Source organism: Magnolia sinica, chromosome 12, assembly GCF_029962835.1.
Source record: "Magnolia sinica isolate HGM2019 chromosome 12, MsV1, whole genome shotgun sequence".
Taxonomy (NCBI): Eukaryota; Viridiplantae; Streptophyta; class Magnoliopsida; order Magnoliales; family Magnoliaceae; genus Magnolia; species Magnolia sinica.
Window position 1 is genome coordinate 33,843,181 of NC_080584.1, and position 144,179 is coordinate 33,987,359.

Consider the following 144,179-nt stretch of genomic DNA (forward strand, 5'->3'; position numbering starts at 1 on the left):
AAGAGGGGCTTAAACGGCCTACACACTACAAGTATGGGCCTATCAATGGGCCCTAAGGAGAGTTACAATGTGGACATTTAACCATCATTACTCTTACAATGTGGATGTCAAACCATCATTGTTCCAAAGGCATGGCCGCCAAAACATCATTACATACATTATGGTGGAATCTCACATCGCGATGGGCCTCATATATATATTGCATGGGCCGCATCATGTGGGCCGCTCCAATGGGCTAACGTGCATCAAATCGACCACAACATATGGGTCACACCAATGGCCGAATCAAATAGGCCGATCAAATGGGCCAATTCAAATGGGCCGAATCAAATGGGTCGAATCGAATAAGCCGAGTCAAATGGTCGAGTCGAATAGGCTGAGTCAAATGGTTGAGTCGAATATGCCAAGTCGAATGGGCTGAGTCGAATAGGCTGAGTCGAATGGGCCGAGTCGAATAGGCCAAGTCAAATGGCCGAGTTGAATAGGCCGAGTCAAATGCACCATTCATCCACTGTTAGAGATCATTATAGAGCATTAAAAAAATGAATCATACCCAAAGGATCATCTGGACCACACCACAAATGACAGTGGTGATAATGATTTCCACAGTTAAATTTCTAGTGTGCCCACCATAGTATTTATTTTCCATCCATACTATTCATATGGTTACAAGGACCTGAACAAGGAAGGAAAAAAATATTATATTGAATCAAAACTTCTGTAACCCAAAGGGGTTTCAAGGATAGGCTTTCAACACCACTGTTTTCTATAGGGTGGTCTACTTGATATTAGATCTGCCTTTTTTTTGTCTCAAGCCGTTAGGTGGCCCTAATAGGTGGACGGTCTAGATGGATCACATCCATCAAAGTGGGGCCATGAACACGTCAGATGAATGGACGGCATGGCTATAACAATTACATCAAGGTGGGGCGCATGAAACTGGTCAAATAGATGGACGATTTGGATGGAAAACACCCATCAGCGTGGGGCCACTGGGATGCCAGATGGATGGACGGCGTGATATATACATGCATCATGGTGGGTCTCATAACAGAATGGCCCCGCTACGGTTGGCGCTAATACAATAGCCTGTAGCTGCGTGAGATGCAGCGTCACTGCTGCTAACAGTACAGGTGGGTCTCACGTAGGGCCCACCACCTGATACCCTATCATGTGTGTGTGTGTGTATAAAATATAATATCATATAATATAATATATTATATTATAAGATAACATGACATACAAGAGTTTAAAAACAAAAAAGCCACGTCTAGAGGCCCCTGGATGCTCTGGATGGTGCTGATCTAACACACGAAATCAAGGTGGGTCCACACATGTGGCCCACCTCAACGTACTAGCCTTATATGTGTATATATTATATATATTAATTAATTATTAACTTCTTTTTTTATATGGCTACTTGTGTGATTTCCCTTACACAGTCCAGCAGCAGAGACTGTTGGACATCCAAGGTATGGATGCAATACCTTCATTAAGGTGGGGTCCATGTACTCGTGGCCCACTAACCACATATATGTATAGAGGTGGCCCCACTTATAGATGGTCCTCAAATGGACGGGTGGATCTAATCCATTCATCATGGTGGGGTCCATACGTCCCAAAACGGACGGTATGGATATAATATATATGTTATAAGCAAGCCACACACTCATTGTCATCATCACCAAAAGAAAAGGAGAAAGAGAGAGAGAGGGAGAGAGATCGGTGTAGTGAAGGGACCCCACCACTATGGGCCCCTCATATGATTACATCACATAAATCAAATTGGGTCCCATCACAAGTGGGCCATTAAATTAAAAAATCAATGATGAATCACCCACTTATCGGCCATCTTCTTTAGCTCCTTAGACTCTTATGCTCCTTGCCTTCTATTTTAATGGAGGTTGATGGAGAATGAATGGTTGAGATGGGAGATGAGAGGGTGGGAAGGTGGGCCGGACTTATTGTTTTGGGAGAGCTTGGGGAGGCTTGGACTTGGGATTTTTTTTTTGCTTGGGATTGAAGAGAGAGAATGAGAGAGAGAGAGGGAAGTGATGGGATGAAAAGAGTTGGAGTGATGGGTGATGGGTGATGGGTGGAGTGATGGAGTTGTAAGAAAGGGATGGGTGGAGAGAGAGAGAGTTGACTTTGGGAATGGGAAGGGATGGGTTGCTTGTACTTGTAGTATAGTGTGTACTTGACTTGATTGATTGATTAATTGACGAGATAGATTGTAGAGATTCTCTCGAAATTCGCACGCAAGGCATTTTTCTAGAAATGAACGCGGGCCCATATCTTCTAGCCTAGATATCGGATCGATGCCCGAGTCGTGGCAACGGCGCGATCACTAGGCTACAAGTTTTGGGTCGAGCTAACTCCGGTATGCAGGACTCAGTTTAGGATCGTGCGCAAATGTCGGATATAGGTCAAGGGTTGCCGAAATTCAACTAAGAGGACCACAAAAGCCTATGGAAGGGTACGGTGTAGGGTACGGGTCTTACACCATTTGTTAAGTATTCACAAGATGTATAGAGCCTTAGTGTGATATTGAAGACACTTAAATATATTGACCTTCACATCACATTGGCTATTCTTGTGTTTAGGCTGATTATTGTTTATATCTGATAGTCATGCTAGTGTATTTATATTAGTAGGACACACTGAGAATAGCTTAGTATAGCATCATGATACATGCCCATACGCATCATTTGCATGCTTGTTATGAGGAGTGATCGATCATAACATGTGCCATTGGGCAGATTGTTATGAGGCTCCCTGAGAGATGGAGTTGCCCCACATGAGCGCGCGGTACACGCCGGATTGCTGCATGACTGGATAGTATGACGCATGCATCTCGCATTTGTGTGACATGACTACTATATGTCGTAGCGACATCAGGGCTGTGGCCTCCACAGGCATATCGTGGATGGCAGGAGGATACCGAAAATACTTGTTCTAGCACAGGGGCGTCATAGATGTCTGGGGGTGAAAGTCCACAAACCCTTATGGTACCGGATGATGCTCCAACGTCGAGACCGAGTGGATACATGAGCGCCCGAGTGTCGAATACCAGTAGGCCGCGTCTCCCACTGTGTCATGGTCGGTTGGAAGGGGTGTGGCCTTATCTACCCAAGGGTAAGGGGCAAAGCAAAGCTGAGTTTGACCAGCTCATAAATGGGTCCGCTGCCGATGAGCCGGGTAGATATTGGCAGACTACTGTCTAGGCGGGTAGTGAGGCCTTTTTCACTCGCATGGTTGCACATCCAGTTGGGGCGGTAATCTGGTGTAGAGTTTACTAGACCCTGGTGATATTCAGAGAAGAACTGTACTGATATGTGAATCTTGATGAGGACTGACATGCTTGCATTGCATCTTACATATGACATCAGCCACGTAGGCCTTGCACGGCATAGCCTTAGTATGGCTGACAGCATTGTACTAGACCCTGATAATGATCCCAGAGATGTACGGTACTGATATGTGGACTTACTGAGTAGGAGTTGCATACTCAGCATTTGACTCATTCATTCATTCATTCACTATCCACTTGAGCTGGCGATGTGCAAGTAAATCATTACGTGTACCTTCGCAATGGCCAGGATTTTGGTTGGGTGCGCGACTAACCTGAGATCAGAAGTTTACCACATTGAGTCTAGCTATCCAAATTTAGGTATGAGACTGGTTTGGATAGAAGTCCCTTGTGATGAACCCTGTAACTTGCGATACCATGTACTATCATCCCAACTACACACTCTAGCTTTGTCATTTCACTTCCATTGCATACTGCATTACATCCTTTGCATATGACATATTATGACACCCCGTCACTGTGGTCACATATGGGCAGGCACACATGGATGGACGCTGATGTGGGCGGGGCCTAGCGAGCCTGGCCGAGCTACCAAAGGTTGGTAGGTTACTGTGCACACAGTGAAGGCGGAACCTTGTCCCACATATTCATGAATTCATCAGGATTTACATATTGCATTGCATCCTCAACATATGACATTTGATTTATTATGTCCTTGTACTCGAACGATTACACGTCAGCCTTGTCATAGCCTTTCCATCGTATGTCATATAGTAGAAAATGGAATTTGATTATCTGTTCATGATGATTAGCTATTCTAATGGTTTATGGTCGCTTGTTGAGTGACATGCCTATTATTGATGTCACGTTCATGATAACCTGTATAATTCTACAACATGCTTGGTTGATAACCTACTTACCTATGATAACATGATTGGTTGATAACATGCATATGGTCGTTTTGGATGTCTTTATGGGAGTGCCATAATAAGACGTGTTTTACTCCCAACATGCAGTAGACTCACGAGTTGTGGTTTGCTCATACGTATGACTTACACTTTTTCAGGATGCATACAAGAGTTGTTGGAATTTGCTAATGTTTTCTTCATTACTGTTGAGTTGGTGCACCATATTATGTGTGACATGTCGAACAGGTTCGTCTCTTCGATATGCGTTGATACCATGTATAAAATGTGTAACCGCCTAAACATATTAATTGTTCCAAAAAAATTCACATTGAAAATCCTCCTTGTAGGACCCCATGATCGGAATTTGACATATAGGTGTCGAGAACCGAGAATGGGATACTACAGAGGCTGTCAACGCCGGATTCAGCGATCGGAAATTTTGTGAGCCCGATTTCCGAGTTTGGGGCGTGACAATACGTTCGTACCAATCGCAGACTATACAGATGTAAACTGAGTAGGAAATGTTTGTCACGCCTCAACTCGAAAAATGGGCTCACAAAATTCTTAAACCCCGAATCCAGCACCGACAACCTCTGTAGTGCCCCATTCTTGGATCCCGGCACTCATATGTCAAATTTCGATCCTAGGATCCTATAAGGAGGATTTTCAACATGATTTTTTTTTTTGTAATAGAGCATAACCACAAGCTAACTAAGTCACAAAATAACATCACCACATATCCACTATATCAAAAACTTTAAGTACAATGCGGAAAGAAAAATGCAAGGTGATCAAAAGACTCCAAAATGATCTGATGCACGCTCATGCCTTAGCCCTACTGCGATCCAACAACACCTTCATGCAACGGTCGTGCATGAGCTTACAATAGCTTAGAGGGTGGTGTAAGTGTGTGCACAAGGCAAGTGCCAAGTAATCAATATCAGAGTAATGCGGAAATATGTTAGTAAGTCCATGAATACTATCAGCCGTACCAAGGCTATGTGATGCGAGACATGAATGTTATTGGCCATACCAAGGCCATGCGAGTGAGGCCTATATAGCTAAATGTCATATGCGAGATGCAAAGCAAGCATGCCAGTCCTCATCAAGTACATATATTAGTACAGTTTCTCTATGGGATATCACTGGGGTCTAGTACACTCCACACTGATTGCCGGCTCCCTAGCCGCACAGCCCAGCAAGTGGAAGAGATCACACTATCTACCTGACAAGTAGTTTGCCAATACCTACCCGGCTCGTCGATAGCGGACTCATTTGCGAGCTGGTCAAACTCAGCCTAGCTTATAACCCCCTCACTTGAGCGAATAAGGCACACCCCCTTCCAACCGACCACGACACAGTTGGAGACATGGCCTACTGGTATTCGGCACTTGGGCGCTCGTGTAGCCACTTAGTCTAGACGTTGGAGCATCTCCTAGTACCAAATAGGTTCTGGGACTTTCACCCAATGACATCCTAAGTGCCCACAATGCTAGAACCAATATTTTCGGTATCCAATCCGGCCATCCACGATGTGCCTATAGAGGCCACAACCCTGATATCGCTAGGGCATAAGTAATCATGTCACACATATGCGAGATGCATGAGTCACACCGACCAGTCATGCAGCAATCCTGCGCGTATCACGCGATCATGTGGGTAACTCCTATCAGTGAGTCCCATAGATAATCTGTCCAATGGCATATGCTATGATCAGTCACTCCTCATACCAAGCATACATATGATGTGAATGGGTATGAATCATGTAATTATAGTAAACATGTTATATGGTGATGAACTATCCTCACAACAAAGATGGGCCTAGACGGCCTACACACGACAAGTATGGGTCTATCAATGAGCCCTAAGGAGAGTTACAATGCGGACATTTAACCAATATTATACTTACAATGTGGGCGTCAAACCATCATTGCTCCCAAGGCATAACCAGCCATAAACATCATTACATAAACCATGGTGGAATCACATTACAATGGACTTGTGTACATCCCATTGGGCCTCCACCCATGGGCCTTAGATACATCAATGTGGGCCTCAACGGATGGCCACAAATACATCAAGATGGGCCTAATCACATGGGCCTTATGTATATATCAAGGTGGGCCTCATACATCTCCAAAAGAATCATATGGAAGGATCATTTGGAAGGATCATTTGAACCATACCACAAATAGCAATGGAGATAATAATTTTCACAGTTAAATAATTCATAGGGCCCACTATAAAGTTTATTTTCCAACCAATCTAATCATAAGGTCATAAAGACCTGGATTAAGAGGGGAAAACAAATATCATATTGGTCCAAACCCTGTAGTCCAAGGGTTTTTAATGGTGGACATTCAAACTCACTGTTTTCTGTAATGTGGTCCACCTGATCCTAGATCCGTCTTATTTTTAGTCTCAAGCCTTAAAATGAACTTTCAAAATGGTTGGACGGCTTGGATGCAACACATGCATCATGATGGGTCCCATAGATGGACGACGTGGATGAAATAGGTGGGACCCATGGAACTTGGTGACGCCACTACAGCAGCTATGTAGCTGGAGTGAGGTACACCAGCCATCCCACACCCAAATGTGGGGACGGTGTGGGTAAAACACTTACATCAGTGGGTCCCACGTGGGGCCCACCATAACGTTTATCTGCCATCCAATCTGTTAATAAGGTCACGCAGACCCAGATGAATAGGAAAAACAAATTTCATAATGATCCAAAACTTCTGTGACAACCCAAAAAGGGTTTCAATGGCATACGCTCAATCCCACTATTTCCTGCCGTGTGGGCCACCTAAGTTCCACATACGGCTGATTTTTGGGGTGGTCCACTGCCCTAAGGGGGCCTACCAAATGCACGGTGTTGATGTCCAACACACCTCACGGTGGGGCCCATGGCTGGGACCCACGTCCCTGGCCCCTTTCACGCCCAGTGTAGGACGCTGCTGCATCCTCTGATGGTCAGCAGCAACAGCGCCTGCTGCTGCTCTTTTTTCTTTTCTTGTTTCATTTGGTTTTTCATAGGTGGGGCCTGCATCAGGAGAATCCACCCCGTCCACTAGCTCCTAGGGCACAAGACAAGCCAAACAAGCTCAATATTTGGCATGTTTCGGTGTGTAGAAAGGTCAAAGTGAATTTTCATGGTAAAAACTACTGTTTTCTATGCTATGGCCCGCTAGATAATCGGATTAGCTTCATTTTTTGGCTCAACGTTTAAAATGAGCTAGGAAATAGGATGGACGACGTGGATTTGATCCTTACATCAAGGTGGGGCTTGTAAGATTGGCCCACCCAAAAAGCTTTAAAAATCAAACTGTCATATTTCTTCTTTTTTTTTTTGGCTGTGAGTACACCTCACTGTTTGCTTACACTTTAAAAGAAACCGCATCCAGCGTCCAAGGACACTGGATAGACGGCTTGAAAGAATATTTCATCAAGGTGGGTCCCACATGGATGTGGCCCACCTGATTTGGATAAATCTGATATTTGTGTTTTTTTCCGAATATCCAGAGGGTAGGGCCCACATGGCTTGGATGGCAATGGGGTCCATTTGATGGACGGTCTAGATATCACTTACACTCATCATGTGGGCCACAAAATAAAGGGAGGAGAGAGAGAGAGAAAGATACATGTGATGATGGAGGGACCTCGACACTATGGGCCCTCCCTTCCATTCATTACAACATACATCAAGTGGGTCCCATTACATATGGGCTCACTGATCAAAATCAACGGTGGAGATCTTTTTTTCGTCGAAATGCAAGGTTTAGATGACCCTATCCATGCATGAAAAATAAACATCATGATGGGGTCCATGGAGAATGGCCCCATCATGGAATGATCATGAGAATCAAGATGGGCCATCGGCCACATTTAGGGTCCAAAGTGAGATCCATACCATCAATCGGTAGGCCTCACTTGGCCCATCATCAAAATTGAAATCTAGGCCTATAGAAACACCCACCGTTTGATCTTCTTGGTCTGATGAAACGCCGATCTCCTTGTGTCTCACTTTGACGGAGGGTGATGAGAAATGAAGGGCTAGGATGATAGATCTTGGGGTGGAAAGTGGGTCACACAATACTCACTTTTTCTCTCTTGGGAGATCTTGGACGTCCACCACTTTTACTTACTTAGAAAATGTGTTGAGAAAGAGAGAGAGAGAGAGGGGGGGGGGTTGTAAAAGAGAGGTAATGGATGTGAGTGATAGATGTGAGGTGATAGTGTACTTGACTTGAGAGTTGACTTGGTAGGTTGCTTGACTTGGGGAGAAAGAAAGCATGGGTTGTGTACTTTGATTGATTGATGGGATGAGTTGTAGAGATTCTCTTAGGTTCGCAAATGTGAGGCATTTTTTTGAAATAAACGCCGGCCCACATCTCCTGGCAAGGGTATCGGATCGGTGTGCAAGACACGGCGTTGGAACCGCGGCAACGGTGCGATCGCAATGGTACAAGTCTCGGATTAAGCCGACTTAAATCTCCAGGATTCGACTTAGGGTCGCGCGCAAACGTCGATTATAGGTTGCAGGTTGCCGGAATTCGACAGGAAGGATCGCGGGAGTCAACGGAACAGTACGGACTAGGATACGGGCCTTATAATGTTGATGATAGAAAATTTACTAGCGGTGGATATTTCTATGTTGGAAACTGCTTAGTATCTTGGCTCAGAAAGAAACAAAATTTTCTATCTCTTTCTGCTACCGAAGTTGAATATATTGCAGCAGGAAATGCTTGCACTCAACTAATATGGATGAAAAGAATGCTAGCTAACTATGTGATTACGCAGGATATGATAATATTATATTGCGATAATTTTAGTGCAATAAATATTTCTAAAAATTCAATTCAACATTCTCGTACAAAACATATTGACATACACTATCATTATATTCGAGAATTAGTTAAAAACAAAATTATTATGCTGGAATACATTCAAATTGAGAAGCAACTTACAAATATACTGACTAAGTCGCTTGACAAAGTTAAGTTTTCGACTTTTTTGTCTGGCTTAAAAGATTTTCAAAGAATGTTCTTGTCATGAGACATTTTCATCATGTCCTTATATATCCTAAAATTCTCATATACATCATTCCATATTTCTTCAAGTTCATTCAATTGTAATTTGTGTAGCGAGCCAACATTGTCAAGATAAAAGTTGAAATTCTTTATAACCCAATACGCTTTATGCTCCAAATCCACAGGCAAATGGCAAGTCTTTCCATAAACAAGTTTAAAGGGAGACATCTCGATATGGGTCTTATATGCAGTACGGTAAGCCCACAATGCATCAATAAGTCTAAGTGACCAATCTTTGTGATTTGGGTTAATCGTTTTCTCAAGAATTTGTTTGATTTTTCTATTCAAAATTTCAGCTTGACTACTTGTATGATATGATAGGGGGTGCTCACTTTATGAGAAATACTATATTTCTTCATCAAAACTTCGAATGGTCGATTATAAAAGTGAGATCCTCTATCACTTATAATGACTCGAGGTGTTCCGAACCTGAATAAGATGTTTTCTTTTTAAAGCTTAATGACCATGCATTATTCTAGCACGGAATTGCCTCGACCCACTTGGACACATAATTAACAGCGAGTAAAATATATATATTTCCAAAGGATTGGGGGAATGGTCCCATGAAACCTATGCCCCAACAATCAAATGCTTCGATGATAAGAATGTGATTCAGAAGCATCATATTTCTATGGAGTAATCCTCCTAATTTCTGATGACGCTCACAGGCTTTGCAAAATTTGTGTGTATCCTTGAATATAGTGGGCTAGTAAAAGCTGTACTACAGAATTTTCATTGTGGTCTTCTTAGCCGAGAAGTGGTTACCACAAGCGTGAGAATGGCAAAAGGAGATGACATTGTGATGTTCATTATCAAGAACACATCTCCTAATGATTTGATTTAGGCAATATTTGAATAAATATGTATTATCCTAGATAAACTTGCATGCCTCGGTGATTTTTTTTTAAAAAATCTTATGCAGTCCAATGAATAGGCGTGATATCTGTGGCAAGATAATTAGCAATGTCAGGATACTAAGGTAATTTGAGAGATTCTAAATAGTTATTCATTAGGGAACATGTCATTAATATGAGTCGTCTCCATGGAATCTAATAAAACAAACCTAGAGAGATAGTCGACCACTACGTTTTCTACTCATTTTTTATATCATATTTCTATATCAAAATCTTAGAGAAGAATGATCCATTTTAACAAACGGGGCTTAGCATCCTTTTTAGAAAGAAGGTACTTCAGTGCTATATGGGTAGTGAACACAATGATCTTGAATCCTATCAAGTAGAACCTAAACTTGTCTAAAGCAAACATTATGGCTAGGAGTTTCTTTTCCATAGTGGAATAGTTCACTTGGGCTGAGTTTAAAGTTCTACTTCCGTAATAGGTAACATAGGGCTTCTTTTATTTTCTCTGGCTTAACACCGCCCCAATAACATAGTCACTCGCATCACACATAATCTTAGAAGGTAAACTCTAGTCGGGTGGTTGCATAATAGGTGCGCTTGTCAACTTACCTTTAAGTATAGTGAAAGTTTCCAGGCATTTCTCATTCCACTCATAGGGATTATTTGTACAAAGAACGAGAGATAAGACTAAAGTCTTCTATGAACCCTATAAAATTCAGTGTGTCCTAAGGAGGATTGCACCTCACAGATGCTCATGGGCGGAGGTAGGTTATAGATTAAATTGATTTTGGCTTTATCTACCTCAATTCCATTATATAATATAGTATATTTAAGGACTATTCCATTTTGAACCATGAAAAATGACATTTTCCCCCATTCAACATAAGGTTTTTTTTCTTCACATATTTTCAACACAAGTTTAAGATTGTTAAGGCATTTGTGAAAGATATACCAAAAATAGTGAAATCGTTTGTGAAAACTTTTAAGAATTACCCCACTATATTAAAGAAAATGCTCAACATGCGTTGCTAAAAGGTGGTAAGAATATTACAAAATCCAAATATCATTCTTCATGTGCAAAAGTGACTAATCTTAAAGCAAACCGTCCAATGATGTTGTCATTGTTGTCCTAACAAATGATTGTCGTTGTTGTCCTGTCATTGAGATTTTTATTCAATAACTCGACTCCATGATGATCCACCAAATCCACGGTTGGGATCACGAGAAAAAAAAAACTACTTTTTCAGTAAGGAATTGCACGTAACATCCATGCACCTGCATAGCAGCATTCTTGTCAAAACAATTTTGAAACTCAAATTTCCCGGGCAGCGCTTTGGTGGATCCCTGACTGTGGGGTCATCATGATGTACGTGGCTTAAATCCACGCCGTCCATCCGTTCTGGAAGCTCGTTTAGGGAATGAGATCCAAATCTCAGGTAGACCACACCACCGAAAACAGTGGTGATTGACCATTAAAAACTTTTGGTGGGCCACGAAAGTTTTGTATCAGGATAATTTTTGTGTGGTCCATTCATCCAGGTCCTTTTGACCTATCAACAGGTTGGATGGAAAATAAACATTTTTGTGCCCCCTAAGAAGTTTTCAATGGTTGGTATTCAAATGCCATTGTTTCCTGTAGTGTAGACGACCTAAAGATTTGGATCTTCTTAGTTTTTTGTATAATGCTCAAGAATGATCTGTTAAAGTGGATGGACGGCGTGGATTTAAGGAAAATACATCATGGTGGTCCCCACAGCCAGGGATCCATCCACCTCGGTTGATCCAGGGATCCACCAAAGCCGCGCCCAAATTTCTGTCTCTTTCCGTATGTATGACTTCGGTATCTTTGGCTCCTTCCTCATCAGTAGGGGAAAAGAAGAAGAAGAAGATGAGGGGAGATGCCGTCTTCCTCTCCAACAGCCCCTCACAAAATCCCTTCCGGTAAATTTTAAAAGACAAAAAAAAACTCTCCAATTCCGCCATTCTTCATCATTTCCATCCTTACTCCTCAAAAACTCTTTCCTCCTCCTTTATCAGGTCATTAGAGAACGAGATCTCGCTTCCTTCTGACCCCATCTACCCATGGATCTGGTACCTCTTTCTGTCTCTTTCTGTCATTCTCTATTTCTTTATTCTCTTTCTGGGGTTTCAATGTTAGGGATTTTCTGTCTAGCTCCATCACGACCGCCGCTGATGATTACTGCCAAAATCCTCAATCTGGCGTGCATCTCCACGAGCTTTTGGAGGAATGCATAAACTGCTTTGAGAATGAAGATCGGTACAGAGACGATGCTAGATTCCTCAACGTTTGGCTCCTCTATGTATGCAGTCTCTCCTCTCTACGCAACATTTGGCTACTTCCCAGCAATTTTTAGATTTCAGGCTGGCATTCCTTACTGGTGGGCCCATTTCTTCAGTGATCAAGATCGTCCATCTTGCTAGCCCTATTGCGAGTATATGGTAGACTGGTGATCTCCTCTGCCCTTGCCATCCCGTCCGTGGGGTTCTTGACCTGAATATGGATGTTGGCCATTCTTTGTTTTTCAAATTGTATTTACTGGTGCTTCTGCAGCATCAAACACTCATGGGGTAGCCCACCTGAATTGTCCGGATTACTGAAACATGGGCTTCACCTGTTGGGAAGACACTGTTGATCTGGGGGAAGAAGTCTGTATATTGCTTTACTCGTTATTTTCAAAGGTGTTTTCTGCCGCTTGCTTTTTTCAGGCCGACGCGATTCAAGATTTTGGAAAGGTTTTTAGAAAATTGGAGGAAAAGAAGATCTGCCAGACTTATTCCCGACTTTATGGGATCTATGCTCTGTTTCTTGAAGTTAAGGGACAGTTGGCAGAAGCCAATGCCATGTATAAGTTGGGCATTTCAAGGTTTGTTCTTGCCCTCGCCAATTTTAATGTTGGAAGTGTCATATGGCATTGACGTCATTATTTATTTATTTTTTCATACACACACGCACACCCCAAATGGGCACTCGAACCCATGACCTCATAGTTGAAACACACTTTGTCTACCTCTAAGCCATGGACTTGAACCCTTGATCTTTGCTGTTTATCTGGTGGCACACACCATGGATTGGACATGGACCAAAACATCATCCATCAGACAATCCTAACCGTCAATGGTGGACTTCCTTCTGTTTCATATGAGCTGGTGGATATAGGAGTTTTAGCCATCAATTTGCAAGCCAACAATCAGATTGCAGCATCACCCATCTAGGACAGGGCCCACCAGATCGCCATCTGGATCACCGAGTAATGGCTTCTTGCATGTTATGCTTATCCACTAAAACCCAACCCGTTCAGGTTGATCATTGCATGATTCCACTTTTGTTTTAAGGTGAGTACCATCTTTGGTCCTTTGTTAACTTTCCTGAAAATTTTTGTGTAATAGGAATGCGGAGCCGCTAGAAAACCTGCAAAGAATGCATGCCTCATTCCTGAACAGAATGCGTGGAATTGTGAATGCATGCTCGCTTCAGAAGGTAGTGTGAGTGAATCCCATACCTGGAACGCAATAGAGTTTCTGCTCTCAATCATGTTAGCCCTCTGACCGGGGATAAGAATTACTAGCTGTTGATTGCCCTAGCTCTTCCCTCAATTGATTGCAATTATTAATATTGGTGAACCTAGTAATGCTGGAGCTATTGGCTTTATATCAGCTGGAACTAATATCTGATGCAATGAGATGTTAATTTGAGTTGCTAGGGCACGTTTGGTTGCTCAAATGGAACAAAGGCTTTCCAGACATTTCCGAGTGGAAAAACACCTTTTGTTTTCTAAGTAAAACTTAGACAATGCACACCACACTAATTGCCATTATTTCAACAAGTCAAAGGTGATACAAATAGTAGACGCCAAACTTGGGTTTTGCCAGACATCCACATGTCAATGTCTTATTATTTCTGAATAATAGTAGTTTGATTTAGAGTTGGTTTTGTACTTCTACTATTCTCCATTGATTAGATATTTCTGGAAGTGGATCTCTAGTTGTTCGTTTCTATTTCCAATTTCATCACTCATGGTTTTCTCTACAAGGGCATCAAGGCCAAAGACTCACTTTGGAAGGAATTCTAAAATAACATTTAGCTCCATTTCATGGGCCAGAGAATTGAGCTTAAAAAAAGGTGCTGTTTGTGATTAAATATTGTCATGCCCCTAAATTTAGAACTCGAGTACAATGATCTTGATTTCGAGTTATAGGGTGTGAACTAATATTTCATGTGTTCATTCATCACATTTACATTCAATTTATCATACATCCAAACCAAACCATAATTAAATCATCCAATCCATAATAATTAAACTTAAAATTTAAATTCAAATTCCACTCTGCTACTACTATTATCATCTTTCACTTAATAGTCTCTCAACCTAACGTATTACAATTTGTCCAGAGAACAATAAATAAATCAAAACTCAATTAGAGACAGTGTTTTAAAAAAAGTAATCATCTAAGTACTCGGCTTCCGCCGCTCCTTTATCTTCCCATAAACTTGTAAGAGTTATTAAATTTGGGTGAGCTAGAAGATCATATCCACCGCAGTTGAATTCTAGTAGATACATGATACGAATTAATTCAATAACTGACAGAATTGGACATGATATTAATAGAATAACGTAATTGATGAAAGTCATACAAGATGTCATGAATGAACCATGATGTCATGATGTCATGAATGCAGTGGTGTTGTAATAGTATATTCAATTAAAACGGATATCCATGAACTCACATGGATTTGACACTAGGAACCTGCCGCAAATCAATTATGCTCACCTAACTGGTCCAACAAGTCGTGTGCATTAACTAGGATCTCGTACGGCTTTAACATTAAAAACTTGTCGCAAATCAACCATGCTCATCTAACCTGTTCGACAAGGCGGCAAATCACCCATGCACGTTGATGAGCAAATCAACCATGCTCACTGATCCAACTGAGCAAATCAATGACAAGATCTTGCATGGCTCTGACATTAGGAACCAGTTGCAAATCAACTATGCTCACCTAACTAGTCCAGCAAGGCGACAAATCAACCATGCATGCTAATGAGAAAATCAACCATACTCATCGAGCTGTCGTCCATCCAGAAAGTAATTCCAAACAAAGTAATAGTATGAATTCCATGATGATGAAAGCAATTCTCAAGCACTTATAATGCAATTAATAGTTCAATTTCAAGCACACCATGATCATGATGTATGCAATGTCCATGAATAGACAATTCAACAATTGATCCATAAATTATTAGTGATTCCAAGGAGTAATTAATAACGCCACATAATTGATACAAAGAAAGGCAAGCGTTCAACATTAGAGTTATCCTACAAGAGGATTATTCCAAGGGAAACAGGCAATGTGAGGGCATACTCAAATCTTCGGAAATAAGTCTTGGCAGCCAAGGGAAGCCCCTGAGTAAAAAAGAATGGAAAATGGTTATTCTAGAAGTGAAAGGGCTAAGTTCGAAGCCAAAGGGTTAGATCCGAGGCAAAAGGTGAATTCAATGTATATCAAAATCCAACTCAGGAGAGAAACAAAAAAAAAAGATCCCTTATTCAGGATCTTAGATCACATAGAAGGGAAAAAAAATTCTGCAAACTGGGATTGGAGGAGCCTTACAATGTTAACATAATTTAAGAATTTCAACAAACTAAAAGAAATTCAAAGAGGATCGCTCACCTATTATCTCGAACTCTTCCTGAATTGACCATGACTCAGTTTTGACTCGTCTGTGACTCAGTGAGTCAAAAACTCGATTGAGTCGGTTCTCTCCTTCTCTCTCCCGTCCTCTCTTTCCTTTATTTCTCTTTATCTCCTTCTCTCTCCCTTTGTTTCCTCTCTCTCTCTCTCTCTCTCTCTCTCTCTCTCGCTCTCTCTCTCTACTGAAATAGACTCAACTCTCAGCTTGACTCGATGAGTCAACGATTCAAAATCGGCCTTCTCTCTCCGTCAAGGTGTCCCGTATCGGTATCGGTTGGCGTAACGGTGACCTCCAAAACCGATACGGATACGGGGGCGTAACGGTGATACGGGGGCGTAACGGCGCAAAATTTTTTTTTTGCCAAAAAAATATGAAAAAATATGGATTAAATCTGGAATATTCTAAGCATTCCAAATATGCATTCATTTATAAATTGGAACATGTTTATGGTGGTGTAACGGTCCACTCTTTAGTGAGAAGTTGTATCGGACTGTCTGATGAATTTATGAACCAGATAACCTGAATTTGACTACAAAATTCATATATTTAATTTTCTAACTATCTACTATCAATGATAGATATATTAGAATGAATGTAATATGAAAATATCTTACATTTAGGTGTTTGCAATTATTTTTGAGGGCCAAAATTCATGCGTAAATAGAAAAAAAAAAATAAAATGGCACCCCAAATATGTAAAATGCACATTAACATGTTCTACTATGATTAACACATCATATGGCATCATTAAAACAGCAAAAGAATCATTAAAAAATGATTTTTCGAATTTTCAAAAAAAGGGCCGAAATAAATGCGTAAATAGAAAAAAATAAAAAATATATATAAAATGGCACCCCAAATATGTAAAATGCACATTAACATGTTCTACTATGATTAACACATCATATGGCATCATTAAAACAGCAAAATAATTGTTAAAAAATGATTTTTCGAATTTTCAAAAAAAGGGCTGAAATAAATGCGTAAATAGAAAAAAATATAAAAAAAATATAAAATGGCACCCCAAATCTGTAAAATACATATTAACATGTTCTACTATGATTAACACATCATATGGCATCATTAAAACAGCAAAAGAATCATTAAAAAATGATTTTTCGAATTTTCAAAAAAAGGGCCAAAATAAATGCGTAAATAGAAAAAAATATAAAAAATATATAAAATGGAACCCCAAATCTGTAAAATGCACATTAACATGTTCTACTATGATTAACACATCATATGACATCATTAAAACAGCAAAAGAATCATTTAAAAATGGTTTTTCGAATTTTCAAAAAAAGGGCCAAAATAAATGCGTAAATAGAAAAAAATATTAAAAAAATATAAAATGGCACCCCAAATCTGTAAAATGCACATTAACATGTTCTACTATGATTAATACATCAAATGGCTTGATTAAAACTGAAAAACATCCTTTAAAAATTTATTTTTCAAATTTTAAAAAATGGGCCTAAATTAATGCGTAAATAGAAAAAAATATTAAAAAAATATTAAATGGCACCCCAAATTTGTAAAATGCACATTAACATGTTCTACTATGATTAACACATCATATGACATGATTAAAACAGCAAAATATATTAAAAAAAGTATAAATACCTATGTTTGACGAATTTCTGAAAAATGGCCCGCCGAGCTTTGATTCAAAAAAATCTATAATATAATGTGTTTTTCTATCAAATACCTAGCTAAGGTTGGTCGAAATTAGTAGTAGAAGGACTTAGAAACAGTTTGAAAGCAAGAGATTTCAAAAAAACAGCAAAAACAGAGCTAAAAAAAAAGTTACCGTTTCGGGCCCGTTACGGGCCCGTAACGGCCCGTTACGCCCGTATCGCCGATACACTCCCGTATCGGCCGATACGGGTACAAAAAATCGAATCGGCCGTTTCGGCCCCGAAACGGGTAACGGTTCGCACCGTTACCGTTACGTATCGGCCGATACGGCCGATACGTAACCGATTTGGCATACCATGCTCTCCGTCAATTTCTCTCTCATTTTTATTTTATTTTATTTCTGATGTGTTCTCTTTCTCATGTTCGAATGGTTTTTATAACCTATTTTCACGTCTCTCGATGGTTTTGCAAGACGTTTTGGAAAAGGATTCGTGACGAGTTTCTTACACATGGAAATATCTAGCGAGTCACCTGATGCTGGTTTTATGGTTTCACTATGCTCCACACAATGCTTTGATCTTGGATGTGATTTGATAATGTTACGTTGATCATATGAGCCTTATAATGATCAGATCAGATCTTGTATCAGTATTCTTTCAAGAAATCATCTTTAATTGTAAATCTTCACTTGTTATGAATTTTGATGTTCCACTACACATGGACAGTCTAGATTGATCAAAAGAAGCTCGGGGATGTCGATTTTTGAAGCTCCAATGAAGTTTGCCTGGTGGGTTTCGAGTTTGAACGGTTTCAACTATGAATGCTCGTTGCCAACAAATCCAGAAAGAAATTGTGTGCGAATCTAGTTTCTCTGGTAGCGTTTGGTGTTGAAGCATAGCAATGGGTCCCACAACAATGAACAGATAGGATTTCGTGAAGATCAGTAACCCTTCTCCAAACGGTCTCTTGCCAATTGTGGAATGTTGAAGATTTGTGGAGAGGTAACTTCTGCTTTGTTAGCGTGCACCGAAGATGGTTGAATGGACGACTACGATCCGTCTTGGATGGTTCTTGTGGCTTGTATTTGGATTAGGTTTCCAATTTGAAGATGGAGAGAGATTATTTGCTATAAACGTTGATCACGCTTGCAGGAACAAGTTTTCAATTTTCGATTATTTCATGCACGCACACGTGCTGACACATGTGGCTTGATTTGCACGTGTGATCAACCAGGGTTTGGTCGACCGTTAATACAAGGCTACAATGTGTAGTGGCCACCAATATATGGTTTGAATTCGTCGAGTATCGATCTCCGATTTGTTATTCTTGATGGTGTGACTAGAAGCGATTTAATTTGAATTTAGCGGTCGAATCATCTTTAAAATCATCAATCGAGTGGTTCACGAAGTCCTTTAAGGTGTTAAGGTGTAGATGTGGGGTTAGTTTCATCGATACATGGTCAGATTGTGGTTTATCGGGTGGAGGGTGCATGATGTAGGATGCACATGCAACTTACTGAATCCCTTGATTTTAGAAAAGGTAGAATCCGTAGGATTTTTCCTTGATGATTTGGGGACTCTGTATATAGGTCCAGTGTTCAGGCATGGCCCGATGCGTAAACTAAATCGGTAGATTCGCTGGGTGTCACCTATAAATGACAGTAAACGAAAGGAGTGCACAACGACCTTGTTGAAGAGGACTCAATCTAATTTTCTTGCCCTCAAACATGAATGTACAAATATTCGAGCGACCAAATATTGTAACGTCCAAGTCAAATAACCAGGGCCTACCCAATATGATGTGGTCGACATCCATGCAAACCACATCACTCCACAATGAATCCTTATACGACCCAAACTAGATGGGGATACAACATCGTTGTGAGACCGGAATGGAGGACTCGTTAACTCATGATACTCTGTAGGGCGGAGGGTGAGACTCGACTTTTAAGCTTAGTCGACTCACGGTGCTGGTAGAGACCACGTTGGTACAACTGCCACTGTCCATGATCACCTTACAATTCTTTTCTCAACACTTGGTATAAGTGTAAAAGATCGTGTTCCTGCGCCAATCATCATTTTCTTTAGCTTGGGCAAAGGCGCATTTGACTACCGCGAGAGTGTGGGTCTCCTGATCATCAAACTCTTCATCACTAGCACCAATATCAGGCTCATTCTACATCGCAATTGTCCTCGTCATCCTCACCTGCCTCACTATCATAAGAGCTTTACCTCTTTCTTTGTTTGGTCATTCCTTCGCGAGATGACCATAACCATTGCAACGGAAACACTGCACGTGCTCACTTCCCTTCAAAATAGTGTTGACTAGACCCTTACCTTTAACATCTCTGTTATAGGTGGGAGCACTGGTCGAGGCTTTGGTTTGGCTCCCCAAGTTAGGTTTGACTCCTTAAGGAGCAACTCTGCCACTGGAATCATGAGACCCAAACTGCTTCATGGTTGGTTGCACTAGGTATCGCTCAAGCTCTTCTACCCTAAGGTAGGCCTCCTCTAGTGTACCAACATCATGGGGGATGAGCTCATGCCTAATCTCAGGGCGCATGCCCGTCTTAAAATGAGATAGGGTCACAACAGGAGACTCATCGACATCACATCACATCATGTACTTGAATCTCTCGATGTAATCCGATACAAACATCGACCTTTGCCTTAAGGACTGCCACTGGTCCAAAAGGCGATCACAGTAGGAGAGCGGGACGTATTTTTCTTTAAGTTCTTTCATCTCAACCCATGATGTAATGGGTTCATCTCCATGCCGCTCCGCCTTCTGTTTTGTATTGGTCCAGAACAATTTGGCTTGACCCGTCAACTTCATCTTAACAAACCTCGTTCAACGGTGATTTGACATACCATGCTACTCAAAGAAGTGGTCCATGTCAGTTAGCCAATCAAACGAATGCTTCGGGTTCAAGCGACCATTAAAACTGGGAGCATTGACTTTGAAAATTTTCATAACCCTTTCCTTAGGGTCGTAATGATCACACAACTCTCTATGTGGCGCGTGGGTTCGCACTTCTAAATGACCTGCTCCCTGAACAAAGTTCCTATTACGACCCCTAATGGGAATGGACCCAGCTTAACTAGGTCTTCATCCGCTGACTCTCTTGCCTGGGATTGGTGGTCTTCCCTGGTGATGGGGGTACTGTGAGATGTAGCCTCTAGCCGCGTGATATGCTGGTTGTTGGTAGGCAATTGTGCGACAGTGGTCGTATTGTGCGTCTCAATGGCCATTAAACGACAGTTAATCTTTTCGAGAGCCTCGACAATCTGATCCGGGTTCATGGTGGGGAATAGACCAAAATCACGACTTGTTCGCATTTGTATACATTAAACAACCCTAATGAGAGACAACCTAGATGAATGTCTACTATATGATGAATGTAGTGCAAAAATCGGATTTGACGACGCTCAATGTGATGTTATATGATGCACATGTATTTGATATATGACGACACTTAGTACCTTAAACCTTATGGACAACCTTAGAATTATTCAAATAAGGCTAAAACTGAAAATTCAACAACTATGTGTGTTAAAGTCAGTAAATCTGAAAGTTTCAGCAAGATAGGACTTTGAAAGTACCCAATCAGAAAATTCAGCAAGCCAAATCAGAAAATTCAGCAAGCTACTTGCGACCTATATGCTCTACTATGGGTATAGGAATTTTATCTAACACCTACCCTACGCTAGACTTAAGCTTTGATACCAAATTTGATGTAGGATGATGGACACTATCACAGGATGTAAGATGGGAGATCAATTACACATTAATTTCAGCAATCAACATGTAAAATCAAGCATATCCACTTAATGAATTCAGAAATTTAGATTTATAACACGAAGATCCTAGGTTATCACATACGCGGTGCTCGAAAATATAAAATAATTCAAGAGTGGCCAGTGTGGGTAGTGCAACAACCATGTGGATAGATAATGGTGCAAGCAAAATTCTGGTTTGTTTTGGATTCATGGATAGAGATTTAGGATTGAGGTTTTTAGGGATTCAAAGGATCTAGGGATTAGGGAGGTTTGAAGGGAAATCAAAGAGGGAAAACCCAAAACGGGGGCCACACGTGGCTGCACGTATGAATGCACGTGTGTGTGCGCGTGCACGTACAGGTCCACACATGGCTAGGTAAAAGGAATGAAAGAGAGGGAGGGTTGGGTAGGGTTTTGATGGGTTGAGAAGGTTGTAACGGATGGGTGAGGAGGAAGACAAGAGAAGAAGAAGAAGAATAGCTTTTTGAGAAGAGAAAAAGGAAGGATGCACCTTAGGGAATCCACCACCAAACAATCCTCTATCCTTCCACAATTTAATTGGAAGTGAGGGTTTCTCATAAACTTTAAAATACAAGGAGGAAAATTCCTTCACACAAGAGAGCTTCTCTTTGTTTTTTTTTTTTGTTTTTTTCCTTCTCATTAACTTCACTAGGGTTGGACGTCCATCCCTCGTGCTTTTATAATGAAACTTCAAACTAATTACAATTATGTCACTCACTTAAGTGAAATGATCCATCATTCAAAATAAGGAAACTAAAGCACCTATTATCAATCTCAACTGTAAAATAAATCCTAAAAATAACAAAAAACATAAAGCGAACAAGATCAGAGTCCAAGAGGCTTAGATCTGGAAAAACTAGTGGCCTGATAGCCTGATTGACAAGATCCAATGGTCGGATCGACACAAAATAAAATCCCTACGACTAAAATGGTCTCTTGAGTAGCCCACATGCATCATCCTAAAGTGGGGTCTTCTTGATGCACCTCCAATGCATGTGGGTCTTCAAAATGGCCCGGTGGGCCCCATCTGGATCTCCTCTTCCATCCACAGAGAAAGTTGCACTAATGTGGGTGGTCGCCTCCGTCTTTGGTACACCCGGGTAGGTCCTCTGATGTCCCCAGTACAGTATCTACAATATCGTTCAATACATATCAATACGAGCTAATTCAACCCAAAAGCTTTGGGATGTGCCGATTCGGCCGTGTATCATGTATCATGTCTGCACAATATGGATTCGGTATGGTCCTATTGGCCGTTACGATGCTAATAGTCAACTTTGTGATTAAGTTGGGAGGAAAAAGCAAAACAACCAAGAAATCGTATCCACTAAGTTATGGGTCTTAGTGGAATATGGCTGGCTTCTAATGAGTTGGAAGGATTGATTCATGTTTGTAATTGTAAAGAGGAAGATCCCTCATTCAGTTTAGGAGGAAATCATTGGCTTGTGAAAGCTTATAAGGATTTATTCTCATTGCTCATCATTCTATTGCCCAAAAGAAACAACTCTAGTTTCATACAACCCTCTGTGAATCATATTCTGGGCTGAGGTCAACCATAGGCCTGGCCAATTGATAGTGCTAGTTGTGATGGTGGGGTGGAGGTAGGTGAAGGTTCATGGTGGCACAAAGGTAGTTGTGGAGGTGGAACGTCCCTTCTTCTTCCGTCCTCTTCTTCTTTCTTTCATTTTTTCTTCAATAAAAAAATGACTGAAAAAGTATGCTAATTTCTTGGGAAATGATTTATGAGTACTGACATCCAAACATAAAAACAAGAGATTAAAGTCATTTATGGTCTCTATGAAAAAAGTCTTCATGAGTTTTTTGGCTGGTATTCAAACATGCCCAAAACATTTCCGATTCTTCAGATATTTACTGTTGGGATTGATATTTACTGTTGGGATTGATATGAAATTGTTCTTCTAAATTTTCTTGTGTAGATTGATACCGATGAAACCGTTAATCATGGACATGGAATCAATTTTGTAAGCCCATGGTCCATGTCAACCACTAACGATCTATTGAAGAAGATAGATACTCAAATCATGAAGTATAAAGTAAGATACTTTCGTAGAGTTCACTCATTTGCTTTTACCTTGAACCTACAAACCAATGGAAGTCTTTTGGGATATCAATTTCAGGGATACTATAAGAGTGCTAAAGTCTATTCTGGAAAGGTCTCCATATCTTCTTTGCGGAATTCTTCTAGGAATAAGGTCATTGAGTTAGGTGATGTTCTTTCTTGCTCATGAATCTGATAGGTCTCATTTTTTTTGGGGGTTTCTTAATGTTCTTTTATAATTTTTTTCTTGCTTTTGACATTCTTATTTCTTCGTATGTATACCATGATTATCATTCTTATTTCTTAGTATGTGTACCATGGTGGTAAACTCACAAAGAAACAGGGACAGTCTAGCATATTACATAAATAACTTTTATAGAAAATTAAGAAATTAGATGTCTGTCTTGTCCCCTTCAAGGAAATGTGTGTATATTCAGCTTGCTAAAAATTCAGAAGCAATCTTCATTCAATGGCATCGTCATGAGAGAAATTTAAAACTTCTTTAGAGGGGTAAAAATAACTGGTTTTGATCTCTTTGTACTGATCTTATTTGTTAAATAATGTTCTTTCACCTCAATGTGCTTCAATTGTTTGTGAAAAATTGGAATTGTTATGTTGATAACATTTTGATTGTTGTGCAATGCATAATTAGAGGTTTTAATGCAACTATGCAAGAAAAAAATATTCTCAAAATGCAAGGTCATCCTCCCAAGTACTTGGGTATTTCTCTCTTAGATTTGAGATGTAAATAGGTTGGCCCCACTACTTGGGCTTTCAGGCCTTGCCTGCCAAGATACGAGTTTGGGCTTGGCTAATGGGCCTACGTGATACTCTTGGGATTGAAAGTTATAACCCAATTCCTAATTGGGCTGTGCCTGGGCCCACTGATAACAACCATTGGGGCCATTTAGATATGGTTAATTGGGCTGGGATCTGTCCTAGTCTCCGACCCTACCTAGAATACCAAACTAAATGATAAAATTATAGTGTCTCCCACTCTTTAGATGAGCTGGACAGTGTAACGTGTGTGAATGATCCAGGGTTCAATCCTTGGGATTGTTACCTTAAAAAAAGATAAAATCATAAGCCTTTATTTTTAATATAAAAATCCTTCTGCTTCGCTTGTGCTTTTTAGGTTCAATACAGTTTGGGCCTAGGCCCAAAATGGCTTGGGTCTTTGTCATGTATATTGGGCCAGATCCTGACTGGGCAAGGAGCCCATTGATTGCCCTATCTTGGATGGACTTGTGAGATCTCATTTTCTTTTGTTGGTAAATAACTTCCAAGAACTTGAGTGATGGAAATGAAACCATCTACCTATTAGAGAGAGGCTTTTATGAAATAGTCTTGTTCGGCATTGATAGATTTTGCCACCACAAATTTTTTAATCCTGAGAATTATTGGAGGGGATCTAGAATTAATGTAGTTTAAAGATCTAACAAATGTTAAAACTACAAACCATGTAAGATTGTCTGGAGATCACAAGACAGAAATATGGAGGCTTGGTTATTTGGAAAAAAAAAAAAAAAAAGAACTTGAAGACATGAATGATGCATGACTTACGAACTTACCTGAAAAGCCATGAAGTTCTACTTGCATGATTGAGTAAAATTTAAATATTTGGATGACTTCCCCATCTAGCCGATTAGTCGTGGAATTGACAACTATGATAGCTCTAGTATAGACCAAGATAATTCATTAATTGTGAAAACTGACTTAGGACAATCCCCCAAGCCCAACTAAACCCATATCCAAATTAGTGTCAAGTTTATAAAGTGAAATAATTTACCCTTATTCAGGATTAACTGACGAGACATTGTCTTACCATATGCACGAGCCACCAAGTGCTTCCTATTATATTTTTGTAAATGCATGCTTGTAGGTGTGGTGGCTGTGCCTACTGTAGGGTGATTTTCAATGTGTATATAAAAATATTTATGTGGGACGTCTCTATCAAGAAGTAATTGTGCAGTGTCTTCGACTGCTGTTGTATTGAAAAAAGTCAATGCAAATTAAAAAGTTGGTGATTAGATGCGTGTAGTAGAAGAATTCAATGGCTACAACTGGATTTTTTTTTTTTTTTGTTTGTGCGTGCGTGTGTGTGTGAGCCCCATTAAAGATGGGTTTATGGAAAGTTCATAATTCCGAGGAAGTTTGCTATTGAAGTGATTTAGTGGCTTTTTTTTTTTTTTCTCTTCATATTCTTAACTCTGATCTGTCGAAAGAAAGAATTGGTGGAAGTTGGAGTTGTAGAACCAACTGTGTGTGTGTGTGTGTGTGTGTGTGTGTGTGTGTGTGAAGGTGAGCCCCATTAAAGATGGGTTTATGGAAAGTTCATAATTCCGAGGAAGTTTGCTATTGAAGTGATTTAGTGGCTTTTTTTTTTTTCTCTTCATATTCTTAACTCTGATCTGTTGAAAGAAAGAATTGGTGGAAGTTGGAGTTGTAGAACCAATGATAAAGCATTGTATTTTCCCTCTTGTTGTGTTCTTTTCGTTTGTGTTTGCGCTTGCGTGCATGTGTGAAGGGTTGTTGAGAAACTTACCAAGAATCATGAGTTGCTGAGATGTGGTTCTTTGATTGGAACATTATAAACAATAAAAAAGAGAAATATAAAAATATCGATACTAAAGGGCAGGGATGGTATTCTCCTGCCTGACTAGTGCTTCCAAGTGCCCCAATGGCTATATTGGTTACACATTCTTGTCACGAGATTAGACTCTTGATGACCTGTGCCCCTTCATATGAGTTACAAACTTACAATTCACTTTCCTGCATCTATTGGTTGAGACAAAACAAGAAAGACAATACCATATGACAAAATATTCTAACAGTTCAATTGCATTCACTCCACCTCAAACTCAACATTTTGTTATCTCAGATCTTCAATTGCAGCTTGTCTTTATATTGAGCTTCAATAGTCCATTGACCTTTCAAATAGTAGGCAGTTACTGAACTAGACAACCATTGACTTAACAAGCTGTCATTCACATGCAAAAAATCCTCTCCGAGCAACATTGCAACATTACAATGGTGTTGAGAGGTGACAGTGGAATGTGAGGGCACATGAGCAACACCACGCACCTATGTGAGTGAACTACATAACAATAAATAATACAAACCTAATAAATGAAGTGAAATTAGTGGAAAATCAATGCTCTAGTGCCAATTGAATCCTTCATGCCTGGTTGGGTCGAGCAATGCATCAAACATTTTCCATGCGTTGGTCCATATCATTGAAACTCCATTAGATATGAATCAAGGAACTCTGTAGAAACCATTCGGAATCAAAGATAGTAGTAATTTTAACCACTTATTAACCTAAGTAGTTCAAACCGCTGCATCTTGTTTTGTAGGCATTTCATCGAACAATTGTTGCACACGACCCACACTTTTGCTTTGGCATTTGATTGAGTGGAAGAGGGATCACCCCCAACTCCATGGTGGAAGCTCCACTACATCAACCACACTGCCGAGGAATGGGGACATTGAAGAAACGAAGCATGGTGGAAAACATTGAAAATTGGGTAAAAGATAGTGGTGGACATATCCACCATGAAGACGGTCTTCTCTAACAACTACAGTGACCATGTTTGCGACGATGACATGCTTCTTGCCAACGGTCGTGGCTTGAATTCTGATTAGGATGAGAATGTTGGGTGCGTCAATTGTTGAATCAAGGATATAGAAGAAGTAATTGATCATAGATTATTTCTGATGGCCACGTGGATCGGTTGGATGGATCTTGAAGGAAAGGGCACTCCTACTCGATTAGAGGTCCCAGGTGCCCAATTGGCTAGGTCAGAGTTACAAATTGCATTTCCACAACTACTTGATGCGGTACAAAACAATAAAGACTACAATAAGATGACACCTATTGACTGTTGAATCTGTATCTTAGGATTTAGTTGCATTTACTATTATGATTTTATGATGCATGCAAATCCACCTAAAAAGATTCTATCTCAAATAGAGAGTCACTTTGATTAAAGGCCTGTTTGTTTTCCAGGCGTTATATTTTATTTTTCCTGCCATAACAACAATCCCCTTATATCTCTTTTGTTTTTGTAAAAAAATAGTTTTAGGAGCTCCAATTATACGACCTCTCATAGGTGCCAAGACATAGCACCTACGACTAATCTGAAACGACCAGTGGAAAGATCTCATTAGGACACAATCCCATATAGAGATCTAAATCATACACACTATCATTGGTCCAAAAAGTGTGGTGCATTTCTCATTGTTGAAGTGCCATCTGAAGCTCACCTTACAGCCTGTTGACACCTTTATGAGTTGTTGGTGCTCGGTAAGGCACAATTAAGGAAATAACAAAAAATAAATATGCACTCCCAGCAACCAAATGGGCACTACAATATAAAAGCTAACTTCTTTTCAACATTGCCATGTTGGATTTCATTTCCTGTGCATAATGTAAATAAATGGATGCTCTCAACATTAAGAGATTCAAGATTAATCTTCTCCCTTCTTTTGCATCAATTTTTATTGCTAGAAATTTCCATTTAGAAGTTTGAAATTTTCTCATGCTATCAATTCTATTTCAATATTTGCTTGCTAGAAATTTCAATTTAGAAGTTTGAAATTTTCTCATGCTAGCAAATTCTATTTTAATATTTGCAAGTGGACATCGACTTCATACAACTATGACTTTCCTTAATATTGTGATTTTTTTCAGGTGGCATAAAGTACCAAATCAAAGGTTGCTCTGGACAAGGTGCATTTGCCCAAGTATTCAAAGCACATGTGGACAATAACCCCGATGATGTTGTTGCACTGAAGGTACCTTTCCCTGATAGCCCCGTTGCTAACTCCAAGTTCAGTCTAGGGAGATGGGTGAAATGAAACGTACCCTAGTGTAGGATTATCAGACCAAACTCCCTATTTTAATTTTGACTCTAATAAACGTGATATGTTGGGAAATCCCTCCTTTAACAAAACTTTTATTATTATTATTATTTTTACACACTCACACCCACGCACTCACACCACAGTGGGATTTCACCACAATTGGTATTCGGACCCATGACCTCGTGTTGAAACTCTAGTGAGTCTACCATTGATCCATGTTGGGAAATCCCTCCTTTAACAAACTTAACATTAAGGAAAATGGCTAGGGTCTATTAGTCTTTTGTCATCTCCCCTACAAGCAAACACTAGTAAAGAAAAAAAAAACCCATTTTTGGATATCCCTTCAGCACTTTTTATCTTTCCCCTACACAAAGTCAACCCTCTTTCTCACTCTGCATGAGATTAAATGTATTATACAATGCTTATGCTAAATGGTTTTATAGTTCTGCATTGTTTTTTGGTTTGTTCTACCCATGTTTTAGTGAAAAAATGTCATCCCTGTGGATGGCTGATGAGCAAAGAGTTCCTCAATATTAGAAAATCCTATTTGTATAATATTTGGCCTTGGTTGAATGTGAAATATTCATGTATTTTGTAAGTTCCTCAATATTGGAAGATCCTATTTGTATAATATTTGGCCTTGGTTGAATGTGAAATATTTGTGTATTTTGTTTTTAACCAGCTTATTATTGGCCACCTATTGAAGGGTTAGTATTCTTCGGATTTGAGTTTTTTTTTCCCCGAATATTCATAGTGGGTCCTGTAATATCATTCAGATCTTTGAACTAAGGGTGCTAATTGCCCCTTGTACAAATCAAAATATGAATGGTACTGCACCACCTTTTGCCCCAGGCAATACATAATATCTCTTGAGATTGTTAGTCTTTTTTTGGCAAATCACGCATGAGAACATTGCACTCGTGTTGTGATCGAAACCATTTGTTGAGATATGTGTTAGAAAGGGCTTTTATGTAATATAGGATAAAATAGATTCCTATTGGTAATTTTCTGAAGTTCTCTTTTATATACAAGAAAAGGTGCTAGAATGCATCTGAATTTTTCTCTCTTGAAACATTAGAGCTGTACACGAGTTGAGCTAGGCCAAGCTCAGCTTAGCTCGACCCCACCATGACCTAAGCTCGAGCTCAACTCGACTCGGTCTTCGAGCTCACCCCTCTAGCTCAACTCGGCTCGTTGGTTCAAGTCAAGTCGAGTTGGGATCGAGTCGGGTCGAGTGAGCTATTCGATTCGAGTTAATATTATTTTACAAATTATTATAAAATAATTAAAATGATAAAAAAATCAAGATTGTTAGAATTGAGACAGGTGCAATGGCAGTGCATAACAAGTTAATACAAGCTAGCAAATAACAATATGAGAATGTTATAAGAAAACCATAAACTCACTCAAAATTCATCGGCATCTTGTTAATATGGTCCATATGAGGAACGCCTTCCCGACTGACGGATAAGAGAGTAATCACCTTCATCTGAATCCAATCCATCAGCATCGCTTTCGTCATTCCATTCACTTGAAGCATTTTTAGTTTCATCAATGACAAGAAATATGTTTGCAGATCCAGATGTGTTCTCTTCTCCTAGGTAATTGTTTACTTCTTCTGAATTAGAAGGTGGTGAAACCAACGTTGTCATGTGCGATCGCACATTTACATATGCGCACACATGTGCACAGATCACATATGCGACAGTGGCATATGCAATCACTGCACATATGCGATCGCATATGCCACATGTGCAATGATATGAGATCGCATATGTGATGTATGCGATTGCATAGTTGCCAATGGTCAGAAACCTGATCGTTTTTTGACAGTTGGATTTTTTTTTTTAAATTATTTAAATCTTGATTTTTTCTCTATAAAAAAGGATTCTAAGAACTCCTACATGCACTCAAAGCTCAAACTCTCTCTATCTCTATTTTTCTCTCTTACACTCTCTCTTACACAATTCCAAACCCCAAGCTCCACTCTTCTATCCATATTTCTTTCAAGATTGAAGTTTCAATTAAGGGACAAGTACATACATCTACAAGGATTCAAGAATCAAGAATCAAGAATCACGATTTAAGAGACAAGACAACCAAGCTCTCCATCCATTGAATTGAACTCTCTTTATAGTTTCTAATTTTTCCAAGTTATAATCATATTTACACAACACACCCACTACTCTCTCTTTCTATCTCATTCTCTCTTAAAGTTTCATAATCATATCCAAGTTCTAAGTTTTCTAACAGCTTTTAACATTTTTTTTTTAGTTTGTTATTTTGTTACAAGTTGCAAGTTAGTGTTGTGTTAGTGACTTAGTATTACAACTTTACAAGTCTACATTCTACATAATTCTAGAATCAAGATCAAGACTTAAGGGTCAAGGACTCAAGGTAAAAGCGAAGACAACTTAGACAAGAAGTGAAGATCGAAAAATTTGGAACCTCTTTTTAAATTTGTAATTGTAATTTTGTTTGTGTTGTGTGTAAATCTCTCTCTCTCCCCTCTCTTTTACTACAAGTGTAACTCAACTCTCTCTCTCTCTTTCTCCTTTTCTTTTCCCTCTTCTTTCCCTTTCGACAAGTGTAACTCACGTCTCTCTCTCTCTCTATCTCCTTTTCTTTTTCCTCTCCCTTTCTAGTTTCTACTACTAGTGTAAGTGTGTGTGTGTAACTCTCTCTCTCTCTCTCTCTATCTCTCCCCCAAGTCCCATCTCTTTAGTCTCTTTACTCTTTGTCTCTTATTTTACTTTACTTTTTTACTTTTTAGTTTACTTTCTAGTTACTTTTTAGTACTAGGCTACTAGCAATCAATACACACACACCACCAACATAATGTCTTCTTCACAATCTTCCTCTTTGAAACCCAAGTCGAATGACCCAGGTTGGAAGTATGGGCACTACCGTAGTATTTTAGATAAGACTCACATAATATGTGAGTTATGTGGGTATGTGGGTGCTGGTGGCATTGCAAGGTACAAGTAATACCTTGCACATTTACTGGGGTCAAATGCAAAAGCATGTGACGAAATTACTCCAGAAATCTGAAGGGAGATTATAGAGTATATGGAAAAACAGTCAAGAAAGAGATGCGATAGTGCCCTACGTCAGGAGGAATATTTGGAACAAGATGCACATGAAGATATAAACGTAGTTAATGTAGATGAAGCTAGTCTCACTCTTCCTACTTTGACAGGCCGATCTAGACCACAAGTACAACCAACGGTCTCGAAAAGAGCCCGAGGGCATGGGCCCATGGATAGATGGTGTAGACCATACCTCGAGGATGTGATCGATCAAAGGGGTCGAGGCAAAGGGTCGACTCAAACAACTTTAGAGAACCGGTATAAAAAAAAAGATAGGAAAACCACTATTCAATATATTGCTAAGTGGTTTTAACAAACCGGCATTGCTTTCAATGCCGTTAAATCAAGAAGCTTCAAAGTAATGGTTGAGGCTATAGGTTAATTTAGACCTGGGCTTAAACCTACTTCATATCATGAAATGAGGGAGACATGCCTGAAAACTGAAGTTGAATATACACGATCTTTCATAAGTGAATATAAAGAATCGTGGAAAACATATGGGTGTTCACTAACAGCCGATGGATTGACTGATAGATCTGGTCGGTCTCTCATTAACTTTTTGGTAAATTATCCAGCTGGGACAATGTTCTTGAAGTCCGTGGATGCATCGGGCCATTCACACACAAGAGAATACTCGTTTAGCTTATTAGATAATGTAGTTGAGGAAATATGTGAGGAATATGTTATATAAGTAATTATAGACAACGTAGCCTCGTATGTAATGGCCGGACGTCTTCTTATGGAGAAGAGGCGTCGTTTATTTTGGACCCCTTGTACGGCCCATTGTGTTGATCTTATGTTAGAAGATATAGGTAGGTTATTTATAAGCATGATCGGAAGGGCTAGAAGAATCACGGTCTTTATGTACAAACACGCCCTTCTTCTTAGTCAAATGAGAAAACACATTGGGGGTAACTTGCTATGTCCAGTAGTCACCCATTTCGCTACAGCCTTTTTAACACTACAAAGATTACATGCAAAAAAATCAGAACTTAGAAGCTTTGTAGTGTTGGCCGATTTTACAAGTGGGCCTTGGTCAAAGAAGGTTGAAGGAAAGCAGGTTCAACAAACAATCCTTTCGCAAAGTTTTTGGACACAAGTGATAAAGGCGCTAAAAGCATCCGAGCCCATAGTCATTGTGTTGCGATTGGTGGACGGGGATGTAAAGCCTGCAATGGGCTACATATATGATGTGATGGAGATGGCAAAAAATAAGATCATGGATCATTTTAACTATAGAGACGGTGATTACAAGCTAATTATAGATATCATAGATAGAAGATGGGGCAACCAAATGTCATCTCCATTGTATTTGGCTGCTTACATCCTTAACCCAGCCTGTTTATTCACTTTTGTTGATCCAGCAGAATCACTCACTATGCATATGGTTGAATTTATTGATGTCTTGGAAGGAATGATTCCAGATAGAGAAGAACAAGACAAGACTCAACTTTGCTGGACTTTTATAGAAAGAGTGAGGGGATATTCTCAAGGGATATCGTAATAAGGCATCGGACAATGAAATTATCTAGTAAGTACTAGTGTACTACTATGAATGTCAGTCTTAGTATCTTACAAATAGTTTTTCTACAAAGTGTCTCTTACTTAAACTGTTTTTCTCAGCTGACTGCTGGGCTGCTTATAGAGTAGACCCGAATAGGAAAGATCCAGCTCTAAAGAAGCTGGCTATGAGGAGTTTTGGACTCCCGTGTTCTGCCAGTGGTTGCGAGCGCAATTGAAGCACGTTCGAGGTGGTAAGTTTAGTAATTGTAAACTTCAATTTTTTAGTGTAAGGCCTAAGCTAAATTAATTACCTAAATAGCTAATGCCAAATGCGCTTTCTTTCATGTAGATTCATACCAAGAAAAGGAATTAGTTTGAGCAAAAAAAGCTCGATGACTTGGTTTTCGTTCAATACAATAAAAAATTGCTAGAACGATTCCAAACTCAGAAAGAAAAGCCTAATTTTTTTGACTCTATCTGCTTAGATGAGTTGGATGCAGATAACGAGTGGCTCGTAGAGACGAAGGACTCGGTATTTGCTGGAGAGGATCTGACATGGGCGCAAATTGAAGATGCCGCATACGAATAGACACCTGGTGAAGGTACCACTTGAAGGCAAAGGATGAGAGGGAGCCGGGGGGGTGAGTAGTAGCCGTCAACCCGTTGAAGAGATTGAGGAGATGGAAGAAGGAGATGGTGATAATGATCAAGCTGAAGATCCATCATTTGATGTTGATGAAGTATTAGTACATACAGATGATGAAGAAACGGAAGAAGAAGAAATGCATATGGAAGAAGGAGATGACTCGGATGATGATGGTGGTGGTGATATGCCACAATGACAAATAGATCAATGCATATAGTATATTATTAGATGAATAATAAATAAATAACTTCTTTATTTTGTTTACTAAGTGTGTTGATATTGATTGTTGATGTAGTGCTGAATGTTGATATTTCATATTTGTTAAATGTTAACTATATTGTAGAATGTAGAATTGTTGATGAATGATGACTTAATATTTAATTCATTATGTAATTGGTTTTATTTTATTTAAATTAAATATATTGCAAGGGCCAATGTCATATAATAATTTATTCATTTTTTTCTTAATTTATCCCTATTTTTCTGATTTTTTTTCAATTTTTTTTTGAAAATTTTATATATAAAAAAAGTGTGGTTGCATATGCAATTGTGCGATCGCATATGAGCACAGGCATATGCAATCGCACATGATCGCATATGCGATTTAACAACACTGGGTGAAACTTCACCATCATGTTCTTGTATAGATTTGGCTAACTTTTTCAATCATTCTTTATGAGCTGATTTATAAGGAGTTCCCAACATCTTATAGAATGATGAGAGCCTGGAGAGAAACTTTGATGTTTTGTGGCTCTTCTTTGTTTCCATGCTCGGCCTTGCCTCAACGTGTTGTCTTGGAGGACATCGATATCTACATGCCTCCGCCTCTTCCCTACTTATCTTCAAGGCAAGTTTCCGTTATTCTTCTTTTAGAGCTTTTAAATTGGCATTTTCCTCTTCTTCTTTCGTACTAATTTGTTACTCTCTCTATTTCTGAATCTTCATCTATTATAATAGGCTTGTTATGATATTTTTTGTGCCTAGTTGAATTTGGTGGAGGGGGTGGGAGTTTTCTTATTCGAGTCTAAGAGAGCTTGGAATAGAATTCGTACTTCCTGTAAGGCATTAGGACATGGTTTTGCGTCTCCTCCCCGGCTAGATAAGTGTATTGTTAGCCGATTTGTTTTGTTGACGAATTTGTCTCTACACAAACGGCATTTAATCTTCATTCTTCCAGATGTTGGGGAGTAGACTTGGGTACCGTAATCTCAAATGTCGGCGGATGGGTCATTAGACGACATTTTTGTACAAGGACTTTTGTTAATAAAGAATAACATTCTTAGGAGAAGTCATGAAGCCAATATAATTTTCAAGAAATAAATTAGATTACGTTCAAAATTTCAATGTCAATGTCAAGTACTCTACTCCAAAAATAACATAAATTAAAGTCTTACAGAACAAGTAATAAGATCAAGATGTCCAAAATATTTAAAACAATGTTTAAACTTTAAACACATGAAGGTGCAGTGCCAATCTCATCTAGATTCTCAGTCTCGTCCTCTTCATCATTCTCTTCATAAAATGAACTGCCACCCCAAACTGGACGTAACCAATCTTGCGTACAAACGAGTGCTTTAATTGTTATAGGTGCAAGAGAGCTTCTATACTTGTTCACCACTCTACTACCGGTGCTAAATGCAGACTCCGATGCCACTGTTGTTATCAGAATTGATAAAATATCTCGAGCCATCAACGATAGTGTAGGGTATTTTCCTTCACGAACTCTAGTCTTTCAACCAATCTAAAACGTCAAAGTCTTGGCTGGAGACCTTCATGGCTGGCTCCTTGAGATACACATCTAATTTTGAATAATTTGTTTGCTGACTCGCTTCATTTTGTTCTAAGGCTGAAAAGTACTCATCCAGAAAATTATCATTACCTATAGACGAACTTGAGCCATGTTCATGCATAAGTTGTGTGTCCTGACTTTTGGTAGAATTACCCACATAAGAAGAGTACAATTCGTTAACGAGGATCCAGTACAACAGCTAAAGCTATCAATAGGTGACATTTGCTCCAATGCTTTTCAAATTCCACTTGCATGCTTAACGCCATATTCTGAATATAATCTGGACCTGTTGTTACACTTCTTTGAAGAGCATCCTTAATGTTCCAAAGCTTTGGAAGAACAAATTTGCCGTTGGATATTTATTTCCGGAAAATAATTTCGTGCAATCATAGTAAACTCAAAGAAAACTACGGACATCTTTAGCTCTTCTTCAATCATCTTCACTAGGTAACAAAGCATATGCTTTATCACGAACTGCAAATTCTAGGAATGCAATTTTCAACTCAACTGCCGCATCCAACATTTCATATGTTGAATTCCAACGGGCGCACACATCTAACTTCAATGTTTTTTGAGTTCCAACATTTAAACGTTGGAGTATGTCATTCTAGATACTAAGTCTTGATGGTGACACGCATATATACTTCACGCTCTCTCTCATGTTCTCAATCGTGCCGTCAATTATTTTTAGCTCTTGCACAATTAGATTTAAAATGTGAGCACAACATCTCACTTGGAAAAATTTCCCCCCAAAATAAAGATTCCCTGCTGTCTTGAATTGGCTCCGAAAAAAGAAATCACGGCGTCATTTGTAGATGCATTATTTAGCGTGATTGAAGATGTCTTACTTTCGATGCCCCACTTCTGAAGACAATTGTATACGCGGTCTGAAATAACCAAACCGGTATGAGGGGGAGGAAGGTGATAAACGTTTAAAATTGTCTTACGTAGATTCCAATCTGCATCCACATATTGTGCCGTTAGCGACATGTACCCCTTCCTTTGGTTCAATGCCGTCCACAAGTCTGAAGTAAGACTAATACGTGAGACTGATGACAGAATGACTTTCATATTTGTCTTCTCATTCATATACATTTTCATGCATTCTCTTTTCACCGTGACCTGCGAACACTTAATCGGTTTTGGATTCAAGTATCTGCTGTATTCGCTAAAAAATCTGCTCTCTATAAATCTAAATGGTTTCTCCTCAACAATAACTATTATTGCAAACCACTCTTTTAGTTTGTATTTTTCAAATTTATGAGTGATGAGAGTAGCTTGCATGTCGGAGTCGCTTCCTCCAGATGAGGCAAATGAGAGCAATTGTTGGCCTAAACGTGTGATTTTTGGACTCTTAGCACAATTAATAGTATGTCTGCGATAATGTGAAGTTGATCCCTCAGAATGCTTTGCGAACGTTGACTTGCAATGCTTACATCTAACCTTCATAACACGGTTCGAACCTTCTTTCACCTCAACCTCTTTAAAATCGTCCCAAACTGCTGATTTTTTTTTTTCCTTTATTCGATGTATTTGAATTTAAGTTTCTCTCATCTCGTTCAACATCAACAACTGGAGGGGATGTGGCAGATGCACCAAAGCCAGAGGTAGTAGGCACATCCTCACTAGCCATCTTTAAATATGAAAATAAGAAAACAAGCATAAGATATGTGAAGTTTGAAGCTATGATTGTAATATGTGATTTGTAAGTAGGCATTTTCTAACGTCTCCTAGCTTTTAATTTCACTTTTTATCCCATTCAGTAATATATCATGTACTCTAATCACACAATTTACATGCAAGTCGAAAATTCGACAGCATCTCCCCATAATTCTCCAAATATATGTAAAAATTCTCTACCGTTTGAGTGTCATCACCATTATCTGTTATTCACAGATGGGAGGCAGTCAACCAGTTGAGAACCATATATTCAGAGAATAAATTGGGTTGATGCACCGAATCTCAAACTCTGTGTAAATTATGTAAGCAACAATAAGGTACATGATATATTACCAAACTGTCCAACTTGGGCAATTTAAGAATTCATATATATATATATATATATATATATATATATCAAACCAATAATTGATTTGAATACAATTTATTATATATGAATTCTTAAATGGGTAGGTAGTTTGTTAAATTCATCTCTCAAGTGTCAAGTGAAGTCACTCTAAAACTAATTGATTTGTGTTTAATTGAAGTATACAATTATAAATCATATATTTAATATATGATTTATAGTTGAATACTTGAATTTAGCATAAATCAAATTAAAATAATCAAATACAGGTATACACAAGTTTAGAATTTCTCAAGTAATCTCAAATTCAACCATTCAAGCAATCAAGAATCATATCCAAGTAAATTACTTTAATAAAACACAAATAAAAAACTTGAAGTCAAGAGTCAAATACAAGTCCACACAAGTATAGTATCCAGCTATTGAAATTCAACTGTTGAAGTAATGAAAAATCAAAGCAACCCAACTCTGACCCAACCCCGACGCAACCCAACTGATGGGGACATCACGCGCACTCACGCCACCCCCCCTACGCACGTACGTACGTAGGAGGACCCCACCATCGATCTGGCTCGATGACGACATCAAGGGAGAGCCTCCTAGCTAGAAGTCAAGTTTTGGTTCAGAAAAGTGGCCCGATAGTCAAGAAAAGCCCACCATGGGATCTCATGATCGTGGCCCACTCGTCGGATTGGTTTTATATTTTAGATTTTGCTTATTGTTATTATTTAGAACATCGTGAACGCTTTAGATTTCCCTGTTTGGTTTTTATTTTAGTTTACTTCATCGCCAAGTAATAGGTGTCGCCATGGTGCGAGTTTTTGGGTATAGGGTTCTCCCTATAAATAGGCACCCCTTGTAGTTCTTTTCATTCATTGAAGTTAATAAAAAATTCCTGCTTTATTTTTTCTGCTCTCTTCGTGAGTTGTGGAAGAATTCAAAAGTGGGTGCGAAGCCCTCCCTTTTCGAAGGGCTAACTACCGTGGTGCGAAGCCACATCGATCCCAATTCACCCCCATCTTCCATCATCTTTTTTTCCATCTTCCCCCACCATCCGTACTTCGAATTTGTCCTTTTGTTACATTAGATTTCTTCATTACAGCAGGTTTCCAGATTTCGGCCCGCAGGCGAGCTGAAACTTCGGCGGAGCATCACGCACAAACCGTACATCGGATCGAGCTGAGATTTGGGGGTTTTGGAGTCCATCCCTGGCCGACCAGGGCCAAGGTGGCCTTTTTCTGAATAGTGGGCCCACACGCACGTCCGTCTGGGCCATTGTTGCTGTCCACATGCGGGATCATCTTTTGGCTCAGGTTTTTATCATCTTTTATCCTTTCATAGCCGTTTTTCATGAATCCTAACCCTATATTACATGATCTCTAATTGATTTGCCCCTTTTTATCACCTTAGGGTTCCTTGAATTGAAATTAGGGAATCCCTTGGATTAGGGACTGATTTTTATGCATGAGTAGTTGATTTTATTTCCCTTTGACATCGTTTGGTTTATAATTTTTATTGGTCCAGTCCTAGCCTGTGTCAGCTTGGACCCGCATAGATTCCCCTTTTTAATTGAATGTTTGAATTTTCATGTGGGACGTGGAATTTGTGTGATTGTTTCTGAATTGGTAGGATCTAAGCCTGAAATCTTGCATATCATATTTAATTTTCCATGTCCTGCATCACCAACCCTAACTTGGAGTTGAACCGAGCTTGGCCTAGCTCGACTCGTGTACAACTCTACCCTGACCCAACCCACTGCCCACACCCTGACCCAACCCGACCTTGACCCAACTCGAACTCAACTCGTGTACAACTCTACCCTGACCCAACCCGACGCAACCCAACCCATTCCCCACGCCCTGACCCAACCCGACGTTGACCCAACTCGAACTCGACTCATGTACAACTCTACCTTGACCCAACCCGACGCAACCCAACCCTGACCCAACCTGACATTGACCCAACCTTGACCCAACCCGACGCAACCCAACCCACACCCTAAACCATTTCGACGCTGACCTAACCCGACGTAACCCTGACCCAACTCGATTGCATCATTAAAAGAAAAAAAGAAAAGTGTTTACCTGGCTTGAAGGATTAAAGGAGAGGAGAGACTTGAGAGTAGGGTGTCCCATATCGGTTACGATACGGGCGTATTGTCCGTTACGTATCGGTAACAGCCGTGTCCGTTATGCGATATGAGGCCGTAACGGTCACCCCACCGATTTCGTAGCCGTAACGGCCGTTACGAGGCGTAACGGCCGTTACTACCCAGTAACGGTCAGGGCGTAACGGTCAGAAAACGGTCACTTTTTTTTTTGGCTTTTTAAGGTACGTTTTTTCACTTTTTTCTTCTAAACTCTCCTAAATCATTCTATTGCTATTTTCGACCAATCTTAGCTTGTTATTTCAGATAAAAACAACTTATATTAACGATTTTCTTGTTTTGAAGCTCCGTGGGCCATTTTCTAGAAATTCCTCAAAAATAGGTATTTATATTTTTTATTGAATGTTTTACTGTTTTAATGGTAGAATATGATGTGTTAATCATAAAAGAAGATATTAATGTCCATTTTACAGATTGTTGATGTCATTTTATATTTTTATATAATTTTTTTCTATTTACGCACTATTTTTGGCCTTCTTTTTTTTAAATTCGAAAAATCAATTTTTATTGAATGGTTTGCTGTTTTAATGGTAGAATATGATGGGTTAATTATAGTAGAACATGTTAATATGCATTGATGTCATTTATATTTTTTATAATTTTTTTCTATTTACGCACTATTTTTGGCCTTTTTTTTTAAAAATTCGAAAAATCAATTTTTTTTTTAATGTTTTGCTGTTTTAATGGTAGAATATGATGTGTTAATCATAGTAGAACATGTTAATGTGCATTTTACAGATTGTTGATGTCATTTTATATTTTTTTTATAATTTTTTTCTATTTACGCAGTATTTTCGGCCTTCTTTTTAAAAAAAAAAATCGAAAAATCAATTTTTATTGAATATTTTGTTGTTTTAATGATAGAATATGGTGTGTTAATCATAGTAGAACATGTTAATGTGCATTTTACAGATTGTTGATGTCATTTTATATTTTTTTATAATTTTTTTCTATTTACGCACTATTTTCGACCCTTTTTTTTAAAAAAAATTGAAAAATCAATTTTTATTGAATGTTTTACTGTTTTAATGATGGAATATGATGTGTTAATCATAGTAGAACATGTTAATATGCATTTTACAGATTGTTAATGTCATTTTATATTTTTTTTATTTATAATTTTTTCTATTTACGCACTATTTTCGGCCATTGTTTTTAAAATTCGAAAAATCAATTTTTATTGAATGTTTTGTTGTTTTAATGGTAGAATATGATGTGTTAATCATAGTAGAACATGTTAATGTGCATTTTACAGATTGTTGATGTCATTTTATATTTTTTTATAATTTTTTTCTATTTACGCACTATTTTCGGCCTTTTTTTTTTTTCAATTCAAAAAATCAATTTTTATTGAATGTTTTGCTGTTTTAATGATAGAATTTGATGTATTAATCATAGTAGAACATGTTAATGTGCATTTTACAGATTGTTGTCATTTTATATTTTTTTATAATTTTTTTTCTATTTTCGAATTAGTGACTTATGTTTTTATTTTCTTATATTGGACAGGTTTTGGAGCTTCTTAGGGTTTAGAACATAAAATCATCTGTATTGATTAGATTCTGAAACTGTATATAAATTTAGAATAACGAGTGCCGAGTAGACTGGACTCACAATCTCACATACACATAGGTCATACTCTTATCTAATCTATATCTAATTATCTAGTATCTACCTAAATGTAAAGAAATGTCTGGGTCTAGCCAACAAGTAAGGATATTGGATGGCAACATTGTCAGAGGGTTGGTAGTACTAGGCACTAAATGAAGTGTAACTATTGTAATAGACTAGTGACTGGTGGAATTACCCGTCTCAAACAACATTTGACACATCGAAAGGGTTAAGTTGCGGGATGTACTAGATTACCGAAAGAGATAATGATTTTAATGCAAGCTAGTCTGGATGAGTCGAAGGGTAAACGTGCTACTATACAAAAGAAGAAAGATGAGATTTTGAATGCAGCTCGACAGGAGGTGTTTGGTCCTGAATATATGGGCGTTTGTGATGAAGTTATTATTGATTCTGACGAAGATTCAGATCGGGAATTAACTATAGCTAGGAGAGAGAGCTTGCGTCTAGCTAGTGAAGAGGAAGAACGTCACCGCATGTTTGGCGCGCATGGGTCAATACGTTATACCGGGGGGGGAGGGTTTGGTGGGTTACGACGTGTGTTTGGGAGCCGATGACAAACATCTTCACGTGATACCCTTATACGTTTGGATGAAGAAGTAAATGAGCCTAGGAGATCCTTTATTGATCCAATCCTGTTTAGGAAAGAATCAACTAAACAAAAGAAGATAAAACAAATGTGGAGTAGAATTTCGAACTTCCGTTGAGAAGCTAGATAGAGCAGCAACAAAGTTATTTATACATGCTAACATACCTCCTAACGTGGCTAATTCTCCATATTGGCAGGTGGTAATTGATGCAGCAGCAGAAGCAGGTGAAGAAGTAAAAGCTCCCACGGCTAAGGAGATTAGGGGGAAATGGACAGATGCAGAGTATGCAGATGTGAAAGCATACGTGGCTGCCTTTAAACCTGTATGACAAGCCAGAGGATGCACGATCATGTGTGATGGTTGGACTAGCCTAACTAGATGCAACATGATCAACTTCATGGTGTACTGCCACTTAGGAACTATATACCACAAGTCAATTGATGCCTCAGAGGTAACAAAAGATTCTAATTATATTACCGGACTAATGGATAAAGTTGTGGAAGAGATTAGAGAGGAGAATGTAGTGCAGATTATGACAGATAATGAAGCATCATATAAGCTTGCAGGACATAAGTTGATGAATAAGAGACGACATCATTTTTGGTCACCATGTGCTGCCCATTGTATTGATCTTATATTTGAAGATATTGGAAAGAGAGAATGTTAAGGAAATGGTCGAAAGGGCAAGAGAAGTGATGACGTTTATTTATAACCATAATTAAGTAGTCGCAACAATAAGAAAATTCACGAAATGATGAGAGTTGTTGAGGCCTGCGGCGACTAGATTCACAACAAACTTTATCGCATTAGAGAGTTTATTCCAGCATAGGGGAGAGTTGAGTGAGATGTTCGCTTCCCGAGAATGGCTCAACACAAAACATGGGCAGAAGACATCAGAGACACCGGTTGAAGTTGCGAACACCATACGGGACAACAAATATTGGAAGAGGGTCAAGTCGATCTTAAAGGTGATGGGCCACTAATGAGGGTATTTCGTCTTGTTGAAACCGACGAAGCACCTACCATGGGCTTCCTATACGATGCCATGGATAAGGCAAAGTTGGCAATTCAACGTGATTGTAGAAGCTGAGAGTCTTCTTGGAAGATGATCGACAGGAGATGGACAAAACAACTCCATTATGATCTTCATGCAGTGGGTTACTACCTAAATCCTAGGTACAAATATGCCCAATCATTTGTTGCGGATGATGAAGTTCATGTCGGGCTAAAGAATGTGATAAAGAGATTAGAGCCTGACTTAGATATGCAAATAAAGGCGTTGAATGAATTAAATACATTTGGAAATCGCCTAGGTAGCTTTGGATATGCTCCTGCACAGCATGCGGTATCTAAGTTGCAACCGGCCGAATGGTGGATTAATTTTGGAGAGAGTACGAAGGCTCTCCAAAAAATTGCAGTAAAAGTTTTGAGCCAGACAACATCTTCCTCTAGCTGCGAAAGGAATTGGAGTTGTTTTGCACTTATTTATTCAAAGAATAGGAATAGATTGCATACTAAGACATTAGATAGACTTGTCTTCATGCACTACAATATAAAACTAAGAATGCGATGACATCATAGGAGCATTACAGCCGCCGATGATGTAGACTACTGTCCAATAAACGCGGATGATATTTATGATGAGGATGACCCGCTTCTACCGTGGTTGGAAACAAGGGAAAAACAAATTGAAGAGGATAGTGAAGAATTAGAAATTGATGACCCAGAAATATGCACAGCGCAACAAGAGAGTTGTGCACATGTGTTGGACCCAGCAAGAGGGGTAGTGTTTATGCCAAGTACTGTTCAAGATTAATAAAAGAGTACGAGCAGTGGTAGCATGACCGTGTCGGATGATGGTGATGATGACCCCCCTGCCCTTGGTGCTGGCACTTCTGGTGTTGCTCAGCACCCTATACAGCCGTCTACAGATTGCGATGCCGATGAACATCGACGAGGTAGTACACGAGGTCGGACTTATGAGTGTACCGAGTCACGATACAGTCAGCAGGAGGAGGGTACGTCTAGTGGTGCACCGGGTTCGGGAGGTCCGGAACATCAGCATGCTCATGGTCCTAGTTATTATGATGGATATTCTTATAGTCAATTGGATTATAATTATGGTGGTTATACTGAGCCTGTTCTATCACATTCATGTTGGAGTAGTCCTCCCGATCAATATCCACATGATTAGAGATATCCAGATCCAAATCCAAGTTAGTCATCACAATAGACGCACTCTCAATCTCAAGATTCTCAACAGGTTGAGTACGGGCACAAGTATGGCTATTCGACGGGCATTGGTGGATATCTTTACTCGGGGTCGAAGTCGTTGCCTAGTCAGGATCAGTTATCCTCTGGTTTTGTTGATCTAGTATTTCCTTCTGGCACTAGATATTATGGATATGTAGCACCTCCACCTATTAGACAGCATCAGCTTGATGATGACGATGACGATGATGTGGAGGTCGAGCAACCACAAAAAAGAGAATTTTCATTTTGGTGGTGATTTGTGATTGCAAGTATATATTTGTATTAAGGTAAGTATTTGCAGCAGACAGCTCACAGCAATATTATTGCAAGAAGCCAAGCACACACTTGAGTCCTTGACACTGCTGAACTTGTATTTAAAATAGCTCCCCTGACAATCAATCAAGTAATCCTTAATCAAGTTGCAGGGGAGTATATCAGACACTACTAATTTTTTTATATAATATTCTTGACTTGAGGATGACAAGTCACAGACAGGAATCACAGTCACAACCATATGTATGTTCCAGAAAATCCTCAAAAATAATTGCAAACACCTACACATGTAAGATATTTTCATATTACATTCATTCTAATATATCTATCATTGATAATAAATAGTTAGAAAATTAAATATATGAATTTTGTAGTCAAATTCAGGTTATCTGGTTCATAAATTCATCAGACAATCCAATACAACTTCTCACCAAAGAGTGGACCGTTACACCACCATAAACATGTTCTAATTTATAAATGAATGCATTTTTGGAATGCTTAGAATATTCTGGATTTAATCCATATTTTTTCATATTTTTTTGGCAAAAAAAAAATTCATTGTTACGCTGCCGTATCACCGTTACGCCCCCGTATCCGTATCGGTATCGAAGGGCACCGTTACGCCAACCGATACCGATACGGGATACCTTGCTTGAGAGTAGAGAGTAGAGAGACCGTCGTCTGCCACTCGGTCGCACCGTCGGACTCGGTGGTGGGCGGGCTCTGCCGGACTACCATCTGGCAGCTGCTCACTCATAGTCAGTCGCACTCGTCTCGGGTAGGGTAAAATGAAAAGAGGGAAAGGGAGGGGAAGGGTTTAGGGTTTTTACTTTTTTACTTTTACTTAAAAAAAAACTTATATATATATATACATATATATATATATTATAAATAATATATATAATTTATTTTGAGCGAGCCGAGTTCGAGTCGAGTCGAGTCGAGTCGATTCGAGCCTGACCAAGCTCGAACTCGGCTCGATTTTATTTGAGCTAAGGTTATTGGCGCTCGGCCTGACCCGAACCATATTGCGAGTCGAGTCGGAACGAGCTTAACCGAGTCTATTCGGAACGAGCTTAACCGAGTCGATTCGAGCAAGTTTCTCGAGCTAGCTCGACTCGTGTTCGGCTCTATGAAGCATTCTTTTCCCCTCCTTTTCTTTGTACCTTTCTATCTAAGATCCATCCTTATTTTCTACTTGGTACTAGAGATAAGATTCCCGCATTGATTGAAGGTTTCTTAGGAGGGGATCTGATGAGGACATCCACTCGTTTAAAGTTTATCGTCGACGGAAGCGAGCCTCACAAGTCTCACTATGGATAGGATGAGATTGAAGATCAAGAGAAGCTTGTTGCATAAATTTTTTTAGTTAGTCTTATGTTAATTTCCTATTGCAGAAATTTTTATTTTTAGAATTTCCTATTTTTAGAAATTTCTATTTTTAGAAATTGCTATTTTTAGATATTTCTATTTTTAGAAAATTGTATTTTAGTTAGTTTCTTGATTGTCAGAAAATTCTATTATTAAGAAATTTATATTTTTGTTAGTTTCATACTTAGGTTGTTTCTAAACTAGGACTTTTGTTAGTTTCCTGTTTAGGTTGTTTCTAATCTAAGTAATTAGGGGTATTTTGGTATTTTTCTTTTATTTGCAAGTTTTATTTAAAGGGAGTTAAGCCCTAAACATTGATGTTGATTTTTTTGGAGAAAAGAATAAAGCTACAGAGCTCCACAGTCAGGTGTGAGACATTCCTCTTCCTCATTCTATTCCTCCTTCAACTTTCTTTCTCTGGTTAATCATTCTAATCTTTTTCTTATTTATTCTTTCTTCCATTTAGTTTATTTGCAAAAATCTGGAATTCTATTTGTGAATTTCCTACTTCTTGGATCTATTCAAACGTCCTCAACTGATAATTCTATTTGATCTAACAATTTGTTAAATGATTAGATCATCACGTTGAATTGACCCTTGTGAGACATGAAAGTCCCATCTTATGTAGGATCCACTTTTCATATTTAAATCTTTAGTACTACATGATTGTAATGGATGGCCATGATCATTGATGAGTTTTCTTTTAGATAAATTTTATTTATGATGAATAACCACACTGAAAATTGATTGTTTATTTTGTGTTATCTTAAATTCTAATTCCGCACATCTAAGGTAGATCATGTTGACCTACATCATATTTTTGGTATCAGAGCTTTGGATCTTCCATAGGGTCATTTAGTTTGATTTTCCATCATTCCATCATCTCATAGATCTAGCATACATGATTTGTGTCCATTTTTAGGGTTTTTCTAGATTTAGAAGGTTTCCTAATTTAGAGACTTTTCTTTTTCAGAAAGTTTCCATATTTGGAAAATTTCAAATTTAGGATTTTAATTCCAGATTTAGTAGTCTCCTGGTTTGGCAAATTCCAATTTCGAAATTTACTATTGTTTAGAAAGTTTCCAAATTTAGAAAATTTTTGAATTTAGAAATTCCTAATTTTGGAAAGTCTAGATTTAGTAAGTGTCAAGTTTAGAAAAGTCCATTCTTATTGTAGTGGCTAAGTCTAGCATTGTAGCAGAGTACAGGGTTGTGGCTCATGGTGTTGTAGAGTTAGTGGCTGAAAATTATATTATGTGATTTTTGAATCAAGGTGAATGCTCCTATGAAGCTATTTTGGGGTAACAAGGTAGCCATTAACATGACACAAAATCCAATTCAACATGACTGTACCCAACATATTGAAGTTGATAGATACTTCATTTGTGAGCAGGTTCTCTGTCAAGATCTTTGTTTACTATTTGTAATAATTGAGATTCAGCTTGTCGATGTTTTTCACTAAGGGAGATTAAGTCAAATTTGGAACCTGTTCTTAGCAAGCTGGGCATGTACCTAGCTTGAGGGGGAGTCTTGAGATATGTGTTAGAAATGGCTTTTATGTAATATGGGATAGGATAAGGGCCTATTGGTAATTTTCTAAAGTTCTTTTTTATATATATTGAGAAATATGCAAGAATGCACCTACATTTTTCTCTCTTGAAATAGTGTCTTTTCCTCTCATTTCTTCTTCTTTTTCTCTTATTCTACTTTTCTTTCTGCCTTTCCATCTGAGATCCATCCCTATTTTCTACTTCATTCATTTACGTGCCCATAAGGTCCATACCCTTTTTATTTTTATTTATTTTTTTATTTTTTTTACACACGCACACACCCCACACACTCACGCTAGTGGAATTTCACCACCTATGGGTACTCAAACCCTTGACCAGGAGTTGGAACTCCTGAGAGTCTACCACCCGAGCAAGAGTAAGGACCCATGCCCTCATTAGGTGTGGGACACATGCATGTTGAATGCGATTGTTAGTTATATTATTGTTTATCTTATTCTTCTCATGTTTGTGAACCCACCAAATGAGTGGAACAATTTGATATTTGGGTTAGGGCATGCTCATGGTGGGCCCTACATAATGAATGGACCTATAGTGCATCAAGAATGCAAATGATGGTTCTCACATATGCCAATCATACTCATGGTATGCTAGGGATTCTAATAAGGGAGTATTTTGCTGGTGCACTAAGTGAGTGCACATGTGCCAACATGCGATGTCCAAGCCTCTCACTAGGTGGCCCCTAGTTGGTAGGTTTCCCGGGCCAAAAAATGGTTGGTCCGCACATCTACGGAGCAAGATATGCAAAAAAGAAACTGACAATTAAAAGAAATCAGCTAACAATCTACATTCAATGTTCTGTGGCCTAGAAGATTAGCATACAGGAATAATTTTAACTTTCAAAATTGTAAATGGGCCCACGTGATTGCTCATGGATCTCCATTTTGGCACGTGTTGCCCTTCACTAACAAGGTACTTCATGGTGCACTTGCATTTCTTAAAGAGGAAAGGGGCAATGGTTCTTAGGTCTGTTGCCATTTGAAATGGGCAAAATTGAAGAAAGAAAACATAAAAATTAAGGTTGTGTTTAAATTTCATTACAATTTTGTATAATTGGAAAATAACAAAATTTTGATTTAACAAAAAATTGTCCAGTTTTTTACGTTTTATTGAATGTTTGGCCATCTTAGCTTAAATCACAAATTTATTAAATTATTAGCATTATGAATCTTTGGGATGCTTTATAACAACTAAAAGTTAGCAATTCTTTAGAGGCAAAGAGAATCAAATGTGGGGCCGTCATGATGACAAATTAAATAAATTCTATGTATCTACTATCTTCCATCATGTGGCCTATGGGGCCAACCTTTGATTGCTTGTTCCTCTTAAAAGTCAGTTAGATTGGATGATCCTACGACATCGTTCAATACCTAGGATGAGGGATGGTCCATATTGGTTATGGAGAGGGTTCGATCATTAATTTGGACCATCCGTTGTGCATGGCGCACCTTAGATTGAATGTCCCTCCCAAAAGATTGCTTGGATTGGACCATCATCATCATCATCTAGGCCTTATCCCAACAAATTGGGTTGGGTGCGTGAATCCTTTTCCTTAGGATACATGTTGGAGGTTATCGCATAAGGTTGAGGCCAATTGCCAACTTGACGCAATCCTCCTCCTTTATTTGGGCTGGGGACTAGACCAACAACGAGATCGTAAAACTCCCACAAGCACAATTTAATAGACTAGTACATGGGTTGATTACAATCAAGCAGTATCTAATAGTCTATTACATTGGTTGCTTACAATCATCAAGTCGATTAACTGATAATGAGTTATTGCTTGGATTGCATGGCCCTAACTATTCAATTAATGGGTTAATGGATGGCTCATATTGATTATAATAGAGGTCCAATCATTGATCTGGACCATCCATCGCGTGAGGCCCCACCCACCATTGATTGCTTGACCCTCTTAAAAGTCACTTTGATCAAATGATCGTAGCCATTTAACCAATGGCTATGAAAATGGATAGCCATATTGATTGTAAGAGAGTGTTCATTCATTGATTTGGGCCATCCCTTATGTGGGGCCCACCTTTGATTGCTTTTCCTCTTAAAATTTGGTTTGTTCAGATGATCCCAGCCATCTGTTCAATGGGTAGGACAAAGGAAGTTTCATATTGATTATAATGTAGAAGGTCCAATCACTGATTTGGACCATCCTTCTTGTGGGGCTGACTTTTAATTGACCATCCCTCCTAAAAGATCACTTTGATTGGGTGAGCCTATGGCTAGTAAAATGGAAAGATAATATTGATTACCATAGAGGTCCAATCATTCACATGGACCATCCATTTTGTGTGGCCACCCTTGATTGCCCATCTCTCTTTAAAGACACTTTGATAAGATAATCGTAACCGCTTGATCGATATCTAGGAAGATGGACAGTCCATGTTGACTATAATAGGGAAGGTGCGATCATTGATTTGGACAGTCCATCGTATGAGCTACCTTAGATTACCAGTCCTCGTCACTTTTCTCTAACAAAGGGGGCTTAAACGAATTTCCAAAGAAGAGGGTATGATGGAATAAAAATGGAAGGGATGTTTGTTTGTGAAAGTCTTACTGCCGGGGTCTTAATTCATTTTTGATTTACTTAATCTTGGCAAAAGCACATTTGGATGTGATTCACATGAGATTTTTGTTTGTTGAAATTTTTGGCAGATACAAATGCCTGCTTTCCCTTGGGAGTTCTACATGTATCGACAACTTGATAAGCGCATTCCAGATGAGGAAGTATGCATTCATGAGAAATTGTTATTATGTAATGGGTTCAAAATTGATATTTAAATGTTGCCTATTTGACTTCTCATTTTGCTAGAGATCAAGCTTTGGGCTTGCTTATAAAGCACATATCTATTCAGATTGCAGCATCCTAGTTTGTGAGTATTTAGATCATGGAACACTTCAGGCAGGTGCATCATATCTTCGTGTATTGATTGCATAATTTACTTCTAGTTGTCAAATTTAATCTTCACACAAGTACCTTATACAGGATGCTATAAATTCCTACTTGGTGATTGGCCAAACCATGGAAGAAGTGCTATGCATATATTATTCTATAGAGATGTTGCGCATTCTAGAAACATTGCATAATGTTGGAATCATTCATGGTGATTTCAAGCCCGACAATTTGCTTGTTCGCAATTCTAGGTAATCTCTATTTTGTTAATGTTGCTAGTCATCTTTTAGATTTATTTTTTTTAAAATTTATTGATTTTTTTAATTTTTTAAAGAGGATTCATTCAGAACAACTTATGAAAATCATGCTTTATACTGCTTGCCTACCTACCTGTACTAAAATTACTGGAATACTTCTAAGAATTCCATTTTTTCTCTCTTGTTGCTGCTTCTAGTTCTAGTACGAAGGTATTCACAGACCCTTTTGGTGGTCTTTTATTTGCGACACATCTATTTGGAACCCTTGTACTGACATCTTCCCCCTCCACTACCTCTTCTCCATCTTTGAAATTTGATATTATCATCTATTTTCTTTTTTCTATATTCACTATACAAGGTCATTTTGTATGCAACAAAGCAGTTTTGAATTAAACTTGATTATCTTGATCAGTTTTGTTTCAAGATGGAAAAAGCCATGAAATCTATTCGGGAAAGGGCAGCGCCCCTCGGGTATAAACACGAACTTTTATATGTTTTATGTTTATTGTCTTGTGAGTAGTGTAGTTAAAGGCACAGGTGCATCCTAAGCAAATCTGCTCTTGTAGCGCGCCCGAAATGCCTAGGTATGCCTAGGTGCACGCCTAGAGATTCTAGGCACAATTTTTAATTTTATATGAATAAATACTATTTAACTATTTATAGATAGAAGTTGATTTTATTTTATTTTATTTATTTATTTTTTTAAATGATCAAAGTCCTAATTTTATATGAATAAATACTATTTAACTATTTATAGAATTTGTGGGAAATATCATTTCCTACTTCCTATCTTTGTTGGAAAAGAAACTAATTTATTTTTCCATTGTCACACCTAAGAAAGTTTCTCAAGGGTTACGCCCAAATGTGTTGCCATCCATCTTCAATCGCTTCACTTGTGCCACATCTGCCAATGCGCCGATTGAGGCATCATCCATCTTCAAATACACCCAACGCGTGCCACTGTGCCAAATGTGCCAATGTGCCATATTTGGCACCATCCATCTTCTCATGTGCCCAATATGTGTAAAGCATCCCACATGTGCTAAATTGTCATGTGATACTGGCCATCTTCTCTTATCGCCACATGTGCTAATGTGCCACATGTACCCTATTCATCTTCTCTTGCACCATCCATCTTCAATCGCTTCACTTGTGCCACATCTGCCAATGTGCTGACTGAGGCATCATCCATCTTCAAATACACCCCAACCGTGCCACCTTGGCACTGTGCCACATTTGGCACCATCCATCTTCTCATTTGCCCTACATGTGTAAAGCATCCCACATGTGCTAAATTGCCATGTGATACCATCCATCTTCTCTTGTCGCCACATGTGCTAATGTGCCACATGTACCACTATTCATCTTCTCTTGCATACCACATATGCAAAGCACTCCACATGTGCCAATGTGCCACATGTGCCATTGACCATTGCCCATCTTCAATTGCTCTAGGTGTGCCACCTGCTAATGGTGCCAATTTGCAGACGTGTTGTGGTGTAGCTAGCGAATGAGACTCATCAACCGCACGCAGTTGTATCAAACCCTTGGACTAAGTCATGCCCAAATACACCCAATTCAAGAATAGAGATTCTTCCACTTGAAAAGAAAGGGAAAAATGATGCAATTACCAGCATATCATATGCCCCCACATGTGAAAACATGCAATTGCACAAACTTTAGCCCAAGGCTTGTAGAGAAGATAAAAACGTCCCAAAAGCTGCTGCAAATTTTGTGCTTATTGAGTTTTTATATGAAGAGAAACAAAAGAAAAGCCTTAACACTAATTTGGGCCTTTCATCAAGAATAAACTATGGGCTGGATGTTATAATCTCAGTCGTACAATCTTATTATTATTATAAAGAAAAGACTAAAATAACTCTACTTAAGTGAGATATAATCACATTAAAAAAAAAAAAAACACTAAAATCATCCAAAAATAAACCAAAATTCGTAACTTAAGGGAAATGCCACCCAAAGACTCTTTTGCGGACAAAAAAATGTACCATGAGTGCTATAATGCGTGGTCCATTGATGGGTTTATGGATTTGGCCCATTATGGAAGATATTCGGGCCCCTTTTGACGCTTTACTCCATCCCAAAACTCCTTGGCAAGTACATTAACCCGATCCATAACATTGGATAATCCATGTCCTCATCATCCTTCTTGGGTTAGGAAGGACTTGACCTCAAGTTTGATCTATTGACTGTTGCCTTGTATGGATTGAACACATTAGAAGTGTTCATTCCAGGTGGTAGCTCAATGCGATAATTGTTGTCATTAATCCGCTTCAAGATCTTGCATTGGCCAACCTTTTTCTGCTTCAACTTGTTGTAAGTGCCTGCTCCAAACCTTTCATTCCACATGTAGACCCACACTAGATCTCCCTTGTCGAAAATCACCTATCGTCGTCTATCTGCCGTAAACCTTGCATGGGATAGAAGAGTAACGTCCCTCATGGTTGCGGGTTTTGTTTGGATTCTCTTTCATGGGTTTCAATACTATTTTCTAATTATCTTTAAAGGTGTATGTATTTTTTCCAACCATTGTGAATGGTTCACCCATCGAACTACCATGGTCGACCCAATAATATGTGGCACATGTCCATCCCTTGAACTATGTCGCACCACATATTGTCATGAATCTCATGATAGGTTTTACCAACCGTGAATGAAACTAAGCGACGACAAGAAACCTTTACCTTGCTACCTCGCTTAAACCAAACAAGTTTATAAGGAACTGGATTCTTCTCGGTCTTCAATCGGAGTTTCTCTAATACCTCTTTCGAGATGTCATTTTCACGGTTGTCCTCATATGCCTCTAGAATTTTGTATTTGTCCTCTAAAATCTCCCCTTTAGTTTGATTGTTATACAACATCATCACAATGGTGATGATAATGCTGCATATCAATCACACTGCAGGGAGATTTGTATAGGACAATCATCAGACCAACCATGTTTTATGGATAGAATGTTGGGTAGTCAAGGAACAACACATTTTTTTTTCCTTTATAAAGAAAAGGAATAATACATTTATAGGATGAGTGCGATTGAATTGAGAATGTTGAGATGGATGAGTGGAAAAACTGGGAAGGATACAATTAGAAATTAATGCATTTGAGGGAACTTATATGTAGTACTAATAGTTACTAAGATGAGGGAAAGTAGACTGGTTTGGCCATTGTACCAGAGACAAGGTATTTAAAAACGGTTATGTAACGACCATTATGTAATGGTAATGGTGGGAGCTATTACACATTACAGGGCCGTAATGGTTGTTACAGAAAAAAATGGCCCGTAATGGCCGTTATGGGATTGATACCCCCCTTTTTTTAATAAATAAAATAAAAACCGGTCGTAATGTCCATTATGCGGGTCGTAATACCGGCGGTAGCTGTTATGGCCACCATTACCATTATTGGATACCTTGATCGGATACTTAGATTTGGACTAGTTAGCAGTGAGTTAATTCAAGTCGAAGGCTTATAAATGGGAGAGGAGGTCCAAAAAGACGATGGTGGATGTAGTAAGAAAAGATTTGATGGCTTATGATTTCACTAAGGATATGGTCCTTAATAGTGTGGAATGGTGGACCATAGATTTGTGTAGCTGACACCAATTAGTTGGGATACGGCTTAGATGATGATGATGATGTGAGGTGCAATATAAATCAATTTTTTAGTGAGTGTTGGTTTTTTTTTTTTTTCAAAATATATGATATCGTATTGATAGGCGCAAATTTTTTTCATGAGAGTTTCGGGCAGACCAATCAACCCAAAAAGGAGGCGAGGTCCACCTATCGTAAGGAAGACAAAAGGAGAATAAACAAAAGCTAGAGTTCCCTCAGATTTCCCAATCCCATCCTGTCTAGGAATAAGAGACCTTTGGTGATCTGGGGCAGGTCCATCGCAGATAGAAAGAGTGTCCTGGACTGGGCAACACTTCCTGCATTTACTTCTTTAGGGATGTGGGAGATTGAGATTTCCAAGTCAGTCGAGATTCTCTTGACTCTGGCCCACTAGTAGCTCATGACCCATGAGGGAGACGAGTTCCTCATAAGGATATCCACAATTGCTTTAGAATCACTTTCCACCTCAACTTTGGGGTAGCCCAAATTCACACAGTAGGAGAGGCCCTCCCAGATTGCCTTGATTTCTAATCTTGAGTTAGAGCCAAAGCTGAAACCAATGTTCATAATATCGATACTATCAGCCGATATTATCGTTGTCACTTGCTAGCGATATGAAACTCAACAAAACTCAGCTCAAAAATGAAAAAAAAAAAAGGAAATTCTCGATATCGCACTATATAATCCCAAGATATCGCAAAATATTGTGCAATATCACCAATATTGACGATATATCACAAGATATTGTGAAATATCATGCGATGTCGACGATAAAGCCGATAAAGTAGCCATCATTTTCAGCAACATGAGGCAAAATCCTCGCTGCTACCCCACAAATTCGAAAAAAAAAAAAATTCTCTTTCCTCAAAGATCTATTAGGTAATCGTCTTCGACTGAATTTGGTAGGCCAAACGTCGAGTGCGTTGGATCGGGCAAAAAAAAACTTAAAACCCTTCTTTTTTTTCTTTCGAAGAGAAATTCTTTGGAAAAAATTAGATTTCTATCGAGGTTATGGGGATTTTGGGAGGGATTTGGAAAAGGGATGGAATTTGGGCGAGATTTTTGGGCTTTCGAAAGGATTCGAAATCGCGATACCTTACGAAGCCTACAGAGAAGAAAACTGGGCGATGGTATTGTTGATTCTCTCCTTTAACTAAGGAGTAGATTCGGTGTGACTCCGATGTATTTGATACGGTACAACCCTTACAGTGGGGCCCACCTTGATGTATATATTTTATATCCATTTCGTCCATACGTTTTTAGGTATCAATTTAGGTCATGAGACAAATAATGAGGTAGATCTAAAGGTCAAGTGGACCCATCACAGAAAACAGTGTGGATTGAACACTTACCATTAAAAACTTCTTGAGGGCCACAGAAGTTTTCGATCATGTTGATATTTGTTTTTTCCCTTAGTCCATCTCTTCCTAGACTTATGAATAGATTAGATCACAAATAAACATTATGATGGGCCCTAGGAAGGTTTCAAGTTTCAATGGTGGGCGGACTGTCCTGGTTGTTTTCTATGGTGGGGTCCACTTTGAGCTTTGGATTGGCCTCATTCTTTGGTTGATGCACAAAAATGATCTATCCAAATGGATGGATGGTGTGGATACAACACATGGTGGGCTCACGGTGAAGGTCACACTCACATCGCTCGTCCATGTGCAGCGGACTGAGAACGGATTAGTTGTTACCCCAAGAATAGCTAAGTGGGTGTTACTCTAACCGTGTGGGGCCCATCTTGATGTTTATATATATATATATATATCCATGCCATCCATATGTTTTTTCATCCCATTTTAAGACATGATACCAAACCCCAAGAAGATCTAAATCTCAAATGGACCATACCACTTGAAGCAGTGATGAATGAGATGAATGACCATTATTAAGGAGTGGGGGCCACAGTTTTGGATCAAGCTGATCTTTATATTTTTCCTTCATCCAGATCTTCTTGGCAGTAACAACAGGTTCAATTGCAAATAAACCTTATGATGGGCTCTTTGGAATTTTTAATGGTGGGGCACTCAACTATCATGGTTTTTAGTGGTATGGTCCACCCAAGATTTGGATCTGCATAATTTTTGAAACCCCATCCTCAAATGATTTGTAGAAACGGACGGACAGTGTGGATGTACAAAAATATCACCCATGTGGGCTACACGTTAGGGGTAACACCCACTAAGCTATTCCTCCCGAGCAGATTGTGGGACTACCCTAACTCGGGCGGATGCGGACTCGGAGTTCCCGTGCTGGGAAGCTATGTGGGGCCCATTGTGAATTTTGTGATGAATCCATGCCATCCTTCCATTTTGCATGATCATTTTAGGACATGTGACCAAAAATGAGATAGATATAAGAGTCAAGTGGGCCATAAGAGAGGTAAAATTGGGGAAAGAAATTCCTATCGTTGAAACCTTTCTGGGCTCCAGCTTGATGTGTATATGACATCCAAACCGTTTATAAGGTCATTCCGGCTAGGATGAATTGAAAACACTAAAATCTTAGCCTGATACAAAACTTTTGTGGCCATACGAATGTCTACGGTAGTTGCTCAATCCCCGTTGTTTCATCTCATGTGGCCCACCTGGCTCTTAAATCAAGCTCAATTTTGGTTGCATGTCCTAAAATGATCAAGCCAAACGTATGGACGGGGTGGATTCATCAAAAACATCATGGTGGGCCCCATCTAGGTTCTTAGCACATAAACTTTCTGGGAAAGGTTTTCAGCAGCAAATCTGCGTCCACTTTGTGGGCGCTGTTTTGGTGGATACCTAATTGTGGACTCATTGTAATGTATGTGCCTTAAATCCACACCGTCTATCCATTTTGAAAGCTCATTTTTAGGCATGATCCCAAAAATGAAGTAGGTCTAAGTCTTAGGTGGACCATAACACAGTTAACAGTAGTAATTGAATCCCAACCATTAAAACTTCTTGGGGTCCACTGGAATTTTTATTTGCCATCCAACTTGTTGGTAAGGTCATAAAGACCTTAATGAAGAGACCACACAAATATCAGCTTGATCTAAAGCTTTTGTGGCCCATGAAAAGTTTATAATGATTGATTACTGCTATTTCTTGTATTATGGTCCACCTGAACAAATTATTAAAATATTATTTTTTAAATTTCTTCAATATCCTTTGCTTTTGAATGCATTGGTTGTGTTTTCATAAATGTCCCGATACATTTATAAATGTTATGCTTCATATTTGAATATAATTGCCTTTTTTTTTTTTTCAATCAGACAACGCATGGTTTAGGACCTTATACAAAGGAAACCTATTATGTGCACTTCTTTTTTGAGATTTTATGATTTAAAAGTGTTTATTAAGGTCTTTTTTTAATAATCCCTGAAGTTTCATTGAAAAATTCAACCATTTTTTCCCAATGTTTCCCCATGTTTCCCAAAAAGTGTGATAAATTACGCGATACAAACGATATATCCCATGCGATGACCGATACGTATCTCTATCCCAAGGTTGTGATACATCGCGCGATACCGAGATTTCAAACACTGGTTGAAACCGGACGAGAAAGCAAAGAGAAACTTTCCATCACTATTTTTGCCAATGCCACCCCCCCAGAAAGGCCCGGGTTCCCCAATGAGGAGCCATCAACGTTTATCTTAACCCATCCAGATTTAGGCCTAACCCACTTGATCAGTTGGAATTGTTTTTCAATGCCTGGAATGTCCCTGATTCGTAACTCAGATAGGGCTAGAGCTGAAGATCGTTTAACTGTTTTTGGGAGAGGGAGGGTTGGGGCGATGCGGCCGATCCAGAGTTGGATTCTAGCCATGGCTTTCGTTGGGCAGGTTGGGATATTATCGAATTTCGCCGCATTTCTGGACATCCAGATCTCCCAAAAAATCAGGGAGGGGATGAGGCCTTTGAGGGTGTGAAGTTGGTTAGTTGATGCAGCCGCTGCCCACCATTTTGATGCTCTGGTGACTGTTGAATCTTGATTAGAAGAGTAGACCTTGAAGATCGGCTGAAAAAAGTTCCATAATGGGCCCCTTTTGATTGTGACTTGTCATCAACCGGAATGGCTTTGTGAATGAGCCTCCATGAAAGAAGAGAGATTTTTGGGGGCAGCTTCGAGTGCCACACCCAAATGGCCCACAATTTTCTCACTCCTGGGGGTCTAGCAGATTTCCAAGCTTGACTAACCTGAAGTTCTCCTGAGGGAGAAGCGACCCACACCTGCTTGTCTTCCACATTCGAGGTACCGAATCCCTCATCCACCATGTGATCGAGAACCAGGGACGGGAGAAGGAGCTTGGCTGCTTCCACATCCCTCCATCCATCAGGGCCAATGAAGGTGTTGACTTCGGAGTGCAGCGATTGAGGGGGGGCGGACTGAAGCTTCCAGTCCTCCAGGGGCCCAAAACCGGTCCAATCGTCTAGCCAGAATTTGCACCGTCCAATCCCCAACAACCAGCGGGAGCCGGACAAAATAAATGCAAAGGTTTTCCGAATGTTTTTCCAAAGAGGCGAGGCCCTAGGGACAAGCCTCTCACTATCTTCCATGTGGAGATCGGCTGAGTATTTCTCTTTCATAAATGTAGCCCAGCAACTGTCTTTTCCCCTGCATAAAATAACCCAGGCCATTTTCATCCTGAATGCCTGCATGATGGAGGACAAGTTTTTCACTCCTAGCCCTCCTTCCTCCAATGGGGATGAGATGAGTTTCCAATAAACCCAATGACAGTGCTTTCGGTCTTCTTCCCAACCCCAAAAGAAATCAGCACACGCCCTCTCTAATTCACCTAGGAGAGTGCAGGGGATGTCTGTTGCTGCCATGTAATGGACAGGTATGCTGCTTAGGGCATGTTTGATCAGCGTGGTGCGACCCGCTTGAGATAGAATTTTCCCTTTCCAACCCGCCAAATGATTCTGAAACTTCTCTAGTAACGCGTGGAAGTGCGTTCTCCTCGCCCTTCCCTTAAAGATAGGGACACCTAAATATGTGAAGGGGGCTTCGCTGCGATTGTATCCGAGAATTCTCTGAGTGATCCTGGCTTGAGTTTCAGATTGGGAGACGGATAGAATAAAGAAGCTTTTGGAGGGATTAATCTTCTGACCAAAGGCCTCTTGGTATTGATTGAGAAAAGCTTTAATCCGATTCAACGACTGGCTGCCACCGTTAGCGAGAAGAAGAGTATCGTAAGCGAAGAGTAGGTGGGAGATAGATGGACAATTTGAGCGGGTCTTAAAGGGCTGAACTGAGCTGCTATCAATCAAATGTTTGAAGCCTCTACCAAGGACCTTGGCTGCCAGAATCAAGAGGCTCGGCGAGATAGGATCCCCTTGACGAAGTCCTCCAGAGGAGGGAAAGAAGCCGCATTATTCCCCATTAATGAGAATGGAAAACTAGGAGTTGTTCCAGCATTTTTCCACCATATTGATCCAGGGATCCAGAAAACCAAAGCGACTGAGAACAACCTTTAGAAATCCCCAATCCAATCTGTCATAGGCCTTTTCCATGTCTAATTTGATTAAGATGTTTCAACTCTAACCTTTCTGTCAATGTCCTTGAATATTTCCTGGGCTAGTGAGCAACTTTCCGCTATACTTCTCCCCTGGACGAAGGTCCCCTGTTCAGTTCCTATGATTCTTGGCAGGATTAAGCTCAGCCTGTTTGCTATAACCTTGGAGAATATCTTGTATATACAGTTACACAAGCTTATCGGTCGGAAGTCAGCAAACTTAACTGGCATCGGGATTTCAGGATAAGACATAATAGAGTAGCCATGAACGCTCTGGGGAGGGATCCCCCTTTGAAGAGGAAGCGGACTGCGCAAAGGATGTCTTGGCCGATGATATCCCAACACCCTTGGAAAAAAGCCGCTGTGAATCCATCAGGGCCGGGAGCGCCATCAGGGGGGGTGCCCCTAACTGCCTGGAGAACCTCTTCCATCGATGGTTCACACATCAAGGCAGTGTTGTCCTCATGAGAAACCACAGATGGGATTATGTGCAACAGTTCATCAGGGGCAGCTGAAGTAGTTCCTTCTAAAAGGGCAGAGAAATAGGCGATAGCTGCTGCTTTAATGGCGTCGTGCTTGGTTACCAAAGTGCCGTCGTCTAGTTTAATCTCCCTTATACTTGATCTCCTGGCCCGATCAGTTGCAGTGTTGTGGAAGAATTTAGAGTTTCTGTCACCCTCATTTAGCCAATGATTTCTAGCCTTCTGTTTTCAAAATATCTTCTCGTACAATTCACATTTGGCAAGTTCAAATTGGCCTGATTAAGCTCCTGTCGGCTATTCAGGTTGTTTGCTTCCTGCACCGCTGACTCAGCTTTGGCTAGATCTTCCTCTGCTTTACGAAGGTTGTGGAAGACATTGCCAAAAACATCTCTGTTCCAGGAAGTAAGAGCTCTTTTGACATGCTTGAGTTTCTTTGGATAATCTGCATCGGGTCGCCTTCCGTATCGAGATTCCAAGCGTCCCTTACCTGATGTTGGAATGTATCATGGAGCATCCACATCCTTTGGAATCAAAATGGTTTGGGAAAAGACCTCAGTGGGGGAGGAAAAGACAGGAGAAGGGGCGAGTGATCGGAGTTGATCCTGGGCAAATGTGGGACCTAGAGCGAAGGAAAATCTCTAAGGCAATGGCTGTTACAACATACTCTGTCTAACCTGGCCCAAACCCGGGCTTGCCCACTCCGGTTATTGGAGCAAGTGAATTTATTTCCCGTGAAACCAGCGTCAAAGATCCCTGCCCTGTTGAGACCTTCAGAGAATTCAGCCGAGCTACGAGGATTGAAAGATCCAGCTCCTCCTCTCTGAGGCTAAAAGAACTGCATTGAAATCACCTGCCACTATCCATGGCGAGGAAAGACCTGTTGCCAATACATGAAGTTGGTCCCAAAGAGCCCTGTATAGCGACTTAGAACACTTTGCATAGATAATAGAAATAGTGGCTGAGATAGAGTTGCCCTGAACTCCCACAGCTACTGATAACATTTGATCTGAGACAGCAGTCACATTAAAGGTTAGAAAGGATGCGATGAAGGTCCAGATTTTACCTCCATGAGCCGCATTTGAGACCGAAGAATGGAAGCCAAGTTTGAGCCCAATCTTAATTATTTTTTCATCTCTGAGCATTGGTTCGAGGATAGCAATGATAGATGGTTTGTGACGCTTGGACAGTCTTTTCAGGGACCTGATGGTAGGTGAGTTACCCACCCCTCGGGCATTCCAGATTAGCACATTATCCATAGCTACTTTGCTTGGCCAACAGACCTCGTCATTTGAGTTTTCTTAGTCTCTCGTTCCAGCTAAGATTAGATTTTCTGCTGTTGGAGGTCACAGGAAGCAGCACACGGACTTGAGTTGATCTAGCCGAAGTATTCTTGATCCTTCTGCTGTATGTTCTGGGTTTGGGGCTATCCACCTTGGGTGTTTGCTCTACCATACTGGTGCCATTCCCGATATGGGAGGTGGTAGTGGAACGCACAGTGTGGGCTGCGCTGTGAAGGGATACTGGGACCATATTCCTGCGTTCTGTCTCAGCCTCGATGTTAGCATGCAGTGGAGGATTTACAGCTGCTCTTGTTGGTTCTACATCTTGATCCTGCTGAAAATGGGTTAGGGAATCGGTTAAATGGGCAGAAAGATCAGGCTGATCCTCACAGTCACATGGCAGAGGAGGCTGAGCACGGTCTGGAGGGCCTTTATGAAAAAAAGGCGATAGATCGACTGATAAGATGATTTCAGGATTAGTCTGTCCCCTTGTTTCTGCTCCTTGAGGGAAAGAATTCCAGTCTGCAATCAAGGGGTCTTCCTCAACTTCTTCAAATATAGTTCCTGACTTGAGAGGGCTGTGGCCCTCTGAGAGAGCTCTGCACACAAATCTGGAACGTTTTGGAGGTTTAGGTGGAGTGAGGTAGATGGGATCAAATCTCTGATTTGCCTCTGAAACTTCCTTTTGCCCATTAGCCGAATCTGAAAATTCCAGGTGTTTGGGGGTCAAGGAGGACTGAGATGCAGCCGAGGTAGCAGGTTGAGGTTTAGAACGCATTGTTTTAATTTGGTCGAGGCATTGAGGAAATAGGGATGGATGGGTGTTTTGAGAGGGATGGACAAAATCAGGTACTTCCTGGCTGGGGCAGATGGTGGATGGCTTGACAATGGTATCCAGGGGCAAGTATGGATTAGCATTGGTAAGAAGCATGAAGAGCTCATGATCAGGGGGAGGCCTAGGGATATGGCACACGCGTTCAATCGTAACTGCGTACTGGTCTAGAGGAATCGATGTGGTTTGGGCATTTTGACAAATGGTTGGAGGGGCAGGGGCGTAGGTATCTCAGAAGGCATAATACAAACATCATGGCTATGAGAATTTGGATGCAGATTGGATTCTATGGGTGTGGATGGGTTAAGTGGAGGTAGATTCTTGGGAGAGGGGAGGTTTGGGGGATTCTGAGGGTGGTAAAATGCACGCTCAACCCATTCCCTAGTGGATAGCTCAGGGGTCTGGAAGTCGGTTCAAGGGGGTCTCATCTGCAAACTCTGGATACAGGGTCTGCTCGAGAATACCCCAAATTGGATATTCTTTACCTGCTACCACTAAGCTTCTGATCTTTTGGGAGTCTCTTCCAGGCTGAAGAATGACCTTTACTCTTGCCTTTGTTTGGACTAGACCCAAAATGGAGCATCTGTCCACCTCCACCACTTGCCCATAAGTGTTTCCCAGGCCGACGAAAACTGACTCTAGCCATGCTTGGGCTGGGATGCCGTATAACGAGATCTAAATACCTTCCCCTGAAGGAGATGTTTTGTCATTCCAAGCATCTACTTTGGATATCCCCATCTTGGATTGAAGGGTGGAATCGGAGTAGAACAACAGGAGCTCCATTCTTGATTTGAACACAATCAGAAATTTGTCAGCTGATAAGTGGGCGACGTCGATAGCCGATGCTGAATACCTAGAGCCGGAGAGTGACTGCGTGAGGCGGATCAGGGGCACTTGGTTGTTCTCTGCGTGGGCTATGAGGGCTAATGCAAGGCTTTTCTGTTTCATTTGAACTTCCCTGGGGTTGGCCATGAAGGAAAGGGTGGTCGGGGATGAATGAGGGGCGGTCATACCTCTTCTACATCCGTTTGGGTTCATAGGGAAAGCTGGAGGAGTTTCTTTAGCAATGTCGAGAAAGGATGTTCCCGTAGGACGATGGACGGGGGGTTTTTGGAGAGGGAGAGATTGGGCGTTTTAAGCCACATTCTGGGAAGGGTGTGGGGGAGCTTTTGATGTAGTTGAAAAGGAGGGTTGTATCGGGTGTTGGGTCTTTCTAGGGTTTGCGATGGCGACCTCCAATACCCTGCCATCCACTCTTTTCCCGTTGAGAACACCCATGGCCACGTAAGCTTCCTCCGAGTACATGAACCACACGAATGTGTAGCCCCTATGGCAGAGGGAATCCTTTCCCCTGGGTGTGTAAATGTCGCTGGTCTTTCCATACTTGCCGAAAATCCGGTTGAGATCTTCCTGATTTGTGTCGTAGGAGATATTTCCGATGAAGAGGCTGAATCCTTTCGGCATCCTATTTGGAATCCCAAATGGAAACCCTAGGATTTTGGCATCACTTCCCGTCTGTGTGACGAAAATATACATCACAGTTGGCCCCATAAAGTTTTTAATGGTGGCCATTCAATCACCACAGTTTTACTGTAGTGTGGTCCACCTGAGATTTGGATCTGCCTCATTTTGGGGCTCATGCCCTAAATGAGTTGGAAAAAATGGATGGAAGGCATGGAGTGCTGGTTGATGTGGGCTCTAGAACATAATTGTTCACTTGGCAGAAGATGCACTGGATGCAACTGAGTCATGTATCAAGTCATGGTTGACGAAAACTCAACCAAACCAAAACATGACATCAGGGAGATAAGATGTCCAGTTTTTGATGTGCAAAAGTCCCATGGCATAGCAATGCACATCTACATCAGAAAAACCATAAAAAAAATCCAATAGAACACAAGGTTTCTGATTTTAGAAATTGAAGATTTGTCCTGAGTCGACATCAGGTTAAACAATAAAAAATCCACCATAATAAAATCCTAGATCCATTACTATGATACAAAAACGAAGATCAAGAAAAAGAAAGCTCAAAAACTTTTATCCACCTGATTGTAGCTCCAGGTACATAAGATGCTGTCTATACTAACTGAGATGTAGAATTGGAGATCCTGATCTTCTTTATAAAGATAAGAGCCATAGGCCACTTTCTATAAATACGCAACGTGGGATTAACCTGCAACATCATAACATAATAATAAGTGATAAAATTCATAAAAATAAAACCTAGGAAAATGGTTTGTATGCTCGATGTTCACTAATAAGCCACATATCCACCCTTGGCATAAATACATAGTCATTCCTCTTGTAACATTATTACCATTCTTCTTTTTTTATTAGTAGAAGTTGAAAAGCCAAATTGTGGAAACCACAGTTTCTCTACAAGTCCCCATTTGTTGAATGATTATTGTTGGATGATTTAAAATTGAAGCTTACCTAGGCAGTGAAACCTTGGCTCTATCCATCCACTTTTGTTGTCTTGCAAATTTGCTTTATTTGGCTTTGAATGATCATGGAAATCTTTCCAATCTTCTTCTTCTTCCTTTTTGTTTGTTTGTTTGTTTGAACAGGGATAGCCTTAGTGAGGATGGTTTTCATGGTCGAACTGGAGCTTGGCGTGACCAGGTTATTCTTTTACTCCAATATCAAAATCTGGTTGAAGCTATGTATGCATTTCTGACGACAATAGTAACTTCATCATGCAGGGACTTTGCCTTGTAGACTGGGGAAGGGGGATAGACCTAAACCTTTTCCCTGATGGGACAGAGTTTAAGGGGGACAGTAGGACTTCTGGCTTTCGTTGTGTTGAGATGCAAGAAAACAGGCCATGGACGTTTCAGGTCAGTCTTGACATACTTTATTAATCTCCTTTTTAGTGAAACAAACTGCTCATTTCAGAGGCTCGTTGCTTTCATGGTAACCAGGTTGACACTTATGGCCTCTGTGTTATTGTTCATATGATGCTTTATGGAACGTACATGTCTGTTGAAAAGAAGGCTTTACAAGACGGGAGTTATCTTTATCAGCCTAAATCATCTTTAAAACGGTACCAATCACTCATCTATGCCAATCCATTCAGTTTTTATGCATAAGATTGTTGTGGAGAAACCAATTGAAGTTGTTCATTGGTAGTCACCTAGAAAATGGACATGCTTCTTCATTTGCTCGTGCCAAATTTCAATACTTTCTTACCATCTAAAACAAGACGGTTGTCAGAAACGCTTGCGAGCCTCTTCATCTGCAGGGGCACCGGGCTTGTTCATACGCAACATATTTTATATGCACATGGAAAATTTCTAAGAGAAATGGAACCATTGATCTGGCAGGCTGCCACATGGAACTAGGATTCTATAATCATTATAATCAGGACTCCACTATCCATCGTATTAGCCGCCTGCAAATGGCTGTTTGAGTGAAAAAAGATTGACGGCTACATGCATTGTGTGAAATTGAACCGGTTGGACAGCTAGTATTGTAAATCCCCCTCATGTTTAGGCTACAACCAAGTTGCCTTCATGATTTCTATCAAATAAATGGTTTCAACCATTCTGGACATTCACCATTTGCAAAATGGAGATGCTGGAGATGAGGAAGCCTCATATCTCAGGTTTTGATTATCGTTAATGGAGGGTCTCTTTGGCAGGCCCAAAAACAATATTATATGGGGCATATTGGAAAGGTATCGACAATTTTCATTTTAGCCAAAAACCGCAGAAAATATCAGAAAAAGAAAAAGAAAAAAAAAAGCATGTTGTATTTTGGTCTAACCTACTAGAAGCTGAGTTTTTGAGTCTTTGACCTCAATCTTTGGCTTAAAGCATTGGGATTTTTACCATAAAATTCCTTCGGAATTTAAATTTTACGAAATAATTTGGGATTTTTACCATAAAATTCCTTCGGAATTTGAGTTTTACGAAATAATGTTTTAAAGAATAAACAAACAAGGTGGAGTGCCTTTCGAGGGTTGAAATTACAAAATTGTTCTCATTTGTTCTCTTTTAAAATGTGATAAAGTTAAGAATTGTGGGGCCCAAGTTGCATGTGTATGGCGTCCATCCCGTCCAATGGATAAATCCTATAACAAAGATCAAGCAAATGAAATTTTGACAGATCCATGATGTGGACATCAGTGGGACACCCAATGTTTTAAATATCGACGATATCGGTCGATATATCCCACGATGTATCTTGTATCCCACATGTGCGATACGAAACACAGGTAGTGCAGATATATCCTACATGTTTGATTCGGTGACCAATTTCAAATTGCGATCCCTTTTCTTGGCTGAAATTATGTTAAATTAGTGTCAATTGGTTACAAATCTATTGGTTCTTTGTGTTTTGCATGAAAAATTATGGAGTTGGAGCTTTGGTTTCAATATCCCATTGGTTCTTCATGTTTTCTTTTTTTTTTTTTCAAAAATTTCCTTTCACCAGCTGTCAATTGAGACTAATTTCGATGTATTCAGGAGTATTTGATGAAATGATCATCACATACACTTAAATTTCGAAATTTGCGTGTAGGTGGTTTGATTTTGGGGAAAATTGGAGAAAATTTGATATTTAGGAGCTTGCAATGTTGCACTCCAAACATGAAATCATGCATGTATGAGGCTAATCTATTGATTTGTCAAGTCCTTGTCCATTTTCAAAAAATAAAAATCATTTTTAATTAAAAATTAATAAAAAATTAAAATATTAATTTTTTTTCTTCGAAACTTTCCTTCAACCAGCTATCAATTGAGACTAATTTCAAAGTATTTAGGAGTGTTCGATGAAATGATCATCACGTATGCGGCTATGCACTCAATTTAAAAGTGTGTATTAAGGTCTTTTTTTAACAATCCCTAAAGTTTCATTAAAAAATTCAACCATTGTCTCAATGTTTCCCCATTTTTCCCAAAAAGTGTGATAAATTTCCCGATACAAACGATGTATCCCGCGTGATAACCGATACGTATCTGTATCCCAAGGATGCAATATGTAATGCAATATCGATATTTTGAACACTAGGTACACCCTCTAGAGTGTATCAGAGGTGGTGTCGCTGACAGAGTTCCGGAGCAGAGGGGTTGATGTGGATGGATGCCTGGTCCATCAAACCCATTTTCTGATGCGCTACAAGTGCAGGAGCGGCATGATCGCACCGTGACTACAGTGCCATGGGGCAGATTTCACGCGAGTTTTATGCGTTTTTTTGTTTTTTTCCTTGTATTCAGGGGCTTTAGTGCACTTTAAATTTTATTTTATTTTTTTCATCTTTTTGTTATTTTCCTTGTTTTTAGGGGCTTAATTGCACTTTTACTTTTTGCATGACTTATATATACACCGTGAGAAATCCTATTTTAATATTTAGAATGAATAAGAATTCGTATGTTTTTTTTTTTCCCCCCTTATTTTATCAAAGGGATTAAGGTTTCAGGATTGACCCTTGGGTGTTGAGGATTCCACCTTGGTATCAGGTTTCATTCTTTGTAGATCTTCGAGGTGTAGGAAAAGGTAAAAATCAGCCGTTTTGTTTTCTTTGATGCCCTAGAATCCGTGCTTTCTTTTGTCTCAAACCTATCTCTTCTTCATCCCTTTCGTTCCTCTCTGGATATTCCCTTTGGTTTGAACGGAAAAGAGGGATGACTAGTGAGGAGAATCAGATCCAAACTTGCCTGTGGACTGACTTATGCTAGATCCGAGATATCCTCATATCCCTAGGTCCATTTTTTTTTACTGTTTATGTGATTTTATGCTAAGGGGCATGATCCGGAATGATTTCATCTGTGTTGAGATTTGCTTAACCCCCTTGATTGAACACAGTTAGTTGATTAATTTATTTATTTGAATATCCTCATCTTGATTATACATGCATCTAGGGTTAGGCCATCACATGTCCATGCAGCAGTTTTGGTATTAGAGCCAGGTGTTTAACGTAGGTCAATCTATCGACAATCCGTCTTTATGATGAAAATTTACTACAAAACTCCTTTACCCAAATCGTAAAAATCACAGGGGACGTATTTTGTTGAGTTAGCCATTTTCTTAGGTTTATTGAGTCCCCATATAGATCTAGGTCATATAAGGTAGTTGTATTGCATTGCTATAATTGTTTTTACCCCTTTTCGTACATGGATTTAGGACCATTCAATTGTCATTCCTAGTGTATGCCCATGCACACTGGTCGTGGATTTGGTCTCCATTACACCATGGACTTTGATAAATTTGTCAATGCTATGGAGGGCCTAACTAAGAGAATGGATTAACAATTTCGAACCTTGAGGGATGATATCACACAACAGTTTGCGTATCAGGATGGTAATTGGTAGGTTCACGTGTCTAGAGGAGAGAGTCACATGCTTAGAGGCTGGTAATCTAACTGCCACTGTAGGTGGTGCCTGGGTGACCCCTGGCATTGGGGTTGTCAAAGGATCAAGAAATCCTGCGTAGTGAAGGAAACAATTCCAATCTCTCCTGGATACAATGGAGGCGGTGCCAATGCAGGATTCCATCTTGCTGCATTACGCATAATAGGCCCACTAATTGTCTGTAGAGGGATCAGGCTTCTGGCCAAAGGGGATCGGGATTTCGCTCTTCTGGATGACGCAATTGTCCATTCCTCTTCATTGTTCTATGCGATCAGTGATGCAGAAACTACACCGGTCATCGTCTGTGGCTTGTCGCCCTTGATCAAAGTTGACTGAACCTTCTTACTTGAAGTCTTATGCGATGTTCGCATGTCATGGATATAATCGATAACGAACTCATTAGGCGTAAAGTAGAAAACCGTGTTGATTGGGAAGGAAGTCATCGTAGCTGGGAAAGGTCGAAGTTCCTGGAGGAATTGACAATGTATTAGTAATACAGACTGAGTGAAATATACTGTCTTGGAGATAAAGGGGAGGATGTTCCCGTTGAGAGTCTCCATTTTGGCGTCGTTTGATGATAAAAGTTTTTTCGATAATTTTGAAGTTACTATTAAACATAGATATCCCTAGTAGAGTTGCCATTTTGTTTCGACAAGAAATGAAAGTATTTCGATTGGGATATCTATATTTAATAATAACAAAAATAAAATAAAATGGAAGAACATTCATCATCACATATTTTATTGATTCTTGATTTCATTTACATCCTCACAGTTCCCTCGATTCCAATACAAAGTATATTCAACGAATACAATGACATAAAAGAAAACAGTTCAAATGACAATTCCGACAACATTCTGGTTTGCGGCACATTTGTCTTAATGACAGAGGAGTTGTGCAGATTTGAAGATCCTTTATTCCTTCCCGATATGCTTGGGATGCGGCTGTAGATGATTATCCTAAAAGAAATGATCAAATCCCATAGGAGATTGCTGTTCTTGTAAAGAACCCCCGAAATACATATGAAGCCTATGTGTTCCATGACCGTGCAACAGACCCCTTCCACAGTCTTCTTCCTCTTCTTCTTCTTCTTCTTCTACATTTTTGCATTGAGCCGCAAAATATCTGGAGGAATTCTGGAAGAGATCTCTGATTTCCTCTGGTTTCTCCAGAGCTCCGCACTTGTGAATGTCCCAAATGAAGGAGGGAGGGGTATTTATAGGCCCAATGTTATCAAATCGCATATGTGATCGTGTGCGATTGCATATGCATGCGCGCATATGCGATCGAACAATCGCATATGCGGTCGCATATATATATATATATATATTGAAAATTTAAAAAAAAATCAGAAAAATAGGGAGAAATTAAGAAGAAAAGAATAAAATATAAGAAAGTAGGGGGAACTTTCCTAAGTTAATAGATAAATAATTTTATATGCCCTTGGCCCTTGCAATACATTTAATTCATGTAAAATAAAATCAATTACATAATGAATTAAATATTAAGTCATCATTCATCAACAATTCAACATTCTATAATATAGTTAACAAATATCAGCATTCAACATTCAATAGTACAATTAAGAGTCAACAATCAACATCAGCACACTTAGTAAGTAAACAAAATGAAGAAGTTATTTATTTATTATTCATCTAATCATATACTATATACATTGATCTATTTGCCGTTGTGGCATTTGATCACCACCATCATCGTCATCATTACCATCATCATCCGAGTCATCTCCTTCTTCCACATACACTGCTTCTTCTTCTGTTTCTTTATCATCTGCATGTACTAATACTTCATTAACATCCAATGGTAGATCTTCAACTTGATCATTATCATTTCCTTCTTCCATCTCCTCAATCTCTTCAATGGTTTGATGGCTACTACTCGCCCCTCGGTTCCCCCCCATCCTTCGCCTTCTAGTGGTACCTTCTCCAGGTGTTGATCCGTATGCAACATCTTTAACTTGCGCCCATGTCAGGTCATTTTCAATAAATACCGGGTCCTCCGTCTCTACGAGCCACTCGTTATCTATATCCAACTCATCGAAGCATATATGGTCAAAGAAACCAGGCTTTTCTTTCCTAGTTTGGAATCGTTCTCACAATTTTTTATTGTATTGGATGAAAACCAAGTCGACGAGCTTTTTTTGCTTAAGGCGATTCCTTTTCTTGGTATGAATCTGCATGAAAGAAAGCGCATTTGACATTAGCTATTTAGGTAAATTAATTTAGTTTACGCCTTAGTCCTTACAATAAAAAATTGAAGTTTACCATTACTAAACTTACCGCCTCGAACGTGCTCCAATTCCCCATCTTTATCTATAATATCTATAATTGGCTTGTAGTCACGGTCTATATAGTTAAAATGGTCCATGATTTTATTTTTCACCCTATCCATCGCATCATATATGTAACTCATTGCAAGCTTTTCATCCTCATCCACCAATTACAACACAGTGACTAAGGGCTCGGATGCTTTTAACGCCTTTACCACTTGTGTCCAAAAACTTTGCGAAAAGATTGTTTGTTGAACCTGTTTCCCTTCAGCCTTCTTTGACCAAGGCCCACTTGTAAAATCGGCTGACACTACAAAGTTTCTAAGGTTTTTTTTTTTTTTTTCATGTTATCTTTGTAGTGTTAAAAAGATTGTAGCGAAACGGGTGACTGCTAGAGGTAGCAAGTTACTTCGAATGTGTTTTCTCATTTGACTGAGAAGAAAGGCGTATTTGTATATAAAGACTATGATTCTTCTAGCCTTTGCAATCACATTTATAAATAACCTACCTACATCTTCTAACGTAAGATCAACACAATGGGCCGCACAGGGGGTCCAAAATAAACGACGCCTCTTCTCCATAAGAAGACGTTTGGCCATTACATACGAGGCTTAAGGTGTCCTGTATCGGTATCGGTTTGCGTAACGGTGACCTCCAAAACTGATACGGATACGAGGGCGTAACGGCCCGTAACGGTGCAAATTATTTTTTTTTTTTGCCAAAAAATAATGAAAAAATATGGATTGAATCTGGAACATTCTAAGCATTTCAAATATGCATTCATTTATAAATTGGAACATGTTTATGGTGGTGTAACGGTCCACTCTTTGGTGAGAAGTTGTATCGGACTGTCTGATGAATTTATGAACCAGATAACCTGAATTTGACTACAAAATTCATATATTTAATTTTCTAAATATCTAATTTATATACTTAGCAATTTGATATCATTTCTCCCAATAGTTCTTTTAAAAAATGAAATTAAATTCATGTAGATCGCGTTGCCAATTTGGGGCTGACTTGGAGGACCAATCCATGCCCCCAAATCAGCCTCAAATTCATGCAATTTATTTGCATTATCCCACTTGTGCATTGGTGGACATTTATTGGATAGCGAATCATGAAAAAAAATAAAATCAAAAGGCCCCATTTTAAAAAATAAGCGTCCACAAATTAACAATTAAAACTATTCAAACAATTTGATTTTGGCATTTTGAGTTAGCAATTACAGTCCATAATTTAATTGGTAAATTTTAAGTTAATACATGTCTCATGTACAATTTTTTAAGGGTCCGAATTAGGTAGACTCGGATTGTGAAGTGTAGCACGCGAGTGTCAAAGTTTTTTGGACCCCACTCGTGATGAATGTGTTATATCCACACCATCCATCCATTTTGCCAAATAATTTTAGGGCATGAGCCCAAAAATGAGGCAAATCCAAAGCTCAGGTGGACCGCACAATAAGAAACAACAATAATTAAACGACCACCATTAAAAATTTATTGGGGTTACAAAAGTTTTAGATCAAGCTGACATGTGTGTTTTCCCTTCATCCACGTCAGTGTGACCCTATTAATAGGTTAGATGGAAAATAAACATTTATGAGGACACTAAGAAATTTTTAATGGTGAGCATTCTATAACCACTGTTTCCTATGCTGTGGTCCACCTGAGATTTGGATCTTACTAATTTTTTGAATCATAACCTAAAATGATGTGGCAAAATGGATGGACGGCATGGATAAAATACATACATCATGGTGGGGCCCACGTGGAAATTTTATTAACTTTTGGGACGTGCTGCGTAACTCGTACGCAGTCCATTTATTGGACGTCAGCAAGTCCTGTGGGTCTGATCATGAGGTATGTGTTATATCTAAACCGTTCATTCATTTGACGAGCTCGTCTTAAGGCTTGACATGAAAAATAATACAGATCTAATTATCAAGTGGACCACACTGCAAAAAGTAGTGGGGGATTGAACGTCTACCATTGAAACCTTTTTTAGGATCACAGAAGTTTTGGATCAACATGAAATTTGTTTTTCCTCTTCATTCAGGTCTTTTTGACCTTATTAACAGATCGAATGGAAAATAAATGTTATGGTGGGGCTACGAATTGTTTAACGGTGAAAATCACTATCTCCGCTGCTATTTTTGGTGTGGTCCAAACGATCTTAGGATATGATTCATTTTTAGGATAATGCTCTAAAATGATATCTAAAAATAGATTAACGGTGTAGATATAATAAATACATCACTGTGGAGCCCATGTAACTTTGATCTCCTTTGAGCCGTTCGTACAACTCGGAACTCGAGGAGTGTTAGCGCTCGTCTTAGTGTGACACGTATCTACAACAGCTATATAGCTGGTGTGTGGTACACTAGCCAAATCCCCTTACGATTTTCTTTTTCCGATGCGAAATGAAAAAGAAGGGAAAGAGAGGGAAACCGAAAAGAGAAAGAGGGAGAGAGAGAGAGAGAGAGAGAGAGAGAGAGAGAGAGAGGAGGAGGAGGAGGCCCATAGCCGCAGCCGTAACAGGGTCGCAGCAGGCCGAGAAGAAGAAGAAGAAGAAGAAGAAGAAAAGAAAGGAAAAAAAGTATGATTTTTTTCCCATTTTTTTCCCTCATTTTCTTTAGCCCGTAACAGCCGTTACGGGGACGTAACGGCCGTTATGGCCCGTAACGGGCGTAACGGCCGTTACGGTCACAAAATCGAGGGGGGGGGGGGTACCCGTTTCAACCCCGTATCGCCATTAACGTTACGTATCGGCCGATACGGCCGTATCGTAATGGATACAGGATACCTTGACGAGGCTACATTGTCTGTAATTACTTGTATAACATATTCCTCACCTATTTCCTCAACTATATTATCTAGTAAACTAAACAAGTATTCTCTTGTGTTTGAATAACCCAATGCATCCACAGACTTTAAGAACATTGTCCCAGCTGGACAATTTACCAAAAAGTTAATGAGAGACCGACCGGATCTATCGGTCCATCCATCGGCCGTTAGTAAATATCCATATATTTTCCACGATTCCTTATATTCAGTTATGAAGGATTGTGTATATTCAACTTCAGTTTTCAGGCATGTCTCCCTCATTTCATGATATGAAGGAGGTTTAAGCCCAGGTTCAAATTGACCTATAGCTTCAACCATTACTTTGAAGCTTCTCGATTTAACGGCGTTGAAAGCAATGCCGGTTTGGTAAAACCACTTAGCAATATATTGAATAGTGGTTTTCCTATCTTTTTGTTTATACCGGTTCTCTAAAGTTGTTTGAGCCGGCTCTTTGCCTCGACCCCTTTGGTCGATCACATCCTCGGGATGTGGTCTATACCATTTATCCATGGGCTCATGCCCTTGGGCTCTTTTCGAGACCGTTGGTTGTACTTGTGGTCTAGACCGGCCTGTCGAAGTAGGGGGAGTGGGACTAGCTTCATCTGCATTAATTACGTTTATATCTTCATATGCATCTTGTTCCAAATATTCCTCCTGATGTAGGGCACTATTGCATCTATTTCTTAACTGTTTTTCCATATACTCCATGATCTTCCTTCAGATTTCTAGAGTAATTTTGTCGTATGCTTTTGCATTTGACCCCGGTAAATGTGCAAGGTGTTGCTTATGCCTTGCAATGCCACCGGAACTCACATAATATGTGAGTCTTATCCGAAACACTACGATAATGCCCATACTTCTAACCCGGGTCATTCGACTTGGGTTTCAAAGACGAAGATTGGGAAGAAGACATTATGTTGGTGGTGTGTATTGATTGTAAGTTGCTACTTGCTAGTATTAAAAAGTAAAAACTAAAGTAAAGTAAGATACTAAAGAGTAAAGAGATGAGAGAGAGAGAGAGAGAGAGAGGGAGAGAGAGTTACACTTAGTAACTTACACTTGTAGTAAAAGAGAGGGCGGAGAGAGAGATTTACACACAAACACAATTACAATTACAAATTTACAAAAACATAAATTCTTCACTTCTTGTCTTTACTTTTGCCTTGACCCTTAAGTCTTGACTCTTGATTCTAGAATATTGTAGACTTGTAAGTTGTGTTCTAACTTGTAACTTGTAAGTAACAAAGTAACAAACTAAAAAAAGAAAGTTAGAACTTAGAACTTGGAAGAAACTCAAACTATAATAAATTAAACTTGCAACTTGTAATGTACTAATGTAAAGTTAAGTCTCTTGACTCTTTGACTCTTGTCTTGAGTCTCTTGAATGTAAAGAAACTTTAAAACAGAGAGATAAAAATAAAGATAGAAAGAGAGAGTGGTGGGTGTGTGAATATGATTATGAATTGATGATCTTTAGAACTTGAAAAAATTAGAAAGAGAGTTCAATGGATGGAGCTTAGTTGTCTTGTCTCTTGAATCCTTGTAGTTATATCCCTTAATTGAAACTTCAAACTTGAAAGAAATATGAATGGAGTGGAGCTTGGGGCTTGGAATTATGTAAGAGAGAGTGTAAGAGAGTAGAAAATAAAAATAGAGAGAGAGAGTTTGAACTTTGATTGCATGTAGGAGTTTAAAATCCCATTTTATAGACAAAAAATCAAGATTTTTTAAAAAAAATCAAGATTTTTTTTTAAAAAAATCCCAACGGTCAGAAAATGGTCAGATTTCTGATCGTTGGCGAATATGCGATCACATACATCGCATATGCAATCGCATATTCTCGCACATGTGGCATATGCGATCGCATATGTGCAGAAATCACATATGCCACTGTCGCATATGTGATTGCTGCTTCAATATGCGCATATGCGAGCGCACATGACAACACTGTATAGGCCACCACACGTGTGAGCCCTAAATCCGCACAATGTCCTACTATTGCATGACCATGCACTATGTTTCTTTGAGTGGCGCACGATGGGCATTCTGTTCAACTTTGGACATTCAAAGCCAAGCCCCTTTCTAGACATATTGCTTCATTGTGTGACCGTGCAATTCTCCTCTTTAGCGTGGCGGGCAACTCGCCGCATTTTGTTGCCAATTCATTCGCGCAATCGTTATTCTTTGAGGGATTTCAAATTCTTCTACCTCTTTTTTTTTTTTATTATTATTTTTTATTTTTTAATGCTCTAACACATCCTGTGGCCTTTTTCAATGAGAAGTTGAACGAGGCTAAATAACACAACTCCACTTATGACAATGAGTTCTATGTAGTTGTGCAATCATTGTGCCATTGGCGGCATTATTCATTACTGCAAAAATTTGTCTTGTTCTCTGATCATGAGGCCTTGCAATATTTGAGCTGTCAAAAGAAGTTGAGCCCTAGGCATGCCAAGTGGGCATAATTTCTTCAAGAGTACACATTTGTGCTTAAGCACAAGGTCGGAAAAGAGAATAAGGTTGTTGATGCGCTTAGCCGTTTGTCTTGACGCTATGGTTCATGAGCATTGAAGTTACAAGATTTGAGTAACTCGAGGGTGAGTATTCAAACTATCCTGATATTGGGATCATTTATGCGTCATTGTCTAGTGACCCGCCCTTGAGGAGTGCAGAGTTCGTCCTTATAGATGGATATCTTTTTAGAGGTGACAAGCTCTATATCCCACGCACATCCCTCCGTGGTTTTCTAGTTTGGGAGCTACATGCTGGAGGGATGACATGTCACTTTGGTCGAGATAAAACAGTTCCCCTTGTGTCTGATCATTTTTATTGGCCTAATTTCCAGTGAGATGTGGGTAAAATAGTATGGCAGTGTCGGACATGTCAACTGGCAATGCAGAGGAAACAAAATACATGTTTATATACTCATTTGCTAGTTCCACATGCCTTCTGGCATGATGTCAGTATAGACTTCATGCTTAGGCTTCTCAAGACTATTTGTAAGCACAATTTCATACTCGTGGTTGTTGATTGATTCTCTAAAATGGCCCATTTCCTACCCTGTTATAAGACCTCAGATGCTTCCCACGTTGCTAAGTTATTCTTTCAGGAGGTTGTGCGACTTCATGGAGTACCCAGATCCATCGTGTCTAACAGAGATACTAGGTTCACTAGTTATTTTTGGAAGACTGTATAGCATCTTTTGGGTACAAGGCTCCGATTTTCTTCAGCATATCATCCCCGGTTGGATGGTCAAATAGAGGTAGTGCACCGTAGCCTAGGGAATTTGTTGAGATGTCTGGTTGGAGACCACCATAGGACCTGTGACATTGTTCTTCCTACAGCAGAGTTCGCGTATAATTCTTTAGTGAATAGGTCTACAAGAATGATCTCGTTTGAAATTGTTTTAGGTCTTAGACCCCGAGCCACCATAGATTTGATCCCCATGGTTACCCCACAACGTCCTTCAGTGTTAGGAGAGTTCTTCGCCCAGCATATACATGCATTACATGGTGAGATCAGGAGGAAGATTAATTCAAGTAACGAACATTATAAACATTCTGCTGACACTCACATGAGATTTAGGGAATTTCAACCTGGAGCTGACGTCATGGTTTGTATTAGGTCTGATCGGTTTCCACCTGGATCCGTGAAGAAGCTTCATGCCCGTAGCACAAGCCCACATAAAATTGTGAAAAGGTTGGAGTCTAATACTTATGTTGTTGATATTCCTACTACTATGGGCATCAGTTCCACATTTAATGTGGAAAATCTAGTTCCCTATCACGAGCCACACCTTTATCTACCAGTTCACCTTTTTCTTCCTAGACTCTCCTATATATGGACCTTGGCCACAACCTGACTTTCCTGTATCCGTCTTATATTCTCTTCCATCCGCACCGAGAATAAACAAGATAGATGAAATTTTGGACTCCGAGGCGGTTTCCACTTGATCCGGGGGTATCCAGAAATTCCTAGTCAAATGGAGGAACAGTCGCGTTACAAATAACTCTTGGATCATAGAGACAGAGCTACAGTGCATCGCCCCCGATTTGCTTGAGAGATACGGAAGTTCACTTTCACCAGTGGCGAACTCTTCCTACCCGGGGAGAATTGATGTGGACATCAGTGATGCACCCTTTAGAGTGTACTAGAGCAGGAGGCATCGCCGACAAAGCACTAGAGCAAAGGAGTTGATGCGGATGGACGCCGGGTCCATCAGACCCATTTTCTGACGTGCTACGAGTGTAGGAGTGGCATGACCACACCCTTACCACAGGCCCATGGGGCGGATTTCACACCCTGTCGTGTGGGTGTTTTAGTTTTAGGTATATTATTTTTTGTTCTTTTCTTTGTTTTCAGGGGCTTTAATCCACTTAAAAAAATTAAAAAAAAATCGTCTTTTTGTTATTTTTCTTGTTTTCAAGGGCTTTAATGCACTTTTACTTTTCGCATGGCTTTATATATACACCGTGAGAAACCCTATTTTAATATATAGAATGAATAAGAATTCGTATGTTCTTTTTTATCAAAGAGACTAGGGTTTCAGGATTGGCCCTTGGGTGTTAAGGATTCCACTCCAGTTTTAGGTTTCCTTATTTTTAAATCTTCGAGGTGCAGGAAAAGATAAGAATCAACCGTTTTCTTTTCTTTGATGCCCTAGAATTCGTGCTTTCTTTCATCTCGAACCTATCTCTTATTCATCCCTTTCGTTCCTCCCTAGATATTCTCTTTGGTTTGAACGGAAAAGAGGGATGACTAGTAGAATAATCAGATCCAAACTTGACTATGGACCGACTTATGATAGATCTGGAATATCCTCATATCCCTAGGTCCATTTTTTTTTACTGTTTATGTGATTTTATGCTAAGGGGCATGATCCGGACGAAATGATTTCATCTTTGTGTTGAGGTTTGCTTAATCACCTTGATTAAAAATAGTTAGTTGATTAATTTATTTATTTGAATCTCTTCATCCTGATTATACATGCATTTAAGATTAGGCCATCATATGTCCCTACACCAATCCAACTAGAAAGTGCCCATACCATAAAAAATAACATACACTGCCCAAAAACATCCAAATTCATGTACAATCCATCTGATGATTCTATTGACTAGATCTTTTGTTCATGTTACCATGTTGGGGTGCATTTGTTGGACGGGTTGAATGTAATACACATACCATATGGGCCCCACAATTTTCAACTTATCACTTCAAAAAATTTATGGGGTAATTTAGTAATTTTATTCCCTGAGCATCATTACCTAGTAAATTCGGTTTGTGGAGGCATTATTTGGTAAAATCTGAATTTTGGAAGAATTTTGCGGTAAAAATCCCTAAAGCATTTCACAACCAAACATTCTTAGGCTGATCGTCAATTCTTACTGCAATGGGTTTTGTTACATACTCTTATTTATTAACCCAACATCATTGGAGTATGGGCCCATCAGAGCCAACAACCCCGCGGAATTCAAACAAATTACGTTTTTTCCCAAAGCAAGTTCACCACCAACTGTAGCCGCACCGTCCGCTAAAATTTGTCCCTTTTTAATGCATTTACCCCGCCGAACCTGATGTTAAATGCATTTCTCTATTCCACTCCTTCCAATCCTCGTACCACTCGGGGAATTGAAATAATAACATACGGCCGAGATTTTTAGTTATTATCAATGAAGGCAATACGATGTATCTTCGAAGAAGATATGTCAATGACACCAAAGGGATATTAAATGAATGGAATTGGGATATGCATGGAATATAATGAAATAGAGCTACTTTGAGGTTCCCTATGAAATGAGGCATGGAACGGAGCCACTACGAAGAAGTTTTGAGAGTTACGAAGGAAGCTTCGGGCTCATATTGGTCATGGGTTGAGAACGGGAGTTGAACTCTATGAGATCTAATCTCCTGTTGTTCCTCAGTAGCTCAGTGGTAGAGCGGTTGGCTGTTAACTGACTGGTCGTAGGTTCGAATCCTACTTGGGGAGATTTGATGAATTCTTAGTGTTTAAATCACTATTTATTTGTTTAGTGATGACAATTCTAATTGGTTGAAAATTGGCAAAAAAATGGTTAGAAACGTGAAAATTAGGAAGATCAACATCCTAATCAAACACAAATCAAGCATGAATTCGTGGATTAGGGCCCACTGTTTTTTATTTTATTTTAATTTTTATAAGCTTGTTAGTACACCCCGCTGTCAGTTCACACTTCACTGTGTTTAAATACAAGGAAAGGAAAGAAGAAGAACAAAACAAAAGAAGGTGATGGTTTATTAATTTTCTTGTTTTCCCGAAAATGGTCCACTGCTTCATGCTTGAGTTATGAGTTTCATCTCCAAAATAGGCTTGAATATAGTTTAAAGTGAGTTTCTACTCTGCCTCTATCTTTGGAATGAAAATAGGTGGAAAGGGGAAAATATGATAAAATCGAATAAATGGCCCTTCTAAAGGCCTAGGCCTTTTAAGTATGGAGTATAATGCCTATACGTAGAGCTGTACATGAACCGAGTTAGCTCGGTTAACTCACTCGACTCGAAAAAGCTCAATTCAACTCAGTTCGAAACTGAATTTGAGCCGAGTCGAGCTGATTTTTGAAGCTTGAAAAAATTTCGAGCCGAGTTTGAGCCTGGCCGAGCTCGAGTTGACTCGGATCGAACTAGTTTGGTGACTCGGTTATTTTGATATTGATGTTGCTCGCCAAGTGTTTTATTAAATGACTCAACAAAGTGTTGTTTCGGGTGGATACATTCTCCGTGGTATCGGCCGGTGGCGAGGAACGTATGGATATGAAACAAATCACTACAAAAAAAACAAATATTACGTGATAAAACTACCCTTGGATCTTGATTTTGATGCTGCCTACTGAGTGTTTGATGAAATACCTGTAAATGGCTGCTGCTGTTTTGCAAACTGTGAGAAATTGAAGGTGCACTTCATGTGTTTGAGAAAATACTGCACAGGCTCGAACTGGCCCGAGTTGCTGACCGAACCAAGTCGAGCTGGCCAGTCAGGCTAGAGGACCGAGCTGAGCTGAGTTCAAGCTAGGGTCAGCTAGTGGCTGAGCCGAGTCGAGTTGTGCCAAGCTCGACTCAGTTCGACTCGTGTACAGCTCTACCTATACGGCCCAATACAGCCACCAAAATACCCAATACAATATTCTCGTACAAAATGTTTATTGGGTCAGGCCAATACGGATTCCATACACCTCTACAGGTCGATGCATGTTGGATTTCTTAAACCTTGCTCCTAGCCCATCCACCCTACTCTAAACCATACATTATGATTCTTTTGTTTTCCTTCAACCTTTGCAAGTATGATTATAAGTTCTGATGTAAACATGAATTCCAGGTATTGGAATGTTGATCTGTGGAGAAGTCTATTTACACAATTGCTTAACATCAGTTCCTCCAGTGATAATTACATGGTGTTGCTGCGGAGTTTGAGAAAATCTTTTGAAGATTACATGTATGGGAGTCCCCAGCAGATAAAGAAACTGAAGATGTTATTGGTGAAGCAACAAGCTTCCCTGTGTCCTGCTACTTAGTCCATGTATATGATCGATTGTCTTCCTACAGTGCGTTGCTAAGAGAGTTGTGCTTCTTCCATTATGGCATGGCATGTTTCTTTTAATTCCATGCTCAAGTGAATTGTTTGTTGTAAAGGTCCTAGATAATTCTATACTTTTTTTCACCAATGAATTGGGTTTAGACCATTGTTCAAATTATCTCCGATATTATTGAAATATCTTTGATATTGTTATCTTCAGCTTGGTGATACCGATAACACCGGTAATATAAAAAATTCGAAGTATAAGCAATGTATTGTTAAGTATCACCAACGTGTTGATATCGCCAATATTTTCAATTGTGAATCATTTGTCGCGTATATCACCAATGTATCGATATTGCCAATATTTATCACTTATAACCAAGGGGTTTCCTCAAGAATTGTAATTGAGTGCTTGTGTCAAATCACATCCTGAAATGCATTTTTGTTCCCAAATTAATAAAAGCCTTTCAACAGGGAAGCATTCGTTGGGTTCATATCTTTAACCATTTCTTCTCTCTTTCTAAAATATCAATCAAACAAAAGCAATTAAACAATACTTAAGCTAAGTTCTTACCCTAATGAGTGTGTGAGCCTGGCTTGAAGGCTATGTTGGCCAGAAAACTAGTTAACAATCGTAGATGCGGGGTAACCAGCCGTTAAACATGTCAATGACATCTCTACATTGGCACCCCCAAGAACCCCAATCTCATACATGTTAGTCTGAAATCTCTCATGAGAAACATGAAATCTCTAAGCTCGCGACACACGTACAGAGGAGGAAGTCATTAAAAAAAGAATGGAAAAACATGGGTCTACTTGGCAAAATTTGTGATTGAAAGCATGGGTAAGGGGTTTTTTTTTTTTTTTTTTAAAGAATAGATGGTTCAAATTTAACAAATTCCTTAGTATTTAAAGCAGTAGATTTTTGTAGTTTTATCATGAAATAATTAAAAAAATTGCATCTCTTTATTATAACCATTCATGCTAAATTGATTAAACCTACAATATGTACCCATCCTTTAGAGGCTTAGACCAATTTGAGGAATGCAATGCCATTTTTCTTGAATCTGGGTTTGTTAAAAGAAATCATGATTCCTTGTTCACCAACTAAAATGTCTACTTAGGCACCTGATATGGCTGTAAAACCATGATACAAGAGTATTCTAGTTCTAACTTTGTTTGTACAACTTAAAATCCAGGGTGACTCTCCAGGGCCAGATGCAACAACACATTCTACTGAGAAGTGAAATGTCTCTCACTCTAAGAAAACATCAACACATGCGTAGACCTTGGGAAGGTTTTAAACTTATCCCGTGGAATTTTGCATGGATGAAAAGGATTCTACAACCTTCCCAAGATTATTCCGAGTAATAGATTCATCCTTGTACCAAAGTTAAAAAAATAATAAATAAAAGAGAGAGAGAGAGAGAGAGAGAGAGAGAGAGAGAGAGAGAGAGAGAGAGAGAGAGAGAGAGAGAGAGAGATTCTTCACTGATTTTATTATCAATATATAGGTGGAGTAATGCCAGTATGCACGTCGCTGCATGAAAGTTTGATAAACGTTTCTAGTGATAAGGACCGTTGATCTACTGGGCCACCATGGGAAGGGCTACAGGCCAAAGATTATTACTCCAATCATCTATTTCTCATGGGTTTTGAAGGATAAATTGGGGCGTTGCTCTAGCCGTTCTTTTGCTGGCAACTGACTGACTGTATAGCTACTATAGTCTTAGTACGATTTTATTATTTGGAATATAGCATATACACAGCATTCCACCTATGCATCACTACAAGCAAAAGAAAAAAAAAAAACTTACATCTATTAAAATTTAAGTCCCTTCTTGAAGCGATGTATGCTCTTTTTTTCTTTGCTTTGTGTAGACGTCTTACCTACTGTGAACTACTACTGAAATTCTCCCTTTTCCATCGTTACTTCAACGCACGACTTAGCTTCTATTCCTTTGAAATGAAAAAATGACTTCAATCAAACGTAACCCCATTTCATTGTAGTGAATAGTAACTAATACACTTTTGTAACAAGAGAACAACGTGTGAACCGTATCGATAATGCCTGTTCATCACCGGATGTTGACTAAAGTGATGGGGTCCACTTCCCATCACCATTCAAAATTGGAGGGCGATATCATGATTCACCAATAGTAAAATTTCTTCATGGATTTTTCCTCCTGTGCGCTGCCGAATTAAGGGCAAATTGTTCCACCTCTTTAGCAATGACGTTCAAACCTTCGTATGACAGTCATATATCCGGGCCCACTTGTCTTTGGCATTGATAAACAATGGAAAAGTAATTTTTCCCTGACCTTTTGTCACCGACGCAACTTGTTCAAGTTAGGGCTGAAAGTCGGGCGGGTTGGGTTGGGTTGGTGCTCAACCCTAACCCAACCGAAGGTTCCTATACCTCAACCCTAACCCAACCCAACCCAATCTCGGGTTGGGAATTCTCAACCCAAGCCCAACCCAAGCGAGCTCGGTTGGGTTGATCGGGTTGGTCGGGTGTATACGTGCTAATATTTTCGTTATTACATTAGTTTATTATATTTAAATATAGGACTTAGTTTTTGTATCTATGATTTTATTAATTATATATGTGATTATTCATTATAAAGAACTTCATTTTTTTCTTTTAAAAAAAAGAAAGCTAAAATATAGGACAACTACTCATTTAAAAGTCATGTAGCATAGCACGCAATGTATTTGGGAGAGAGAAATCCGGCATATCTTGTTAGCTTGAGTCCTTGGAAATGACGTGGACAAATGAGACCCGACATCACTAGTGTGCCTTCGACACAAACGATCCACACTCAATTATAATTTATAAGTAACTTATATATTGATCGGGTTCGGGTTGGGTCGGGCAACCCGAGACCTCAACCCGAGCCCAACCCAAGTTTTATCGGGTTGGTGTTTGTATGGCCCAAGCTTGAGATTGTACCCGATATATCCTGCTCGAGCCCAACACAATGTTGGGTCGGTCATGGGTCGGTCGGGTTGAACCCGCCCAACTTTCAACCCTAGTTTGAGTCCCATTAGCCCATGATAGGGTTTTCGAGGAATTTTCAAGACAATAGTAAATTTATTTTTTATTTTTTTGGTTTTTTAAGAAATATTTACTATTTTTGTATTTTGAGATTATTATTATTATTATTATTATTATTATTATTATTATTATTTAAGTTTTAAGGGTTTGATTTTGGGGTCTCAAAGAAGGATGGCACTACAAATTAGGAACAATCCGAATCAGCTCGTGGAGCTAGAAGCTATTTACATTAGCCCTTTGTTTAGGTCGCATCCCAATATGATTCTTTAGCCGCTTATACCATTAGGGAAATTCTTGTCTAGTTAGTGCCCTGTGCTCTATCGCCTCGAGAGACGGGGATAGAGAAATCAAGACGACTTTCATCGTCCTGCCCAACAACTATCATGTTCACCGGATTGGGGTTAGAGTTTGAGTCATAGTCATTCTCACCACAGTCATCTTCAATGCACTGGAGCTCTTTGGGCTCATCAGGTTTGTCCTCCTCTAACGGTACTCAGACCTTGGTTCAATCGATTTAGCGTAATTTTTACCCCCACACTCCAAATCCTCATTAAATGAGCTAACAACCTTAGCTCATGTACCAATCCTCATTAAATGAGCTAACAACCTTGGCTCATGTAATAGGCTCACCAAGGTGGGTTCTGGCATTTCATATTAGGGTAGAAGACCCAACAATAATGAATTTGATGGATGCGCATTTGAAGTCACCTTCCTCATCTTAACATGCATAATTTTTTATGGCCTCATCGCTTCGGTTTTTCCATTCGAGCACCAACTATCCCAACCTTATTGTTCCTAGACTCTCCCGACCCTTGACTCTTGGTATTGGGCCAGAAATGGACAATTTGGCAGTCAACAGGAAGGAATAGTAGTATTGTCCGAGGGGACATGAAGAGAGGATGTAATTACATTTTTAAAAAATAAAATAAAATTTGAAACCATGATTGGTCCTTGGAGTGTCATATATCAGGACTAGGATGTTTGACTCCTAGGAACTCATGGAATTAGATGGAAGGACCATTTTAGGCTCAACTAAGATGGAGATGACTTTGTCTAGGGAGATGTATTGACCCTTTGGTGAAGGAGCAATGGAATGGTACTGACTTTGTGCAGCCAGAGTCTTCCAAGGAGAAGATTGAAAACGACGAAATATCGAAGACTTAGAAAAGTGATGGTTTGATAGGTTCGGATGAGATGTTAATTTCTTTTTTGACTTAGTCTCCTAGAGTGGTCAAAGGATCTCATGTTCGTATTGTTAAGGCCTGAAGGTGGATATTCGATCAATAATGAAACAGCAATCCTTAATGAGTAGATGTTGAGACTTGTATCATTATCATTGTGCATAGGTGTGATCTTGAAATCCTAAGTATGTGGCTAATTTCCTTGAATAGTACAAGTGAAGTGTTAGTGTTAGGAAAGTATTGCCTAGCTATCTTACAAATCAATCGACCGAATGGTAGACTGGCTTATCAAGGATGAAGTAACTACTTTTAAAATTTGATCAAGTATAATAGTTGGAAGACATATAAACTTGCCCTTGCCTGTCTTATAAAACACATCTACCATATAAGGTGTAAGCTCTGTTTGATTACCCACCCTTGGGTACACATGAAACGTGACAATATGGTGCAGTACCCGATTTACTTGTAACATCTTCAAAGCTCTTAGGCAATTAGTCGTTTCCCCATGTTGATATCCATCACAAATAAAAGCAGTTTGTTCATATTGATGCTTTTTCCTTATGGTGTCTTTTTTATAGAACAATTAAATTTCCACGTTCAATGCCGACCACTCAAGAAATGGCATCAACATCAAAACGATAAAAATGTCCACCAACAGCAACATCAAAACTCATCGAATTGTTACAAGGGTTTTGAATAGCAACATAAAATTGACAAAATAGCTCCTCATCGCCTCGCTCAATAGGAGACAATGTAGAGTCCTAAACCAAAGTCTAGTCGAAAGCCATTCGAGCGCATCGTTATCGAAAAATAGGTTGTTGTTCACCTTCTTCTCTCAGAGATGTCCAATCCTCTCCCGTCGAGGTAGATCTTCCATCCAAGGGTAAGCAAATAGTTTCCAAGGAGAGCTCATCTAGTTATTATGAAGGAACCGAAACTAGTGAGACATCTTTTAGTGAAAGTCTGATTGACGAAGGTGATGTGTTGGAAGACGATAATCAGGGGGGAGATGAAGAGGTGGACATCAGTGAAGAAGGCAAAATTAGAGTTCTAGCTATGGAAATTCAGCAGGAGATTCAAGTTGCCTCTTCACCAATTGTTCGAGTAAGCACTCTCATCGAAAAAGAACAACTCGACTATGGGGATCTTATCTGTTCTCCAGGTGCGAATATTTTTATATCTTATGATGCTCTGTATTCTCCTTCGCCTGTAGTGGTCATTGATACGCTTCAACAAGAACCTATGACCCTTCTTGGTATCGCCGAAGTTTCATCATCAAGAGAGGATGGAATTTTCGTACCGGAAGCGCGAGTAATGATGGAAGCATTGGTCTCTCCACGTAGCATAAATGTGAACTAAGATGCTTCAGATATTCCATTAGTTGCTGAAGAAAATAGAGGTGACAATTGCATGCCCTGCTGCCCTTCGACCAGTTGCTCGCAGTCTCGAATTTCCTTTTGATCCCATTGACGCGGAAACGCTAACAACTTTGGATTCGAGTACCGGGGCTAGGGAGTTATCTTTTAATATTAAGACTATTGTCGTAGATATTCCCGAATCTTCGGGAATAGGGGCTTCTACATCGCCAATTATTTCGCAACCTGCCCCCAGAGATGGTATATATTTTCTTCTCATTTGTCTTCATTCTTTATATGTTATTGTTGCTACATTTTTCTCTCTCTTTTAGCTACAGTTATTCCTTCTTCTGGCGGATTGGCGAGCTCCAATTCAGTAGCCATAATATCGGATAAACTCTCTTTAGATAAGGTTTCTCCTATTATACTTGTACTGTTTAAAATTGCTATCTCTACCGTTGCATGCATGCTCAATGATCCTTAACAGTGGCCCTATTTGAACATTGCATTGGCCATTCTTGACCATGTAGCGAGGGTATCGCACATAAATATTCTTCCTCTGCACGACTCTTTAACTCATTTTTGTTATTCACTAAATAATCTGGAATCAGCACGCAACGTAGTTATTGCTCCAGAGATTTTAAAACATCAGAGAGAATTGGTATCCCTCAAGGAGAAGGTTTCTAGGACCGCATTTGTCATTTCAAGCTATAACGATGAATATAAATCCCTTCAAGAACGGATGAAAGCTTCTGATCAAAATAGAAAGATTATTAAAGATCAAATAGCCTCTTTGAAGGAATAGATTGCCTAGCTTGAAGTCTGAGAACAAGCAGAGGAGTTGAATGTAAGCAAATTTAAAGCGAACATGGAAGTTAATTTTCGTATCAACGATCTTGAAAAATCCGAGATGACCAAGAATGAAGAGACCGTTGCTTCTTTGGAGAGAGAGCTAGCCGATGCACCCGATCAAGCTTAAATCATTCTTGAAGCTAAATTGACAAGTGTTGCTACTCAAGTTCGGTTAAAGCAAGATTTGCAAAAGGTACATGGCAGCTATGGGCATCTCAGAAGATTTGTAACAATTTAGATTTTGATCATGTATTTTGACTTGATATAAATGAAATTTCAATGTTTCTTCTCTAAAGTGTTCTTGAAATTATAATCATAGTATGATAAGCATTTTCTTTCAGGAATTTTGCGAAACGAACAAATACATATGTTAGATTTTGATTCATCATTTTGAGACTTATAATCGCATCCTTTGATAATATATGCAATTCGCAATATAATGAGGCATCAATTCATCATACTATTAGTGTTACCTATGTGGTATTCATTTTGATGAGCGAAACTAATTTGTAGTTTAGTTAACTCTAAAGGCGCGACACACAATTTAGGCTCTCGAGTAGTTGGAGCAATCACAGTTTTTTAGGCTCTTAAGTAGTTGGACTCCAGGGTCTTACGCAAATGGTCTCTTTAACTCTTGTGAGTTCGATGAACCTCCGCAACCGAGGAGTTCACAGATCGTGATCCATTAGAGGAGCCCAATGAAGCTACTAGGGTAGTGAACTCGATTGGTTTTACACGTAGGGTTGGCTATAATAATTCTCTAGAGTTCACAGGGCTCACAAGGCTACCTGTTTGGGTATCCAAGGCCGCCAGTTCATCGATAAGAGGGCGGTTCATTTAGAGATTGACCAATCCCCATGAGTTTCTACTGAAATCAAGTCAGGAATCTGGGGGGCTTTATGCATAGTTGGCCTATCTATGGACAAGCTAAAGAGCGCATACTGCAGCTCACTTTTTCTTCGCCTACAAGGTCTAACCCACTCATGAGAGGGCGTTTTCTTGTACCTTCCCTCATGGCGTTGTCAGAAGCTAAACAGACGACAATGGTCTCACGCGTGGTTGCCTCATGTGTGCTCTCCGCTGCCTGCATGGGTTTAAGCATGTGATTGCCTTCACGAGCTTTTTAGGGTATTGGATTTTCACCGCTGCTCATATGATGAATCACCATCGTTGATAATATAGGACTTATACGTGGTTGACCTCACGGGTGCTCTCAATTGCCGTAAATGATAAATCGCCAACGCTGATAATATAGGGCTTACACGTTGTTGGCCTTATGGGTGCTCTCCACTGCCATAAATGATAAATGATGATAATATTTGTAATTGGAGTAGTGTATCAGCTTGACGATAGTATCAATTTGGTGATGATTGGCGAGGATAAGCAGCGATAATGGACAATAATATTTTGTTGATCTAGAGAGCTTTCTTTCGAAGAATGGTGATGTGCTTGCAAATTTATCTTTTCATTCATATATGAAGAAGAACACATGGCTTGCCATTTGTTAAGGCTTTTTCATCATTCTGCATATCTTGCCCCCTTTTGATTGGGAAAGATTTTCCTGATAATTTTCGCAATCAAAACTTCCTCGATCTTCAAGGATGATACTTTTTAATGAAGTGAGCATTGACAGGTATTTCGATACCTTGTCCATTCTGATCTACGACTCGATAGGCTCCGTTCAAGTATACTTCAGTTATTATATATGGACCGTCCCATTTAGGATCGAGTTTGCCCCTATTCTGTAGGTGATCACGATGGGTCTTTTTAACATCAATACCATATCGCCTTTCTTGAAAGAGCGATACTTAACTTTCTTATCGAAAGCGGTTGATATTCATGCCTGATATAGTTCTAGTTTCTCTTACGTCGCTAACCATTTTTCATCGAGCATATCCAGTTCTATTAGCCTTATCTTGGCATTTTCATCATCTGTGATTGATTCATGTACCGCTACCCTTAGTGACGCGAATTGTGTTTCGATAGGGATGACAACTTCGACATCGTAGACTAGCGAATACGGCATATCTTTAGTTGCGGTCTGATGAGTAGTTCGATAAACCCACAAGGCTTCTTGTAAAATTTCATCCCAGTGACATTTATTCCCTGTGGCAATTTTCTTCAATATCTTGACTATCATCTTATTGAAGGCTTCTGCCAATCTGTTATCTGGAGGATAATAAGGTGTCAAGAATGAATGTTGAATGCCGAACTTCTAGCATAATTTCTCCATACCCCTATTTTTAAAAGGAGTGTCGTTATTGGTAACAATCTTCTTTGGAATCCCATGACGGTATATGATTGCATGATGAATAAAATTCAAGACATCTTTTTCTTTGATATTGTGCAGCACAATGGCTTCAGTCCATTTGAAAAAATAACCTGTCACCACTAGAATATATTGTCGTCCTTTGGATGAAGGAGGATTGATAAGGCTGATAACATCTAATCCCCATGCTACAAAGGGCTAGGAGGCTACTGACTGATGTAGATCTTTAGGAGGTACATGTATGACAGCACCATGCACTTGGCATTCACGGCACCACTTTGCGTAAGCTAGCACGTCTTTGAATATTGAAGGCCAATAATATCCCATTCGATGTATGTGACGAAATAAATTTCGACTGGCTTGATGGGCTCTGCATTCGCCCGAATGGGCCTATTGTAATATGTGGCTTGCTTCCTCTGATCCAAGCATCATAATAGCATCTTATTATAAGATCTCTTGTATAATACTTCATTGCACAAGATGAATCTTTTCGACATTTGCTTAATTTGTAATCTTTATGATGGATCTTCTGGGAGGATGTTGTATTTGAGATAATCGATAAATGGCTGACGTTAATCATCTATGGTAATCTCTCAACACGATACTAGAAATGCTTCAATATTCTCATTAAGGAGCTCTGGCGACGGCAAAAATCTCCGCTCTTTGATCGTTACTTAGAGAGGACTTCGGTCGGGGTAGGATAAAGTTGTAGCTAAGCTAACTAAAGCATTTGCCTTTACATTTTCGCATCGCGGTATATGCTTGATTTCAACATTATAAAACCATTTCAGCAACTGTTGTGCTCGTCGGCAATATGGTAACAGTTATTGTTTTCTTATTTCAATCTCTGTTGTTAATTGGTTTATCACTAGTTTAGAGTCTCTGAATATTTTAAGGTTTTTATCTTCATTTTTTGTGCTATCTCCATTCCTATAATGAGGGCATTGTACTCGGCCTCATTATGGGTACATGCAGTACCTAACGTGAAGGAATAAGATAGCAAATTGCCTTGAGGACTGATAAATATTATTCTAGCACCTGCTCTTGAAGTTCGAGAAGTACCATCGAAGTACATTTGCCATAAATTAGGCGATTCAATCAACAATACTTTTTCATCTAGAAGTTCATAGGAGATTATTTTATTGTCTAAAACGGGATGAGCTACCAAGAAATCTGCCACCACTTGTCCTTTCACTACTTTTACCAGTTTATAAGAGATCGTATATTTCGAGAGGAGTAACATCCACTTAGCTAGTCTTCCAGAAAACATCAGCCTAGTTATGAGGAACTTTATTGGGTCGACTCGCGAGATCAGGATTATATCATGGGAAAGGCAATAATGCCATAATTTTTGTTCTGCGAATACCAATGCCAAGCATGTCTTCTCGATGGGGGAGTAATTATATTTTGCACCTATCAGAGTTCAACTTAGATAGTAAAGTGTGATTTCTTTTTCTTATTCATTAGTTTGAGCCAGTAAAGATCTCAAAGAACTTTCAGCTAGAATCAAATATTTGCCTTTTACAGGAGCTGCTAATACTAGAGGCCATTTTAATAGAGTCAAATGCATTTTGATCCCATATGAATTTTGTTCCTTTCTTCATCAGATGAGCGAACGACTGACACCGTCCAGTCAGATTAGAGATAAAGCGTCAAATATATGCTAATTTTCCTTGCAAACTTTTTAGTTCTTTCAACGTCTTTGGTGGTGGCATATCTTGAATAACCTTGATTTTTCCTGGATCGTTTCAATTCCTTTGTGCCTGATGACAAAGCCAAGGAATTTTCTTGATGATATGTTGAAGGCATATTTTGCCAGATTCATTTTCAATTGTTTCTTCCTGAGCCAGTGAAAAACTGAAGATAAATGTTCACGATGTTCATCAAGGTAACTCAACCTAACCACCAAATCATTGACGTAGCACTCTATGTGTTTGTGCATCATGTCCTGAAATATATTCTGCATTGCCCTTTGATACGTAGCACTGGCATTCTTGAGGTCGAAAGGCATGACTTTATAGCAATATATCCCAAGATAAGTTCTGAATGCCGTCGCTTCTTCATCTTTAGGTGCGATTCGTATTTAATTATATCCGGCGTATCATCAATGATAGGCATGATAACATATTTCGTCGTGTTGTCGATTAGTAGTTTCGTTATAGGCAATGGAAAGTCATTTTTCGGACATGCCTCATTTAGATCTCTGAAGTCAACACATACTCTGATTTGTTCGCTTTTCTTTTTCACCGGGACAATATTGGATATCCATTTTGGATATTTGACTTCTCTTATGAAACTGACTCTGATCAACTTGGTTACCTCTTCTTCTATCAAAGGTACTAGATTTGTGTGGAATCGCCTTCGCACTTGTTTAATTGATTTCTTATCTTTGGAGATATTCAGTCGATACATCGCCACTGATGGTTCTATGCCTGTCATTTTTGCATATGTCCAAGCAAACACATCCTTATTTTCTTTCAACAATTTAGTATATTGATCGGCTTCCTGTTCAGATAGACAGGCATTTATGAATGTGTGTCGCGGTTCTTCTTTCATTCCCATATTTATTTCTTGCAAAGTATCGACCGTTGGTTGCCCCCCGTCTTCTATCTATTTTGGAGTTGTTTTCGGATGCTTGATTATTTCGGGATTCGATATTCAGCTAGCTACTGGATCGGTCGCGATCATGTTTACTTGTGCGTGAGAAGATGATGCTCCCAGTCCACACTGTTTCTCTTATTTCCTCTCATTTACACCAATTGGGATCTGTATACCTTTGTCGTTGTTCAGTCCAGTTGGTTCTTCACAGTCAAAACCCATATTTTGCATAATTTTCCTGCTGATGGGACTGTATCTTTTCAGATCTTCTAATGTTAACCTATCGCGATTCATCTTGCTGTTAGTCTTCTCTTCTATTCTTCTCTCTATGGAGGCATATAATTCAATGGGCTTAGGATTCCTTGAATTAGACTTGTCGCAAAACCATTTTAACATGATCAGAAATGGCTTATTTCTTTCAGCATGCAATATTAGCACCGTATAATTTGACTGCAGAATCTTCAATTGTTCCGGCGACAATAATGTTAGAGGGGGCTGCCTAGGTTGTCTTAAATGTTTCGGCACGAAGTAGAATTTCTTTTTCTTGTCTGTTTTTCAATATAATTATATTCTTGCAACTTGTCTTCTATTGTCGGTGCCTGACTGTCTACTATTGTCATGCCTCTTTCATTTCCTCTTTTGTTTTCTGTCGCGAATCCATCATAGTAGCTTGCATTTGTGAAAAAGGATTCTACCTCTGTATATGGTTTCCTGTCAGCCATCACTTTATACTAAATTCCGTTCCTGTAATACTTGAAGCACTGGTGCAGAGTAGATGGTATAATGCCATGTTGATGCATCCATGGCCTTTCTAGGAGGAGATTATATGTTGTTATTGCATTAATACCATGACATACAACATTCGTAGTTAGTCCTCCTATTTTCAGTGTCAACGTGATCTTCCCTAATGCTCGTTGTCCATCCTGATTAAAGCCCTAAATCATCATCCCACTGGGACGCAAATGAGAATGGCGGGATCCGAGCTCATTTAACACTTTCAACGATAACAAATTCATTGCAGAGCCATTATCTAGCATTATTCACTTGACTTGCTTATTGCGAATATGACCGATAATCATCTTTGGCCTATTATGTTCTTTATTACAGATTAGATCGTCATCGAAGAAGGTAAAAATGGACATGCAGTCGTTTTCTTCTGCTATTTTGAGCATATCCAGCCTTGTACTTTCCATTTCAACGAGTAATGCCTCCCTATTACTATTATTGGACAAAGCTCGGATTGAAGTCTGTCTGAAGTCCTCTGACAGTCGTAACACATCATATACGCTTAAGTGAGCAGGGATGCCCTTCAGATGACTCATGATGTCATAAGTTACTCTTTCAACTTTATTCTTCTCTTCCCTTTCGTTATTGGATAGCGCTTCAAACGTTTCTCCCTACATTATTTCGAGCCTTTGCTTCCAAAGTGGGCTTGTTATCCTCTTCCCTGAACGCAATGTAACTACTGTCGTTTTACCTGTATTCATTAGCGGTATTCTGGTCGACTCATCAGTAGATTTTACAGTAATCATATTGCAACTTTCTTTCTTTTTTTCCTTGCAGCATTTAAACAACAGATGTTGTTCATGTTTGCTTTCTTCACATTCTGTCCCTTTACGTGCAATGTCTTGAATAGAAAGCATGTTCACAACTGCCTTTCTACTTGTTTCTTACCCTTTTCCCATTATGATTTTGCCTCTGTTTATCATTCGCTGCAATATATTTTTCAATGCGAAACAATTCTCGGTCGGGTGTCCCAGCAGACGATGGTAATAACAATAATTTTTTTTCTTTCATCTTCTCGACTTCCTTAAGGCATTTCAACAGAGGCAATTCAATCGTTCTGGTTGCTAATTACTGGTTCATCATGGGGACAAAGTCTTCCTTTTCAAACCGTATCCTTCATGGGAATCATACGGTCGACTTTGTTTGTCATTTACTCGGCCTTTGTAACGATCTATATCTTCTCTTCTTTCTATTTTTCGTCTATTGCGGGGAACTTCCCTTTTCTTCTTTCGGTCAATGACATTTGTTATCAACCTGCTTGGTTCTCTTTGGCCTATTTCATTTTGAAATCTAGAATTCTTTTGGTCATCATTTCAAGTGCATGCGCTTTTGTGGAGAGATCGCGGAAAGTCCTTATGTCAGCACTTGTTAAGCCGAATGCGATTCCCATTTCCATTGAATTCAAGCACATCTTCACTTGTTCTTTCTCTTTAGGAAATTGTCTGCACAATGCCCTTGGGTCTTCGATCAATAAATTTTTCCACTGGTTCATTTTCTCTTTGTCATACAGAAGCCAAATCTATGTTGCTAACGTCTGGATCGGATGAGAAGAAATTTGCCATGAAGGTGTCTTGCATCTGCTCCCAAGTGCATATAGATTCTAGGACCAGACTAGAGTACCGTCGGAACGCCTTCCCTGTTAAAGAAGACCCAAATAGCTGCAGGTAATATTGTGGAATCGTGGAGAAGTTGCCCATGGTTGTGATGAAGTGTATAAGGTGCTCTTCTGGAGATCTGTCTCTGTTGAATTTCTGAAAGTCTGGATACTTGAAGTGTGTAAGGAATGGTACGTCTTCTACCTCTTGAGGATATGGTTTTCTAAATCAGAATCTTCCTGGGTGTTCTCTTTCCCTTTTGGTCTTGATAACCTCTATTATCATTTGTCGTATTTCCTCTTGTGTTATTACCCTCGTTGTGGTTGCTGATCCATGCAACCCTGTTCTTGGTGGTAGTGATCCTTTTGGTTGTTGTTCGTGGCCATTTACAATGGCCATCACAGGAGGAGCCACGACTTGGGCTACATTATGAGCGAGAGTAGCCAATCTTCTCGGAGGCTTCTACATTCCTCCATTAAAGCTGTTTGAGCACGAGCCATTTTGGTTATGCGTTCGTCTGTAGATGGTAATGGATTCTGACTTATCCTTGCCATGCATACAATCCACTTCCTGATTGCATCGTCTGATGGACTATCTAGGCCTTGAAAATAAATTCTCAGATGGTGGTGGGTCCAAAATTCAAGTGAGCCTTTTGTGTGCGGGTCATATCTCCATCTAGTTAGGCTTACCTTATGATGTTGGTAAATGATTGTGTAATGCCTTGAATTTTGAGGGTCGAGCAAAGCTTTACTCTCGAGATCCAGCACATCACTTATGCAATATGGATAATGATGTTTAGATGTCGTCCATATCAATGCGTTAAACATGAGTGGGATTATACTAAAACATCATATCATACTCTAGAGATAATGTAATTAAGCAAACGGAAGTTTGACGTATATGTATCAAAATAAGTAAGCAATTCACAACCTCCAGAGTATGATGAAGTAACAGGATTTAATATATACAAAATCTGTCTCAAAATGTACAAAATATGGAAACGTAAGATGTCTAACTAGGCAAGTATCCCAGTATCCCGATAAAGCAGCTCAATATCTACATAGACCCGCCTGAAAGTTGACAGTAGGAGAACTCCTCCTCTTGGTCCATGAAGTCCTGCTCCGCCGCATAGACCTCATCATCATCTGCATCTAAACCAGTGTCTGGTTGGTGTTTTAAAACACCGTCCCAGAGTGGGAGTGAGTGATCAACTTAGTGGTATTATAAGGCAAAGGTTAACATGTTATCAAGTCAATCAAGCAGTAATGATAAAGCAACGTAACAATCACTTCCTATTTACTCTTATTAATGTAGGAATGGAGTGCAAGAAATGATGCATGCCCTCGCATCAAAGCTCTCTCAACAAGCGACGCCGACACCAATATCACATATGACAACACTACCTCTCGTGCGACTTCCCCACCTTTAAAGCACGTCGTAACTAATGCAATGCAATGCATGGTCATGTTAGCCCAGTAGTTAATTAAGCTTATTCATACTGCAGATTTGGGAAGCTAGGGTACCTCCCTTTATATCATTGACTCGAATGAAAGGATCCATCTAGGGTCATCAATCCTATTTAAGCACATACGATAGGCAAGTTATAGGGTCATCACTCCTAATGAAAAGCAATCGATAGGCAAATTCAAAGTTTATACTTGCGGTTACTACAGGGTGGCTAATCACCTCGCCGTAGGCCGACAGCTCGAACATGGTGTCCCATACCACCATGCCTGGCTCACAAGTCTGAGTTTGCTCATTGGTCACTACGGGGTGGCTTATCACCTCGGCATAGGCTGACAGCTCGAACACGGTGTCTCATACCACCATGCCTGACTCATGAGTCTTAGCGGATCAGGGTACCATGGTTAAAGTGGGCCTTTACATTAGAGAGGGGTACCTTAGATTCAAGCAATAGTGTCCATACATGGTAAATACATAATAGGCCGAACGGTTTGTAGGCAAGTTTGATTGGTACGGGCACACGCTGACTTAATCGACATGAAGCGCATAAGCACCCCTCATGGCCTAACCACTGTCGACAATCATTGTGCGACCCAGATTCATCAAGTATACCAATGTGGTGAGATAAATTCGGCCACCTGAACTGGAACTGTTACCGATTGCCTGGGCTAGGTTGTAGCCCCAATCTTACTCAGATGCAACAATTAAATACATGTGATAATCAATTCAGTATTTGATAAAAATCCATGTGAAATCCTCATTTGAGCATTTCATCAAACACCTTGATCATGTTACCAAATACTAGCGTTTTATCAATCATTTGCATAGAGGTGAATATGATTTCATGAAAGAAACTATACATTTGTATAAGGCAAGAAAGAATCCTATCTTAACACTCGTAATACATACAAATCATCAATAATTTCTCATTCAGACAATTCATTAAACACTTAGACTACACTTCACCAAATACGTAGACTAGGTTAGTTACGACATATATTTTAGCAAATCCTTACACAAAGAGGTCAGCATGCATATGACAACGATGAATCCTAGATTAATAGTCATGGCAAGTATAAATCATGTTTACCTGTTCATTCAAACATTTCAACAAACACATGGGATGCATCTTTCGTTCAACATAGTTCATACATGTATATTATATCGAAAACGGCGTATCTAAAACAACATGGCAGCAATCAAGTCAGACATAAATCATTAACTGACATTAAAAGCATTGACAACTATAACCTAAATGTTTATAGTCCGCACCTTTCGTCGAAATTCTCGATTCGGACTTGGTTCGAATTTTACGTTCTCGAAAACGAAACGACAGGTACCTATTTCATGAAATAGGTTAGATAGTTTAGTGATTACTCAATCTGGATCTCTACAACGATACTAGTGTTAAGTTTTCTTACCTAAATCGTAGCTGAAATAGATCATGTAGCGTAATAGGAAGGCAATTCAGTGTGTGGAGTTGTGGGAAAGAATCACAGCAACGATCTCCCAAACTTTCCCTTCTCTCCTCACTCTTTTCTCTTCTTTTCTCTCTTCTCTCACCTAGGGTTTGGAGAAATTCGTATGGAATAGAAATGGGGTGAAATAAGGGCTTTATATAATCCAGAAGTGATGCGAATGGCCCCATGGCCACTATGTACATAAGTTATACCCTTTGGGCAACCGTTTTTGACAAACAGGGCTCACAGGGAGGCCACTCCTCACATACGACATAAGGTAAGTTCCCTGACAATGGATCTATGCCAGGATGTGATTTTAGTGCTATTAGATAAGTTGATCAACCGTGGAGGACCTATGTTAGATCAACGGTAATACTTACTCGATTGGGGCCCCAATTATATGGATATGTGCATGAAAATTTCACTTTTCCATGGGTGAAGTTTGGTCAGAAACTGACGGTCCAAAATCCTCAATTTCGCATGTAAGCGAATGACCCAATTTACTTAAGTTTTATTACGTTTTCTAAAGATATTCACGTTTCTCACACACTTTACTCAAGGTTTAAGTTATGCATTTCTGGACACAATCTGAGCTCGATTCCTATGATGGTTGTCAAGCCTAGTAGGACGGATGTAACCGTATAGTTTCGCAGTCATCAGACTTTCGACGTGCGGTCCAGGTCCGATACGGGGTTTCAATGTACTCCTGAGAGCGACAGGCTCATGGGATTTCTTCTAGGTTTTTAAGTAGTATTGAGTTAGCGATATAGACGGTTTTGGGTCTTGCCATTTGTGTAAATGGTGGTTCGAGCTAAATTCACTGATTAATTTGTTTAATACTTAATTAATTTTCATCTAAATTATAACAAGGTATGGTTCTGCCTAAGATGGTACTCGGGTCTTTGTACGAATTTTTTCGAGATGTTACAGAGTGTTATTTAATCCCCTGATTTGGGTGGTAGACAACCCTTGTTGTCCACATATCATTTCATAGGTTATGAGTGTCCTTGGGCCAACCCAAATGAAGTAACATTAAGGCCCAAGTGGGCTATCTTCTATGAGCCACACCCTTGCCAAATAATGCCCACTTAGTATATTGTGTAAATTTATTCTTTTACCTTATCGAGCATATGATGGATAGCCTTGCTGCCCAATTCTTTTTCCTAGGTCATATGCGGCCTTGGGCCAATTCAAATGAAGCAAAACCCTAAGGCCCATGTGGGCCCAACACTAAGAGAAATCGTTGGGGAGTGAGAAGCCCATCATGGTAACCTTCCTTAAGCTCGTTGGACAGACCTATTACCTAGTGGTCAGTGCACCTTGCACAGTACCTTTGGTCAAGTGGACTACACTTAGCGATGCTTATTTTAGAATTCACAAACTGGACAATTGGGCTTTTTCTTGGTTTGCTTGTATATGTGGCTAGTGGACCCAATATGATATATGACATGAAAGATGTTAGCATGTTGTCCTTATGTTTGAGATTATGCATTGTTTCTAGTTAATGGTGGAATGTGTGGGTTCCACTTAGTTGTGGAGTTGGATCCACACCATTGAAGGCCTTGTGGTTAGAAGTTTATCCCTTAGAGTTGGCTTAGTGGTCCACCAAGTGAGACTCACACTTGACCTATACGACCCCATGCCTTACATGTAGTCCAAGGTCAATATGTAAGTTACATTAGGTGGGACACACCTAGTAATGGTCGAGATAATGATACATGTGTGATAACATGATAATGATGATTGTGAGTTGTTGGTTGAAATGATAAATATGATCTAATTGATGGTAATTATGGTAGGGTTAATATCAATTATGGTGACAATTTAATAGATGGTAAATTGATGACATATGCATTGATGATGAAATAGTTATGACATTGCTTATGTTAATCATGAAGTGGAAGTGATCTTCAAGCTAATGATGATGATAGTATGTACATGTATATGATGAAAAAATATGCTAGTTGATCACCATGCTTTACTTGATAATCATTACATTGGATAATGAGGTTGATATCCTTGTTGATAATCATGCACGTGTTGATACTCATGATGATGATATGTATATAATCACTATGCTTTGCTTGATATTGGTTACATTGGAGATGATATTGATATCAAAGTGACATTAATGCATACGTCGAGGGTCATAATGATCTCATGCATAAGATAACTATGTTTTACTTTATGCCTAAATAATGATAAATAAATAATGTTGGTGAACGTAAGGATAACCTGATGCATGAGAGAAGCCTAATGCCTAGGGCATGTATAATGTTAGTGTTGGATGATGGTCATGATATTGATGATGCATGTGAATCCTTGTATGTTATATACTTCATGCACAAGCTTCAATGACTTCGATAATTCGGCGTAAAATGTTGGTATGACACCTGATGATTTTTATGGGGTTACATTAGTGATTGATGCAAGGGTTACACTAAATGTTTGCTAATATCATTTTCTTTATGTTGACATGACACTTTCTTTATATTGACATGGTACTTTTTTATATTGATGCGACACTTATTTTATAATAGAAGTAGCATTGTGTTGAGTGTCAAATATTACATATTTTTTCCCATTTATATCTTGCTTTTATGAACATAATACTGCTTAATGGTATATTTTAAACATGTTCGTATTACAAGGCGAGTTTAAGAGCTTAGAGTGAAAACAATGTTAAAAGCATGGATTTGATGCTCAAGAATCACCAAATAAAAGAACCAAGATTGAAGATTTCAAGACCCCAAGAGTCAAGAAAACTAAGTGAAAAAGGAAGGAAGTGCATAAATTAGTGCAGGAATTTGTAGGATCTGAGCTTAGATTCATCAAAATAGTTTAGATGACATCAAAGTCGGTCTTCGATGACATCAAAGCCCTTAGATGACATCGAAGAATTACAGAAAAATCAAGTTTGGTTGTTGGACAAATTGGAGCCAGTCTTCGATGACATTGAAATAGTTTTGATGAATCGAAGCTAGACTTAGATGACATCGAAGGCAGTTCGATGACATCAAAGGGTTTATGTGGAGCCTATGCGGAGTGAGCAGTTTTGAAGTGGTTTCTGAAATTTTCAAACCAGTTTGAAGGAGGGAGTTCTCCACTTATAAATAGGGCATTCCAGGGCATTCCTAAGTAATTATTCAAAGCATTGAAGAGCATTTTAGAGTTTTTCTAAGTTTCTTTAGCTTCTTTTAGAGAGCTTTCAAGTTTCATAGTTCTTATTTTCTTTACAAGTTTTTCTTTATTTATTTTTTCTTTCTTTTTTGTTGCATTTCTTTCTTTTCTTGTTGCTTATTGTTTTTGCAATTTAGTTATGTTTTTCTAAGTTCCCTCTAGCCCAAGCTAGAAGGGAAGCACATTGGTTTAATGTTTTCATAGTTGTGATGATTGATTGTTTTAATGATGAGAAGAGTGGTATATGCATGTTATCAATTATTTAGGTTTAGTTTTTTATCCTCATGTGAGATCTATATGTTTCTATCATATGAAATCCACATTGATGGATAGGCATACCCTGAATTGATTCGATTTCTTAGATAGGAGAGGTTCTTAACCTACTACATTTCTTTGATATTCATCATCTTATGGATATGACTTCTTAAAATCACTAGCACTTGAAAATATATATCAATGGTGCAAATCCATAATTTTTTAATCTTTTATATCATTTATTTAAAATGTTTAAATTGTTTTATTTTTCGATTAGGCCAACCATAGTGCTCGGATCCTAGTTGTGTTATCCAAGTCATCATGATTTTGGAACATTAACGTATGTGTGGAACTTTAAAGCTTGGGTGTTGTTTTAATTCAGTTGAATTACATCCATTCAAAACTCCCAAAATCAAGTCATCAGTTTATTTTTTACTACTTATTTATTTTGTATTTGATTTTCTCCTTCTCGTGGGATATTTTGTATTTGATTTACTACTTAGTTTATTTTGTATTTGATTTTCATCTCCCTGTGGGATCGACCCTGTATTCGTGGGATATTACTTTTGAACCTTTACACTTGGAGGCAAGCAATCAAGTTTTTGGCACCGTTGCCCGGGTGAGATGGAGATAGATTAGATCTATACAAGATAGCTAAGGTAAGTTCTCTTCTAAACCCTCTAAAATTTCTGTAGATTTTCTATTTTTCTTTGAAAGTAAATAGTTGGGTCTTTCAACCACTAACTGTGACATAAGGTTGCCCTGCTTGGGATTTTATCACCCAAGTGCTATGGTTGTCTTACAATTGTTGTTTGATCAAAAATATCATCCGCTAAATCTATTTTTCAGATTAGCATAGTTTATTTTCTGCATTATTTTATTTTATTTTTATTTATTTTGCTTTGTGGATTGAACCTTTATGGTCGGCTTTGCCACCGGGGTTGTTGATTTATTTTGCTTTGTGGATTGAACCCTCATGGTTGGCTCTGCCACCTCGGTTGTTGGTTAAGTTTTTATTTTTATTTTAAGTATCATACTTGCTATTTGAATTAGTGGTATTTATTGTGTGGTGTGGATAGTTTAAGTCCCGTTGGAGTAGGGATCAAAACAATCGACTCTCCTCCGAAAGCAGACTAGTTCCATGCCTTGATCATTTATTTAGGAGAGACACTCAACATCAATTGGATTCCATGGCATACCCAGTTGATAATCCAAATCCAAATTTGTCAGATCCAACTATAAATCAAAACAGAGAAAATCAACAAAATCCTCCTCTTGAGGATGAGAATGAAGTTCATATAAATGTGTTAAACCAACCACGGACTTTACGTGAACGTCTACACCTTGAGAAATCAACTTTACTATCTTGCATTGTGTTCCCGGATCACACAGGGAGCATTGATTTTAAACCAGGTATGATTCAAGTGATCCCTAAATTTCATGGTTTGGATTCTGAAAGCCTCTATTTGCACCTCAAGGACTTTGAGGAAGTGATTGCAACATTACAAGTAAACAATGGCAATAGGGATGCACTTAAGCTTAGGTTATTCTCATTTTCTCTAAAGGATTAGGTTAAAGCATGGCTCAACTCTCTAAGACCTCATACCATCACTACATGGCAAGCCTTAAGTAGAGAGTTTTTGAAAATGTTCTTTCCCAAGCACAAAATAAATGTATTAAAATAAGAAATCATGTCATTCTCCTAAAAGGGGAATGAACTATTTTTCCAAGCTTAGAAGCACTTCAAAGACCTTTTACTTACTTGTCCACATCATGGTTATGAACCATGGCATGTGATTGATGCGTTTTGAAAGGGGCTCACCATGGATACTCGCCAGTTCATAGAGATGATATGTGGTGGAACCTTTCTTGACAAAGATCATAATGAGGCTTGGGATTTTCTAGACATGTTAGCAGAGAATATGTAGACATGGGATGTCTCTACTAAACCAGACCAAACTAGACCCATTCCTAGAGAGAAAATGGGGATGCACATCCTGAGAGAGGAAGACGACCTTAATGCAAAATTCGCTACATTAGCTAGAAAGGTCGAAGCCTTGGAAATTAGGAAGATTGATATGGTTAAAGTAAACACTTCCTTAGGTAATTTTTGTAGCATTTATGGTGGTGCAGACCATGACACAAAGGATTGTCCAACAATCCCAATTGTGCAAGATATCATGCATGAGCAAGGGCAAGCAAATGCTATAAATAACTACCAAAGGTCAGTTATGCAACCAATAGGAAACACGTATAACCAAATTGATGTATCCATCCTAATCTTAGTTGAAAGAATGAACCATAAATTAATGCACCCAATGCACCTCAAATACCTCCACAAAACAACTTCTTTGGGGCATCTAACAATGCACCATATGTGCCCCTGCTAAAGCGATCATCTGTGGAGGATGCATTAACCGCATTCATGAACTCTTAAGCTCAAATGATCATTTTCTAATCTAATCAAATCAGGAATTAAAGACGGCCATGACTAGGATTGAGACTCAACTAAATGCTAGGGAAAAAGGCACCCTTCTTAACCTGTGCCAAACCCTAGAAACACACATTTCATTGGAGACTCAAATCCAAGTGAGCTACATCATGAACAAGCTAAGACCATCATTACCTTGAGAAGTGAAAAAAAGCTCAATAACAAGATAATGCAACCAATAGAAATACTGGAGAATGAGCCACCATCTCAAGAGAATTATGAATCGGCTATGGTTCAAGAGCCGTAACAACAAAAGGACAAAGAGACTAAGTCATATGAACCCCCAGTTCCATTCCCATCTAGACTTCAGAACCTAACTGTCCCCATGAAATATCAAGAGGTGTTGGTGTAACATCTCAAAAAAATTCGTACAAAGACCCGAGGACCACCTCAGGTAGAAATCACAAAGGCCCAAATCCTTTAGAAATTAGACGAGAATTAACTAAGAGCTAAACCAGATGCACCTATGAAATTAGCACTAACAACTCTAAATACAAACTACAAGACCCAAAATAAGTAGAACCGCTAATGCTACATTGCCTAAAAACCTAGGATCTATCTCAAAACCCAGTTGCTCTCGGGAGCACATTGAAACTCCGTATCGGACCTGGACCGCGCGTCGAAAGTCCGATTACCCCAAAACTATATGGTTATGACCGCTTTGTTGGACTTGACCACCACCTCGAAAATTAAGTCCTAATAGTATCTAAAAATGCACAACTTGAGCCCAGAGCGAAGTGTGTGAGGAACGCGAATATCTTTAGGAAATGAATAGAAACTTAAGTGAATTGAGTCATTCAGTTGCAGGCCAAATCTAAAGCTACAGACTATCAGATTCTGACCCCACTACACCTAGGAAAATTTCCCAACACAGGTCGATGTACTTGTGGTCCTGATCGAGTGTCGATGACCGTTGAACTGAAAGTAGTCCTCCGCAGTCGATCTGTAAATCTGATCAGACTGAAAACTTAGATCCATCATCAGGGGGCTTACTCCCGACCGTATGCAAAAAATGGGCCTCTAGATGCGCTCCGTTGGACCAAAACAACCAACTTTTGGCTATAACTTAAGTATACCATTGCCCTAGGGCCAATCTAATCAGTTCTGGGCCAATATAAGGGCCTTAACCCACCCCTCTCTCATTCCATACGAATTCCAAAACCTAGGAGAGAGAAGAGAGCAAAGAGAGAAGGAAAGAGAGAGAAAGTAGGAGACAGTCCCTAGGATTCAATCCCACCACCCCACTTGCTGAATTAGCCTTTCTATATCGCTATTCCGACAATTCCGACTCCGTTCTTGGGTAAGAAATCCTAATCTTAACCTATTTTAGAGATTCAAATAGAGCAGATGGTGGAATAACTAACCTATTCCATGCTATAGGTTGTTGTGGCATCGTAGACAAAGACTTAGTGTTTAAACTGAGTTCGTTACGAGTCTACCGGTGAAAGGTGTGGACTATAAACATTTAGGTTATGCTTTTCAAGGCTTTCAATGTCAGCAATGATTTATGTCTAAATTGATTGCTATCACATATACTTAGATATGCTGTTTTCCATATATTTCACATATATATATACTATGTTGATTGTAAATGCATTCTATGTGTTTGTTGAAATGTTTGAATGAATATGGAATTATGATTTGTGCTTGCCATGATTATTGAATGCAAATACATGATTGTTGTACGTGTGGCAACTCCTATGTGGAAGGTTTGCTGTAATACACGTTTTAACTAATTCATTACATGCATGTGATATGTGTAGTCTAAGTGTTTGATAAAATGCCTGAATGGGAAAATGCTTGTTTAAATGTATGTAATGAGGATGTTGAGATAGGATTCTCAATTCCCTTATCTATGGTTATATTTTTCTTCATGTAACCTATCTTACTACTATGTGATTTATGGATAAAATGCCTATGTATGTTAACATGTACTTTAGGTGCTCGTTAAAATGCTTATATGAGATTTATATTTAAATTGGTTGCTACTTACTGTTTGGACAAACACATATGAATGCCTATTGTCTGGAGTGTGTTTGGGGCTATGATGTAGTCTAGACAATCGGTAATGGTTTATGATTGGTAGTCGAACTATTTTAGCCACGACGGATGTGTTCGACAAATCCAAGCCGTATGCTGCGTGTCGATAGTGGTTAGGCCACGTGGAGTGCTTATGCGCTCCATGTTGATTAACTCAACGTATGCACATACCAGTCGAGCTCGTCAAGTAACCTGATTGGCTCAATGTATGTTCACCATGTATGGATGCTACTACTTGATTCTAAGGTACCAAACTCACCAGTGCAAAGCCCATTTAACCTTGGTACCTCGATCCGCTAAGACTCATGAGTCGGGCATGGTGGTATGGGATATTGTGGCCTAGCTGTCGGCCTACGCTAGGGTGACGAACCTCCCCATAGTGACCAGTGAGCAACCCAAACTCGTGAGCCGAATACGGTGGTCTGAGACATTGTATTTGAGTTGTCCGCCTACGATCAAGTGACGAGCCCGTAGTGACCTCGAGTATACACTAGAACTATGTTAAGGTGACTAGCCTTTCCGTAGTAACCTCGAGTATAAATTAAGCCTGCGCTGATGGTAACGAGCCTCTCCATAGTGACCTAGAACTGTCTATCGTATGCGATTAACTAGAATTGACGACCCTAGATGGATCATTGTTTGGATAAATGATATAAAGGGAGGTACCTCAGATTCCCAATCCTACTGCATGAATATGCTTATCTAAGAACTTCGCTAATCACGTACATGCACCGCATTGCATGTGCCTTTAGCGTTAGAGTTGAGCACAGCGGGAGTGTTGCATGCCGCGATCATGAGATGATATCATTGAGGGAGTGCAGGCGAGGGCATACATCATTATCGCATTTCATACTCGCATTAACAAGAGTACTTAGGACACGATTGTTGTACTGCTTTATCATTAGTGCTTGACTGAATTGATAACATGCTAACCTTTGCTTTATAGTTCCACTGAGTTGATCACTCACTCCCACGTTCTGGGACGGTACTTTAAACACCAACCAGACTCTGTTGTAGTTGCAGATGATGGCGATGCTTACGTAGCAGAGCTAGACTTTTATGATGACGAGGAGTTCTCCTATATGCAACTCTCTAGCAGGTCTATGTAGACCTGGAGTTGTGCATTGGGGCTACAGGGATATGGATAGACGATATCACATTTTATCATTTTTGTTATTTTTAGAATTATACATGTAAATGCTTAACCTGGTGACTTTCATACTTTGGGGACGTACAACTACTTATACGTTTTATATACTTATCACAGTTTTCTGCTTGCGTAATTTAATTGTCTCTGGAGTATGATATGTTGATTTGGTATAATCCTACTCATATTTAATGCACTAATACGGACAACATTTAATCATCATTATCTATGTTGCATAAGTGATGTGTTGAAACTCGGGAGTTGGGCTCCTGCTCGACCCTCGATTTTCAAGGTGTTACAATTGGATATGCTTCAAAAGGTTACTATCAATATTCCTCTACTTGATGCCATTAGACAAATTCCATCATATGCTAAATATTTCAAGGACTTGTGTACTGTAAAAAGGAAATTAAATGTGCATAAAAAGGCCTTCCTTACTGAGAAAGTGAGCGTTATCATTTTAAAAAGGGTCGTACCCAAATACAAAGATCCGGGAAGTCTCATTATTCCTTGTATTATTGGGAATTTCTAAATTGAGCCTGCTTTGTTAGATTTGGGTGCAAGTGTCAACTTAGTTCTTTATTCGGTTTACAAACAAATAGAGTTAGGCGAGCTTGAACCAATCACGATTACACTCCAATTCGCTGACCACTCCATTAACGTACTAAGGGGAATTTTAGAGGTTGTGTTAGTCCAAGTGGAGAAATTCTACTTTCCCATGGATTTTATTGTATTAGACACTTAACCTTGTGTAAACGCTAACGCTCAAGTTCCCATCATTTTAAGCTTCCCATTCCTAGCAACTTCAAATACAATCATAAATTGCAGGAATGGAATGATGAACTTGTCTTTTGGTAACATGACTCTAGATCTAAATATTTTCAATCTATGTAAGTAGCCCATTGACAATAATGAGATCCATGAGCTGAATTTCATGGACTGCTTGATAGAAGAAGAGGAATTGGAACCTAGTCTGATTAAGGAATTGATTCAAGTCTTTGGGGACTTGAAAATTTTTTATTTAGAAAAAGTGCTTACTGAAATTTGTGATGATAATGAGAGCACTACCCCCCAGGACATTGATATGTACCAATGGAGATCGCGCACTCAAATCCTATCTATCGAGGACTCGCGACCTCTGCCATCACCAACCAATGTTCAAAAGCTTGATCTAAAACCACTACTAAATGATCTTAACTATGTATACTTAGGTGAAAATGAAACTTACCCTATGGTGATCTCTTCATTTTTAGAAAAGGATCAAGAGATTAAATTATTGAATATTCTAAGGGACTACAAAAGAGCCTTGGGTTAGACAATTTCTGATATTAAGGGTATAAGCCCTTCCATATGCACCCATCAGATTCACCTCGATGAGGACTCCAAACTAATTAGACAACCTCAAAGGCGACTCAATCCAAACATGATGAAAGTTGTAAAAAATGAGGTGATCAAATTATTGGATATGGGAATCATCTACCCAATATCCGATAGTGTTTGGGTGAGTCTAACTCAAGTACTCCCAAAGAAATCTGGAATAACTATCATGCAAAATTCTAATAATGAACTCATACCAACACGAGTTACCACAGGTTGGTGTGTGTGCATTGACTATAGAAGATTGAATATGGTCATAAAGAAGAACCATTTTCCTCTACCATTCATTGATCAAGTTTTAGAGAGGGTAGTATGTCACTCCTTCTATAGTTTTCTTGAAGGATATTTCGGATATAACCAAATAGAGATAGCCCTGGAAGACCAAGAGAAAACCACATTCACTTGTTCATTTGGCACATTTGCTTTCAAACGGATGCCATTTGGATCGTGCAACGCCCCAAAAACTTTCCAACGATGCATGTTAAGTATTTTTTAAACTGTAGTTGGGAAATTTCTTGAGGTTTTCATGGACGACTTTTCTGTATTTGGGAGTAGTTTTGAGGAATGCCTCAACAATTTATCTCTTGTCTTGTCTAGGTGTGAAGAGAAGCACGTTGTCTTAAATTGAGAGAAATGTCATTTCATGGTTCAAAAAGGAATTGTTTTGGGCCATGTTATCTCCAAAAATGGAATCGAAGTAGATCGCTCAAAACTAGACATTATAGTTAATCTACATATTTCCTGAACTGTTAGAGATATTGATCACTTCTAGGGCATGCTGGTTTCTATAAAAGATTCATCAAGGACTTTAGTGCCATTACTAGACCCTTGACTAGTCTTCTCCAAAAGAATGTCCCATTTAAGTGAACAAATGAGTGTGCAATTGCCTTTAATAAGATTAAATCATCCCTTACCACTGCACCTATCATGCGTCCACCAGATTGGATACTTCCTTTTGAACTAATGTACGATGCAAGTGATTATGCCATAGGGGTTGTTTTGGGCCAAAGGAAAGATAAACGACCCTACGTTATTCACTATGCGAGTAGAACTCTAAACTCAGTCCAAGTAAACTACTCAACAATGGACAAGGAGTTACTTGCAGTAGTTTTTGCTTTGGATAAGTTTAGGTCCTACTTGCTAAGATCCAAAGTAGTCATTTTCACGGACCATTTGGCTTTGAAATATTTGTTATCTAAGAAGGATGCAAAGCCAATACTTTTGAGATGGATCCTCCTACTCCAAGAATTTAACTTGGAGATAAAAGATAAGGAAGGAGTAGAAAACGTAGTGGCCGATCACCTTTCCAGATTGATTTTAGATGATTCTATTGAGGAGATACATACCCAGGACACTTTCCCTTATGAACAACTATTTGTGATCTCCAAATTTCCTTGGTATGCGGATATAGTGAACTATCTTGTGATGAGAAAAATGTCATATCATTGGAAGTCACAAGATAGGAAGCGTTTTGAAACCGAAGTTAGGAACTTCTTCTGGGATGACTCGTATTTATATAAATATGGGACTGATCAGATTTTTAGATGTTGTGTCTTAGAAGATGAAATTCAGAGTGTTATTTCCTTTTGCCACATGGAAGCATGTTATGGCCATTTTTCTGCTAAGAAAACCACTGCAAAAATCTTACAGTGTGGTTTTGACTGGCCCACCATGTTTAAAGAAACCCATGCTTTCTGTAGTGCTTTTTATCGATGTCAAAGATTGGGAAGAGTGTCCCAACACAACCTGATGCCTTTATCCCCAATTTTACCATTGGAGATTTTTTATTGTTGGGGTATTCATTTTATGTGCCTATTTCCATCTTCTTTTGGATTTCTTTATATATTGGTTGGTGTGAACTATATTTTCAAGTGGATTGAGGTAGTTCCAAGTAGGACCAATGACAACAAAGTGGTAAGACAATTTCTCAAGAAAAGTTTTTTTTTTTTAGATTTGGAACTCCAAAAGCCATTATTAGTTATGGCGGGTCTCACTTTTGTAATAAGACATTTGAGGCTTTGATGAAGAAATATGACATTAAGTATAAAGTGAGCACCCCTTACCACCCACAAACGAGTGGGCAAGCTGAGATTTTTAATCAGAAAATCAAACATATTTTGGAGAAAACTATAAGACTAGATAGGAATAATTGGTCCCTCAGAGTATCCGACGCTTTATGGGCTTATAAGACTACTTATAAGACCCCGTTTGGAATGTCCTCATATAGATTGGTGTATGGGAAGGTTTGCCATTTACTCGTGGAATTGGAACATAGAGCATACTGGGTAATAAAGAAGTTAAACTTTCACATGGATCAAGAAAGTGGACAAAGAAAATTGGAGTCGAATGAATTAGAGGAGTTGAGGATAAACTCCTATGAGAATTCTAAAATTTACAAAGAAAGGACCAAAGCTTTTCATGACAAAAATATTTTGAGAAAAAATTTTGAACCTCAACAAAAGGTCCTATTGTACAATTCCCATCTCCAGTTCTTTCCGAAAAAATTAAGGTCAAGATGGATAGACCCATTCATTGTGAAGAATGTATATACTCATGGGGATATTGAAATTGAGAATCCACGTAATGGAAATGTGTACAAGGTAAATGGTCAAAGATTGAAGCCTTATATGGAAAACTTTCATTTGGGAGAGGAGTCATTCCTTTTCATGAGCCAGAATATTCAGATTGATGCTCCTAGTCTGACGGATCATTTGTGTAGGATTTGTATCATATTCAAATTTTCTTTTTTAGTGTCACTTAGCATTTGCATTTCTTCACGATAGGTACTATCCACCATTTTTTTTTCTGCATTACATTTTCATTACATTGGGGACAATGTAGATTTTAGGTTGGGAGTGTGGATAGTCATCCATGTGAGAGTTATTTTTTTAAGGTTTAAGTTTATTTTTTAAATTTATGAGAAATTTTTTTAACATTTTCAAAATAATATGTCTATATACAAGAATGTGAACATGATATTATGCAAATTCCAAAGGCAAAGTAAATACTTATTCTATGTTGATAGTAGTCAGAATTCTGATAACGAAAAATTATAGACTTGAATTCGATTATCTAATCACTATTTTAGAGTGAGTTATAATTTGATGTACTGAATTCATAATACACCCTAGCTACCTCAGTAAGGAATATGATATGTGAACTAGAATAACTAATTTTGATTTAAAGAAGGATGAATGATTGAGTACCATTGACATATGCTTAAAAAAAAAAAATGAGAAACAAGAGTGTTAGAAAAAGAAAATTTATTAAAGAACATAAATGTAATGACTATAACAATCGTGTCAGTAATCTGGAGTAAGGATACCTAAGTATCCATTGTTGTTACCATCACAATTATGATACCTTAGGTTATGAAGCAAACCCGGGGGGAATCTTCATCTAAAGGTGGTTTATAATAATGAGGATATGATGATAAAAGAAGAAAGAGCATGATGAAAATGAGATAACTAGAGATTTCATATTCCTGGGATGATTGAAAGGAGTTAGAATAGGGAGCATGCATATTTCTAAAAGTTATACTAGTGTCACTGAGTACCTAAGTATATTGGATCATAACTATTCTAAAATTTGATTAGGTCTCTGAACTCAAGGATGTAATGGATTAGGAAATTAAGGTTCTAACTAACTTCAGACTTAGGACAAGTGTTGCTTTGTTTTGGAATTCATATAATGAATGGAGCATAATTGTATAAATTCCTGAATGTTGAATTATTTTTCATGTTTTCAATGTTTGTGGGTAATATTTCTGGAAATCCTCACGAGACTATAACTCGTCCATTAGGAGAAACCTTCGAGTTTAAAGGCTTATTGCATATGCTAAATGCAATCGAGATTAATTGCGAAAGTGGTGTAGTTAGAATTTTTATTTTTCTAGAATTAGTTTTTATTTTTATTTTCTTCGCTTATTTTGCTCGGAACTAGCAAAATGCTGGTTGAGGGGGGTGTGTTGAGTCTCAAATATTGCATAGTTCCCCCCATTTATATTTTGGTTTTATAAACATGATACTGCTTAATGGTATATTTTATATATGTTTGGGTTGCAAGGTGAGTTTAAGAGTTTAGAGTGAAAATAATGTTACAAGCATGGATTTGATGCTCAAGAATCACCAAGTAAAAGAATAGACATTTGGAGACCAAGATTGAAGATTTCAAGACCCCAAGAGTCAAGAAAGCCAAGTGGAAAAGGAAGGAAGTGTAGAAATTAATGCCGGAATTTGTACAATTTGAGCTTAGATTCATCGAAACAGTTTAGATGACATCGAAGCCCTTAGATGACATTGAAGAATTATAGAAAAATCAAGTTTGGTTGCTAGACAAATTGAAGCCAGTCTTTGATGACATTGAAACACTTTTGATGAATCAAAGCCAATCTTGGATGACATCGAAGGCAGTTAGATGACATCGAAGGGTTTACGTAGAGCCTATGCGAAGTGAGCAGTTTTGAAGCGGTTTTCAAATTTTTCAAACCAGTTTGAAGGAGGGAGTTCCCCATTATAAATAGGGCATTCCAGGGCATTCCTAAGTAATTATCTAAAGCATTGAAGAACATTATAGGGTTTTTCTAAGTTTTTCTAGTTTCTTTTAGAGAGATTTCAAGTTTTATAATTCTTATTTTCTTTACAAGTTTTTGTTTATTTATTTTTTCTTTCTTTTCTGTTTGCATTTCTTTCTATCCTTGTTGCTTTTTATTTATGCAATTTAATTATATTTTTCTAAGTTCCCTCTAGCCCAAGCTAGAAGGGAAGCATATTGGTTTAATGTTTACATAGTTATGATGATTGATTAATTTAATGATGAGAAGAATGGTGTATGTATGTTATCAATTGTTTAAGTTTAGTTTTTTATCCTAATGTGAGATCCATATGTTTCCATCATATGAGATCCACATTGATAGATAGGTTTACCCTGAATCAATTAGATTTCCTAGATAGGAGAGGTTCTTAACCTGCTACATTTCTTTTATATTCATCATCTTATGGATATGAACTCTTAAAATCACCGACGCTTGAGAATATATATCAATGGTGCAAATCCATGATTTTTCAACCTTTTATATCATTTATTTAAAAGTTTAAATTGTTTTATTTTCCGATTAAGCCTACCATAGTACTCGGATCCTAGTTGTGTTATCCAAATCATCATGATTTTGGAACATTAACCTATGTGTGGAACTTTGAAGCTTGGGTATTGTTTTAATTCAGTTGAGTTACATCCATTCAAAACTCCCAAAATCAAATCATCAGTTTAGTTTTTATTACTTAGTTTATTTTTCATTTAATTTTCTCCTTCTCGCAATTCATCTCCCTGTGGGATCGACCCTGTATTCACGGGATATTACTTACGAACCTCTGCACTTGGAGGTAAGCAATCACATTGCTCTTGCATTTAAGTTAGCATTGCTTTATATTGATTTAACCATACTTTATGCTTAATACGGTATTACACAACTCATGCATAGTGCTTATGATTGTACATTATCATATCTCATGCGCATCATTTTTATGCCTATTGTGGATGACGATTGTTCATAGTATATGGTGTTTGTCTTGAGACACTTAGGGAACTCTGTTAGAGCATAAAAAATGTGGAAGAAATCATAAAGGAAGAAAGAAGTAAAAGGGAGATGAAGAATGAATACAAGCAAACTGAGTTTTAAATGAGATGTGTTGCACGTAATTGCGCAATACAGAATGTATCAGAGATTCATTGCGCACTGCATAATGAAAGTATTGTAAACAGTGGGCCCCATGACACAAGATTCAAGGTCTTATATGTGCGGAGGTCTATAAATACTCCCACCGCTCCTTCATTTGAGACATAGAGAAGAAATCAGAGCTCTCAAAGGAAGACCACCAAGTACCCTTGACAGGAATTTGGAGAAGGAGAAGAAAGAAGAAGCAAGGAGCAGATGGCCAAAGGCCTGTTGCGCTGGACTACGCAAGAAAGTCCTGTTGCACCAGCCCGCACAACAGGGACTCTGTTGCGCGGAAATGATGTGCATAACATATATGCTGCCAGATTTTCTGAACTTTATGCAATCTTTCCTGGAATCCAGTCATTCCCATATAAAAGCTGCTATTCTAAACAAGTTAAAAAGAGAGAATGGAAGATGTTCAGATCTGCACAACACTTCTCTCATTGAGATGAATTCATCACAAGCCGAAATGCTGCCAAAATTACTATTTGAACTATTCCATATAACTTATACTTAAAGTTTTATACTTTATTTTGGAATCAAGGGATAAACAAGGATGTAAATGAACTCAGAATGAATAAAATCTTTGTGATGATTGTTCTCACATTCTTTTTTTGTTGTTATTAAATAAGATAATTTCTTCAAATTGAATACATTTATTTCTTGTCGAAACAAAATAGCGACTCTGCTGAGGAATTTATTTCTTATTCGATATAAACTTAGAAATTATAGAGAGAACTTTTATCACTGTTTGGCGTCATACCGACGCCAAAATGGTGACTCTCAACGGAAACATCCTCCCCTTCATCTCCAAAATAAACTGCAAATTTATTAAAATTCTTATTAACAGTATATCATGTGGTCTCTTGACAGAAGTACAATCTCAGTCAAATCACAATGGTAACTTCTATAAGTAAGACAATCTTCTACTTCATACCGACTGGGTTGGTTGTAGAATATGCTCGTAATCAGTCCCCAAGCCAAAAGAGTCGATCGATTCCAACTAAAAATTATATGTCGCAAGCTATTATCGGAGTGATCTCTGTATCGCCATTAGCGCAGGACAACAACTAAGAATGGGTTGTTGTATCTCCCCGAAGATCGAAACCCCGAACCTATTTGGCTATCAAACCAGCTCCATCACAAATGATCAGGGGACCAGTAACATGAAATGCTACAAAACAAAACCCAGTGCTTACTCCACCGATATTGTACCCTGGAAAGTCCCCTTGCTCTTTCACATCACAAGACTTCCCAGCCATTCTTGTTGCAAATGTGAGGTGGACTAGGAAAGAAAAAGGCAAATCTCCCACAAAAGACGAATTATCCTCCGTAAAATTCACTGCATCTCTACAAACAACGCCTCTACAAACCATGTCAAGATCATCTGAATCCCGTGGAAGTATTAAAGAATCTAATGGGAATCCTCTCTCGTCAAGTCCTCTCATGCTAGCATACTCTTGTTCCACTCCAGCAACAACTCTGTCGAGAAGTGGAGAGGCTGCCATATGTATGGCGGGAACAAGTCAGAATCCATTGCCGATTACTGATGAGTGTATGACTGAAATGGCACAAGCGCAAAGAACACTAATGGAGGAATACAAGAGCCTCTGAGAAGCGTTAGCCACCCTTGCGCATAATGTGGCTCAGATTGTGACGCCTCCTGTGATGGCTACAATGAATGGCCATGAACAGCGGCCTCAAGGCTCACAACTGCCAAGAGCAGGGTCACATGGATTGGCCCCTGTAGCGAGAGTGATAATGTAGGATGAAATGTGGCAAGTGATAATAGAAGTCGTCAGGACTGAGCAGGAATGAGAGCATCTAGCAAGATTCTGATACAGAACGTCATATCCTAGAGAAGTAGAGGACGTGTTGTTCCCTACCAATTTGAAACACCTAGACTTTCAGAAATTCAATGGAGAAGGATCTCCAGAAGAACATCTCATGCATTTTATTATGACTATGGGTAATTTTTCTACAGTTTCGCAGCATTATTTATGATCGTTTGACTCTTCTTTAATAGGAAAGGCGTTCCAATGGTATTTGAGCCTGGCCCCCCAAATCTATATGAACCTAGGAACAGATGCAAGATGCATTCAAGTCTAATTTTTTCTCATCCGATTGAGATGTCAGTATCACTGAGTTAGCTTTTGTGCGGTAGAGGGAGAATGAGCTAGTAGAAAAATTTATTGATCGATGGAAAACCTTAGGGGCATCATGTATACAGTTGTTAAAAGAAAAAGAACAAGTAAAAATGTGCGTAAATTCTATGGAAATAGGGATCATATTTAGTCTCAGAAGTATCGACATAAGGACCTTTCGCAATCTCACTACCAAGGTGCATGCTTTGGAATTGATGAGCAGGAAGATGCTGACATTTCAAAGCGAAACAAGTAGAAGAGGACATAATAGGTTGATGGCAAATGTAGTTGACCAGGAAAAGAAGAATGACGTTCCTCATGATAGACGAATAATGGAGAGAAGGGAAGATATAGACTGTTACAGGGGATGCACTAGTGATAAAACACCTAGACCATTTGATTCTTATGAAAGGTACGCATTTGAAAGGGAAGACGTCATTCCCATGATGAATTAATTGTTGATCGCCGGAACAATAGAATTGCCTCCCTCTAAACGTCCTAAAGAGGTTGAGAAAACAAAAGAAAAGAACTATTACCACTACCATCGCTTGCTGGGACACCCCACAGAAAATTGTTTTACACTAAAGAGCATATTGCAAGGGATGATAAACAGAGGTGAAATCGTGATGGGGAAAGAGAGATGGAAATAGAAAAGTAATAGTGAACATACTATCTGTCTAAGAAACCACATACGGAAAGACAATCTAAAAAGAAAGAAAGCTGTAACACGAATACCATCCAATCTTTGGATGATGCATGCAAGGCAGCAGTGATTACGCTGCGTTCAGAAAAAAGGGTGATAAGTACCCTTCAGAAACAGAGATTCGAAGTAGTACAAGGAGAAACGTCTGGAACACATTCTGATAACAGAAAAGGAGAAAGAAATAAAGATGGAAAAATAACTTATGATGTAGTGAATCACTTGAAAAGCATCCTAGCCCGACTAAACGTATATGATGCGCTGCAATTATCAGAAGATGTCAGATAGACCTTAATTCAAGCTTTGTCCGATAATAACATTAGAAAGACCTTGCTTGTTGAGATGGAAAACACACAGTAAGAAGCGCAAAATGATTGTATGTCTGTTGCTACAATCTTTGACGACAATTTGGTTTGCGATGGAGAGCAAAATTGTAACACCCCGAACTTTTCAATACCTGAATATTGAAAGCTCTTGAGTGTTACCATAAAATTTAACTTAATATGTACATGTGTATGATACCAATCTAGCTACCTAACCTTCCATCTATTCTCCAACATGAATCTGACCGTTGAGAATGATCTTCATCCATAAATCAAGTCAGTCGACCATTGATTTTAAGACAAGGTCATATGTCTAAGTATTCCAACTTGTTTATCATAACCAACCGTTCAGCCAACTATCCACCGATAGGTAAAGATTTCTGACCATCCACTTTGAGTTTAGACCACCCCGATCATAGTAAACTAACTACTTGATATCTGCATTCGATCGTATACATATCAAATTGAGATTTTAATCTGTTCAACTTGTTCACCACCTATAAATATGCTTAACCCACCATCAAAACTACAATATGAGAAACTAATATATGTGAACAAGTTACTTGAATCTAATGATATACATGTTCTGCTTCTTGATCACTCCAAAAACTCACTTGTGATCATCCATTTACAAAACTGACCATACGCCCACTTACATACATAATCAGAGTACTAACTATCAAGTTTTTCTAATTTTAACATGTTATCTAACCATCCATTATGTTGGTTGATATATGTACATTCGCTTAATTAATTTAGTGAATAATTCTTTATTCATAATGATTTAGATATAAGTTTTTTGTAAGATTACTTAGAAATGTGCTTATAACTATGTAGAACCATTAGATTTTCCAAAACTCTTATATCAACAATAATTACGAAAATGCCATTAACTTAGACCCTTAAATTCTAGATCACATGGTTCTCACAATCCGTTTGATGTGAAATTTTATACCATGCCTATATATCATAAATTAACCATACATGTCAAATTTCAGCCCTTATATCATTGTAAAAGTAACTCAATTGACAAATCATCTCCTTAACCGTTGATTTCGGTGTCCATCGAGTGAAGAAACCTCATGGGCAGTCGTAGTAGGATATTTTTCTTCATATGAACAACTTAGATTGCCCATAATATGGACCAAGTGTGAAATATGAAGACCCCACTTTGGTAGACTTTTCCTTTGGCGCGAATGGATCTTCCAATTTAACCAGTTTTTGCCATCAATCGTAACTCGAATTTGGACCACACTTTAGTCTCATATGACTATGATATCATATAAAATTTAGACCCCGATCTATGATCATACACCGTTTAATGATGACCGCTTTGACTCTAATTTCGTGTTTTTGGTGAAAAAGGTGAAATTTTATATTTAAGACTTTTCCACCATTGATCAACTATCAAATTTTGTCCAACCATTCGCCTATCCTGACTAGACATTTCTCTAAAAATTGGGCCCTGATCATTAAGTGTGGACCGTTAATTAAGATCAAGTTCGTTTTAGCACTCGCTAGGAGAATTTTCAAGATAGGCCAATATAAATTTCAGATCACCAAGAAAATCATATACTCTGGCCCTATTCGACGGCTATGACACATTGGATGAATTGGATTTAAAGAAAGATCGCTAGAAAAAGTCAAATAAGAGAAACCCAATCCAAGTGGGATGTGAAACACGCCCCTTCTCAGACGCCCACTCCTTTATAAGAGGAGTGCATACCCTTCTCCTCTCACACACCCATAATCCAACGTCTAAGAAAGAGAAAGAGAAAGGAAAAGGGAAAGAGAAAGGAAAATGGAAAAAGAAAGAGAAAGAGAAAGCCTAGCCGCCCATCATCCTCCTCCTCCGCACGTGTGGTGTCTCCATCTTATTTAAGCGATGTCGTGATTCATGTATAAGCTTTCCTACATCGAGATTTACCTAAAGTTTAGATTTAAGGCTAAGGTGAGAGATTTTTTTAAAGCTTACACTAATTTAAGTTGATATGATTTATCTTGTTTTTGCATACTTTCATATTACTATGATTTTTCATGCAATTGATTGATTTACCATTAATATTTATTTATCCTTTTGTGAATTATGGTTAATGTATGATTTTAATTATGTATGATTTTTATGAATTTATGTGAGGTGATGGATACAACCCTTACCCTTTGCCATTTTTTAGAGCGACGCGTGCTTCCACTCTATACTAAGTTGGCCTTTTGCTCCTCTCCCCTTATTTTTGTTGAGTTAGCCTATTTTTTACTCTGCTCTTTTATTGAGTTAGCTTATTGCTATTCTTCTCTTTTATTAGGTCAGCCTTGTGCTACCTCCCTTTATGGCTTGGGCATGTGTCTTGGAATTTCAAAACTCTCATGGTTCGATTTATTTTCCTATTGATGTAAGTGATGTGTTATAGGCCTCATATATAGTGGTTTATATATTTTATCGTGGACGTAATGCGCTCTAGGTAGTGACTCTCTTGGTCGACATGTAATTCCATGGATTTTGGGTAGTAGTGCACAAACCGGTGTAAGTAATCCGCGATGCGTGTTACATCACTTCTAGGATTGGATATCGCAAATAGTCGCTCCATGAACAAATTGTGTCACGTAATTCATCTGATCTTTGTGTTATGTCGTCTTGAGGTGTTCACGTAAATCTATGGTAGCGTTGGACACACTGACAAATCTCCATACAAAGGGATGCGGGGCGAGCTAGGTTTTCTACGAATTATATTTCACATTATAATGATCACTACGTATAATGGACTGCACACAATCTGCTAGGCATACATTCAAATATTGGTTGTGCATACTAATACCACACGTAGTGGTGGAGTACGAGACGTATCAGAACCCTCACATTATTCTTATGAATCTCTTGAATTATTGTTAGTCTTAAAGGATAACCGTCACTATAAGTAGGGCATTGACCCTCCCCAACCATACAAATATTACAAGTGAATTAGATGTTGATGACATGACCGATAATCATTTTATGGAAGATTCTTTCAAATGAAGAAGAAGGATAGTACCACGAATTATTTTATTTATTTTTTGCTGTAAACTTTAATAATATAATAAGTTTTCATTGAGAGGGCATTAAATACAATCAATTTTATTCTCGTGAATGGTTACCTTCGTGAATGTAACTAGATGTGATTTATTTTTTAAAAAATAAGGTGCGATTTTGAAGCATCCAATATTTACATTATTAACACCCAAAATTCTCGGGAACAAGTATGTACTCGGGCCGTGAAATTTTGGGATGTTATAATAATAGACTATTGATGATTGTTGGTCATATTCCTGATAAGCAAGTCAAACGAATAATGTTGGACAATGGGTCTGCAGTGAATATGTTACCATTAATAGTGTTGAATGAGCTTGGATATTGACGCTCTCACTTACGCCCTAATGGAATGATGATCCAAGGTTTTAATCAAATGGCTATAATAGACAGCTAGACAAAGGCAATAGAAAACAAAGTTGCAAAAATAGAACTATTTGGAAAAGTAAACCCAAAAAAGAAATTTTATTTCATGCCGAAACACTTAAGACAACCTAGGCAGCCTCCTCTGACATTGCTATCGCTCGAATAATTAGAAACTCTACAATTGAACTATACAATGCCATTACCATATGCTGAAAGAAATAAGCCATTTTCAGCTATCCCTAGATGATTTCTTGTCAAGTCCAGTTCGAAGAATCCTGAACCCATTGAGTTTTATGCCCCATCAGAGACAAAGACAGAAGAAAAGGCTGGCAATAAAGTGAGTTGCGAATGACCAACATCCGAAGATTTAGAGAGGTACAGTCCCGTAAACAGAAAGATTATGCAGAGTATGGGTTTCGATTGCGAAGAACCAAGTGGATTGAATGATGGCAGAGGTATACAGGTTCCGATCAGTGTAAATGAAGAAGCACGAGGGAAATTTCGCAGATTGGGGGCATCATCTTCTCATGCCCAAGCAAATGTGATCGTGGCAGGTTGAACAGTCATACAAGAAACAGATTTTGAAACAATCAAACATCCAGAAATAGCTCCAAAATAGATAAAAGATGGGGGCAACCGACATTCGATGCTTTGTAAGAAATAAATCTGGGAACAGAAGAAGAACCACAACACACGTTTATAAATGTTAGTCCGTCCAAACGAGAAGCCGACTGGTATATTAAATTGTTGAGAGAAAATAAAGATGTGTTCGCCTGGACATATGCAAAAATGTTAGGCTTGGAATCATCAGTAGTAATGTATCGGTTAAATATCTTTAAAGATTAAAAAAACGAATTAAACAAGCGTAGAGGCGATTTCATCCAGATCTAATCCCTTTAATACAGGAAGAGGTAAACAAGCTGATCAAAGTCAGTTTTATAAGAGAATTCAAATATCCTAAATGGATATTGAATATTGTCCTGGTGAAAAAGAAAAGTGGACAAATCAGAGTATGTGTCGATTTCAGAGATTTAAATGAAGCATGTCTGAAAGACGACTTTCCATTGCCCATAATAAAATTTTTAATCGACAGCACGACAAAATATGTTGTCATGTCATTTATGGATGGATATGCAAGCTACAATCAAATATAGATGGCTCCTGAAGATGAAGAAGTGACTGCGTTCAGGACTTCTCTCAGAATTTATTGTTATAAAGTCATGCCTTTTGGCATCAAGAATGTCGTCACAACATATTAGAGAGCAATGCAAAATATATTTAATGACATGATGCAGAAGCACGTGGAGTGTTATGTCGACGATTTAGTAGTCAGTCGAGCAGTCATGAAGAACATCATGAACATCTGTCTTTAGTATTTCATCGACTAAGGAGAAAATAACTAAAGATGAATCCGACAAAATGTGCCTTCAGTGTCTCATTAGGTAAATTCCTCAGCTTTGTCATTAAGTATAGAGGAATTGAAATTAACCTAAGAAAGATCAAGGCCATTCAAGAAATGGCACCACCAAAGACACTGAAAGAATTGAAGAGTTTGCAAGGAAAATTGGCATATATCCGACGTTTTATCTCTAATTTGGCCGGAAGGTGTCAACCGTTCACTCATCTGATGAAAAAGGGGACATAATTTGTATGGGATCAGGCGTGCCAGAACGCATTCGATTCTATCAAAGAGTTACTAAAACAGCTCCTAGTGTTAGCATCTCCTGTGAAAGGCAAACCTCTCATGTTGTATATCTCTGCAGCTGAAAACTCCCTGGGAGTTTTATTGGCTCAAGTGAACAAGGAAAAGAAATTGCTCTCTACTATCAGAGCCAAACTCTAATAGGTGCAGAATGCAATTATTCATCAATCGAGAAAGTATGTATGGCATTAATGTTCGCAGTGCAAAAATTGAGGCATTATTGTCTCTCCCATGATATAGTTGTCATCTCGTGAGTCAATCCTATAAAGTTCTTGATGATAAGACCGATGTTGTCAGGGAGATTAGCTAAATAGATGTTGCTACTCTCAGAATACACGATCTCTTATGAGCCGGCAAAGGCAGTAAAGGGACAAATAGTGGTAGATTTCTTAGCGGCTCATCCTGTGTCAGATAGCGAAGTAATCACAGATGATTTCCTAAATGAACAAGTAATGTTGATTGAATAGCCTAATTCATGGCAAATGTATTTTGACGACGCCTCTCGAACTTCATGAACGGGTGATGGGGTAATATTTATCAGTCCTCAAGCTGATCTACTGCCATATTTCTTCACGTTGGGTACAACATGTACCAACGATGAGGTCGAGTATAAAGCTCTCATCATGGGAATGAAGATAGCACAAGAAATGAAGATAAAGACCTTGCAGATATTCGGGGACTATAAGCTGGTGATAAATCAGTCAACAATAGAGTTCAAAATAAGAAAACAAGAGCTTCTACCATATTGCTGACGAGTGCAACAATTATTGGAACAATTTCATAATGTCAAAATCAAGCATATACTATGATGTGAGAACGCGAAGGTAGAGGCTTTAGCCATCCTAGCTGCAGCTTTATCCTGCTGTGATCACACTCCTCTCCAAGTAACGATTAAAGAGCAAAGATTCTTACCATCGCCAGAGCTCGTCGATGAAAATGTTGAAGCACTTCCTATATCATGTTTAGAGATCATCGCAGATGACTGGCGCAAGCCAATTCTCAATTATCTCAAATATGATATCCTTCCAGAAATCCATAACAGAAACTATAAATCAAGTAGAGGTCGAAGAAATTCATCATATGCAATGAAGTGTTGTACAAAAGATCCTATAATAAAATGTTGTTATGATGTCTGGATATAGAGGAGGCGAGTTGGATATTACAAGAAGCTCATTCAGGTGAATGTGGAGCTCATTAGGCCGGTCGAAATTTGTTTCATCGTGTGCATTGAATGAGGTATTATTGGCCTAAAATGTTCAAAGATGTAATCTCTTACGCGAAGTGATGCCATGAACACCAAGTCCATGGCGATACCATACATATGCCCCCTAAAGATCTTCATCAATCGGTAGCCTCTTGGCCCTTTGTAGCATGGGGATTGGATGTTATCGGCCCCATCAATCCGCCTTCATCTAAAGGACGATAATACATTCTGGCAGCAATAGATTACTTTTCCAAATGGGCTGAATTGATCGTGTTGCGAAACATCAAAGAAAAAGATATCATAAATTTCATTCGACATGTGATCATATACCGCCACAACATTCCGAAAAAGATCATCACCGATAATGGCACTCCTTTCAAGAACAAGGGCATGTAGAGATTATGTCAGAAATTTGGCATCCAACATTTATTCTCGACACCCTATTATCCTCTGGCAAATGGATTGGTAGAAGCCTTTAACAAAACGATAGTTAAGGTCACAGGGAATAAATGTGATTGGGACAAAAACCACAAGAGGCTCTATAGGCTTACCGAACTACTCATCGGAACGCGATGAAAGCTATGTCGTATTCACTGGTTTGTAGTGTCGAAGCTGTCATTCCCTTCAAAACGTAAGTCGCGTCACTTAGGGTGGCAGTACATGAATCTATTACAGACGATGAAAATGCCAAGATAAGGTTGAACAAGTTAGATATTCTCGATGAAAATCAGCTAGCAGCCCAACAACGATTAGAACTATATCAGGAAGGAATATATGTTGCCTTTGATAAGAAAGTCAAGCATCGCTCCTTCAAGAAACAAAATATAGTGCTAATGTTGAAAAGACCCATAGTGGTCACTCGTAGAACAAGGGGCAAGTTTGACCCTAAATGGAACAGTTCGTATGTAATAACTGAAGTATACTCGATTGGAGCTTATCAAGTTGTATATCAGAACAGACAAGGCATTGGTATACCTGTCAATACCCGTTTCATCAAAAAATATTATCCTTAAAGATTGAAGAAGTTTTCAATACGAAGATTATCAGGATAATTTGTCCCAATCAAAAGGGGGGCGAGACAAGCAGAATGATGAAAAAGCCTTAACAGGCAATGTCATGTATTCATCTCCATATATGAATGAAAGGACAAATTCATAAGCATATCAAAGCTCTCTACATAAAATTGATATAATCGTCAATCGCCGCATATTATCATCAATCGCTGATTATTATCGCCAATTGCCAATCATCGCCAAACTGATATCACCAAATTGATATTATCGCCAAGCTAAAATATTATGACAATCACAAATACTATCAGAACATTACCATAATTTATCATTTATGGTAGCGGAGTGCACCTATATGGCCAACCATGTGTAAGCCCTATATTATCAGTGATGACTATTTATCATTTACGGTGGCGGAGAACGCCTATACGGCGAACCACGCATAAGACCTATCATATAGGCAATGCGCCAAAGTATTATGCAGATAGCAGTGAAAAGCCAATGGCCCTAAAAAGCCCGTGAGGGCAATCACATGTTTAGACCCATGTGGGTAGCAAAGTGCGCCTAAAGGACTAACCAGGCATAAGACTAATATCGTCTGTATAGCTTCTGACAACACCATGGGGGATGGTAAGAGAAAATGCCCTCTTATGAATGGGTCAGACCTTGTAAGTGAAAAAAAAGGGCTGTAGTGTACACTCTTTGGCTTGTCCATAGATAGGCCAACTATGCATAAGACCCCCAGATTCCTGGCTTGATTCTAGTAGAAACTCATGGGGATGGGTCCTCTAAATGAGCTGTTACCTCATCGATGGACTGTCGGCCTTGGATTTGGTACCCATTAGGTAGCCTTGTAAATCCCGCAAACTTAAGAGAGTTACTGCGCGACCAATCCTATGTGTAAAACCTACAAGTTCACTGCCCTGGTAGCTTCACTGGGCCCCTCTGATGGATCACGGTGTTTGAAGTCCCCCGGCTATGGTGGTTCAGCGAACTCATAAGAGCTAAAGAGGCCATTCGCATAAGACCCCTGACTCTAACTGCTCAAGAGTCTAAAAAACTGTGATTGCTCTAACTATTCGAGAGCTTAAACTGTGTGTGATGCGTGCTATAAAATACTAACTTGAACTCCAAAAATAGCTCTGTCAATTGAAGACAAACACCATCTAGAGCATACTAACAGAATATGCTATGCTGTTATAATTATGTGTCTAGGATTTAGTGTAAACTAAAGCATGCTCAAATATAACATAAAAGATATCATATGCATAAAATATATGCTTACCAAGGCATGAGAATGCATCTTATCAATACGTTTGATATCATAAAGAAATTATATTCAGAAATTACCATGGAAAGATCATCGAAAAATTTCATATAAATGCAAAAGGACAAATACATGTTTGTTGCAAAATATATGTTACAATTCTTCGAAAACACCTAGTGCATTCATATATCTTTGAAGATCTTGTTTCAATTGTACTTAGGCAGCCACATTGTCTAATTCAACATTAACAATGAGCTTGGCTTGGTTAGGAGCATTAGAACTTTGGAACAGGAGTTGGCTTGGTCAGGAGCATCAGCCAACGAACTTTGAAAGTTTTGATTTTTCAAGATCAGATATTTGAACATTATCTTCAATATATGCTTCAATTTTGGTAGATCTCAAGTCCTCCTCTTGCTTATGAACTTCAAGATCAAGTATTTACTGCTTGAGATTAGCTATATTTTCATCAATAGCCATCGAAGATTGTTTGGAAATCTTCAATTGCTCCTAGAGGGACTCATATTCTCTATTATAGCCAGAAATCATCGTTACAGCCTTTAAAGATATGTCTTTGAGCACTGATAACTCCTTCTGGTGAGCCATTATTTCCGGAGCCATGACTATATTTTGGGCAGCTTCTAATTGGCAAAGAGAAGCACATAAATGAGTCAGGGAATCACATAGAGGAGAAATGTTAATATTAGCCATCTTTGTAGTCTGATCTAAAACCCCTAACGCAATGTTTAAGGCGGGCCATAATGCGAGATCCTTGAACATAGCAGTGGCTGCTGATAAAGCACCTTTAACCAAAAGGAGCATGTAAGGAGGAATCCTCTCTAGCGAAAATACATCTGAAACGATGGCACTAAAATTCAAACTCTCAGAGCCGTTAGAAGATTGACTATATACCAAAGAAAGAAAAAAGTAAAGAAAATGAAAGAAAGAATAACTCCAAACATTCAAGGCTAGTAGAACAAGTCTTTGAAAAGAAATATACTTTTAGCTAGAGCAGGCATTGTTAGAGACTATATTCTCACTGCGAGAGACAAGGGACCAAGGGCAGCCATTAGCATATCAGCAAAAGATGATGCCCTCGCCTCAGTACTGGAATCAATAGTGGCAAGTGTAGTTGCATCGACTGACTCAGTTGGGAAGATTATCTTGTGAGCTATGACGATCGAATGAGTTAAGAAAGCTGGAGGGATCTTAGCTACTTGATTTGATTTTGCCTCTGCAGAAGGAGATCTTAGCCTATTTGATCAGCAGTAGCATGAACACTTGAAGCAGAAGAAGTATTGGCCATCGGAGCAGAGCAGATCTTATAGGGAAGAGGAGAATAATTAGAACTAAACGATATATAAAGGTTCTCACCCGGTGAGTAGCCATATTCGCCGTAGTCTAAAGGCTCTTCTTCATTCTCTGCTAGCATTATTGAGGGGGCAAGTGTGTCTGGCTAGGTGTTTAGTTGCAACCCTTCATCAGTCGCGATGTCTTCAGCGATGATATTCTCCTCCTTGCTAATATCTATTTAACCCTCTTCCATGTCACCCTCTGAAGAGGAACTGTTATCAGAAGATGATGTTTCCTCCTCTTCTTCTCCCAATGATGAAGTTTCTGACTCTAACCCTTTAACAATTACTTGCTTTACCTTCTCTGAAGAACTCACTTTACCGGTTGTCCTTTGTTCTTCTGTGACAGTGGGAATTGAAGGGGTAACCTCTTAGTTTTGCTGAGGAGAAGGAGTTTGAGAGCGTGTCTAAGACCGGGTCATTGGAGGAGAGGGACTTTGATTCGACTGAGGGATAGGTGAAGAAACTGGAGGAACATTGTTGTCTTATACATTTTCCCCTGTATCCTGAACAAGAGAATGAAGAGCAGTAGCTAGTGAAGGAGAAATTTCCATAGTAACATCAGTAATAGCTTCAATAGGACACTTCCTAGATGATTTTACGAAGTCCGTAAGGGTCCCATGAGCAAACCAACCCTCTAGAGTATTCACTGGTTTTATCTCACGAATTGGTTCCTCTAGTAATATCTTCAAGCAGAGCTAACCTGAAGATGGGGCATGACTTCTTTCTACTATATATCTGATTCCTTGATCAAGCTTGCGACCTTTTAGCTTCGGAGGGGGAATCCATATTGGATGGTCTACGAGAAGATAGTGATGGACCAAATGAAATTGGTAAGACCACTACCTCATCCAGTTATATAACAAGCGAACTAGATGGCTATGACCAAAATCATGAAGTGAGAATCAATATGGCCGACCAATAGTAGTTTCCAGATCAACGCCCAGTTATATGGACCAATGCCATAACTCCTCATCCTATAAGTCACAGTTTCACAGTCTTTATGTATTGTTTGATCGTAGACGAACTGACGAGCGAATTTGCTCAAGCAGTAAGGCTCTCGCCAAAATTCTTTCCGTTCCCTTAATAGGAGACTGGTTGATTTAATGGAAATGTAGAATGCCCGTTCGCTCGAGGAAAGATTTATTATCAACCATTTCTGCATCCTCAGTATGTTGTGGGCGGCAGAACTGAAAGAAATCGATATCATCCATCGCCAATATCTTGTTGCCCACCCAGTCATAAGTCCTTTTAGTCATCACTCTTTTTTTTTTAAGAAATTCCAAAGAGGGAGATTTGAAGGGTTGACATACGCTTTCTCCGGGTCATCAAATGTCCACGGAAAGTAGACACCTAACCATCTGGTGAAATAATGCCAAGAAGCATATATAGAGGACGCTCCAACTATTGGACTTTTGACATGAGTGGCCACTTCTCCAAGAACTTTATATATAGAACAAAGAACTGATGGAGCTAGAGAATATTTGTGACCCTCTGCCATGGCTCCAGCGGCTATAAATAATGTAGGTCGAATAGCATCCGCCCACTTTGAACTTAGAAGGACAATCAGGCTCTAAGCTTGACGTGAGTGTTGTACTCTAGACAACCCCATATTCTCTGGCGCAGATTTGTCATGTCTTGAGATTGACAGTTTCGAAAACTGTAGAAGTACAATGAATGTAGTGAGAAGCACAGGACATATATCATGCAGATATAATGAAAGAATGATAAGATGAAGCCTGAATAAAACTCAACGTAGTCCTCTAAAGAAATGAGCGAGCCACTAGAGAGGAGATATCTTATGAATATCCGGAAACTTGGCCATCTCCTTGAATAATTCAATAGTAGTTTTTGATATAGAAGCATGTTGACTGGAGGGAGAAAAATATGAAAATTCTTCATTGGTTGGCACGAACTCATCAAAGAATCAACCTGTTATTAGGAGGCCTGCCATTCTATGAAGGCCCCATGGAGTAATGCTAACTTTGCCGATCGAGAGGTGAAAGCAATTGGTGGTTGGACACCAATAATTCAAGAAAACCTTTAATACCATCATATCCTTGTAAAAATATTCGGATGTAACTTATATAGCATTGTATAGATTGATCTCAATCAGAGTTGCGGCGTGTTCTTTTAGAATTGCCTACGCCTAGTCGGAATAATAAGAACAGGAGGATAGAAAGCCTCGAGTGTGGATTTCCTCGTTATCCCACAGGGAATTGCAGTCCCAAAAGCGTTGTTGGAGTGTCTCATAGAAATGTGTTGGAAACAGAACATGAGGGTCGTAAGACGGTACAAGAAAGTGCATGGGGTGAATACCGCCTATCTTTTGTTTTGATCCTCTGGCTGACAAAATACCTTCAAGAATTTGCACCTCCTTCTGCACCCAATTTGCAGTGAACATGAGTCTCATTTGGTCAATTGGTTCACTTTGGAGAATAGACTAGTGGCGATGAATATTCAAAGGGATGATGACCATTTACTCCCTGAAAGGACTGCTGAACTTCATTACGTCCTGTTTGAATCTCAAACCATTCCAGGAATTCTAGAGACGTTTCTTGTTGTGTTCCTTTATCTTGTCATGCCCCAAATCTGGGGATGAATAGCTTTCGTGATATCCCGAATCCGGCACTCGACTTCCATACACCAAGTCCTGAGCTCGGTGCATCATAAGGAAGATTTTTTACAGAATTTTTTTGTTATATATATACATAATATAATACCTGAGCATGAAGATCCATGATCAAAATACCAAGAAACACTCTCCATTATAAATCTTGATGGTTACAAGTACAATACTTTCCAAAAGATATATAACGTCAACATTGCCAAATCGAAAAATAGATACAATGCATCGAGAAAGCTAAGTCTTCCAAGCTACTCCTGCCTTGAAAAAAATGGAAAATATGAAGCTTAGGCAAAAAGGCTAGTGAGTACACACGTGTGTGCAGTGTGTCCTATATGCAAGCAAGATAAATATGCCATGAAAAAATCATGTATGGTGAAAGGCATGTAGTACGTAAGGTATGATGCTAATGCCAATGCAATACATATGCATCATAGTAATACTCCGAGTCAATGCTACCAGCATCACCAAGTCAATTTTCATTTCTCCTATACCACAGCCATAACCGTATTACACACATTTGTAATCACATCATCATTATCATATTGTCATGCCATATTATAATTGTATATCTCGAGAAACACCGTTGTCGACACTTATGCACCAGACACTAGTAATTGACCTCACATAACCACCCTGCGGTGGACTTCCACCAATTGTATATCATGGGAAACACCGTGGTCAACACCCATGCACCAGACACCAGTAATCGACCTTGCACACCCGCCTGCGGTGGACTTCCACCCGGCATGCCAGTAGGGGATCTCATTCACGCTTCTCCTCGCCGGTGAGTCAGACCGATCCTTGTTTGCACCTCAGCCCTTAAGCAGGTTGGATCCACCTATTCTCAACCTAACCTCGTTAGTGGGAGTCAAATCCATGACCCATGTATCCACTCGACCCGATGGTGAGGTATCCCTAGCTAACATCGGGGTTTAGGGACTTTCAACCCAAGGGGCACATCAACCCCTACTATTTCAACACTTCCGGTGTCCTATTCATTTTCAGGGATAACCCAAGTCATCATTATAAATATACATTTCATCATCAAGATCCAACTCATCTTATACAGTATGACTATGACATTTCGATCATTATGTATGTCATGATTATGCATGAATTCAAGCAATTATGATAAGGCATACATTCAAGGGCATGTGGTATGCATATAATGCAATGAGTTTAGGGTCTACTTAACCTTTAAGCCAAAAATGGCATATAATCATCATGTGCCCTATCAACTATATCAATCCATGGTCATGTGACTAAACTGAAGAGGACATATCTTACACATGAACAAATGTATTGAAGTACACTTGCACATACCATCATTCCATGGTGCATGAGTATGATCAATATCAACATGGTTAAGTAGATGAATTTAGTATGCTAAGAAGTGGAACAACATTAATCAAGATATTAAATCAGATACTTCTATTAATCATAATCACTAACATCACTAATATCATCCATAGCTATCATAATCATGAGCATTAATTGTATTCAGAATCATACCTTATCCTTCACAAGATAGATATTCCATTAGCGGCTTTAGCCCAACATCATTTTCTTTTATTGGGACCACATGGTTATACCCTAACTGGGCCTTATGGTTAATGAGTGGTGGTGACGCAGAGTACATGCACCAAGTGGTTATGAGATGAAAGGCATAGATATAACATATAATAAATGAGCCACAGGATGGATGGTGCTAGTGAAACTCATATAATGTAGTGGGCTTCACCTTCAAGTAGGTTGTTAGTAGGTTGAATTTACAAATAATTATCATATTAGTTCTACAATGGTTTGGAAGGAACAGGTAAACCTCACAAGATATAATGAGCCCTAAGTTAAACGACTTGGGTATATAATATACACAAAAGAGTTATTCACAGTTAGATAACATGGGTTTATCTCATACAATGTAGTGGGTCCAACTTCTAAGTGGTACTGCAAGCAGATGGGTCCACTCACAACCATTATAGTGGGTCCCAATAAGTAGATAGTATAGGTAATTCACATACATTAAGGTAGTATAAGGAAGAACAGTTCATATGCACAAGGTACACGTCAGCAGGCTCCCTGATCTAACTGTTTGGTTGGTAAAACAATTGAACAGTGTGGATAAAATACATACATTGAGTGGGTTCACAAGTGTTCGGAAGTTATACATTCAATTAACACTATTTCATATCGTCTGACTTATTTAGGAATTGAATCTAGGTCATTTTGGAATCATGTTCTATAATTAGCTAGCCTAATGGATAAATGGTGAAATATGTAATACTTACATCAAGGTAGGGTCCATAATCAATCTGACACACGTCCTAAGTTCACATACCCAAGAGGTTACATCATCAGCATAGTCTATGAGTCTGAGGAATCGCACAATTCTCACATGCCCACATGGTCTTATGGCCACTCCATTAACAAAAGTCCATATGGTTGAGTGGCCACATAAATGTCACTCTACTTGCCATAATAAAGGATTTAAGGTCACATGGTTACTTATCATAACTCATATATCTATGGGCAACCACTTTATTAAGCTCCCACATTGTTAGGTTGTTGATCCCATAATTTCACTTGGTTGAGTGGACATATAATTAGTATCATGGTCTAGTGACCACATCTCAAAGCATCCAAGGCATAATCACAAGCATACCCATCATTCCCGGTTACACTAACTCTTAAACTATAATCGCCCAATACTTCATATGGAGAGTGACTCAGATTCGGTGTCACATGATCAAGAGGCCAAGAACTAGTTTCGATCACATCAGATATAATTTAGTGGTCCCTGCATCTGCCTCACCTATGAGCAATGTAAGGATTGTATTTATGTCGCATGGCACTGAATTGAGGGCCACTCCATTATCAAGTTGTATAATCCAACCTATATCATAACTCTCATGACTAAGAAAACCTACACGTACAACCCGATTGTTCATGGTTTAGGTGACTATGGCCATGCCCATAAGCACGTGGTCATGTCATTGGGTGGTCCCTAATGCTACCTGATTTCATGTAGTTGGTTGGCCTTGTGTGGATTTCGCAATCATATCGTTAAACGACTACATATACTTCACAATTGCATATGATTAGGTGGTCATACATACGTCACATGCGCACATGATTAAGGGGCCAAACACATATATCACATCCTCACACCACTAGAGTCTACATATTTGTTATAATTGAATATGTTTATGGGTTTAAACACATGTCATATGATCCTACGACTTAAGGCCACACTCTAACCAAAGTGCCAAGTGGTGAAGGGTTGTGCACTCATTATATAATTAGGTAATCTAGGGCAGCAATACAATACAACATATATTACATGCCAAGTGGTGAAGGGCTATACACACAACACAATTTCACATGATTCAAAATAGTATACATTCAACACATGGAGATTACGAAACTCTTGCCGAAGAGGGCCAATGGTTGGCCCAAACAAGGCTACCACTAATGGGCCCACATGGCATTCACTCAAAAATGAGCCTTAACATTCTTGGGCCCACACATCAATGGAATTCACATGGGTTCTATGCGGTGGAGCTCATGGGGCTATGCATTCATCATACTTGTATCAATTTCAGGTTATCCACGTACTACATGGTCACATGATTGTACACTGTCAATATATAGAAAATTTAACAAAGATCTGGACCATTCACATTTCACATTTACAAACAATCCAATTTGCATAATCAATGGGCCACCAATCCATGGTGGGCTTGGGGCTTAAAATCAAGTCAATCTGTGGCACATGTGGGCCATACCACAAACAAAAGTTAAGAGGGTTACCCTCTATTAAACATTCATAATCATTTGTTGGGCCACCAAGGTGTGGTTCAGAAATCTAGCCCATCCATTATGTGTATCCCACTTGGTTGAGGGGTCAGGGAGATCAAAGTTACATGGGTCCCAAAGTGATGTATTTATTATATCTACACTATTCATCTATATTTAGATATCATTTGTATCCAAACAAAATGAATCTTATCCAAAGATAATCTGGACCGCACCACAAATAGTAGTGGAGATAATGATTTCACCGTTAAACAATTTACAGGGCCCACCATAATGTTTATTTTCCATTCGATCTGTTTATAAGGTCACAAAGACCTGAATTAAGGGGGAAAACAAATTTCATATTGCTCCAAAACTTCTATGACCCAAAAAGGGTTTCAATGGTAGACGTTCAATCCCCTATTGCTTTTGCAGTGTGGACCACTTGATAGTTAGATCTATCTTATTTTTCTTCTCAAGCCTTAAGACAAGCTCACCAAATGGATGGATGGTTTGGATATAACACATACCTCATGATCAGACCCACAAATATTGCTAATTGATCTAGATTCCTTTTTTTTTTAATGGTGTGGGCCACCTGAGTTCCGTGTATGGCTGATTTTTGGGGCAACCCATTCTTTAAAGGGGACCCATCAAATGCACAGTGTAGATGTTCAAAATACATCAAGGTGGGACCTGTGGTGGGGCCCACCGTCCCTGCCCATTCTAAGCAGCAGGACTTACAGCGTCCTTTAGACGCTGGACGTCACATACATACATACATATATATATATATATATATATATATATAGTTTTTTAGCGTGGTTTTTCATAGGTGGGGCGCACATCAGGATGATCCACCCCATCTGTTAGATTCTATGGCCCAGTACGGATCTAACAAGCCCAATATTCAACATTTTTTTACGTATAGAAAATCACAGCGGGTCCTAATAGTTTATTACCATTAATGCGATCTTTTTAATGGTGAGGCCCACCAGAGATTTGGATTGGCTTCATCTTTCGGTTCAATGCCTAAAATGATCTGGGGAATCAGATGGACGGCGTGGATTAAATATATACATCATGGGTGGGGCCCATTGTGGACCCACAGCCCTGCCCGTTTGAAGCAGCTAGCGTCCTCTGGACACTGGCAACAAAGCGTCCCTCCCCCTTTTATTTTTATTTTATTTATTTATTTATTTATTATTATTGTTATTTTTGATGGTGTGGTGTGCACATGTGTGCATGGGTGTGTGTGTGTGTGGCCAGCGCAATGGGCCACACTGGACTATTTAGATGGCATACAAAGGTTTTGGTGGGGTCCACTATCAATGGGTCCCACATAAAGTCAATAACCAAATTATTATTTTTGTATGAATCCTCTTATGCATCTACACCATTAATCATATCATTATCATCATATCATCACAACTATTAATCATCTTTTTATATGTATTCTCCTATACATCCACACCATTGATCACATCATTATCATCAAATCATCACCACTATTCATAAGCCAAATAATAAAAAAGAAAACAAACCATAAGAGTGGAGGGGGTGTACTCACCTTGATGGATTAGATGAATGGTTGAGATGGATGGGATTGATGGAGTTGATGGCCCACCAAGATCACTCCTCTCTCTCTCTCCTTGTGTAGAAAAATGGTGAAATGGTAAGGGTTAAAGGACTATTTGTAGAGAAATTGTTAATATGTGGTTAGATTCAATTAATGTGATCTTGGTTAGCTTCGACTAGGATTATAGAAATTAATTCATGATTTGTAATTAATGGTGGATTAAAGGGACATGGGATGGGATGGTGTGATGATGTCATGCATAAGGTATGGTATGGAGAAGAGTTGACCTTGCATGCATATAAGAGAGGGGAGGTATGGGTGTGTGACATCACACACATGGGTAGAGATTCTCTCACCCATGTGTGGCATGTGCATGTGTGCATGACATGTGTAGTGCACATGTGTGGAATGGAGTATATGGCATCTTGCGCAGATGAGACATTAACGATACTTCATGGCGTATCTCACTAATGGAGTGTTGTACAGACGCACGGGTGGTACCTACGCGATCCCAGCGATAGGGCGGTCGATATGAACTCAGTTTTGAAGCCTTGAGGTTCCGGCCAGCTGGGTGTATGCTATGCATGGCTAGTCCAGGTTTGGCTAAGGGTGTAAATCACCATGCACATAAGTATAGAAAATGGTACGGAATGGATAGGGTGTTACATATCTTCTCCTGGAATTCTTGATCTTTACTCTTCAAACGTTTTTAGTTCAAAAGAGAAGGAGGTGAAGTATCTTCTCTGGGAGGAGGTCTTTAACTATCGATGCGAATATTGGCTGTCGACTTTAGCCATTCTTCCTGGTCAATGTCACGACCGTGTCAAGGAGGTCTTTCAACATCTCCCATTACTATCGCATTACAGATCGGAGTCGACAGTGCGTTGATGCGATCAGAGAAATTGTAAGTCGAGAGGACTGGTTCTTTTATGTAAGACGGATGCTTACTAGTCATTTTGATTCTCTTCTTCTTGGGGTGGTCTTTTTGAGAAGGAGATGGTGGTGAAGGTTCGGAGACTTGTGAAGGAGATGGTGGATTTAGAAGTTCAGGGTGAGATGAAGAAGATGTGGGTTCCTCTATAAGATGGTAAGTTCTCTTAGTTTAGGCCATAATGGACTTCGAAGAAAATTGTTGAAGTTTTGAAACTTAGAAAATTTTGGAACTAAGAAAATTTCTGCCCCAAAACAGACTGAGTTGCGCCAAAAGCTTTGTGTTGTGCGGGAGTAGTTGCGTGCAGAGGAAAAAGTGTTGCGCAGAAGTAGTTACATGCAAAAGCAAAAGTTGTTGCACGCCAAGGTAACAGTGTTGTGTGGAAATCACTTAGCTGGGATGAAATTTTAGAGAAGTGAGAATGTAGAGCCAAAGATTGGTATTTATAGAAGACTGAACCCATTTAGTTGTTGCGTGAGACCCAGCTGGTCATGTCGCGAGTCCACACAACGTGATGTTTTATGCTCAGGTTTGATTTAGAAGGAAGAGGTTGATCCTATCTTTGTTCTAAGCAAGAGAACAAACAAAGGATCAAGGGGGCATCTGTTGAAGCATAAAAAATGTGAAAGAAATCATAAGGGAAGAAAGAAGAAAAAGAGAGATGAAGAATGAATGCAAGCAAACTGAGTTTTAAATGAGATGTGTTGTGTGTAACTGCGCAACACATAATGTATCAGAGATTCATTGTGCGCCGCGCAATGAAAGTATTGTAAATAGTGGGCCCCATTGCACAAGATTCGAGGTCTTCCACGTGTGGAGGTTTATAAATACCCCACCACTCCTTCATTTGAGACACATACAAGAAATCAGAGCTCCCAATGGAAGACCTCCTAACAAGTATTTGGAGAAGGAGAAGAAAGAAGAAGCAAGGAGCAAATGGCAAAATGCATGTTGCACTGGACCGCACAACAGAGTCCTGTTGCGTTGGCCCGTGCAACAAGGACTCTGTTACGCAGAAATGATGTGCATAGCATATGTGCTGTCGGATTTTCTGAACTTTATGCAATCTTTCTTGGAATCCAGTCATTCCCGCATAAATTTTTTTTATTTTAGACAAGCTAAAAGAGAGAATAGAAGATGTTCAGATTTACACAACACTTCTCTCATTGAGATGAACACATTGAAAGTGTCTTGGTTTGTCAATTAACATGACATGTGAGTCTAAAGTCCAGTGAGCCGCATATGAAGACTACAAGCTAAACACTCAACACGTGGATGTGTGCAAAAATCTCTAAAGGTAAATGAAAACCTCACATCCCATGACCAAAACACCACCGGTAATAATCCCCTTAAAAATTGCTCTAATCTATCCTAAAATCATCTAGGAAAACAGTTTTGGAAGATTAGAAAATGAAAAACCAAGTTGCAAGAACAAATGAAAAGTTACAAGGTTTTTCTACAACTATCGATGACTCGAAACTCATGATTTGATGACATCGAAATCTATTCGATAACATTGACTATGTGCCTAAATATGTCTAACAAACATTCGATATGTCTTTGAAATTATTCGATGAAATCGAGCCCTATTTGATGTCATCGAAATTCAAACTTCGATGACATCGAGGAAGGCTCGATGGCATCGAAATATAGGCACAAAATGTCCAGCAAAGCTGTAAAGGAAAATCATGATTTATTCAATGACATCGAACTTCTTTCGATGACATCGAATTTCAAGCTTTGATGACATCAAGGAAAGTTTGATGACATTGAAATTAGGATGAATCTGTCTAGAGAGTTTGTGAAGAAAAAATAGGAATTAATCAATGTCATCGAACTCCATTCGATGTCATCAAAATTCAAACATCAATGACATCGATGTTTGAATTCCATAACTCTCCAAGCAAACCTCAAGTTCTCTTGGTAAGAAAAACTCGATGACATCGAAGTCTGTTTGAGTCATCGAAGGAAACTTCAATGACATGGAACGACCTTTGTTGACATCGAACACAGACAGGTTTATGCCCCTTTTTCTACCATTTGAACTTTATTTCCTATTTAAAGAGGCTTACTTCTTAGGTTCCACGGTGAGAAAAAGAGAGAGATTTAAGAGAGTTATTACTATAGTTGATTTACCCTCCATCTTGCATCTCTTTTCTCATGGGAGTTCATCTTTCAATCCCCTCTTAAATGCAATCATAGTTAAATCAATAGATTGGATTGAAAAATGAACTCCACCATTCAAGGATCTTTCAACAACACTTTAATAAAAAATTATTAAGCTAAAATCATAAAATATTCTGAAATCTCTCCAACACTTCAAGATCAACATTTAATATAGTAGATTCCATAGAATACCTTGACATAACACCGACGACTTGCATAGGAAGCATTTACAGCTATTGCGGATCAAGAAAGCTAAAGACCCTCCATTAACAAGGAAGATCAGCTTTAGGATGTAATATCAATGGGGCTCATCTACTTACAAGTAAGTCACTAAAGTCCAGCAACTATGAAGATCTTTCCTTGTGTAGGACTAGTATTTAGAGGTTGACATACTAAGACCTTCATAGGCCTCTAACGGGAGAATATATTGTCCTTGTGTAGGACGTGTTGCCTTGTGTAGGCTTCGCCTTTTGTAGGCATTGATAGCCTTGTGTAGGCATAGGTAGCCTTGTGTAGGCTACTAGTTATGTCCTTATGTAGGATTTATTTGCCTTGTGTAGGCTTTTAAGGTTGTCTTGTGTAGACTCTTTAAGTAACTTTGTGTAGGTTGTGAAGGTTGATGGTTAACCTAATTTAAAACCATTTGATAGTGAAATTCGGCACACTCCAAGGGAGAGTACGGCAGCCGGGAGTGGAGTAGGTATATAGCTGAACCATTATATATCCTTGTGTTTGTGATGATTATTTATGCTTATATGTATTAATTGATTGAATGTTTAAATTATGTACAATAAATATTTTTAATATAATGTGGCAGTTAGATTTTCATTATTCATGTTGTCTTCTTAAAATTGACAAAATTTTAGTTAAGAAGGTTTAAAATTTTAAAAGTCCTATTCACCACCCCTCCCCCCCCCTCTAGGACATTTGGCCATATATCCATACTTCGATAAACAGCGGTTCTACCGTAATTTCACACATTGTAAGCTGAAATGCTGCTAAAATTACTATTTGAACTATTACATATAACTTGTACTTGAAGTTTTATACTTTATTTTGGAATCAAGGGATAAACGAGGATGTAAATGAACTCAGAATAAATAAAATACTTTGTGATGATTGTTCTCTTATTCTTTCTTTATTGTTATTTGTTCACAACCCCAAGTCTAGGGTCACGATGTAGTAATAACTCGGTGAGACCGAGGTCGAATTCACAAGGACTAAACTTGTATGTATTCTGAAAATAATTAGAAGTAGAACTAGAAAAAGATTAAATCTAAATCTAGAATAAAAGAGAGCAATTGTGAATAATGTTGATTAAAACTATTAATTGAAAGGTGGGAACTAGGGTGCCAAGGATCCACTTTTAGCTATTAGGATGTCAACTCACTTTGATTCAAGAGACATAATTGGAATTGGAGTCCTATCCTATCCAATTGGAAGATAAAGCAATTAAACCAAATATGAAATCTTCATTGACCTAACCACACATGGAGTATTGTGATAATTAGAAGGGATTCCATCATCCTACCGTGCCTAGGAGATGATGGTAAACAACAGGATTTACCAATCTCACAATCTCAAAATAGGAAAAGAAGATATCCAAAGCCATCATAGCATATATTGTAATTTGAGTCACAATAAATCATAGAAAACTGAAAATATTCCTTAAATTCAAACTAGAAATCCATGAGGTTTAAGAAAAACAAGAATTAAAGCAGGAAAATCATCCTAACACGCTACAAGCTTCACCTCTTAGCCCTAGCTAAGAGGTTTAGCTAACCATAAGCATGATTAGAGCTAAAACCCTAAAAGAAAGTATTAAAAATAAATAAGGAAGAAAAACTCTTGGGAGGCTACTCCACCCTTTGGCTATGCTTCTCAAAACCAAATTTATGTTTAGAACTCCTCAAAGAACCCAAATTTATAGCCTTTGTCTGACCGTCTTTGGAAATTGCCTCAAATTTACGCACTCCATATAACTCCTTTGATGTCATCGAACAGCCTTCGATGTCATTGAGCGTAACTTGAATCCAGAAGTTGCGCCTTTTCGCACTGTGTAACCCCATTTGCACTGCGTAACTTTTCATGTTATCGAACATACCTTCGATGTTATTGAACAATCCTTCAATGTCATCGAAGGGTGTTTAATCAATTGAGAATATGTCAGTGTTTCAGCGAGTTGCTCCAGAAATCTGCAAAAATCTCGAGGTCATCGAACTACCTTCGATATCATCGAGCAGGTCTTCAAGCAATCGAACAGAGCTTTGATGTCATCGAGAACTGGATCTAATTTGTCCAGCAACCAAGCTTGATTTTCATGTAATTCTTCGATGTCATCGACCCGTGTTCGATGTCATCGAACATTGGCTTCGATGTCATCGAACACTGGCTTCGATGTCATCGACAGGTGATCGATGACATAAACAGTGAAGTTCAGATTCTATGAATTTCTGCACTTTGCACTTTCGACTTCCTTCCTTCTCCACTTGGTTTCCTTGAATCTTGTGGTTTTAAAATCTTCAATCTTGGTCTCCTAAGATCCATCCCTTGCCTTGGTGACTCTTGACCATCAAATCCATGCTTTTAACATTCTTTTCAATATAAGCTCTTCAACTCACCTCGTAATACAAACATGTATAAAATATACCTATTAAGTGTTATCATGTTCATAAAACCAAGATATAAATAGGGAAAATATGCAATATTTGACACTCAACATTATTGAATAAGATAATTTCTCCAAATCGAATACATTTGTTTCTTGTCGAAACAGACTTTATATGAGACAGGCTCGCCCTGCATGCATGATTCACACGCTATGCGCAGGTTTGATGCATGCCTTGGATAGTGTGATTCATGCATTCTGTACTATGTGTGACACATACATCTACTCCCTAGAGTCACCAGGGAGGTGGTCCCATAACCTTGTTATGGCCGGTGGATGATAGACACCGAAAACTACTGAGGTTACAGGGCGTCACATGCATCCCTAGGTGAAAGTCCCTAAACTCTGTGGTACCAGTAGGATGCTCCAACATCTAGATTGAGTGGATTCATGAGCACACGATGGCTAGATACCGGTAGGCCACGTATTCCATTGTGTCGGGGTCAGTTAGAAGGGGGTTTAACCGTACCCGCCGGGTGCAAAGGGCTATATGCTAAATTATGTTTGACCAGCTCATGAAATGGGTTTGCTATTGATTGACCAGGTGGTTTTTGTATACCACTGATGAGGCAAATAGTAAGGTCTTTTGTACTCCCTTGGTTTTACGTGCGATGGGCGGCAACCAGTGTAGGAAGTGTATTGGACCCTAGTGATGTTTTCAAATATGAACTGTACTTAAATGTGGACTTATTGAGTAGGATTTACATGTTCAATATTTGACTCATGCATTCATTCATCCACTATCCACTCGGGCTAGTGGTACATAAATAAATCATTATGTGCGCCTTCGCAATAGCTATGATTTCGGTTAGGTACACGACTAGCCTAAGATCAGGAGTTTACCACATTGAGTTTAGCTATCCAAATCATGTATGAGACTAGTTTGGATAGAAGTCCCTTGTGATGAACCCCATGACTTACGATACCACATACTATCATCACAATTACACACGCTAGCTTTGTTATTCATTTTTCATTGTATGCTCTATAGTGGAATATGGAATTTGATTATCTTGTACATGATGATTAGCTAATATTATGATTCATGATCGTTCATCTGAGTAGTATGCCTAAAAATTGATGACATGATTCATGATAACCTGTCTAACTGTAATAACATGTTTGTTGATAACATGCTCACCTATAATAACATCCTTGGTTGATAATATGCCTCTGGTTGTTTTGGATGTCTTTACGGGAGTGCCCTAATAAGCCATATTTTTCTCTCAGCACGTAGTAGACTCACGAGTTGTGGTTTGCTCATACAGATGATTTAACTTTTTCAGGATATGTTTAGTAACTTGGTGCATGCAGGAGCTATAGGGAATTTGTTATCACTTCTCCCTCATTGTTGAGCTGGTGCACCATCATATGTGTGACATGTCGAACATGTTCATTTCTTAGATGTGCATTGATACTATGCATAAAATGTGTAACCACCTAATTAGATTAACCATTCGAAAAAAAACTCCCACTCCATGAGCTGGGTTTGGCGTTCGGGAAGTTCGCTAACGATTCACCAAGTTCGGCGAGTGGCGAGCAAGTTGTCGTGACCCGAGTTTGGGACTTGGGAAGTAGGACCAGGGTTACAGATTTAGGGTGTGACAAACGCAGCGGTAACATGATTGGGGGAGAATCGAGGAGCAGATTGAAGCACGGGAGAGAGAAGATCAAGCAATCCAAGAGGAGCATCAAAATCGACTCAATCCGATAAGTAAGTGTCATGTGTAGGAGTACATGTTTGCACTCCTTCCATGTGTAAGTTGGAGTACAAGAGTTTGTGTTTAAACTCACCTACGTTCTTTCATAGGACCATGGCTCTTCTGTAGGGCCTAAATTCTATCTCAACCTTGTGTAGGCCTCTGAAGGGAGAATATGTGTCGAGTTTGGGAATAGGACATTTGCTCATGTGTAGGGCATAAATCTAAGGTTTGGGAGTAGGACCTTGGCTCTTGTATAGGTCCTAAACCACCAGGTTCTTGTGTAGGACCTCGGCTCTTGTGTACCGCCTAAATTGCCGAGTTCAGGGGTAGGACCCTTGCTCTTGTGTAGGGCATAAATCTTAAAGTCCTTGAGTAGGGCTGTAAAAGTTAGATGTTAACCTAATTTAAAACCTCCGATAGTGAAATCCAGTACACTCATGGGTTGAGTGTGTACACCGGGAGTAGAGTTGGCAAGTAGTTAAACCACTATACATGCTTATGTTTGGGTTTATCATTTGTGCATCTTGTTTAATTATGCTAATGTGTTGAATGTTTAATTATGAATGCATGATTATATGAATGCTTAAGTTGATAGGTAACACATCCCACACATACATGTTCACTATCATTTTATAGACTAATTGTTTAATTGCATATCTTTGTAGTCTATGTGATTGGACCTTTTATTGGCTTGGAAGTCTTAGAGTTATATTGCCTTACTTAATTTAATTGATTATTAGTTTAAGTTAGGCATTGTTGTCTTTAAAATAGGCATATTTTTAAATAGGTCCTAATCACCCCCCGTCCAAGACATAGCCTTCATTCTCTAGCTCCCCCATACTTCCGCACTTAAACACATTGCGGCACGAAAACTGCAATTTCACCTGCCTCTATTATGATAGTGTTAACATGCAAGGCTTCGTTGACCTTGGATTCATTTCTAGCATCTTCTTCGAATGGGAAAAAAGCATGTTGTATTATTATTGGGGGTGGGGGGTATACTCTTTCACATTGTCGGCCATCCTTTTCGGTTGAGTGGGTCTAGCTTGGAAACTAGACAGCATTGTGAAAGCCGTATTGCAATGAAATAAAATAGGTGGTAATGTCCCAAACACAATTCCATCATTTGGACACTGTACCCTTAGTGTTTCAGGGTTTACTTCCTTTATGACATATTTTGTCTGACTCACGCACTCATCGGTCATAAATTCAGCTGAAGAATCAGCTAGTGGGACAATTTTTAGTGATTCAGTGGTCGATGTCAGCTCATTAGCCAACCATTCATCCATCGCGAAACACTCATCATTTTGGTAGTCTAATAAGCTACCATAGTTATCCTCCTCCTTAATGCTTATTGACCAATTAATCTGGTTAAGAATATTTGAGTCATGATTTTGTAATATGGGAGGAAGTATTGCTCCTAATGTATTTACAACTACATGGCCCTCGGGTACTAGGATTCTCCAGAAAGGCCTTGGCAAAGCCATTTCTGATCAAGGAGGTATTGCATTCTCTTCTAACTTCCTTCTTATCACAGCCCGATGCCTTTGCCATCGACATTTTTGGATCCAGGTAACCTTCTAAAACCGTTGAAAATTTCAGATATGTAACCCGCTTCCATACTCCTTCTCGAGTTTTAAGGGGTTTGACCATCCTTTGGCTCGGTGGTTCCATTTGCTGGTGGTAAAT

The 144,179-nt window shown here is 39.0% G+C and overlaps 1 protein-coding gene and 1 non-coding gene across 5 annotated transcripts; both read left to right on the forward strand.

Annotated features, from left to right (window-relative positions):
* The first annotated feature begins 11,984 nt into the window (after nucleotides 1–11,984).
* LOC131221209 (mitotic checkpoint serine/threonine-protein kinase BUB1-like) lies at nucleotides 11,985–81,285 on the forward strand. 4 transcript variants are annotated; one of them, XM_058216392.1, is made up of 15 exons: nucleotides 11,985–12,112; nucleotides 12,209–12,262; nucleotides 12,345–12,492; nucleotides 12,899–13,056; nucleotides 13,580–13,670; nucleotides 23,261–23,377; nucleotides 23,462–23,549; nucleotides 28,076–28,179; nucleotides 49,820–49,891; nucleotides 49,977–50,066; nucleotides 50,151–50,308; nucleotides 64,599–64,653; nucleotides 64,734–64,868; nucleotides 64,953–65,074; nucleotides 65,273–65,800. In XM_058216392.1, the coding sequence occupies exons 1-15, from the start codon at nucleotides 12,003–12,005 to the stop codon at nucleotides 65,370–65,372; spliced, it is 1,602 nt and encodes a 533-aa protein (XP_058072375.1). In that variant the 5' UTR covers nucleotides 11,985–12,002; the 3' UTR covers nucleotides 65,373–65,800. The 4 variants fall into 4 exon arrangements, with proteins under 4 accessions (XP_058072375.1, XP_058072372.1, XP_058072373.1 ...); XM_058216389.1 differs by lacking the exon at nucleotides 65,273–65,800 and adding an exon at nucleotides 80,869–81,285 and having other exon boundaries at nucleotides 11,986–12,112; XM_058216390.1 differs by lacking the exon at nucleotides 65,273–65,800 and adding an exon at nucleotides 80,869–81,285 and having other exon boundaries at nucleotides 11,986–12,112; nucleotides 65,022–65,074.
* TRNAN-GUU (transfer RNA asparagine (anticodon GUU)) lies at nucleotides 79,435–79,506 on the forward strand. The gene has a single exon. It is a non-coding gene; the product is annotated as a tRNA-Asn (tRNA).
* Nucleotides 81,286–144,179: the final 62,894 nt, after the last annotated feature.

Bases quoted from the DNA above. Each gene is read 5' to 3' on its own strand.
- LOC131221209 (XM_058216389.1), top strand. From the start codon at position 12,003: ATGACTTCGGTATCTTTGGCTCCTTCCTCATCAGTAGGGGAAAAGAAG. The intron at 13,057-13,579 runs GTTTGTTCTTGC...TTTGTGTAATAG, and splicing joins TATAAGTTGGGCATTTCAAG to GAATGCGGAGCCGCTAGAAA. The intron at 64,654-64,733 runs GTTATTCTTTTA...TTCATCATGCAG, and splicing joins CTGGAGCTTGGCGTGACCAG to GGACTTTGCCTTGTAGACTG.